Here is a 144,179-nt window from a genome sequence, read left to right on the forward strand (position 1 = left end):
ATTATTCCAAATGTCCTGTCCAAAAACTAATTTGAGCAGATGGAGAACTACTTCATGATGGTGATGTCTTAAACCTCCTACAAAAAACAGACCTGAATTAATTGATTCAGTTAATGTACAGGAGGCTGTGGTAACACCAGTGACTATAAGTGTTGTAAGAAATGTTGCAACGGATGTAAAATATTTTTGTTTGGAAAGAGAGACAGCATACAAGTTCAAGGGTATCTGAGTAGTCGACATCAAGTGTTCAGTTCTGAAAATAAAGATGTGGAGCACAAATGCATGAAATTCAAAAGCATCGTTCAACATGCCTCATACAAGTATGTTCTGAGTAAGATTTTAAGAGATGGAAAAGACCCATCATGGTTTTAATAGCCATGCTGGAAAGTTGCTATGGAAGCACAGAGAGTTTCATCACTGATTTAAGTTAAATCAAAACCTAGCTGACAGACAAATGCTGAACGACGCTTAAATAAACGTAAGGAGGGCAATGAGAGGCATGTTAAATGAATTAAAAAGTAAAATTTTGCCCCTTGATCTGACTAAGGACCTAAGAAGATTTGGTTTTATTTAGAAACAACAAACAGATTGAAATCATCTATTCAGTTGCTCAATGACCAAACTTGCACCAAAATGGAAGATGACAGCAAGAAGGTCAAAATACTGAAGTTGGTCTTCCGAAATTGTTTCGCTGTGGACGACTGTAATATGGTCCCTCCTCTCAATCATCACATGAATGTTGAAATGTCAGATATTTAGATAAGTGATTATGCAAGTACAATGGCTTAGTAATGGAAAGGCATCTGGACCAGATGAGACATGTGCAGAATTCTAAAAAGATTTTGTGAAAGAACTTGCTCCCCATCTAGCAGAAGTATCAGCTCGAGTATCATGTCGTTTTTGGAAACTCAGAATCTACTATGTAGGAATCAACATGGATTCCGGAAACAGCGATCGTGTGAAACCCAACTCGCTTTATTTGTTCATGAGACCCAGAAAATATTAGATACAGGCTCCCAGGTAGATGCTATTTTTCTTGACTTCCGGAAGGCGTTCGATACAGTTCCGCACTGTCGCCTGATAAACAAATAAGAACCTACGGAATATCAGACCAGCTGTGTGGCTGGATTGAAGAGTTTTTAGCAAACAGAACACAGCATGTTGTTATCAACGGAGAGACGTCTACAGACGTTAAAGTAACCTCTGGCGTGCCACAGGGGAGTGTTATGGGACCATTGCTTTTCACAATATATATAAATGACCTAGTAGATAGTGTCGGAAGTTCCATGCGGCTTTTCGCGGATGATGCTGTAGTATACAGAGAAGTTGCAGCATTAGAAAATTGTAGCGAAATGCAGGAAGATCTGCAGCGGATAGGCACTTGGTGCAGGGAGTGGCAACTGACCCTTAACATAGACAAATGTAATGTATTGCGAATACATAGAAAGAAGGATCCTTTATTGTATGATTATATGATATCGGAACAAACACTGGTAGCAGTTACTTCTGTAAAATATCTGGGAGTATGCGTGCGGAACGATTTGAAGTGGAATGATCATATAAAATTAATTGTTGGTAAGGCGGGTACCAGGTTGAGATTCATTGGGAGAGTCCTTAGAAAATGTAGTCCATCAACAAAGGAGGTGGCTTACAAAACACTCGTTCGACCTATACTTGAGTATTGCTCATCAGTGTGGGATCCGTACCAGATCGGGTTGACGGAGGAGATAGAGAAGATCCAAAGAAGAGCGGCGCGTTTCGTCACAGGGTTATTTGGTAACTGTGATAGCGTTACGGAGATGTTTAACAAACTCAAGTGGCAAACTCTGCAAGAGAGGCGCTCTGCATCGCGGTGTAGCTTGCTCGCCAGGTTTCGAGAGGGTGCGTTTCTGGATGAGGTATCGAATATATTGCTTCCCCCTACTTATACCTCCCGAGGAGATCACGAATGTAAAATTAGAGAGATTAGAGCACGCACAGAGGCTTTCAGACAGTCGTTCTTCCCGCGAACCATACGCGACTGGAACAGGAAAGGGAGGTAATGACAGTGGCACGTAAAGTGCCCTCTGCCAAACACCGTTGGGTGGCTTGCGGAGTATAAATGTAGATGTAGAAGTTTATTGCAGGTAACTGGATCAATGGAGGGTACCTAGCGACAGGAAAAGAGTGCATGTCATTCCCGTTCTCAGTAAGGTTCATAGGACAGATGCACATAATTATACAACTAAAGCAAATGATGCCTATCCCTTGAATTATGGAACATGTTTTATGCTCACATATTATGGCATTAAGGATAAAGACAATTTCAAGTATAATAAACAGAGATCTTATAAAATAAAGCTCACTCTGTTCCTCCATGAGATCCAGAATGCTGTAATATCCATGACTATATTTCATTGGGAACAATATTCACGACAGCATTGTGTGTGGAATTTGAGCAAACATTCTCATCATATTAATAAAAAAGGACTTCATCGATACTAAAATAATAATAAATAATTATTGTCAGTGACATAATTTAAATTTTTGTGAAAATCATATCTCAGACAATACTAATGGAAAAAGATAATGGAAGTCTTAATCTTTTGCTATCTGTGATTCTTCTAGAATAATCCTTCTTCTTGTTCGAACTGTTTTAATGATCGGACGTGATTGATGTCTCGTAATATAGAGGTCTATGAGAAACTTTATTATATTGTTAATTAATATTTGATAAATAGAGTTTCTGTGTGATTGAAATGAATCTTCTTTATTTAAACTTTTATTTCATTGTAATTCTCATTCTATACAAATTTTAAGTTTTCTGCTCAGCTACAAAGGAGCGCAGCTATTAGAGTTGTTGATCTACAGCACAGTTTATTGGTAAATGCTGAATAATAAATGATTAACATTGAGAGATATTTTCAAATGTTAATGTATATAATGAAAGTACAAAAAGATTTAATGTATGTTATTTGTTAGTAGTAAAACAGGGCCTGAAGCAGAATCGATAAGTGATTGTCTTATGTTAGCTGCCATCTTAGTGAAATATTGTAGCAGCAGTTTTAAATTGATTTTCTATAAGGAAATAAATGTTGTTAGTCAAAATTGAGATAATACTTGCGTATTGGTGGCCCAGAACCCACTTTGAGGAAGTAAATTCGATGTAGATTGTGAATAATCTTTAAATATAGTGCAAACAGAATCTTATGTGATATAAATTCTTATCTGATGATGTATGAAGCCTGGTTATTTCGTAAAAACTTTTATGACATATTTTGACAGGAAAAATACATTAGTGTTGTGTGAGTGTAGTATTGTGTAACAAAACTGTTCATTTTGGTTAAAGAAAAGTGCTGCCACCTCAAATATAGTAGCATTAAATTCGTTAAACAATCTGTACCTTAGTGCCATTTACGCTGCTTGGCAGTCAACATTGCTACACATTCCCAGGTGGAGGTTTCTTTAACAAAGTAATGATCACTAGCCAGGAAAAACAGTGTTTAAATAAAACCTCATGTTACACTGATAATAAGTAACCAGTTTTATTGTAATCTTGCTGAAATTGTACAACACGCAATGAAACCACAATACTCGCACGCCAAAATGCCACAGACATCCAGTGCTCAGGTTGATGCCGTGTTTCTTGACTTCAGGAAGGGATCTGATACAGTTTTTTACTGTTGTCAAATGAACAACAACAACAAAAAAAGATTTCTTGCACACAGAACTCAAAACATTGCTCTTAACAGAATACAATCAACAGATATAAAGGTTATTTCAGGGGTAACTCAAGAAGTGTTGTTGAATAGTTACTACTTACAATAGATACCAATAATCTAGCAGAAAATGTCAGAAGCTCCATAAGGCCATTTGTAGATGATGTAATTATCTGTAGGAAGATAGGACTGTCAGAAGACTGTAGCAAATGACAAGAAGGCCTGCAGAGGATTGATGAAAGTTGCAGGAACTGATAGTTGACCTTGAATGTAAATAAATGTAACAGATCGTCCATATTTAGAAGAAAATAATCCACTGCAGTACAGTTACACAATGGGTGAAAACAGTAACAACCCAGAGTGATTTAAACACATAAAACAATTAGGAGAAAAAGCAGATATCAGGCTTTGATGCACGGGAAGAATCTTAAGGTAATGTAATTTATCCACAAACGAAGTGGCTTACAAAACATTGGTTTGAACTATTCTTGAATCTTTCTCAGCACTTTGGGACTCTTACCATGTTCTATTAATTGAAGAAATTGACAAGATCCAATGAAAAGCTAAGTGTTTTGTCACAAATATGCTTAACTGCTGCAAGTTCTACATGGAGACTCTTAACAAACTCCAGTGGCATCTAGAATAACAGTTATAGATATTTACTGGCAGAATCATAACTGTGAGGACTGGTCACAAGTCATACCTAGCTAGCTCAGCTGATAAGAGCACTGTCTGTGAATGGCAAGTTTCCAGATTCAAGCCCAAGCTTGGCACACAGTTTAATTTTCTGGTTTACAGTAAAGTTAACAATTAGACGGCCCTTGTCCTACCTTATATAATAAAACACACAACTTCATTTTAATTCCATATGGCCTTCATTTCTTCCCCGTATTTCTGTACACTACTTGACATTATTTGACACCTCTTCCAAGTCCACAAAATAACTTCAAATAATATGGGTTTGGAATTTATTGTCCCTAAATAAAATATGATCGATGTGGCATTGCACAGTTGTAACTTCATAAATTTAAACTGAATTTATATCATTTTTCCACTTTAGACTGCATTTAACTGATCTGCTCATACAATGGTTACTCTTTAATACACACATCAAAAAAGTTTTGATCACCTCAGTTTGGAGACTTCCGGAACCCATACAGAAAATTGGAAGAGAGATCAACATAAACATCACTTCCACCCTTTTTATTGCTCGTGAAAACCACACATTGCATGTTGTACCACCATACAGTGAGACCTTCAGAGGGGATGGTCCAGATTGCTGTACACACCGGTACCTCTAATACCCAGTAGCATGTCCTCTTGCATTGATGTGTGCTTGTATTCATTGTGGCATACTACCGACAAGTTCATAAAGGCACTGTTGGTCCAGATTGTCCCATTCCTCAACGGAGATTCGGCGTAGATTCCTCAGAGTGATTGGTGGGTCACGTCGTCCATAAACAGACCTTTTCAATCTATCCCAGGCATGTACGATAGGGTTCATGTCTGGAGAACATGCTGGCCACTCTAGTCAAGCGATGTTGTTGTCCTGAAGGAAGTCATTCACAAGAGGTGCATGATGGGGGTGCAAATTGTCGTCCATGAAGACGAATGTCTCGCCAATATGGTTGCAGTATCGGTCAGATGATGGCATTCACGTATCATATAGCCGTTACGCCGCCTTCCATGAGCACCAGCGGCATACGTCGGCCTCACATAATGCCACCCCAAAACAGCAGGGAACCTCCACCTTGCTGCACTCACTGGACAGTGTGTCTAAACACGTTCAGCCTGACTGGGTTGCTCCCAAACATGTCTCCTACAATTGTCTGGTTGAAGGCATATGAGGCACTCATCGGTGAAGAGAACGTAATGCCAATCCTGAGTGGTCCATTCGGCATGTTGTTGGGCCCATCTGTACCGCGCTGCATGGTGTTGTGCTTGCAAAGATGGACCTTGCCATTGATGACAGGAGTGAAGTTGTGCACCATGCAGCCTATTGCGCACAGTTTGAGTCGTAACATGACGTCCTGTGGCTGCACAAAAAGCATTATTCAACATCATGGCGTTGCTGTCAGGGTTCCTCCGAGCCATAATCCATAGGTAACAGTCATCCACTGCACTAGTAGCCCCTGGGCAGCCTGAGTGAGGAATGTTATCGACAGTTCCTGTCTCTCTGTATCTCCTTCGTGTCTGAACAACATCGCTTTGGTTCACTCCGAGATGCCTGGACACTTCCCTTGTTGAGAGCCCTTTCTGGCACAAAGTAACAATGCAGATGCAATCGAACCTTGGTATTGACTGTCTAGGCATGGTTGAACTACAGATGACACGAGCAGTGTACCTCATTCCTGGTGGAATGACTGGAACTGATCGGCTATCAGACCCCCCTCCATCTAATAGGTGCTGCTCATGCATGGTTGTTTACATCTTTGGGTGGTTTTAGTGACATCTCTGAACAGTCAAAGAGGCTGTGTCTGTGATACAATATTCACAGTCAACATCTCTCTTCAGTTGTTCTGGGAACTGGGGTAATGCAAAACTTTTTTTGATGTGTGTATTATTTGTTTATCACAGTCAGACATAACTGATTGCACAGCATAAATAGTCAAAATGACAAAACTGTTTGACTGACTTATTACCAATAATTACGATGTGTCTATGACAGTGTTCTCCTGTGAATACCATTACTTGTTTCTTTATTTATTTTTTAATCAGTAGATTGTAGCCAGAGCACATCTGCTTCAGTTTATGAATCTATGACAGTACAGTGTCAGCTTTTAGTCACAGTTTCTGTTTAGTTTCACTTATGATAAGCATACCATGTCCGATATTCCACTTGCCCTTTAATACTCCTGTATTGATATTACATTTCTAGCACTAACATTAAACATTTGAAAATTAATGTTTTGGTGGAGAATACAAAATGAGGGTTCTAGGTGATTCAAAATGTAATGTACCAGCTACAGTGTTTTGCTTTGATGACACTTCCAATTGTAATCATATTTATTTATGTATCTATTTTATCTGGCAGTGATAAGGTCTTGAGTGCTTCCTTAACCAGGAACATTCTCACATAGTGTGTTTACAGACATGATTACATCTCATATAGAAAGTGTTACATATAATAAAAAATACGTTATGAGATACAACAATTACAACAACATGCTGTTGACATGTTTCTCCTAATATAGTGTTTCATCAAAAGGGAATAATGATATACGAAGAGGAAGACACTGATTGCGGCAGTATGACAAGAATAAAACTTGCAACAGAAGTTAGTTGATATGAAGAAGAATGAGAAACAACAGGGATAGAAAATGAAAGAAAAAGCAACAGAGGCAAAAGGAAGGGAGAGAGGTTGGTTTATTGATAGGAAGCAGACAAATGGTGTAATCCCAAACATAAGTGGCAAACATTTAATCTCCTCTTGAGTGCAGTATGATTTTGGATTTCATATAGATTATTGATAGTTTGTTCTTTGACATTTGCCTGTAATGGAGCAGGAGACAGATATTAGAGTTACACATAGGTATGTTAAATAATGTGGATCTATTACACCTTGAATTAGAATTGTGGGCTGATGATAAAATACTACATATGTGAGGAGAGTTATAAATGTGTCCAGTGATCAAACAAAGAACAACATAGTTTCTAAAAAGGATTACAATTAACTGGCTGAATGCACCCTGACTGGGAATAAGGGGACTCATAGGAACAAACAACCAATTGTTGTCCTATTTTGTACAACAATTTTTGGCTGTCTCAAGTTATCGTAGTTTTCATTTTTTGGGACATGTTGAAATATATTAGATTTGTAAAGACTTGGCAGGACTAATAACTGCAGTAGTTTGTTTTAGTTTAGTTAGAAGCAGGCATGGCTTGTAACTAAAGGATGTGAGGCAGAGCTGCTTTGAAATAAGTATTAAAATACGTTTCTCAAAAATTTATTACAGTGTTCAAGTTATCAGCAGGCATTTCAAATGAATTTACATACAGACAGTCTTTGTTTTTGGAACTTTTGATATTGACTGTTTTTCTTACAAATAGTAATTAAGTCTCATCTTGAATTGTCGGTCGAGCTCTTATGAAGCAAAGATTTGGTGGTTTGCCTTCAACAGAGTGCAGCTCTTATGAGTCTTTCTAAGACTCAGTCATTTTAGGTTAGCCGTCATGCATCACTTGTACATCATGTGCGTCACAAGCAGAACTAAGATAACACCAACAACTTACATCCTATGAATAGATGTAGTTTCAAAGCACTAGCACATCAAGCATCTCTTGAAAACACGCCATTATTAGTAAAATTTGTTGTAAGAAAGTGACAGGAAAGCTCCTGTTGATGGTTATAGAATTTTTGTTGTTTTGATATTGTAACTTGCCTTTATCGCAGTATCCTGTTTCAAGGGAATGCTGCATTTATGACATATCATAAAGGTGTTGTTACTGGTATGATTTGTTATAATTAAAATTCAGTTAATGACTTATTAGTGATTTGGGCATCATACAATATAAGACACCTAAGCTTGCTGGATCACACTAGTGTAGTGCATATAGCCGTGGCCCACAGAGTTTAAGTTCATGGGTCCCTTAGCAAAAGACATATTTTGTAGTAAAGAGAAAATATTATGCATCGTATTCAGTTATTGTATGGAATTATGTATTTTTTTTTATTATTATTTATTTTAGATAATATCTGTGTCGGCGAGTACTGAAACCGCACAGACGATAAATATCATACAGAGATGAAAAATATCCCTAGTATAAATAATACAGAACGAACAGTAATTTCTTTGTCTTCTTCTTGGATTTACGTGAGAAGGATAGCCTGTGACGTGATATTGTATGCTAGCGTAGCATTCTTTTGTCAAGTTTGTAAGAGGGACGCCATTAGGCAAGATTGTTAAAAAGGTGTGTACTACTCAAATTGTTTAAATGTTTGAATAGAGTTATTTAGTGAAACCTTGCATTATGATTCATGTCAAGCTTGCCTGGTATTTTATCCCATCCCTTTAAGACATTTTCAGTTGTTTAAATATTATTCGTGGTGCAGAGCGGCGCTACGAACGAGCCAGCCGCTGCCGCGGTTCATTTAAATTGCAGTACATGAAACCTATCATACCGCAAAGAAGCGGTCAGGTAACAGTGCAGTGAAAAATTATTTCTTTCAGCTTTCGAAGTTGCAGAGCAGAGCAGCAGATTTTATGATGCGTTTTACAGGCTGACGCGGGCTGCTGATAATATAGTACTAATAGTGAAAAGAGATAATTTATTTTCATCACATGAAAGAAATCTTGCTGTGCGTAGTTCTGGTCTGGCAACCTTATAGTAAAAAACATCATTTTTCTCCGATAATAGTCTCATGTTCTTGTGCTAGTCGTGGTAATTATTGGTGTTTTACGCTTAACAAAAATCCACTGCAAAATTATGATGTTGAACAGTCATTGCGTACTATAACTGCTTTAATAGAAAGCCAGATACAGAACAATAAGAACCCAATATATTCTGTTTTGTTGAAAATTATAAAGAAATTCTTGGCACAGCATTACTAAAAGGTATTTCGCGGCTCTTTTCGTAGTAACATATCTCATTTGATATATGAGTTGTTACGCGAATAATAATAATCACAATAATAATAATAAAACAAAAACAAAATAAATATATACATATAATTTACGAGATACGCGAAATTGTCGCCCAAAAACGCGGGGCCCGAATTTGCAGTGGCCACGAAAATAAGAATATTTTATGTACTTTCTTTCAGTGTTTATTGTTATATATATGTATGTATTTAGTGATAAATGTATGTATGTGTATCATGATTAATGCTATGTATTAATGAATGTACAAAAATTTTTCATGAAAAACCGCACCACTGCAAGCAAGTTAGAGGAAACGATCCTGATAGTACTGAGAAACTGTAACGACTACATAATCCGGGGGCAGCCGATCCCCGAGATCAGATAAATTAAAGGTAAGACTACAGTGTAGTTGTACTGTTTGTAGAAGCTTAACTCCAGTGAAGTGATCTCATATCGCTAGTGGTGTGTAGTTTGATGTTAGTGTTTATGACAGGACAAAGTTGATTGTAGATAGTAATTTTTAGTGTGCAGTGTACTGTAGATAAACTAACATATTTTGTGTGCAAGTGAAAAAACTGTTAGGTCTTGTGTTCGAGTAGGTAATTTATGAATATGGTTAAATTGCGTAGTCAACGTCCGAGCAATATGGATACTGAGGAACAGCCATTAGTTAGTGCAGGAAATGTAGAAACGGGTGCATTAAGCAGTACAAGTACTCTCTTTGAGGATATACCATGCGAAAATGTGGGGGCAGGGGCACAGGAAGTGGTACTACAGCCCACTAGTGCTCAAGGAGATGTAGATAAAGAAATTACACCACCTCCAGAAAAGCAGGAACCAGAGAGTGGTAATCTGCCTGGTGGATATTCACTTCAGGCGATATTAAGAGCGCGTGCTGGATTACCAGGCAAAATTTGCGCAACAGCAAGCCGAGAGAGATCGCCAGCAAGCTGAGAGAGATCGCCAGCAAGCTGAGCGGGACCAGCAACTTGTGCAATCGTTAGAAAATATGAAAAAAGAGATTGCCAGTATGAAACAGAATTATGAGTCGATACCTAAGGCTGTGCAGGAGTTGACGGTACAGGTCAACAACCTGCAAGTAGCAAACACTAACAGGGTAGACGAAATAGGTGTCTTAGCCAACCGAGTAGAAAAGCTAGAAATAGATTCCACACAGCTTGTAGAGCAGAAGTGGAACGAACAAGCGACTAAAATTGAAACCGAATTCAACTCATGGCTAGAAGCGAAGGAGAGTGAGATTGACAAAAATATTAATTCTAAGGTACAAGCAGCCATAGCGGATAGAGATTCCGAATCGTTCAGTACCGCAGTAAATAGTCAGGTACAGAATGAGTCCAAACCATCAAACAAATACTCAGTGAGGATATTCCGCAGTGGCAAGTGAATATTAACAAACGGATATCCGACTTAGAAAAGGGTTTAACACAAACCAGCAAACATCTTGAACATGAAACTATGTCGCCAACAGCCAATGTTTTTGGCAACGCACAAACTTATACGCGACGCAACAATGGTGAATCTTTAGGTGATACTGCGAAGAGCTGTAGCTTCTGGTCGGAGCACACAGCCTATGTCCCAGGAGCAAACCAGTATAGCCCATAAATATTAGTTGAAGAAAGTTTGATAAAAAATAGGCAGTTTCAAACGTTTACTACTGAACGGAAGTCAGTACACCCAGTGGTATTCATAAAAAGCTTTAAAAATATCTTGCCTAGTGTGTGGAACGAAGCACAGAAAATTCAATACGTAATGTCATACATTCAGGGTGATGCAGCATTGTGGGCTACGGAAGTAGCAGACAGCTGCATGACATATGAACAGTTCGAAAGGGCGTTTTTGTCGAAATACTGGTCGCCTTGTACACAAGAGCGGCTAAGAAAAGAAGTATACAATCCCGAACCGTACTCACCCCGTCTTGGGAATCTGAGACGGTATTTCGAGAAGTACATAAACAAAACGCGTTACTGGGACGAGCCAATCTCACCAAGAGACATAATAAGACTCCTAAAATCACATTTACTCATTCATATCAAAGAGAAATTAATACACGTACCAGAAAGCGACATGGAACATTTCCTGTCTGTTCTAGATTCAATAGACTTAATCCAGGAAGACGCAAAAGCAGCATGTGATCACTTGCGGAACAATGGATCAGGGTGTAACCATGACAGAAATAGTAATGCACAAAACCACAACCATGGAAATGGTGGGGGTGGTAACAAGCGGCAAGAGCATTCGCAAAATTGTAATAATGGTAGAAATCAAAACGGGTATGGTCAACCGTCCCACAATAAAAAGCATTGATTTGACGACCGGTACGATTCCAGATTGCCAGGGACCAACCGCTGGAAAAATGCGCGAGGTCAGTGGTATAGCAATTACAATGACGGTAATCGTAATTGGAATCAGAATCAGTGACCAAGCCCAGAGCGGCAGGGTAATGACCGGTACGATAACAACAGACCACCACTGCAGAACGCACCTATTGCACAGTCGTGGCGGCCCTCAAACCAAAGCGTAAACATAGTAGAGGTCGCGGATAATAGCCGTCCAAGTACCTTGCAAGCAAGCCATCCGACAAACTAGAATCGGCCTCGATATGCTCTCCATCGCTGGCCGAGGGGTGGAGTGAGAGCAACACGAATAACAATAGTACCCCTGGAATACGTATGCTGCGATACAACGACGGGATCAGTATGGATAAAGATCTACTGACCGAACCGCATGAATGTAAGAAAGATAGCAACGAGAATGTGCAAGCCATAATAGAAGCGAAAATCAATGATGTTGCAGTGAATATAATCATTGACACAGGTGCCTCAGTGAGTGTAATGAGTACAGAGTTGTTTAAAGCACTAGGGAAGGGACGTAGTATACCGACTTTCCCAGTTAATAATTGCAAGGTGTCTGGAGCTATAAGTGCACAGAGCCAGTTAGTTAAGTACCAGGTGCAGGTGGAGATTTGTAAGGAGGGCGAAGCCATAGTGAGCTCGTTCCTAATTGTTAAAGGGTTAAAGGTGGCCTGCATTCTGGGAGTAGATTTTCTCCGTGAGAGGGACGCAGTGATCGACCTCTCCTCGGGAAAACTAAGCATAGTTAATAAAGGTAGGAGGATTGAGTTGTCTATGATGAAATCGAAGGAGGTACTTGTGCCATGTTGTAATCGAATTAATATCAAAGGTAGGAACCCCTGGGTACTACACCTTAATGATTATTCACCTGTGACGGATCTCTATTATCCGAATATAGGAGATAGAAATTTTGAACCAAATGTTGATGAATTTCGAACCAAAGTACAGGAATCTGAAAGTTTAAGCAACATACAAAAGCAACAGTTGACGCAGCTGTTATCGGAATATACCATGGTATTTACCGACCGACCAGGAATAGTCAAAGGGTACCACTATCACATAGAGGTGATGCCTCACAAAACATACTGTCGTGCATCTTACTCCATCCCTTGGTCGAGGAGGGAAGTAGTGGCTAAGGAGATTAGGAAGATGTTAGAATGGGATATCATTGAGCCCTCTCTCTCTCCATATAGTAGTCCTCTTGTAGCAGTGGCGAAAGCCAACGGAAAAATCCGGCTAGTGTTAGATGCACGGGATATCAATAAAATCATTATACCCGTCAGAACTCGCCCAGAAAATTTAGATGAGCAGATACAAAAATTCCACGGAGTGCAGTACTTGACCTCGGTTGATCTTAAAAGTTCGTACTGGCAAATCCCACTTACACCAGAATCAAGGAAGTACACAGCCTTTATATTCGGAGGGCAAAGTTACCAATTCAAGGTACTTCCCTTCGGATTGAATGTAAGTGCTGGAGTATTTATTACTGCTCTAGACACGGTACTGGGTCCAGACTTGTTAAAAAATATCACAGTATATGTTGATGACCTGGTAATCGCTACTGCTACTTGGGACGAACATATGGAATTGCTGCATAGAGTATTAGAGAAATTTAAGCAAGCAGGTGTGACAGCAAATTTAGAAAAGTCAAAATTCGGACGCAAGAAAATTAAATTCCTAGGACACCTTATCACGCCGCTTGGTATCAGCCCAGACAACAAAAAACTAGAGGCGATCCGAGAATTGAGAATTTCCGAGCCCCCGAACTAAGCGGCAATTGAAAGCATTCATTGGACTTACGTCTTTTTTCAGAAGGTTCGTACCTAATCAGTTGTTAAATGACGCGTCATTGTTAAATCTACTGCGAAAAAATGTGCAGTGGGTTTGGACTGACAAATGTCAGCAAGCTTTTGAAGCAATTAAAACCGCCCTGCTGAATGCAAATATTTTGCAGCACCCGGACCTATCAAAAAATTTTTGTCTTGCGACGGACTCGTGTTCCTATGGCTTGGGAGCGTGCCTGTTCCAGTGGGAGGAAGGCAATGACCCGGCAACAATAAAGATTATCGGCTTTGCCAGTAGGACTTTAACTAGCTGCGAGAGAGCCTACTTGGCAACGGAACTGGAAGCGCTCGCCGTAGTCTGGGCTGTAAAAAAGTTTAATTACTACCTATATGGGAAGGAGATTAAAGTGTATAGTGACCACCAGGCGTTAAGTTTTTTGATGTCATGCAAGCTATTCCATACCCGACTAAGGAGATGGATGCTTACATTACAAGAATACCGAATAAAGATTATGTATATAAGAGGACAAGACAACATAGTAGCGGATGCTTTGTCGCGACTGCCGGTAGGATTACCGGAGTTAGCCGAGATGCTAGAACAATCCGCCGAATATAAAGTGCTTTTAGTACGAGACAATGCTTACAGGAAGGATTTTCTATATATATGTCAAAATATGTCTGAACTACAGAGGTCAGATCCGATGTGGGCAAAAATCATTAACAATATTGAAAATGGTGTCAACAATAGAGACGAGCAAGGTTTTAAAATTGTGGACAATATTTTGTATTATAAACTTAGCACGAAAGAAGACGGCTGGGCAGTATGCATACCTAACCAGTCTGTCAATGTCATAATATGGTACACGCACTTGGCATGGGGCCATGCAGGAATCGGGAAGTGTGCAGAAATCATGGCGAGATACTGCCACTTTCCCCGAATGAAACACCAAATTCAGGTAACAGTTAGGAGTTGCACTATATGCCAGAAAGCAAAACACTATAATAGGTCTACCAAATTTGAACTTCATCCCATAGTTCCACTCCGGCCGCTTCAACTAGTAACTGTGGATGTAGCAGGTCCCTACCCCATGGCCAGAGGAGGTATGAAATATATACTGGCCATGTACGATATTTTTTCCAAATACTTGGCAATTTATTGTATAAAATCAGCTACTGCCAAAACCATAGTCAGACGGATCAATCAAGAATACTTGCCTCAAGTGGGGAAACCTGAAGCCATAACGACTGACAATGCCACTTATTTCACGGGTCACACTTGGAAAAATTACCTAATGGAACAAGGTATACAGCATATTCTAGTATCCCGGTTCCATCCGGAAGCAAGTTTAGTCGAAAGAACGTTCAGAGAATTGAATAAGTTCCTTAGAATTTACATAGGGAACCGACACACAAGATGGCCTGAGTTGGTACCTAAATTTGTAGAAATCCACAATTTAACACCCCACTCAAGTACAGGATACCCACCAGTAGAGATATTGAAAGGGGTTAATGAGACACAGAATGAATGGCTGACGCCTTTACCGAGACTACCAGCCAGGGTAGAAACAAGAGAGGAAAAGAGAAAAAAGATATGGGACAACCTAACCAGCTGTGCTGCAAAGAGAAAAAAGAAGTACGACCGAGGTGTAACTAACAAACAGAAATACAATGTAGGGGACATGGTGCTTATTCGTAACCACCCCAAATCCTCAGCCACCCTAAAGCGAAATAGTAAGTGGCAAATGGTATATTCAGGGCCCTTTGAAGTAATAAAGGTGCCACACGAATGTAGCTATTTGTTAGCACATCCACAGACGGGGAAAATAAAAGGACTGTATCCACGTAAAGATGTAAAGTTATTTATTCAGTGACATGTCTGATGTAAATAGTAGTGGTAAGAAGATTTCAATTGTGTTTTAGAGTATAAGTATGTTAGCTTTAAGAAAGAATCTATGTATAGTTACACTTTTGAGGAAGTAGAATCAGTAAACTGAGCAATAATATGCAAATGGAAGACTTTGTTTACAGACAGTTAGTGTCATTAAAATACTACATGCTCTTCAAGCAATGAATAATCTTTTGTTGATAAAATAATGATTAATTTCTTGAATCATTTTGTAGTAAGTAAGTACAATTAATGATGAAATCTCATATAAATATGTAGCAGATGTAATTGTGTTAGAATTAAGGAACCCTGAGAGAGAGTCTATACTAGCCAAAAATTGACTTTGTAGTACGAAATAATTATGTGATGTAATGTTTACTGCCAATAGTGATCTGAGAACGACACTGGAGCAGAATCCAATAAAAAACAAAACCGTTCCGTGTAACCTATGCTTTGTATGTATTAATGCTTCAATTGAAGCCTGTGTACTTGGTACACGTTCTTGAATATTAATTACGTGGTACGCGAATCAAGTTACGCGGAAACTACACGGTAGTCCTGTAGGACGGACCGTTAGAAATAATACTAGTACTAAACTAAGTATTTATTGAACAATATGCCCAAGTCAAGCTGTCATGCACATGGTAAAATCTGTTTGCTGGATGGGTGATAACCTGGCAAGCTACACTAAAAGAGGAAAAGAAAGCTATGCCAAAAAAAAAAAAAAAAAAATCACACACCTTTAAATAATTACAAAAAAGCAATATATGCCTAGTAATGGTACTAAAAGTGTGTAATGAGAAGGTAACACGATGGACTCAATGTAGATGAGAGTGATTATGCTAAGAACAGTTGTTATGCATTAAAAATAAACTGTGTGCACAAACAATCTAGGAAAGGACGGAATATTGTGTGTAGTAGGGACAGAAAATGACTGTTGTATCTGCATCAATATATACGTCGGTATAAGTTAAGTGTTGAGTGACTAACTGTCATAGCGCAGTGCTCAACGAACAGTACACTGTGAGTAAAAACGGTAGTTAGTGATACGTTCGGAGTCAATTCAAACAAACATCGCTCGACGGAGACATTTAGTATGTGTGTACCGAAATATTTTCGCGTGTTGAAGGACGCTCTGGCAGTGTATCAACCATGAGAACAAGTGAAAGTGTGTAGTACAATGTGCGTGTGACGAACCCTGAATACCAGTGTCACAATGCCACAAGAAACCTGTTATCACGCCAAAACGTCCTGTGCATACCAGCGAAGCGACGGCGTAATGAACAATAAACGCTTTTAACCAAAGTGCATTTTCTTCCACAGCTAATAAATTGTATCCTTAAAGACAGTACACCGTTGTGGAATATTTGTTTCATGCGTTACGACGGGGAGCCATGCGGAGAAGCAGAGATGGGTGCCGTGCCGCCAGCCAGCCGGTCGCAGGAAACCACTGCAACACGCCGACATTGGTGAATGGTTCGGCGCGGTTCGCGACTGCTCGGGCGCCACCGCAGCACGCCGTCGATGTTGCTGCTAGCAGGTCGTCGACCTCAGCGGTCGTTGGCACGCCGCGCTCCAGACGACGCTACGCAACAATTGCTTCGCGCCACCCGCTCCGTACGACATTGTTGACGTTCAACCGAACATTACCAACTATGTTGTTCATGTACTAATATGAAAATGATTTATTGAACACGAAATTACGTGACAAACATTTTTTTTGCTGAGTATAAATCAAAACATTCACTTGTTCGATGATATATGTCATATGTTTTCGTCATATTAGTGACACAAACTGACACGAATGCCATACAACGGTAGAACATTTGTCGTGAGTAAGTGTAAAGACAATCCATTACATTGCTATCGAACTGTTTAATGATTGACCTTAATTGTGACACAGAAAACAAATGTGGAAAAGTGTAGAAGGTACATTTTTAGTAGAGAGGCTAAAAGGTTTAACATTTTGACATAAATAATCATTGTTATCTGTGAACATTGGACAAAGTCCACCCTTGTTTGATGAACAAAACCGTGTGTTAAGACAAACCAGGCGAGATGACCATGGCTCCGGCGCAGTTTTCCCAGGTTTTCTGATCGCACGTAGCCCAAATGGGGGAGCCAGAAAACTGTAATGACCCTGGGACTAGGTTTACGGTCACCTCGCAAAGTGTGAAAAAACTATAAAAAGTGTAATTAAAACTATAATGTAAAAGAGCAAAGAAGTGAACCGTGAATATTTCAAACAAGGTGATAGACAATGACAAAACGGACGTTAGTGGCAGCATATTGCCGAACATTCTTAACGTTAGTCAATTGCTGCCAGGGGGCATTGTAACGTCCCTTAGCAAAAGACATATTTTGTAGTAAAGAGAAAATATTATGCATCGTATTCAGTTATTGTATGGAATTATGTATTTTTTTTATTATTATTTATTTTAGATAATATCTGTGTCGGCGAGTACTGAAACCGCACAGACGATAAATATCATACAGAGATGAAAAATATCCCTAGTATAAATAATACAGAACGAACAGTAATTTCTTTGTCTTCTTCTTGGATTTACGTGAGAAGGATAGCCTGTGACGTGATATTGTATGCTAGCGTAGCATTCTTTTGTCAAGTTTGTAAGAGGGACGCCATTAGGCAAGATTGTTAAAAAGGTGTGTACTACTCAAATTGTTTAAATGTTTGAATAGAGTTATTTAGTGAAACCTTGCATTATGATTCATGTCAAGCTTGCCTGGTATTTTATCCCATCCCTTTAAGACATTTTCAGTTGTTTAAATATTATTCGTGGTGCAGAGCGGCGCTACGAACGAGCCAGCCGCTGCCGCGGTTCATTTAAATTGCAGTACATGAAACCTATCATACCGCAAAGAAGCGGTCAGGTAACAGTGAAGTGAAAAATTATTTCTTTCAGCTTTCGAAGTTGCAGAGCAGAGCAGCAGATTTTATGATGTGTTTTACAGGCTGACGCGGGCTGCTGATAATATAGTACTAATAGTGAAAAGAGATAATTTATTTTCATCACATGAAAGAAATCTTGCTGTGCGTAGTTCTGGTCTGGCAACCTTATAGTAAAAAACATCATTTTTCTCCGATAATAGTCTCATGTTCTTGTGCTAGTCGTGGTAATTATTGGTGTTTTACGCTTAACAAAAATCCACTGCAAAATTATGATGTTGAACAGTCATTGCGTACTATAACTGCTTTAATAGAAAGCCAGATACAGAACAATAAGAACCCAATATATTCTGTTTTGTTGAAAATTATAAAGAAATTCTTGGCACAGCATTACTAAAAGGTATTTCGCGACTCTTTTCGTATATGCGTTATTACGCGAGCAATAACAAAAACAAAACCAAAATAAATAGAAAAGAGTATGTATACATATAATTTAAGAGCATACGCGAAAAGCCGTGGCCCACAGAGTTTAAGTTCATGGGTTCACCTCCTGCCCTCTACAGTTTTTTTTTATTCACTTTCACATTTTTTTTTATAAGATCCTGAGACTTTCTTATTGATTTATTAGCGGCATGTTCTGTAATATTAGAGGTTATGTACATGTACTTGCATAATCAGCTCAATTTCCTCTGACATGTAGACATGAAGTTCACAATAGCTCCAGTTCAGGATCTCTTTCAAACATCCTTAATTCAGAGGGATACAATACAAAGGAAATTCAAATATTAAACTCGAGCAGGTATAAAACACAAATTTAAATATATTAAAACAATACAAATAATGATCACAATTTCACCTTAAACAATACTTTTTAGTTACCGTTCAAGTGTAAGCTGCATTATTACAAAAATAGTATACATTTAGTTACAGACAGTTGTCTATAAAACGTAGCAATACAGTAAAATTGTGCACTTAAATACACTCTTGCATGCACAGTAAATAAATTATAAAAATGCAGATCACATACATGAAGAGGTAGTTGATAATGACTTTTCAGATCACCGGTTATAATTATTTATGTACATTTTTGTTGGGCTTAAAAATTAACACACTTCATAAATTTTTGTTTCCTGATTCAAAAAGTAGACATTGACATGAAATGTATAATTTTATGAAAGATAAATTATTTCTCGTTTTATATTAAGTCACTGCTCAAAAGAGAACATGCTTGCAAAGCCACCAAATTTGTATTTGGTTGTATCATTTTCTCATATATGAGAAAGAATCAGTTAGTTCCAAAATTGATAATACTTCCAATCATGTTCAGCAAATTCTACATATAGCTCATGAGCATATACACATTTTGTCAATGCCATTTATAAATTATGTGCATAAACAAATCTTATGTATGACAGTTTCATTATAAATTCAATAAATACTAGCAAATGATGTATGGTTAAACATTTTTTATTGCTTACCTTCCATACCTGGAAAGATGCTTGTGTCTTTTATGACAAATAACATACAGTTACATGCAATACAGTAAGAATAAACTTAAATATATTTTCTTCGATGAGGTTTAATTTTTGGTTAATTGTCAGAAATACGGCATTAAATTCCTCCCTTCCTTAGCAGAAAGAAATCTACTAAAATCATGGAATTCTATGCAAAATACACAGCCTTACTCAGGCACATAGTAGCAACAGATCACAGCCTGTGGAATGCACAATGTAACTTCAGATACAAAACTTTCAATTTTGGCTTCTGAATTAACAGGAAAAGATAGTATTTACATTTTTTATAACACAACATTTTCATACCAAACCTAATCAGTGTTACAACACTCATCAGTAACACAACAAATTACAAAACATTTTCATTAACATTCTTTGAAGCCATGAGAGATACCAAAATTCATGAACAAACTTCCATAACTATAAGCTCAATCACAGAAAACACTGTTGCATATGACAAAAAGCTGCACTAAACTCACTCTTTGGGGAAAAATTATAGAAGTTTCCTTTAACAAATAAATATATTTTTAACTGAGTAATAGTAAATTCTTAATAAGCTTTGTTGTATTCTTTTCACAACAGACATCCAGATATTCAGCACTCAAACATTAATGTTTCCAAGAAACATAGCATGGTTTTGTCATAGAACCTGCCCCAAATATGTCCAGGATGGCACTGTATGTGGCAGCAGCTCCACCTAGCACTCCTATGAGAATTAGCTCCCACATATAAATACGATGATGTATCGGGATATACCTGTAAAAAGACATTACAGTAAGCAATAGAAGAAGCAGCAATAGCACAACAAACAACAGAAACTACATGATCTATGGTCTCAAGGAAAATTCAATTCACATTTTAATGGAAGTAATCTGGAGCCCATTCTTTGAACTATATTTTCCTAAATTGGTCTCATACCTAAGATGACAATATAGCCAGGGCTGATTTGAGAACATTCTTCCACAAAAGTGACTGATCATTTGGTGCCCCCTTTTCCCCTCATACAATTTCATATGTGCCAGTTTCTGCTACTAATTGTGATAGGCACTGTATACAAATCTTGCAGTAGTACACCTACCTCAGTTTGTCACCATTGGTGCCTCTCTCAGCTGGTTGCCCCAAGACACGGCTTACCACTTTTGCCTTAAAGCAGCCCTCATTCTATCAATAAGAGTAAACTGAAATACTCAAATTTCATGTTTTCTTCCTGTGCGATACTAAATAGTACTTTGCTTCCTTACAAATATTCCTCCATTTCATGTCTAGAAATACTTTTCAACAGTTTACCCTGTAATTGTAGGCCTTTATCATGAATACAATTGTTCCCTGGGACATACTACTATAATCAGGTGAAGTTGGTTTTATCACCAAGAGAGCTATAACTACAGTGCTTGATTTGTGACAGTATGTACTGGTATGCTGTACTGGTACCTCAGACGAACTGGAAGTTATGAAACAATGAAACTCCAGGTAGCAATATCAACAATGTAGGGAACTGTAAACACAACATGTTAAGTTGCAGACACTTACACATAAACTTTTGGCCACAGCCTTCATCAGAAAAAGGGAAATACAACCATTCATTCACACAAGCAAGCACACCTCACACACACATCACCACCAACTCCAGCAGCTCGGGCCTGGATGCATAAAATTAGTCAAACATACAATGCAGTTTACACTGGCATTGTTGTTGTCTTTGCTGTAATTTCTGTTTCATTTAGTGTGAAGGCATCTTAAATTCAATGTTATCTGGGAACAACGTCAGGTTAGAGTGTCAATGAGGGTAAGCTGTCAGTGCCAACGGAGGATCTTCACTTTGTATTGATTCATTTTTACTATTCACATTCTCCTTGAAGACACATTAGGGGTGGGGGTGGGGTGGGGGAGATCAGCCAGTGCACCAACTGTCTTCAAGGAGTGAATGAATAGTAACAATGGATAAAAAACAACAGGCAAAAAGTGCAGTGTACTTACACTCGTGAAGAGCCATGGCAGAAGATTAGCACATATTCACAAGACACAAAGGAACGCATGCAAGTGAGCAGTATGATAATGCCTGGTGTCATAACTATTAGTATATTAGAAGAGATTGGGCTAAATAACAAAATTTAGGATGGACATGATAACACTGCTTGTATTACTAGTAAAAATGATATTGCAAGGAATGAAGCAGAAGTTGGCGTAAAAGTAAGTTAGTCAATTATGTGCTCCAGAGATCTTATTTTTGACAAACATTATGATGTAGAAAGAGTCAAATTAATGAACAAATTACCATACTTACATACAGTTAAGGACAGGAAAATTTTTTGTAATGATAATGTAAAACTCTAAGATTTTATGAAATGTCACAAAATTCTTGGTCCCTTCCCCCAAATCAACAAACCAACCAACAAAATTCGTCATTTTCCCTATTCCTGTATAAAACTGCCAAAAATCTGAGCTATTTACTAATATTGGTAACAGATAGTTACTGAATGTCAAAATTGTATTTTGACATGTTTTCCAAGGCAGGGGGTTTGCATATAATCTCAAAATGACAGTTCACTTACCTTGTAAAGTGCTATAGGTCTGGTTGTCACTGCAAACAAAAATGCTCTATCTCCAACGAACCTTGCACCAGTAAAATTTTAACTGTCGCTGTCACATTTCCCAACATTTCTGCACCACAAATCGTATCAAAAGATCTTGGATGCAGCACATAAAGTAAACTACATATTTTCATAGTATGTAAGCATAAATCTGAAAACCACCATGTACAACATTTTGGACCTGCAAATATTTAAATCAATATGGTGTGTCTGGTTATCTACTTATAAGTCAATTACAGCTCAGGATACGTGACATCATGCAAACAGCACAGTCATCCATATTGTAGAAATACAAAGGGTGTTCCATATTGATTTCCACTTTATTTTTTCCATTGTTCATAGTGTGTCATTTGACTCACCGTTACAGTTGCAAGTATGTAATACTTTTGTCTGACCACAGGTGACAGGAAGATCACTAGAAGTGCAATCTCTGCAATGTACAGCCCATTTTCCCCAACTGCTGCCATTATTTGAGGACAACATGGAGTGTGAACATCAAGGAGAGCACTGGATGATGTGGTTTCTGTGGAAAGAATGTGCAAACACCGTGGATATTCACAGGTGATTGGAGACAGTGTGTGCAGTGTGGACCATCATGAAAAGTGCTCTTGCAACATGACAATGCAACCCCCATACAGTCAGAAAATCACAGCTCCCATTGCTGAAATGGGATTACAGGTATTGCTATACCCACTGTATTCACCTGACTTGTTCCTTTTAACTTTTGTAGGCCCTCCTCATAAAACTTTTCTGGAATCTTTCACACCCACCACAGGACAGCTGCTCACAGTTCCTAGAGTCTGCAAAATGATATCAGTGCAGATGTTTCTTCATAGCCACAAAGACGCCAAGTCAGAAGAAACCGGTTGTTGTGACAGCACCAGGAACCCCTTTACAGCAATGGCAGCCATAGTTTTCTGACTCATATTGGGATGAGTGTTATCATGTTGCAAAGGCACTTTTCGCAATGGTTCACATTCTTCACACATTGCCACCGACTGTCTGTGAATATCCACAGAAACCCCACCATCCAGCACCGTCCTTGATGATCACACTCAGCGTTGTTCTTCCAAGCTGTGACTGCAGTTGGCAAAATGGGCTGTTCTGTGCAGGGATTACAATTCTAGTGATTTTCCTGCTTTCTACCATTAGACCAAAGTACTACATACATGCAGCTGTAATGATGAGTCAAATGGTATCCCTTGTATGTTACCTTACTGACTTCTGTATCCCCAAAGTTAGTAATTATTCTAATGGTATAAGTAGCTGAAAATAAACATTTTTGCACACCTACTATATGGTTTAAATTTTCATCAATAACCATACCTAAGAATACCCTTCTACTGGTATACTAGATCAAGAGGACTCTGTGAAATGATCTTCGTAATTTTCTCACTGTGTACACTATGTGATGTCCCTCTTCGTGCTATTCAAACAGCGTAGGGCAAATTCCTGCACTTTTTTTTCCTTCTTCTTCTTCTTCTTAACCAGGCTGGCAACAACAGAAACAGTTTTGCACAACCTATTTCAGGACTGAAAGAGAATTTGTCTGTAGGGGTGTAATGAGGTCAGGGTGATCTCTCATTAAAGTGTAGTAATTTGACAAGTTCATGGAACCTGTTCATTGTCATTCAGTCCCTAATATAATCAGGGATCCATGAACATGACCACAGATCATTCAAGAAAACACCCTTTTTCACAAAAATCACCTCTGGCATACATGATACCAATTATTGTCTCCAGTTCCTCTAACAATATGGTCCAAGTGGTATTTTGTATGTATTCCATACATCTGAGTCTCTGTGGTATTTTTATGATACCCAGCATTGTTTCATCAAAACTATGGCAGATGGCACTTATGTGAGAGATGTTCTCTGTGTGGCAGGCATATGCAATGTGACCTCCTCTTTCCTTCAGGATGTTTGAAACAGCCCTTCTTCCAGACAACAGCATTCTTGTTGTTGTTGTGGTCTTCAGTCCTGAGACTGGTTTGATACAGCTCTCCATGCTACTCTGTCCTGTGCAAGCTTCTTCATCTCCCAGTACCTACTGCAACCTACATCCTTCTGAATCTGCTTAGTGTATTCATCTCTTGGTCTCCCTCTACGATTTTTACCCTCCATGCTGCCCTCCAATACTAAATGGGTGATCCCTTGATGCCTCAGAACATGTCCTACCAACCGATCCCTTCTTCTAGTCAAGTTGTGCCACAAACTTCTCTTCTCACCAATCCTATTCAGTACCTCCTCATTAGTTATGTGATGTACCCATCTAACCTTCAGCATTCTTCTGTAGCACCACATTTCGAAAGCTTCTATTCTCTTCTTGCCCAAACCATTTATCGTCCATGTTTCACATCCATACAAGGCTACACTCCATACAAATACTTTCAGAAACGATTTCCTTACACTTAAATCAATACTTGATGTTAACAAATTTCTCTTCTTCATAAACGCTTTCCTTCCCATTGCCAGTCTACATTTTATATCCTCTCTACTTCGACCGTCATCAGTAATTTTGCTCCCCAAATAGCAAAATTCCTTTACTACTTGAAGTGTTTCATTTCCCAATCTAATTCCCTCAGCATCATCTGACTTAAATTCGACTACATTCCATTATCCTCGTTTTGCTTTTGTTGATGTTCATCTTATATTCTCCCTTCAAGATACTATCCATTCCGTTCAACTGCTCTTCCAAGTCCTTTGCTGTCTCTGACAGAATTACAATGTCATCGGCGAACCTCAAAGTTTTTATTTCTTCTCCATGGATTTTAATACCTACTCCAAATTTTTCTTTTGTTTCCTTTACTGCTTGCTCAATATGGAGATTGAATAACATCGAGGAGAGGCTACAAGCCTGTCTTACTCCCTTCCCAACCACTGCTTCCCTTTCATGTCCCTCAACTCTTATAACTGCCATCTGGTTTCTGTACAAATTGTAAATAGCCTTTCGCTCCCTGTATTTTACCCCTGCCACCTTCAGAATTTGAAAGAGAGTATTCCAGTCAACATTCTCAAAAGCTTTCTCTAAGTCTACAAATGCTAGAAACGTAGGTTTGCCTTTCCTTAATCTAGCTTCTAAGATAAGCCGTAGGGACAGGATTGCCTCACGTATTCCAATATTTCTACGGAATCCAAACTGATCTTCCCCAAGGTCGGCTTCTACTAGTTTTTCCATTCATCTGTAAAAAATTTGTGTTAGTATTTTGCAGCTGTGACTTATTAAACTGACTGTTCGGTAATTTTCACATCTGTCAACACCTGCTTTCTTTGGGATAGGAATTATTATATTCTTCTTGAAGTCTGATGTTATTTCACCTGTCTCACTCACCTTGCTCATCAGATGGTAGAGTTGTCAGGACTGGCTCTCCCAAGGCTGTCAGTAGTTCTAATGGAATGTTGTCTACTCCCGGGGCCTTGTTTCGACTCAGGTCTTTCAGTGCTCTGTCAAACTCTTCACGCAGTATCATATCTCCCATTTCATCTTCATCTACATCCTCTCCTATTTCCATGATATTGTCCTCAAGTACATCGCCCTTGTATAGACCCTCGATATACTCCTTCCACCTTTCTGCTTTCCCTTCTTTGCTTAGAACTGGGTTTCCATCTGAGCTCTTGATATTCATACAAGTGGTTCTCTTTTCTCCAAAGGTCTCTTTAATTTTCCTGTAGGCTGTATCTATCTTACCCCTAGTGAGATAAGCCTCTACATCCTTACATTTGTCCTCTAGCCATCCCTGCTTAGCCATTTTGCACTTCCTGTTGATCTCATTTTTGAGACATTTGTATTCCTTTTTGCCTGCTTCATTTACTGAATTTTTATATTTTCTCCTGGCATCAATTAAATTCAATATTTCTTCTGTTACCCAAGGATTTCTACTAGCCCTCATCTCTTTACCTACTTGATCCTCTGCTGCCTTCACTACTTCATCCCTCAAAGCTACCCATTCTTCTTCTACTGTATTTCTTTCCCCCATTCTTGTCAATTGTTCGCTTATGCTCTCCCTGAAACTCTGTACAACCTCTGGTTTAGTCAGTTTATCCAGGTCCCATCTCCTCAAATTCCCACCTTTTTACAGTTTTAATAGATTGTGGTCAGAGTCCACATCTGCCCCTGGAAATGTCCTAAAATTTAAAACCTGGTTCCTAAATCTCTATCTTACCATTACATAATCTATCTGAAACCTGTCAGCATCTCCACACTTCTTCCATGCACACAGCCTTCTTTTATGATTCTTGAACCAAGTATTAGCTAGCTATGATTAAGTTGTGCTCTGTGCAAAATTCTACCAGGCGGCTTCCTCTTTCATTTCTTAGCCGGCGGCTTCCTCTTTCATTTCTTAGCTGGCGGCTTCCTCTTTCATTTCTTAGCCCCAGTCCATATTCACCTACTATGTTTCCTTCTCTCCCTTTTCCTACTACCGAATTCCAGTCACCCATGACTATTAAAGTTCCGTCTCCCTTCACCATCTGAATAATTTCTTTGATTTCCTCATACATTTCTTCAATTTCTTTGTCATCTGCAGAGCTAGTTGGCATATAAACTAGTACGACTGTAGTAGGCGTGGGCTTCGTGTATCTTGTCCACAATAATGCGTTCACTATGCTGTTCGTAGTAGCTTACCCGCACTCCTATTTTTTTATTCGTTATTAAACCTACTCCTGCATTAACCTTATTTGATTTTGTATTTATAATCCTGTATTCGCCTGACCAAAAGTCTTGTTCCTCCTGCCACCGAACTTCACTGATTCCCACTATATCTAACAGCATATTAGCGAGTATTTCCAGTCAACAGCATATTAGCGACTTTCCATTTCTAGCTGCCATTTTTACTATTGTGGCAGCCAACTCCACAGGCTGTTGTGGAAAGAATTGTGATGGGGAGAGCGTCTGACAGTAATTCCTCCTCAGTCTTGTTTTCATCATTGTCAATTGTCTCTGGCAGAAAGACACCAATTGAATCTGACTACTCACTTTCCGATTCACCATCTAATTACTCTAGATTATGTAAAATATCTTTATTAGTATGACCATTCTGACTTGAAATAATTGTAAATGCCTGTTTCACCCAAAAGATTATTGTTTAAATGATAAAGCAAGTAACAACAGCAATACACACAATGCGAAAGAAAATTTACATTAGAAAGTACAGCATGGAAACCTTTTCAATAACGTGTATATCAGACTTCTAGGCAGTGATTGTTGATCAACACAAAATTTAATGCAATTACCATTGTCATTATGAGAACAGCAATATGCTAAAAAGATTTACGCCAAGAGACAGTTGACCCTATCTGCTATATACTTCATAAAATTTTCACAAATTGTGCAAATTCAGTGAATTGCAGTAATTTGACTTTATCTCATGGATTACTGAAAACTGTGAAACACTATGTGTGCATTTTACAGTGGCAGAAACTATCACCGCCACTGCGACCACCACAGCCACAACTGAATAGACAGGACATTTTTCTCCAAGTTTATATTATGAAGAATTCCAAAATGTGCATAAATTACTTTCTTCACAAGAAATGTTTAACACTTGGTCATTTACTAACATGTTATTTTGGCACAGAAAGACTGTGTAGGGCAAAGACTTTTGGTCATTTACTAACATGTTATTTTGGCACAGAAAGACTGTGTAGGGCAAAGAGTTTTTGAACTTCCGAGTCCTTGTAAAAAAAAAAAAATTGCCATGCTCTACCCTGCTTTGAGAATCATAAGTGACTGTGGATTAATGAGAATTTATGACTGTTATTCAGGTAAGCACTACCTATCTACATTGCTCAAACACAAAGTGCACATATTTCTGCTCTCTCTGAAAGCCTGACAATTTCATGCAAGAGCTTTTGTGTCTCCGATTTATTGATGTTTCTATAGCGGATGGTCTCAGGGCTCTACTGAAAGCATGTCTGCAATACTCACCAGAGATAAAGCTGCAGAAAGTCTATGATAATAAGTGCACTAAGGATTAGTCTTAACATTATCCATCAAATGGCAAATACAAATCTTAAAAATTCGAAATCCGAATCTACATTACAGTCTCTTCAATAATTAGGGGTAACATCATGTGGAAACTGAAGTAACTGGAGAGCATGCAAAGTTTATGTTATACACAGACAAAACAGAGCTCAACCCTCCTGTATCTGAGTTTGGTACTTTAGGGAGCGCACAAAAAGATAGAGGGTTACTTGCATAGCAGGGACCAACATAAAGTGGCTTGAACAAGTGTGAAAAATATTCCCTTGTTATATAATGAGACAGCACACAATGGCTGCAGGTTGGTGACGCCAACTGATGCAGACCCACACCCAATGGTGAGCCACAATTTGCAAGACATTCTTTGCCTGTTTTTGGCGTGACAAATAGCTGTGTGCTGCACTGACAGAACTGAGGTGCACATCCCGCTGTCTTTCTCAAAACAACTGTACAGAAATTCTTTGGTAAAAAAGATCAGTTTTTACATTTCTTGTAGCTTTATATGTCAGTTTCATGGTGAAGTGCCCATCATTTTGTTAATAGTCATAATTATTGTGATATTTCAAGTGTCAACACCACACAGCATGAAATTTAAAAATGACGTAATGAAAAATCGGGGTTGCTATTAAAATGCATTTGGTGCATATTAGACCATATATTGTGCATATAAAACATAGCTAACATTTTGAATTCTTTTTTAAACTTGGGAGGGGATCAATATCTTCCTCCAATCTGGAGAAGACAGATTTTATGTAGTCGTTCACTTTTGATCACATATAAAAGAGAGTGAAATACTCACAGCCTTCAAATCTCCTAAGCCTTTATAGATATTAAAACAAGATTTTGGCAAATGACAGTACACAATGAGAAGAATATTTTACCATATGGTTAACAACCAGAACTTTCTTATCTATGATTACAGCAGAAGCTATAGTTTTTTCTCCAATCCATACTATAATTTCAGCTAGTAAAAAGAGAACATGATAATAAACATGAAATTTCTTTTGTAGATCTTCAGGCTTTTCCGACGAAGAGTTATCATCTTGGAAAATTATGTTTTCTGCTGATAATCCCCATCATACTTGCACGATATTTCGACAGTGTGACTTGCAGTCTTCATCAGGTGCTCCTTAAGGCCCAAATCAGTGTGGGAAGGGTCCATTATTTATGCTTGTGTGGGGCTAGGCACTCAGTCACTGGCCCACGCCAGACAGTAGCAGCACAATCCTTATATTTTCTAACTGTAGCTGTTCCAACTTATGCGCAGATATTTCTTGGCTGTTGTCAGTTAATAATTCTGTCATCTGGCATTCTGTTCCACTTCCTAGTTGTACTGGGCATAATGTATTCTGACTGCTGTCATTTAAATTTTCCTGGGGACTATGCTTTTCTGCTACTGTAGCTAGACACATCAGGTGCTGAAACCCGAGGTACGTACCCGCTATGGCAGCCATCTGATTATTTTCTGGCCACTGGAGTTTAAATTTCTGTTTGCTCTCAAAATGATCATCCTCAGGTACTTGATTTGCTGTCTGAAGTACCACTGTCTGTGCACCATGTATTGGTTGTGCTGGGTTATTTGTTCTATCATCATTTCCAAATCTATTTTCCCCAGAGTTTGGATGATGCTGCCATTGCGTCTTTAGGAGGTCGAGTGCTGAATTCCTGGCAGAACGAAGCTGATCTCCCATGTCACTGTTGACAAGATTCTGTGGGATCTTTATTTTGACGGATTCTTTAATAACACTATCCCACTATTCCCTGTAATTGGATGTTGGTGCCAGAATATTGATATCATCCTAACTCGTCGAATGATTTAGTTTGAAACAATGTTCCGCTATAGCTGACTTAAGCCTGTGAGTCTGGTGTGCCATTGGTGCTCCTTGCACATGATGTCAACAGTCATGGTAGTCTGGCCAACATATGGCAAACTACAGTGATATGGCATGTGGTAAATGCTCATTTTCTGCAGGCTCATATCATTACACTAAAATTGAATATAAACAGTCACAACTTCAATAATTCTTCTTTTTTGTATGAGGTTACTGGTTTCAGTCTATTTTAGATGATTTCAGACCCACACAAAGATGTAGATGGTGCCTGCTCTGTTCACAGCCACCATCTGCATCATAGTGTGGGTCTGAAGATAGCCAAACAGATTGAAACCGGTAACCTTAAATATATAAAAGTTTATTGCGATTCTGTGTACATTCAGTTTTAAATAATAAATAAACCATTGTACTAAAGAGAGATATGTTCTCGAAAATTACTGTTTCTTTACTCTCTCTATTGGAGCACTATATTTGAGAAGAATCCTGCCGATTTTGGCAGATATTGGTTCAGCATATGGTAAAAAAGCAACTTTCTTTGCTTATTCTTCCACTTTTACTGGTCTCTCTGGTGGAGAAGCAAGTCACAGTGCCTTCTGAATATCTGTGGAAGAACTTCCATTTCTGTAGAACATAGACTGCAGTTTTGATCTGAAAGAGGTCAAGTGCGATGAACCAGCATTTTGAGTACACCATTCTTTTGTGCTGGATGGTGGCAGCTACTGGCTTGGAGGTAGAGGTTGGTGTGAGTTGGTTTCCGATAAATACTATAACCAAAAGTGCCATCTGCCTTCCTCTTGACAAGAACATTTAAGAATGGGAGTTGTTCATTCTTCTCCATTTCCATCGTGAGTTTTTGTTAGGGTGGCACAAGTTCAGGTGTTCCATAAAAGGAGGAGCTTCTCCCTGTCGTGCATCCAAATAACATATATGTCATCCCCATACCTGAAGAAATACTGTGGTTGATTCGGAGCCAATGCAAGTGCCCCATCTTTGAATCTCTCCATAAAGAGGTTCACTACCACTGATGACAGTGGGCTGCCCATTGCAAACCCTTATGTTTGTCATATAATTGACCCCCATACAAGAAGTATGTTGAAGTTAAAATGTGCCTGAACAAGTCCAGGAGAGCACCGTCAAACTTTTCTCCAATCAACTTTATTGATTCATTATGTGGCACCCAGGTGAGCAAGGAAACCATATCAAAGCTAACCACTATGTCAGAATCAGTGGTGTGTAGCTGCTTCAGACGACGTAGAAAATCTTCTGAGTTGCAAATATGGTGTGTACATTTGCCCACCTGTGGTGAGAGCATCTTCTGCAGATGCTGAGTGATGGGGTAGGTGGCCTCACCACTGTTACTAAATATTGGGCGCAGAGGAACCCCTTCTTTGTGCACCTTGGGCAGGCCATAAAGCCTGGGTGATACTGGAGCTTTCAGCCACAGCTGCTTCACACCATTTTCCAGAATCCCATTTTCCTTTAGAAGAGCCCTCTTCTTCCTTTGTCAGAGTGGTCCCTTTCTATTGGCCTGTATGCTGGGTCATTCAGAAGTTGTCAAACTTTGCTGCTGTGTCAGCCTTCTGTAGGATGATGGTAGCATTTCCCTTATCTGCTGGTAACACAACAATGCTGTCATCTTCTCGGAGGCGTCTGAGAGCCTGCCTCTCATCACCTGTGGTGTCGGATTTAGTTCTTCGTGAGTGTCCTGCATGTCTCTTGTTGGATTTATTTGGTTTCACTTGGAGGTTGTTTAAGAGCCACATGCTCAAAAGCACTGATGAAGGCTGTGACAGGGATATTTCTGGGCAACAACACAAAACTGAGATCCTTGCTAAGTACCTTCAATGTTGTCTTGTCGTGTACTTCTTACTAAAGTTGACAACCATACAAATATTCTCATTCTGCTTCACCTTGTTGTTGAGACATTCAAACCTGACTAGTTGAGAAGCCGCTGATCTCTTCTTCATGCCTTCTGAAAAGAAACCATAAAGTGTCATCCAGCCTGTCCCAGTTTTGGCTGGTTAAGGCAGTAGCAATATTCAGGTGTTGAGATAGTAATTCCTGGTAGTGACATCTAAATGGTGGTGCATAATATATTTTCTCTCCCTTACTAAAGCTCGACTTGCCTGGTGCTTAATCCTTTTGGCTCCTCTGGGATTTACATGATATTTAATCTGAGCAAATACCGAAATAACATACCCTTCTCGGCATCTCTAGTTTGACACAGCTGATCCACCTTTCTTACATACAGATACATTTCCTCCCTGTAGAATCTTCTGGTGTAGGTCTTCAAGCTTTCCCAGTGAGACGTCATCTTCTTGGAAAATTGCGCTTGCACAATATTTCAGTTGTGTGGCTCGCAATCTTTATCAGGTGCTCCCTGAGGCTAAGGCCAGTGTGGAACAGGTCCTGTATTTATGCCTATGCAGGGCTAGGTGCCCAGTCATTGGTCCTCGTCACGCCAGGTGCTCATTCCAGGTACATGCCAGGATAGCAGCAACTACTGTATTTTACAGCCATAGCTGTTCCAACTGCTGTACACACTTCAGCTGTTGCAAGTTACTAATTTTGGCACATGGTGTTCTGTTTTAACTCCATGTTGTAATCAGATTGTCATCATTTAAGCAATTTTAACATTAGTGGCCAGAAAATAATCCGATAGCCGCTTTATTGGATGTGTACCTTGGATAGAGCACCCGACATGGCCAGCTATAGTAAAAGAACAGTCGATTCCACCGGAAGCTTAAATGACGGCAATCAGAAGATTGGACACTTAGTGCGACTTCGAGGTGGAACAGAATGTCAGATGACAAAATAATTAACTGGCACCAACCAAGAAGCAAAGGCACAGCAGCTGGAACACATATTATTGTTATTGTGGTTTTCAGGCTAAAGACTGGTTTGATGCAGCTCCCCATGCTACTTTATCCTGTGCAAGTATCTACATCTCTAAGAAACTACTGCAACCTACATCCTTCTGAATATGCGTATTGTATATCTCTTGGTTTCTCTCTATGAATTCTACCCCTCCTCCGTTACCCTCCTGTACTAAATTGGTGTTCCCTTTATGTTATGAATATTTCATTCTAGTATGTGCGATCAGAAGTGAATGTGCTACATATTTTCCCGACATTGGACGCAGATATTGATCCCCTCCTACATTTAAGAAAAAATTCAAAATGTTAGCTCCATTTCCTTCACAGCAGTTTGTACAACATGCACCAAATACAAACTTATGGCGATCCCTACTTTTCACTGCAATGTTTTCAAATTTTGTGCACTATGCTACTTACATGTGAAACATCAGAACAACTATGACCATTCTGAAATGATGGGTAATTCGCCATGACGCTGACGTAACACTACAAGTAACATAAAAATTTATTTTTTTTACCTAACCATTATTGTAAAATTGTATGAAAAAAACTACATGGCTAACAGAGCACACATGATGTTTTACTAATAATGACACTGCTGCACTTGGACTAGCACGCGAAACAGCACTCTCTCTCTGTGCGTGTATAGCAGCACTTGACAGCATGACTGTGTCAGCACACGGACTGCCAGCTTTCTTTCTTAAGCGTCCTTGCCACCTCCCCTCAGGACAATGACTGGACCAGCACACTAGTTACAGGTGTTTTTGTGTGGATTTCATGAAATATTTGTGTCAGCACTTAGAAAAATTCATTCACCATGAAAAATGTATTGATGTGATCAACATATTTTTACAGTCTGATTCATATGCTACAGTAGAAATGAATACTGCGTGCAACACAAATTCAGAAAAATTATCGAATTCTGTACATCAACATTCAGCCTGATGACAGCCAGTTGTTTCTCCAACACTATCCATATAGGTAACGTTTATCTGTTAAAATTTCTTAAGCAGATAAATTAGAGATCAATGAAAATTGCACTAAATAAAATTATTTATCACTGAAATTGATGCAAGAAGCATTTACATTTACAGGTACCACCCAAAAGTGCGGGGACACTTAATATTCACTTGTCATTCTAGCTAGAAACAACAATTTGAGGTATGCTTTCTTTCACCAAGGTACTTTATATACATTACGACTGAATATGTTTTTTATTAAAACTTCCTGGCAAACTACAACTGTGTGTTGGACCAAGACTCAAACTCTAGACCTTTGCCTTTTTCAGTCTAATGCTCTACCAACTGAACTATCCAAGCACAACTCAGACCCTGTCCTTAGAGCTTTATTTCCACCAGTACCACATCTCCTATGTCCCAAACTTCACAGAAACTCTTCTAATAATTTGCCTGGGGGATGTTTCCAGAATGAAATTTTCACTGTGCTGATCCGAAACTTCCTGGCAGATTAAAACCATATGTCCGACCGAGACTTGAACTCAGAACTGGTGGAGGTAAAGCTGTGAGCAAGGAGCATTAGTTATGTTTGGGTAGCCCAATCAGAAGAGCACTTCCCTGTGCAAGGCAAAGGTCCCAAGTTCGAATTTGGTCCAGCACACAGTTTAATCTGTTTGGAACTTTCATACCAGTGCACACTCCACTGCAGAGCGAAAATTTCATTCTATGTTTTTTATTGTTTAAGAATGAATCATTAAACAAAAATTTCCTTGCAAGGTCTCAAAATGACTAGCTCAAAAATGGGAGTAATTTGGCTTGTTACTCTCTGTATAAATATATAAATACTTGAATGACTGATAATTTATGTTTTTTGACAGTGCAGCAGGTGTAACTAAGCATCAGTATTTAGGAATTTTTGGAATTAACAGTTTTACACATTTTCTGAACAATGTGACTTGTTGGTGTCTTGTTTTAATTTCAAGTGTTGGACTATTCATTCGTGAAATATTTCTGATTCAGAACTGCTGTCAGTCAGAATGCACAGCCAGTAATTGAAATTTTCACTGGATTTTTAATATTTCCATGATTAAGATGAGCTTGGAGTTTGATTCTGGCATTATTAAGGTGCAACAGAATTTTTCAGCATTTTGGCAGACAGGTGGCAGTGGTAATACACTCTAGTTGTATCATTGGAACTGTAACAAATTTCAATTAAATTTTGTATGCTTACAACTTCTTGTCTTTTTGAGCTCGATATGTCAAAACAATGGAAACTTCAGGTTGGAATATCAACAATGTGAAGAAAAGATAAGATTGCTACTTACCATAAAGATGACACCTGACATTGTCTGAAATCTTTGTGCAAGTGCCTTTAATTGTGCCCGTCTGCAACTTCACGTATAATTTTTATAGTAAGCAGCAATCTGTGTTTTACTTACATTGTTGAGCACGATATGTGTTATGGGACCTCACTGTGACCCAAATCAGTTGACTCTTCTTCAGCATTTGTTTTAAGGCACCATTCACATTTATAAACTATTAACAACGAATTAGTAACTATTATTCGTTCACCTAATTTCAGTACAACATTTACAATTATTAACAAAGTTATGTACAGGTTCACAATTAATCAATTTTGAGGCATACATGGCTCTGAGGTCTACTTTCTCATGTTGCACATGTAATATAACGGTCTAAGAGTCACATCTGTGGCAAATATGACAAGCCGTAGGAGGAGAGCAGTCATACATTACTCTTGCACCCCTTTTAAAATTATAGTGTTGAACTTGCAACATTTGAGCATCTACAATTCTTATTTGCAATAAGTAGGGTTAAGAATATATAGCTCAGCTTCATTACACATAGTTCAGTTAATGCACTTCTTTACAACAAAAAGCTCCACAGCTTTATAAAAATTTAATGTAATTTAATTTAAAAACTTAGTATAACAGGCCACCAAGACATTCATAAACCTCAACTCTAGGATATGGTGATCAATTTGATGTGTAACAAATGTCAAAGCAGCAGCAGAAAGTTCACGGTGCTAAAGCATCAACAGGTATTTACATTTGCAAAAATAAATAAGTAATAATTATATATTATGGAACATTCCTGATGTGATAAACTGTAGAGTATATTGACAGAAACAATCAAATGGAATGTCTCACCACTTACCTCCAACTTTTGAGGAAGTTACAGCACTTCAAATTACAAATAGCAGAAACACTTCTATTTTACATATTTATTTTGCAGTTTTCAACTACTATACCTTTCAGTCCATTCCACTGATTTTTGGTCACAAAGCTTCATATAAAAGAATGATGGGAAAACAAATGTCATAAGTGTTATAGTTGAACCTCCCACAAGAGATAAGATCTTTCCAAATTTTGGTATGCTTTCTCCAATAAAAAGCATTGTCAGCATCATGATGCTCCGCAATAAACACCGTTTCCAATTGTATTCTGAAAATAGAAGACAATATATTTATCATTTATATCAGTCACACTTTGGTGTACAGTGTCCAAATAAGTAAAACGTGGAGAAAAATTGTGTCATGAAATTTTAATCCTGGATAGCTGATGCCAGTAAGAATCAAAATTTCTAATGTTGTGTAGGTCGACAACGCACCATTTTTAAACTACAGAAACTTGGCGCCAAGCACTCCAATTGGCCATGGGATTGCCCTGTTGCCGTTCGTCAGTTGACAAACAGCACTATGGCTGGTGATTCACATGTACGACCGTCCCTCGCCCTTTCATTGCCCCAACATGATACGGACACGTGTCCAATAGATCTTGCTGTTTGTCTCCACCTTATATCTGGGGTATTCGCATGTAAGCTTCACTTTGGAACACATACACGTCACCTATGATTTAGTAATATAGTAAGCATTGCGGCACAGTATTTGTTTGAAGAACAACGAGATATGGTTTTTGTTTATGGACTAGCTGACGGTCATGCACATGAAGCTCAATAGTTGTATGAGGAACGGTACCCAGAAAGACACCATCCACACCCACAAACGTTTACAGCAATTTACCAGGGACTTGGCAAAACAGGCTCGTTAGCAGGATATCATGGCAGTGCTGAAAGACCTCTAACATGATAGGATGCTGCATTTGAAGAGGCTGCTCTCGAGCGCTTCGAGGAAGCACCTACGACAAGTACTTGAGCGGTTGCACACGTCATGGTGGTCACTCGTTGGTTAGTCTGGGAGGTTTTGAGAGATAACGACAAGCATCCATTTAGTTTCCACCCTGTCCAAGACCTAAATCATGTGGCAGGCTATGAACAGAAGCCAGGGTTTTGTCGGTGGTTTTTGTGATGTGTTGCACGAGATCCTGACTTCCCCACCATTGTGTTGTTTACCAATGAGAGCACCTTCCATCGGGATGGCCTTTCGAACACTCGAAACATTCATTACTGGGCAAGGAGAAATCCTCACGTCACATACGTCCATGAACACCAGGAACAATTTTCGCTCAACATCTGGGCAAGCATTGTGGGTGATCATCTGATTGGGCCATTCCATCTACCTCCTCGACTTACTGGGGCAAATTACCTTCACTTTTTGCAGGAAACTCTACCCAGCCTGCTGGAAGTTGTTTCCCTGGACATACGGCAATGCATGTGGTTGCAGCATGATGGGGCGCCCGCACGTAACAGTCGTGCTGTGTGCGGATATTTAGATGAACTCTTTGACGGCTAGGTAATTGGCAGAGGTGCTCATAGGACATGGCCACTACGATCACCAGACCTCATGCCACCGGACATTTTCCTGCGGGGATTTTTCAAGGTTCTAGTTCACCCACACGGACGCAAACCATGTAGAAATGAAGAGGAATTAATGGACCGCATTCAACATGCCGCCAATCACATCAGGGCAATGCCAGGAATCATTAAAAGAGGTCGCCAAAACACTATTTGACATTACCAAGCTTGAGTTGTGTTATATGGCCACCAGTTCGAGCACGTGCTTTAAGTAAACAATGTCCTTGGTACAAAAAAAGGCCTTCTTCAGGGCCGGCACAATTTGTAAAAGACTTTCTGTATGCGAACTAACAGCTGTTGATGGGTTTGGTCCCAGTATGTCTTATCACAAAACTACAATGGATGTGTCAGGACCCTGGTGGATTCGTCCCCAGAGTGGAAGGCTGGTGTGTTACAACTGAGCTTGCGGGCCACCTTTGATACATCACAATCTCCGGCTGGCAAAGCATTTGCGGTCATGCATTGGCCAGAGCATCTGGCAACAGGGCAATTGGAGTGTGTGGCAGCATATTTCCGTAGTTTAAAAATTTTGCATTGTTGACCTACAAAACATTAGTAATTTTAGTTCCTACTGACATCAGCTATCCAGGGTTAAAATTTTGTGACAATTTTTCTCCACCCTGTATAAATATAATGTGCATACAGGTACAGTGGACACCTATTTATTTTTTACACAGCATTTTCAGCTATGAAATGCTGCCCCCTAAAAGATAATTTTTTACACGGTGGTGGTGTGGTCTTCAGTCCAGAGACTGGTTTGATGCAGCTCTCCATGCTACTCTATCCTGTGCAAGCTTCTTCATCTCCCAGTACCTACTGCAAACCTACATCCTTCTGAATCTGTTTAGCGTATTCATCTCTTGGTCTCCCTCTATGATTTTTACCCTACACGCTGCCCTCCAATACTACATTGGTGATCCCCTGATGCCTCAGAATATGCCCTACCTACCTTCTCTCCAATTCTATTCAATACCTCCTCGTTAGTTATGTGATCTATCCATCTACTCTTCAGCATTCTTCTGTAGCACCACATTTCAAAAGCTTCTATTCTATTCTTGTCCAAACTATTTATTGTCCATGTTTCACTTCCATACATGGCTACACTCCATTCAAATACTTTCAGAAACGACTTCCTGACACTTAAATCTATACTCGATGTTAACAAATTTCTCTTCTTCAGAAACGATTCCTTGCAATTGCCAGTCTACTTTTTATATCTTCTCTACTTCGACCATTATTAGTTATTTTGCTCCCCAAATAGCAAAACTCATTTACTACTTTAAGCGTCTCATTTCCTAATCTAATTCCCGCAGCATCACCTGAGTTAATTCGACTACATTCCATTATCATCATTTTGCTTTTGTTGATGTTATCTTATATCCTCCTTTCAAGACATAGCCCATTCCATTCAGCTGCTCTTCCAGGTCCTTTGCTGTCTGACGGAATTACAATGTCATCGGCGAACCTCAAAGTTTTTATTTCTTCTCCATGGATTTTAATACCTACTCCAAATTTTTCTTTTGTTTCCTTCACTGCTTGCTCAATATACAGATTGAATAACATCGGGGATAGGCTACAACCCTGTCTCACTCCCTTCCCAATCACTGCTTCACTTTCATGTCCCTCGACTCTTGTAACAGCCATCTGCTTTCTGTACAAACTGTAAATAGCCTTTTGCTCCCTGTATTTTACCCCTGCCACCTTCAGAATTTGAAAGAGTATTCCAGTCAACAATGTCAAAAGCTTTCTCTAAGTCTACAAATGCTAGAAATGTAGGTTTGCCTTTGCTTAATCTATTTTCTAAGATAAGTCGTAGGGTCAGTATTGCCTCACGTGTTCCAATATTTCTATGGAATCCATACTGATCTTCCCCGAGGTTGGCTTCTACCAGTTTTTCCATTTGTCTGTAAAGAATTCATGTTAGTATTTTGCAGCCATGGCTTATTAAACTGATTGTTTGGCAATTTTCACATCTGTCAACACCTGCTCTCTTTGGGATTGGAATTATTATATTCTTCTTGAAGTCTGATGTTATTTCTCCTGTCTCATACATCTTGCTCATCAGATGGTAGAGTTTTGTCAGGACTGGCTCTCCCAAGGCTGTCAGTAGTTCTGATGGAATGTTGTCTACTCCCGGGGCCTTGTTTCAACTTAGGTCTTTCAGTGCTCTGTCAAACTTTTCACGCAGTATCATATCTCCTATTTCATCTTCATCTACATTCTCTTCCATTTCTATAATATTGTCCTCAAGAACATTGCCCTTATATAGACCCTCTATATACTCCTTCCACCTTTCTGCTTTCCCTTCTTTGCTTAGAACTGGTTTTCCATCAGAGCTCTTGATATTCAAGCAAGTGGTTCTCTTTTCTCCAAAGGTCTCTTTAATTTTCATGTATGAACTATCTATCTTACCCCTAGTGATATGTGCCTCTACATCCTTACATTTGTCCTCTAGCCATCCCTGCTTAGCCATTTTGCACTTCCTGTCGATCTCATTTTTGAGACATTTGTATTCCTTTTTGCCTGAAGCATTTACTGCATTTTTATGTTTTCTCCTTTCATCAATTAAATTCAATATCTCTTCTGTTACCCAAGGATTTCTATTAGCCTTCGTCTTTTTACCTACTTTATCCTCTGCTACCTTCACTATTTCATCTCTCAAAGCTACCCGTTCTTCTTCTCCTGTATTTCTTTCCCCCATTCTTGTCAATTGTTCCTTAATGCACTCCCTGAAGCTCTCTACAACCTCTGGTTCTTTCATTTTATCCAGGTCCCATCTCCTTAAATTCCTACCTTTTTGCAGTTTCTTCAGTTTTAATCTACAGTTCATAACCAATAGATTGTGGTCAGAGTCCACATCTGCCCCTGGAAATATCTTACAATTTAAAACCTGGTTCCTGAATCTCTGTCTTACCATTATATAATCTGATACTTTCTAGTATCTTCAGGCTTCTTCCATGTATACAACCTTCTTTCATGATTCTTGAACCACGTGTTACCTATGATTAAGTTATGCTCTGTGCAAAATTCTACCAGGCGGCTTCCTCTTTCATTTCTTCCCGCCAGTCCATATTCACCTACTACGTTTCCTTCTCTCCCTTTTCCTACAATCGAATTCCAGTCACCCATGACTATTAAATTTTCATCTCCCTTCACTATTTGAATAATTTCTTTTATCTCATCATACATTTCATCAATCTCTTCATCATCTGCAGAGCTAGTTGGCATATAAACTTGTACTACTGTGGTAGGTGTGGACTTCGTATCTATCTTGGCCAAATAATGCGTTCACTATGCTGTTTGTAGTAGCTTACCCGCATTCGTATTTCCCTATTCATTATTAAACCTACTCCTGCATTACCCCTATTTGATTTTGTATTTATAACCCTGTATTATTCACCTGACTGGAAGTCTTGTTCCTTGAATTTTTTACATAGCTTTTGATTAAATTACTGCATAGCTTTTTTTTTAATACAGAGAAATTTCACATTTGTGTATGCGTTCATTGAGGCTGTTGAATGTAGAGAAATAGCAACACTAGAAATGTGTGGTAAAATTGCTCTATTACATAACCACTGACAACAGTCAAAAAATTAAAACATCTGGCTTGGAAGGAGAGGAGTTGTACATTAGTCTCAAACGCTTTTACAATTACAGCCTTGGACAATGTTAATGTTGTAACCACAACCATGTACAAATCCAAAAGCAGGGTTATCAGTGAAGTACAGTACTTAGCACTGAAAGCACATTATTACAAACACCAATGTACAGACAGAACGGAATTCAACTCCTGGACAGAGAATGCTGCTATCTGTACAAATACTGCATATTTCAGAATGTACAAACGTAAGACATTTCAAGAACCTTCCAGAAATTATGAATTCAAAATAACAAATAATTGATAGTTGTTGGGTTTGAACTGGTGACCCACAGCGAGTCCACCAGTGGTGTCAACTGCTATGCCACATTGCGTAAAACATAGCTTGCGGTACTTTCTCATCTCCTTGAGAAACATTGAACCACTGTTTCAGAACTTCTCATTGGAGCCAATTGCAACCTCCTGGCTCTAGATCTTATCAATGGTCCTCTGTATAGCAACACTGGCAGATACTAGCAGTCTGCTCATGTTGTTACATCCTCTTCACTATTATGAGCATCGAAGGTAGCCCCTTCCATTGAAACTTCACAGCCATCAAGCAAGTCTTGACTTCCCTTGAAAAAGAAGCCACCATCAATGATCTGTGCCTCAGGACTGTAGTGGCTTTCATATGGTGGACATTAACGATGTCTCTGTGCTTTTGTCTTCTTTTGAAGGGTTGTAATCCTTGACTTTGTAAGTATACATCTGACAAGCAATGAAGGGTAGGATACAGCCTACAGTCGCTACTTAGTAACTTTCTAACTTTCCTAATAGTACCATTTACTGCATTGCATATAAACCCATACCATGTCCCTGGGTGGTGCTTGGTATTATAACATTCTCAGTCCACTCCTGGTTGTCCAAGGTCTATATGTAAGCCAGCTGCCTTGCTTTGCTTCATCGGTCCTGGTGACGAGAAATTTCATGCAGTCATCCCGAGTATTGTCCGGATGAAACAGGAACAGAGTATCCATTGTTGTTTCAGCCTGTGACCATGGAGCACAAAGAACAGTGTGAAGCCTGTGGTGTCTTGTTTAGTTGTGTTACATGCGAATATCATGACAGGCAGTATTGTACTCCAGGCTCTCTGACCTCAACGTATGAGGGCATATCTACCAATGTCTTACTAAAGCATCCTCTGAGGTCATTCATCTGTGAATGATAGCCAATCGTTGTCCTGGAGGTGATGTCACAATATGAAATTATATCTGATACTAGTCTTGGCTAGAAAACATTTCCATAATCAGAAATCTTCACATGGGGTGCTGTGTGCTTTAAAATGATGCCTTCTACAATGGACCTAGCAATTTCTGAAGCTTTAGCAACGGCACAGCTTTGGTGACAGCACAGTAGGTGGGGTAGTCTGTGCATGCTATTATCTACTGACTCCTGTTTGTCAAGTTTGGGAGCCTACCCAAGAGATCAATTTCAATTCAGCAGAACAGTGCTGCTGCAGACGGGATAGGTACTGGATGCCCTGGAGGTAACTGGGCATGTGCTTCTGTCACTGGCGTCATTGCAGTGGCTCACTTAGTGTCCAATAGATTGGTAGAGGCCTGCCCTGTATTATCTGCATCTGATTCCTTTACAGTCTTCATGAATCCCAGGTGACCATACATTGACATTTCATGGAAAAATTTCAGGATAGCTGGCCACAGATGAGCAACCATTTCTGCCCCATCAGATTATAGTTTCTCTTATACAATGTTCCATTTATTAGTTTGAATGCTTCTTCAAATGGTTCTTCCTTCTTCAATGCTTTTATGGTCTATGGTTTTCAGCAGTTCCTTCTGTTCAGCAGCAATGACATTCAGTGCAGTGATGACAGATTTTGTCCACACTTGCATGTTATGCCAAAGGATTCCCTGAAAGGTATTCAGCAGGAGAAGTCTCAGCACCCACCTGATTAGTTAACCCGGCCCAATTTATTATTAATAGGATCAGTCAGCACACACTTTGTGAACTCAAATGGGAATCCCTGGAGGGAAGATGACATTCTTTTTGCAATGTGCATCTGAGAAACTTCAGAGAACTGGCATCTGAGGCTGACTACAGGATGATTCTACTGATGTCAACATACATTTCACATGCATACAAAAAATATAACAGAAATTAGAGCTCAACTCATACAGAGGCATGTATGCAGTAGTTTTTTCCTTGCTTCATTTGTGACGAACATTAAAGGAAATGACTAGTATTGGTACAAGGTATGCTCAGCCATGCACTGCAAGGTGGCTTGTGGATTATGTATGTAGCTGTAGTTGTACATCTTTCAGGTTACTCAGTCACCAAGAGAATAGCTAGTCCATCACGATGGTAAGTAGCTTGCCAAATAAATATGGCCCAAACTTGTTGAAAGGCCAAACAACTATGAGGCACTCTTTATAGATTGTACAATAGTTCACCTTGAAGTTTGAGAGTACTCTGGAACCATGAACTATCACCTTTTCACCATCTTCCTGAATTGTACTAACTGCACCACTCCCTTTACCACTACTGTCAATGTGGAGTTCCATCTCTGCATTTTCATCATACAGTGTTACAACTAGAGAAGTTAGTGCCTCTGTACAGACAAGAAAAGATCCTTCTTGCACCAAGTTCCAGCAAAAATTTGGCATTTCCCTGCAGTAGTTCTTGCAAGAGGCATGTGTTGGTACAGATGTCTTTTATGAATCACTGGTAGAATGAACACACTCCAAGAAAATTCCTCCCATCACAAATGTGTCAGGAGTCAGAAAATCTGTGACTGCTCTTATTTTCTCTAAATCAGGACAGCCTCCATCGCTATCAACTGGGTACCCTGAGGTTTTTATTTCAAGGGCACTTTTATGGATTCAGATGGAGATCTGTAGTCTGAATACATTTCTACACAATTGTCAGATGGCTTAGATGTCCTTGAAATGTCTTTGAGAAAACAACAATGTGATCAAGATAGCAAAAATATGTCATCAATTTTGTGTCAGAGAAAGTTGTCCATCATATGTTCAAAGGTGGCTGGAGAATTACATAGTCCAAAGAGCCTAACTCTGTATCTTAGACGCCACCAGAAGTTGTGAAGGTAATCTTTTTCCGGTCACACTCATCAACCTTGATCTGCCAGTGGCTCTGCATTTCCGTAATTTAGAAATACTTTGTTCCTTTCAAGCAATGTGTCTCTATGCGCGGCAATGGATAGACATCTTCTATGTGGTATTGTTCAGTCATTGGTACTTGGTTGTTGAAGCAGAAACACCATGTGCCGAGGACTACAGGACTACCAGAGAGGCTGAAAGACACTCTAAAGATTCAATGATGTCAACTGGTAGTATCTTCCAGAATGAGATTTTCACTCTGCAGCAGAGTGTGCGCTGATATGAAACTTCCTGGAAGATTAAAACAGTGTGCCGGACCAAGACTCAAACTAGGCAAGGTTCACAGGAGAGCTTCTGTGAAGTTTGGAGAGTAGGAGACGAGGTACTGGCGGAAATAAAGCTGTGAGGACGGGGTGTGAGTCGTGCTTGGGTAGCTCAGATGGTAGAGCCAGCGAAAGGCAAAGGTCCCGAGTTCGAGTCTCGGACTGGCACATAGTTTTAATCTACCTGGTAGTATCTTCTCAACTTCCGCCTAAATTATGCTTCGTTCAGCCAGTGACACCCTTATGAGTACTGGCTAGTTAGTGGATGATCCCCAGTTTAGTGTTTTACACTGAGTCACTTGGCCAGTCTTTTCTCCATTCCAGATTTGGAAGCACCTGAAAACTAGTGGGGGATGGCTAACATTCACTGCTGTCACTCCTTGGTCAGACCAGATCCTATTGACAGGTTGTTCCTATGCACATACCTTTAAGGATCAGTCATGGCTGCTCATGATGATTAGTAATCCAGAGTTCTCCTTGACCACTTTTAGCACTTATGATCATTGGTATGTAGATTTATTTTGAGAGGCTGGGTCGCTTTTTACAATCAACAGAAGCCTCACAATTTCCCTGCATTTAGTTAGACAACTGGAACATGTCGTGATAATGGTGGTATAACATTTACAACTGCTCAGAGCAATCTCTGTAATCTGATCATGTTGGACTCACATTGTCAATCTTGAGTTATGACTGTTGGTGAAGCCTGCAAGAAGTCCCATTTGAGAAGAATATTATGACAACATTCAGCTTTTTTAAAAAGTTCAAAGGGCTGTGCTTTCTCATTGATAGTTATTCTTTTATTCTTGCAGTACATGCTTATGTCAGACGGATATATTTTCCATCTGTGACCTTCAGTACAATTACTTTCATATCATTGATCGTAGTATTCTTTAACTAGTAATTGATTCAATGTCAGTGGAAGCGGTGGCCACAGCAAGGCAGGAGGAGACGAGTGGTGGTGTGCAAACGTGTAGTCCAAACATTGGACATATCCATGAGTATGGTGCTTAAAATTCTATGAAACATCCTTCTTTGCTATCCATTCAAAATTACCCATGTGCATGGGTTGCTTCCTGTTGATCTGCCAGCAAGAGAGATCTTTGCTTTAGAATTTCTTGCTCGCTTGGAAGTGGACAATGATCGGCCGTGGAAGATGAAGCCTACTTCCATCTGACAGGATATGTCAATAGCCTGGGATCCTGTGGTTGCCATGCACAAACTCATGAAAGAAATTTGACCTCCCTGAGGAGTAGTATTGAAGGGATGTTGGATGTTTCACAAAGTGGGAAGAGATATAAGAATGCCAGAGGTAATTCATAGCTCTGTAAAACAAGATGAAGCCTACTTCCATCTGACAGGATATGTCAATAGCCTGGGATCCTGTGGTTGCCATGCACAAACTCATGAAAGAAATTTGACCTCCCTGAGGAGTAGTATTGAAAGGATGTTGGATGTTTCACAAAGTGGGAAGAGATATAAGAATGCCAGAGGTAATTCATAGCTCTGTAAAACAAACAAACACACACACACACACACACACACACACAAAACACACACACACACACACACACACACACACACACACACACACACACAAAGTTGTGCTCCAGTGGGTGTCTTGTAGTTTAGATATTAGATTTTAGAAATACATTCCCAAACTGTGATCTCATAGATGCCATTGAATCTTAATGGAGAAAATTTATTACAGTTAACATATTGTGCTTGCACATTGGTGTACCTTGAAACTATCTTTATCTCACTTGTATTTTCCTCATTTAAATTAGTAGTTGTAAATCCACTGGTGTACAGAAAAAGATTGTCTTCCAGAGGTGCAGCTTATAATCTGAATATTGTAATACACACTATGAGGGTAATTTGAAAAGTTCTCGGAATCACCACAAGAGGTCAGAGCTAGCGCAACTAGTTGTTCACATGATATTCACCGGACTGTTGCCTGTAAAGAAGTGCCATGTCAGTGCTCTTGGAAGAGAACTGTGGCAGTGACGTGGCTCTGTTGTTGCTCCTGCATAGTGATTTGCGAAGATGGAAAAAAAATAAATAAATAAATAAATAAATAAAAAATCAAGATTCGTGCAGTGATTAAGTACTACGTAAAGAAAGGTATCAAAGCAGTCTCACTACTCTAGAAATCAAAATGGTCATGGAGGATCGCTGATGTAAAGTACGTGAAATTTCTCACACTTGCCTGATGTCATCTGACAGGGTATATCACATTTTAACTGAAGAATTAGAAATGAAAAAATTATCTGCAAGATCAATGCCGCGACTCTTGATGCGCACCCGCACACATGCCGTTGCCATGGAAAAATTACACGAACTAAGTTATGAATTGTTGCCACACCTGCCTTATTCACTTGATATGGCTCCGTCAGACTTCTATCTCTTACCAAAACTGAAAATTTTTCTTGGTGGACAAAGATTCACTTCAAATGAAGAATTGATGGTCAGAGTTGACAACTATTTTGCAGGCCTGGAGGTAACTCATTTTCAAGATGGGATCATGACACTGGAACATCGTTGGACCAAGTGCATTACTCTACAAGGAGACTACATTGAAAACTAAAAAAAGTTTCAGTGATGTAGGTATTTTTTTCTATTCCGTTCCAGAACTTTTCAAACCACCCTCGTACCAACACAGGTTAAACTCTATACAGTACAAGTAGCATGAATATTAAGATTTACTTACTATGAGGTACCTGGAATGCTTCCTCCAGCTCTTGACACACAGGATTGATAACAATGAGAAACGCCAATATCAAATGGATACCCATAAGGATATTTGCACATATGATCAGATATGACTTGTTGACAGACAGAGTGATATTAGCGCTGACAAGATCACCATAAACAATATATCCAGCAAGTGCCACAGGAAAGTACAGCATCAAAATCACTGTGAAAAAAAAGAAGAAGATGAGACAAACTTTTTAAAAATTTCAGCTATAACTGGAATTAATTTCACACATTCATAAAATCTGTGCAGTAATTTGCAGATTTCTGTCACTGAAGGATTGTAATCTACAGGTTTCTTTCTTTCTATAGCAGAGAAAGCCTACAACAATTGTTTCAACATCTGCTCCATTAGGGTCCTCCACTCCAGCACTATATCTTCTCATTGTTGCAATTACTCCACTGTTGCAGCAATTACTCTAACATAGATATTCACTAGTCCCCTAATTTCGGCTACCATCTAGTCGCATTCTTGCCTTTCACTGTGTCCTCTCGTGTTGGTTTTAAGTTCTTTCCCCAAACCTTTCCCATTCTGATGTTCTATCTACATTTTTTCCTTCTTCTTTGCACACTGACCCCTCACTCTTCTTACCACCAGTAATCTACTGTTTCACTACTATTGTGTGTGCTATCTAATTGATATTCTCAAACTTTCCAATACTTCCTTGTGACCTCATTTTATCATTTATCTTCCCCTTCTTTCTACTGTCACTATTCTTTCCTCTCCTAGATACTTTAAGTTTGCGATTTATTGCTAATGTGTACTCTAAAGTCTGCAAGTGTTTCCATCTTTCTGCATGCATTTCATTACTTTTATATATGTTAAAGGTCAGTTTTCAGTCTTCTCATCCTGTGCTAATGACCACCAAGTCTCCCAGCATATGACTATGCTGTCTGCAAATGAGATCTAAGAGCTAGAAATGTGGTATCAACGGTGGGTGAATCAACACCATGGACATTAGACATTAGCGAGGGCTCACTGCCACCCGCAACAAAGTATGGGAGGTGCCCTTGCAGGCCCCACCTCCTCTTTCAGCATAACAGCACACTCATGCTGAGGTCAATACAGAATTGAGCTAGAAAGAGCTCTCCTCATTTTGAGACATCAGCTACAGCACTCAGTTTCAGATGAATATATACTTTTGACAATGTTGAACATTGTACTCCAAGAGAACAGTTTTTTAACTAGTGCATCAAGTGATGCTTTGCGGGTAAGTTATCCAATACTCCTGTCGCAAAGAAGTGTGTCAAAGTTAGGTACATGTTTTATTCATTTACTTAATAAAGGGAACTAATATTTCTTGTGTTCTAGTTTGATATGCCATCTCACCAAGCAATCGAAGAACCCTCGGTTAAGACTGGACAAAAGTAGTTTCGCCTAGTCATAACAAGAAACATTGTCTATCAGATCATTTATATATGAAATATTTAGAATGTTTTAGTAACCAAAAGTGATTTGGATTGCTGCCTAGCCTGAGTATCAATACGGAAGGAAAGTCAGACACATGTACTTCGTACCAAGGCCACATCCTGCTCCCTTGGACACCACCTTGAGTCTGTCCACCAATGCAACATTGTCTGTAAGGATTCAGGCCCCACACTTGTCTGACAGTTCTCACTGTTCTCTGAGCTTTCAGTACCTGCCACTGATGGCAGAGTGGTCAGCCTTTTTTGTCTCACAACTAGAGTTGTAGAACTACTTTAGGCTACATCAGACTATCATAAGTGAAAGTAGACTACTGCAGTTTTCCTAGTAGCTTTTGTCAGTTAAGATCGTACCATTTTACCTGTATGTTAGATGTGCTGTATACCTATCGGGTATTACCTTATAACTATCACTCTCTTTACGTATGCAATCAGTGTCTTACTAGATTCCCCTATAAACCAGGAGTGGTGAATTGTCTACGAACTGAGGATATGGGCCACGTAACTTACATAAAATTTTTGTTCTAGATAGTTATCCTCTTGTTTTCATGAAACACATTTCCAGTTGCAAACATGGGCAACCTACAGCATAATGGAATGACGAAATTGAAAATTTGTGTAGAGCTGACAAGGGGAAGGCCTGAGACACGGCCAACCGATTCGACTCAAATTTGGCAGGTTGCTTGTGTACAACCTAAAACGAAGAATTCTAAGATATTTTGGGTCAACACCCCAGCAATTTTGAGAAAATCACCCCTAAAAGTTATGACGAGCAATGGACTCAAAATTGGAGGGATCGATAGATAATTGTGAATAGAGCATTTTTCATCATCAGGTATGGGGTCCGCAAACGCTTCTGTACCCACACGGTAAACGCTTTTCGCCAATAGCGCAATGGCTAAGGTAACTGGCTGGGAATCGGAGAACCCGTGTACGAACCTCGAAGAAACCTAGTGGATGTTATTCTTTTCGTTTGTATTTTTCCATATCTCAATTGATAGGGATAGGAGGGTTAATAAGGTTGGTAAATCAATAAGGAATGATAATAATAAGGTAGGCAAACTAATTTCCCAAATGCCGTGAGTTAGTAAAGTATTAAACTTTTAAGCCTTGTCACATGAAAACAACTACGAATAAGAGTGCTTCGAATTCCTCATGAGGGATCACAGATAGCCAACTGTGTGACGCTCGTTTACAGCGAGGCACGGGACAGAATGCACGCGGGGAGAGTTATGTTGTCCTGGTTGCCTCTTCGTCTTATCATAGTTGTGAATCTGGAAGAGAGAAGGTGTTCAGCACGACTCTTATAGAAGTCAATCGGAAAGAGTTGTTTTCCATCATTAGGCTGCTGCAAACCTCGCGGATACATGTAGTGATTTTTCCATCATTAATGTGCCGAATGAAATAAGTTTTGTGAATGAATACAGTGTTATTCTGTAATTAACATATGATGAGTACTGTATGTAGTTTGTAGTAATTAGCTCGTCTGTTTATGCCGTGGTAACTAGTTATTATTTGTTGTCATATCTTTCAGGTGCATAATCTGAGTAATGGAGGATGTACACCCTTCAACTAGCGCTGTAATATATAGTTGGGAGCCTGTCACAGACGATGGCAAGTGGGAAGTTACCGTCACTGTGTTTTGGTTTGTAAAAGTGATGCAATACAGATGCATTATCAGTGCACTACCGAAAGCAGCCAGGTCTGTTTCTCGGTGTTCCAGATTGATAGGAGCAGCTATCATCGAGAGATTTTTGGAGCTGACGAATGAAATGACTTTTCTCGATACTGAAGTACTATACCATGAAGACGAAGCAGGTGATTCAGTGGAAGATATCCCAACTAGTGGATCGCAAAATGGTCATAACACTTCGGAAATCTCTACGTCACTGGGAATATGTGCTACATCTGTTCCCGATGAGTATTATGAACCGGTTATTAAACGATTTAACTACAGGGCTATACCCCTTGAAGTAAAAGTTAAGGCAGTAGCACTAGCAGGAATCATCCAAATAGAAACTTACAAACAATGCAAAAGAATGGAGCAACAACAGCCCTGAGAAGGAAGGAGGACTTGAAATTTTGGGAAAGTGATATCGTTAAAGGAGGGACAAGATACGACAAGTACCAGGCGATAAATAAGTGGACATACGACCAATTTGTCATATCTCGTTGACATAACGAGAATGTAACAACCAGAATACTTCAGGAGTGGGCTGCAGGTGCAGCTCTCCAGTATACGCCCAACAGAGATTTTACATTTGTTGCATCATTATCTTGGGCAAGAAATTTCAAATCAGAGTATAAAATTCGTCAACGGCACGTCACTAAATAAGTCTCTCATAAAGAGGTACAAAATATAGAAGATATACAGAAAATGGCGGCTCTTTTCAACATGCAAATGGTGGTGATCAACACCGATCAAACATGATGCGAGTATCACGGGAACATTCGACGCACGTTATTGCATAACAGAGAAAAACGAACCCTTGTCCCAGTTGGTAGTAAAAACATACTAACATATTCTTACATGGCGCAATATGCCATTACTGCCTCTGAAAAAGTGTTGCCTAAGGTTTTCCTGTGTTTACAAGAAACAAATGTTACATTTGGTCCTCGGCTTATAGAAGAGGTCAATCGTTTAACCGACTAGTTGAAAAATGTTTACATTACCTGCTCCAAATCCGGGAAACTGATGAATGCGATTTACAGAACAATTCTTGAGAATGTTTTAAAACCATACATTTCTGATAACAAGTTTTGTCAAGTATTGGATTCCTGGAGTGGACAAAGTAATACTACAATATATGGCACAATGTTTATAGATGGCGAGGGTCAGACGACGTGCACAGTAAAAGTAATACCGCCAAACTGCACACCTGTGTGTCAGCCGTGTGATGTTTATTTCTATCATCAGGTTAAAAACTTTATTTCCAGGCTTCAGAATTGCAGTGTGCTTCTGGAAACCCAGCAGGAATTGCACAACCACACGGATGCAATAACTACTTACAGCATAATTCATAACCAACTTTCAGCACCGATTTTTCAGGCAATGATATTGTATGCATGGTACGCATCAAAATAAATTCCCGAAAAAGACATATTTTTAAATGTAAATCAAGTTTGTTTTCTGCCGACTCTTCGGAAGGAACAGTGTAGCCTTCGAAAGATTGCATTCACTAGATGTTCTTGGTGCCGTGAGTATATTTGTTTCAAATTTTTATATGACAAGTACCATCCATCTAGTTGTTTGACGAACAGTGAGGACACATAACAGTGACTGGAAGAGCCATTGTAAAGTGATCTGGAGTAACATTTTAGTTGTTTACTACCCCAAGAGGTTTGAGAAATTTATTTGCCTACCTTATTATCATCATTCCTTATTGATTTACTTACCTTATTAACCCTCCTATCCCTATCAATTGAGATATGGAAAAATACAAACTAAAAGAATAACATCCACTAGGTTTCTTCGAGATTCGAACCCAGGTTCTCCGATTCCCAGCCAGTTACCTTAGCCGTTGCGCTATCAGTGCTGTCGGCAAAAAGTGTTTACCACATGGGTACAGAAGCGACAGTTGTAAAAGTTTCTTTCCTCGATTTCTGGAATAGTATGCGTTTGCGGACCCCATACCTGATGATGAAAAATGCTCTATTTACAATTATCTATCGATCCCACCAACTTTTAGGGGTCATTTTCTCAAAAACGCGGGGGTGTTGACCCAAAATATTTTAGATTCCTTCGTTTTAGGTTGTACACAAGCGACCTGCCAAATCTGAACCGAATCGGTTGGCCGTGTCTGAGGCCTTCCCCTTGTGATACTCGAACCCCTATTTCCTGCTTGTTGTGAGCAGTCACCATAACAACTTAGGCTATCTGAGCACGATCGACAGCCAGGCTCAAGCTTTCATATGTCATTGTCCATCTACCTACAACCTCATACATTCATACAGTCCAATACATATTTCCAATGTTGTCATTTCATTATATGGCTGAAGGTTGTCCATATTTGCAACTGCAAATACATTTCATGTATTTCATAGCAGCTTTGGACACGCATGCATTGCTATATCATGTACACCTGTCTGTTATGAAAAAATAAACAATATTTATAGCAAAATTGACATTTTCAATGTTTAATTCAGGTTTTATCTGAAAATCTATAACATTCAACAGAGGTACATTGCAGTAAAAATAAAGAAAACAATACAGATGCATCAGTGGTTGCTTGATTGCTTCAATACTTTGTCGAACTTATATAAAACAGGTTTTTATTATTTGTAACAACTTTCGTATTTATCAATAACAAGAGGGAACTTTAGTTTTTGATCATGATGAAAAAGTTCTATTGAGTACAAGATAACAACAATAATTACATATATATTTTTTTATATTTGAGCCTGTGAACCGTGCTCGTAGCAAAAGTAACTGCTCTGGTGACATAAAAGTGCATATGCTACACGATCAACTAATTTTTATTACTTATAAAATCTATATGGATAATAAACACGCAATGCACTAACACTGAATGATGTCCAGTTCTAATTAGGTGCAAAACAAGACAGATGCCATCGGCTCACAGTTACTCTGTTAACATTTCTTTCCCTACCAATGCTACCAATACTAACAGAAATCTTACCATTTACCACATCATTTATGTACTGTACCTAAACTGTCCAACTGTAGTTTTGGTAGAGCACAACCCTACTCACAGCTGTGTCTTGCCCCCGAATCTAATTGCACTGTGGACTAAGAGGGCCAGTTTTTGAATTGAAGGATCACTGGAGACCTCATCACCACTGACACCAAAAATACTGCATCTAGTAAAGCACAGTGGGGTTCCAACCAGTATTTGAATTGATAACTTTGTCATAGAAGGCATGAGAGCTGCAAAGAAGCTCTGACTTCTCAGCAACAAGTCAAAAGAATCTCTACTGAATGGAGGTAATCTCCTCCCACTCTACCAAATATTCAGAGAAAATAGCTTACATTAAGGTGCACAGTAAAACTTAATGACATTGAAATGCATTCATAAAAAATTTCTGGTGTGATAAATAATTATTGTTCTTACCAGAAAAACCAACTACAATGCTCGTGGAAAATTTGCTTTTATTTATCATGTCATTTTGAATAGTAGGAAATGTTGATGCTCCACCAAATGAAAACAAAATTGTGCCAAATGCAAGGAAAAACCTGTGGAAACTATGAGGTTTATGGAGCACTGGATATTTATTATCCATTCCGTCTATTACTATCTGAGAGAAGATGAAGACACATGCAAATGCTGTGGTAAGCAGAGCACCAACACCTACAATGCTGAAAAAGAAAGAGCATTTATTACAATGCAGCTGCTGCAAGGAAAATGTTATATATTACCACAAGTTAGAATGTACAGAGTGAATTATGTAATGATGAGTTACTGTACATGTAAGACATTATTGCCATGCTACCCTCTCAAAAAAATTATCTCACAACTAATTTCAAATGACACGGCTGTAGTGCAACTAAAAATTAAACAATATAATTATACTGTATCAGATAGTAAAGAAACTGAACACATTGTGATAGTTACAAACAATTTCGCATTTCTATTGATTACAGTCATCATTTATGGACTAAAGCTGGTACAGTCTTATCCATGAACTATTGTTGAATTCATAATTACTGAACTCTTTGGAGGTCTCAAGTTATTGCCCCTCTCTGGCCCTTTAACCCTTATTCACATACCTGTAAAATACACAACTGAAATGATTCATCTCCCACCCATCCACTGGTGTATCCATTCATACAACTATTCCAGTCATGTCATGAGGACATCAGCACATTTCATAACAAAAAAAAGGCAGTGGAACATGTGATAAGACACCATATTCTTTACCAAATTTGCTGTAACCACTGCATAGCTTTCTGTGTGGTGGTGACCGTGAACCTAAGCAAATAATCGCTATCATGACAATGTGGCCAGGAGTAAGATATCAACTAGTTGTAGAATATGCTGCTCAGCACAAAGTGAGCAATTTTAGCAGCTGCTTTACAAATCATGGCAACTGGAGCCTTGTTTATCTTCATTCTACATCCCCCCCCCCCTTTTCCTCCTCTCAATAATGATTTCACATGACTCCCAACTGCATATTCTAAAATTCTCTCAGCCTAAGAGCACACATCTTACTGTCTTCTTTGGACTACTGCTGCTTCAACATACTATTTATTGTCTCCTTTTTACTATAATTTGCCCCCTCTGACTCCTATGTGCAGCACTGCAAGTACTGGAGCTGCTCCTTCTCATATATTGTTACCATCCTCTGTACTCTCCCTCTCCTTCCCTTCCCACCCACACACTCTCCTTAGCCACCCCTTCCACCTTTCAGCATTCCCCATATCTCACAATTTTTGCATCTGGATCTACATCTATACTCTGCAAACCACCATGAAGTGCATGACAGAGGGTATGTCCCATTGTATCAGTTATTACAGTTTCTTCCTGTTCCATTCACATATGGAGTGCCAGAAGAATGACTGACTGAATGCCTCTGTGAGCAGTAATTATTCTAACCTTATTCTCATGATCCCTGTGCAGATGATAGCTTGGGGACTGTAGTATATTCCTAGAGTCACCATTTAAAGCTGATTCACAACGTGTTCTTATGTTCCGATTAGAATAGAGTTTAGTGATACCTCTGTCTTTTTCATTTTTCCATTGATATTCCTCTATTAACAGTCATTTTATGCAAGAATTATATGTCATTTTGTCCTTCCTCTTGTGTAAAATGTTTTGGAGATAAAATAGCCCTCCAATCAATTCTCCGAGTGGAGACTACTCAAGGAGATGATGTAATCAGATAGAAAAAAAATCTGGCTTTCTATCAGTTGGAGTGTAGAATCTAGGACTCATTAACCTTGTTGGTTGGTCGGAGGACTTGAAAACATGGTGGCAGATGTAAAGAAGATACAAAATACAGAGTGTCAACTGTGACAAAAGCTTTTCTCAAAAATGGAAATATATTAACATTGGAAATAAATTTATGAGTTAGAAGAAAGTCTTTGCTGAAAGTATTTCTTGGAGTGCAGCCTTATATGGAAGTGAAAGTCAGACAATGCTAGTGCAGATAAGAAAAGAACAGAAGCTTTTTAAATGTGGTGCTACAGAAGAATTCTGGAGACTAAATGAGTTAGATCAAATAATTTATGAAGAGGTACTGAATGGAATCGTAGAGAAAATGAATTTACAACAAAACTTGGCTAAAAGTTGTTTCATACGACACAAATTTTTAATTTGATTATGGAGGAAAGCTTGAGAATAATTACTGTAGAGGATGGCCAAGGCTTAACTACAGCTGACAGGTTCAAGTGGATGTAGGTTACAATATCTACACAGCGATGACAAGGCTTACGCAGGATAGACCTGATGCATGAAACCAGTCTTTGCACTTAAGACCACAACAGCAAGATGTAATGATCTTACCTAAAATCTTTTGGTGATTCCAACCACATTGCTGGAGTTAGTATGATGCAAATAACCAGGAACCAGACACAGAAGTTGACTCTTGTTACAAAATCTTCCAGCAGTTCCTGCACCATTTGTGATGCAAGTAACAAGTATACTGTACCAGCACCAAAAAGGGTGAACTGTATGCATCCTGATACCAGCAAGCTGAAATTAATTTTTACTTTACTGTTAAAAATAATAGTAAGTTTTCTATTTTATTTTCAGTTTGGAATATAATTATATTTATGGCCAAAACACAAATGTAGTAAGTAAAATTCTATCCCTGATATGGTGTATCTTATTATTAATGCAAGTACTTTCATAGGATTAATCCACTGTCTTAGGGTATTTTAATATGCACATTTACAGTCACACACTTCAAATCAGTCAGAAAATATTACATCAAAATGATTTCATGTTATACAGTCTTCAAATTTACTTAAAAGCAAATGTTGTGACATGGTTAAGGTGTTTCCATTTTGTGCATAATATTTCGAAGACCAATATAGCTGTCTTCTTCAGGTGCTACGAGTTTTGCTGTTATGTGTATTTGCTGCCTGGCTCCAACTGGTAGGACTTCAGGTACCAAGTACACATAACAGCAGAACTCGTAGCACCTGAAGAAGACAGCTGTACTGGTCTTCAAAGTAGTGTGCATAAAATGAAAAAACAACAACTTAGCAGAACACCCACAAGTACACCATTAATCAGTCATGTCAAAATAACGTGAGAGATCACATAAGTGTTTTTGTTGGATTATAGGCTTCCAAGTGAGTTCACTGATGTGAAATACATATTCAGCTGAATAGCCTTCAGGCAGTGAAACACATGGTTCAGTGGCTGCTCTAGAATGCAGTTAATGATATTTTATTTCACTATCATAAGTAGGATTTACAAATCAAATGTGTGATGTAATGTCATTGCCAAAGAAAACAATATTTATCCACTTTCTATGTAAATTAGGATTCATGTAATTATACTGTTGTAATATGAAACCTTCTTCCCAGTGTCAAATTAAGTGTTGATTTTTCTATAAACAGATCCCAGATAGACATATTTATAGTAAGAGCAAAAGAATTGCAGTACATGGTTTATATACAGTGAATTTTCCCAGTATGTTTGGATTTTTTTTCTTTTTTTTCCAGACTGAAGAATGATCCATGACATGGCATCTTAGTATTTAAACAGAGCTTTCTGAAGGGTCACATGCAGCAGTCAAGATGTGACAGGGTAAATCATGTTCCATGGTGGAAATGTGGCACTCAGTTACAAGTAATAATAGTGGTTCTCCTTTAACGAATACCTGATGCTTTCCTATGTGAAGGAAATATACAAACCTTGTCTTCCGGCCAACAGCTCTGTAAGCAATAGTAGCATAGGGATTCCTGACAGGTGTTCTGTACTCTGGATACCTTTCTTCTAAAATTGCCCAACAATCTCCAAGGCGAGCACCACCATATGCAGAATTAATGCAGAATATTATGACAAGTATAGGCCCAATCCATCCTAAAACAAAGACATGCAGTTTTAAATAACAGTAATTTAATATGAAAATTACTTGCAAAATGTGGATATTGCATAAACAAATTACTATCCACAAACAAGATTCCTTACAATATCTTGGTCGCTACTGACAGAGAATGAGAAAGAAAGAATGAGTGGAAAAGATTGCAAACCAAAGAACACAGATTCATGAAAATAAGCACGTTATTGATTGAATACTGATGGCTGAATATTTTCAGTTACTTGCTTTTTAGGTCATATATAGTTATTTTCATTACTGTTGGTGCCAGTCAGACAGTAGACCTACCAGAGCTGTAAGTTCTGCATCATTTCACATGGAGACTCTGACTTGTTCCCATCTGACAAGAAGCATGGAATGTTTAAGTAAGTGGATCGAGCTGACTGCCTTCTGTTTTCATCGGTAGTTTTTGATACATTTTGATACAAAAATATTCAGTAAGTATCATATTTGTGTTTGTTTCAGTGGGAAAATTGTTTAAAATCCACTGTTATATTTTGATCGCAAGAGAATAAAATGTACAAATTCACAGCAACAAATTATGTATAAAACTAGCTTTGTGGTTAAAAAGATATAAGCAGATGATGTTTTCTAAGAGGCTGGTGCTGTTGGAAAGTATAAAAAGGTTTGATGATTTCAACTTAATTTAAAGTAGCAGTAATATTGTTAGTTTCGATGTAACAAGCACAAAAAATAAATCAAGTACAATGAAATACCCGTTTTTCAAAGTAGCAAGAAAAAATTATTTGTTCTGGCCAACTGCATTAAAGAAAATGTTTTACTGTGATTAAACTTGCAATGATTCACATGCAATCTACATTTCCACAAATAAAAAAAAAGATCATTAAAAAATTAGACTTTTTGAAACAAGTGCTATACATCTGATCTTTACTTTGATGAACAATGACTGACAAAAAAAGTCAAGCAAACAGAAGACATTATACACATACACACATAGGTGGGTATATAAATGAATACAGTTGCACTACCTTGACAAGTAATATGACCACCAGAGTGCATTAGTGTTTTTCATGATTAGTGTTCCTGGTAGGGTATATAAGGGTCACGAACAGTACCAGATGTCAAGTGATCATTGTGAAGATCACGAGGAATTGGTGAACACGTGTGATACAGCATTACCAGCACCTGACAGAGTTTGAGAGGAGTCTTGTTGTGGGCCTCCATTTGGCCACCTGGTTGAACCTTGCAATATACAGATTTGTGGGCATTTGGATGAGAGAGTGGTCCAGTACATGCAAACATGTGGATTACTTGTTATCAGGGTTCCTGCTGACCACTTCTGACCAGCACAATGGAGGATGGCCATGTTGTGCACCATGCACATTGAAACCCCTTCACAGTAGCACCTGCCATTTCATTACAAGTAATGGACCTTCTGTGATATTCTGTGGCATCCCACACCATTGGACTGGGATTAGCAGCAGCTGGACTTGGGAATAACAATCACATGCGAAGATGTTGTGATGTCATTTTTCAACAAGATAATGCTAGTTGTCACACATCCCATGGCTCTGTGAACTTCATTCATGATGTTGATGTACTCCTGTGACTACCAAGATCCCCAGATCTGTCCTCGACAGAACTTTTGGGACCAGCATGGGTGTCAACTCTGTCCTGGTGTCAGTATACATGATATCAAGGATCAATTACAACCATTGTGTGGCAGCTTCCTTAGGGGAGGATACAATGTAGCTGCCAGCCAAATCAGTGACATGCATCCAGGCCAGAGGAGGTGCAACTTCATACTGATAAATGAAATCATATTGCCAAGTTCTTTGTAAATTTGACTCAGTTTTGTGATCACTGGAATAACTTCACAAACCTTCCCAAGCCATTATGCTTCATTTCAAAGAGCCAAATGGTGATTTTCAGAAAGGGAGGCAAAACACCCAAGAATGCGGAAATCAACATCAGAGCGCAAAAAATAATAACCTCATCAGACTTTAAATACCTAGGGGTGACATTGCAACCAACAGCCAAATGCTTCACAAAACATACAACGGAACGTGCAGCCCAAGCAATAATATCAATACAGGACATCAAAAACATCCGCCTACTCAGTCTAGAAACGGCCATGAAATTATTCAATGCACAAAAATATTGCCAATCCTGGCCTACGGGATGGAGGTTATATGGGACTACCTGGCAGAAAAAAATCTAGACACACTAGAAAAGGTAAAATTGACTTATCTAAAAAGAGCACTAGGCCTCTCAAAGACAACAAGATCTAGACTAGTGCACCTGCTAGCGAGAGACATTTCTAATCGAAGATATCAAACTTTGATATATGATGCCACACACCAGGGCTTCCAGAAATCATCTGAAGGTCATCAAGGATAAACAAGATAAAGTATGGCCTGTGTTCTATGGCACCAAAGCAATGACGAACTGCTCACGGACAGCACCAAACCTCGAAATGTGACATGTCGTAACTAGATTATCTGTTCACGGCTTTCATAATCTAATTTGCAAAAACAAAAATTATCATGACCCAACCATATGTGTGTGTGAACTGTGTAGTAAAAGAGTGAAATTTATAAATTAACATGCAAAGATGTAAAATGTTAAGCAAAGTAACTGTATATGGCTATTCGGCTGCAATTTTATTACATAAAGTTTCTCCTCTTTTACTGGAGACTTTCATGTTTTTCGTCAGGCAGTGTAATAAAGTAAAGCTGTCCTCATCCTGATGGTCTGAGCACTGCACTGCTTTACTAGGAATGGCCCCATTGCATCTGGTATGTCTTTGCCATCTTAGAACTGGGTTACCTAGTTGCACAGTGCAAATTAGCATTTTTCACATTAACAAATTACTGCCAGAGGTAAATGAAGTGATAACTGATGGAAAAATAAATTCCAGGAGTGACTGGGAACCTTACTTCTGACCTTTCGATTGAAGTCTAGCACTTACCCATTGATTCCAACCACTTACCTCTAACTAGTGGTGTGGGCTGGGTACATTCCCTGTCAGAGGGAACTTATAAAATGGAAATATTGTTGAGAATATTTTTTTGGCCGGGGAAGGTTCCCAAAAATTGGGAATTTATGAAAATTTTTAGGTTTTGAATGTTTCGACACTTATTAACAGTTAAAGAACCTTAAAACTAGGTTAACAAAGTAAATTCATACATTTTAATCCAAGATTTAGCATTCCATGCATTAATTTCCTTGCAAATTCCATGCAAAACATCATTTATTATAACTCTGCCGGAAAAAATAATTTAAAATATTCACTAGGCCTCCTATTTTTAGGCAAGTTGAAACCCCACATTTCTCTGAATGAATCCTAAACTTATAAAATATTTCTCTGGAGGCATAATTCTCAACCGGCTGTCATCTGCAGTATTTTTAATTTTTCCAAACAAATTATTAGAGGTGTTTCACTTTCAGAACTCAAAGACTCCTCATTTCCTGCTATGAATTATGATTTATAAATTTATTTTCTGAAATATCACTATCACTTTCACTTTTAGAATCATTAATTAATATTTTACCATGTACTCGTTTGATAAAATCAATTGTATTTTCAAGTAAATCACAAATATTGGCTGGTTTATTCGCATAATTTTTCCCCAAAATGCCATTTTCAATGACTAATTCACACGAGTTTAAAATAAACTTCATGGCCTAAAATATCTCTAACACTGACAGAAAACTTAACAAATTAAATAAACAAACTTCTCTGTGTATTTTAGTAACTTTAGTTACTCACTAGATGGCATATCAATATTATAAACTCAGTTTTTCTAAAGGTTGATCACTTTGACATTGGAAGTTCTAGGAAAACGCAAGAGTCGCAAATTTCGACACTTGGGAGTTCCAGGGCTAATTCTTTGATATTTAAAGAGTTTATTTCTAACAACAACCATAATGTTTTACATTCTGGTTATTTTTCTGATATTTTTATTCAATTATAATATATTCTGAACATATAAGAGCGTTCGTGGTTTTTTTTTTTTAAATCACATTATTACCACATTGACCTATTAATTTAAGTGATTTCATTTTTGAAATTATAAATTCCCAGGAATTTTAGTAAATTATAACGTTATCTTAAAATATATTTCAGTTTCTGAGTTTTATTTAACCATACGATTACTGCTTTTAAATATTAATTAACAGTTTTTTGAGCTATGTTGCTACTTAATCATAAATTACTAGGAATTAATGAATTATGGGAATACTGCCGGCAATACTGCCGTTCAATTTTACACAGAGTACGCGAAGGAAATTGCCCCCCCTTCTTGCAGCGGTGTACCGTAGGTCTCTAGAAGAGCGTAGTGTTCCAAAGGATTGGAAAAGGGCACAGGTCATCCCCGTTTTCAAGAAGGGACGTCGAACAGATGTGCAGAACTATAGACCTATATCTCTAACGTCGATCAGTTGTAGAATTTTGGAACACATATTGTGTTCGAGTATAATGACTTTTCTGGAGACTAGAAATCTACTCTGTAGCAATCAGCATGGGTTTCGAAAAAGACGGTCATGTGAAACCCAGCTCGCGCTCCACGAGACTCAGAGGGCCATAGACACGGGTTCACAGGTAGATGCCGTGTTTCTTGACTTCCGCAAGGCGTTCGATACAGTTTCCCACAGTCGTTTAATGAACAAAGTAAGAGCATATGGACTATCAGACCAATTGTGTGATTGGATTGAGGAGTTCCTAGATAACAGGACGCAGCATGTCATTCTCAATGGAGAGAAGTCTTCCAAAGTAAGAGTGATTTCAGGTGTGCCGCAGGGGAGTGTCATAGGACCGTTGCCATTCACAATATACATAAATGACCTGGTGGATGACATCGGAAGTTCACTGAGGCTTTTTGCAGATGATGCTGTGGTGTATCGAGAGGTTGTAACAATGGAAAATTGTACAGAAATGCAGGAGGATCTGCAGCGAATTGACGCATGGTGCAGGGAATGGCAATTGAATCTCAATGTAGACAAGTGTAATGTGCTGAGAATACACAGAAAGATAGATCCTTTATCATTTAGCTACAAAATAGCAGGTCAGCAACTGGAAGCAGTTAATACCATAAATTATCTGGGAGTACGCATTAGGAGTGATTTAAAATGGAATGATCATATAATGTTGATCATCGGTAAAGCAGATGCCAGACTGAGATTCATTGGAAGAATCCTAAGGAAATGCAATCTGAAAACAAAGGAAGTAGGTTACAGTACGCTTGTTCGCCCACTGCTTGAATACTGCTCAGCAGTGTAGGATCCGTACCAGATAGGGTTGATAGAAGATATAGACAAGATCCAATGGAGAGCAGCGCGCTTCGTTACAGGATCATTTAGTAATCACGAAAGCGTTACAGAGATGATAGATAAACTCCAGTGGAAGACTCTGCAGGAGAGATGCTCAGTAGCTCGGTACGGGCTTTTGTCAAAGTTTCGAGAACATACCTTCACCGAAGAGTCAAGCAGTATATTGCTCCCTCCTACGTATATCTCGCGAAGAGACCATGAGGATAAAATCAGAGAGATTAGAGCCCACACAGAGGCATACTGACAATCCTCCTTTCCACGAACAATACGAGACTGGAATAGAAGGGAGAACCGATAGAGGTACTCAAGGTACTCACCGCCACACACCGTCAGGTGGCTTGCGGAGTATGGATGTAGATGTAGAATATTTCTTCAATTTTAAATTCCTGGGAATTTTACAGCACTACCTCTAAGCACTCATACTGCACGATTACAAATGAAGGCATTAGTACAATAACCACATAAATCATATTTACATATTTTTTGGTAAACCCAAAAAAATGTCAAGAAATTGGAAAACTTTATTAATGAGTTTTGACTTTTCCCAGCGTTTAATTAAGCCACAAACACATCCTTATAACTTATTATATACCCAAATGAAGATTTACTATGGCATTTATTGATTTCTTTTTTAAAAATGGACTTTTCTTGCTCTTGCACCAAACAACTTTCCTTTATGATTATGGTGTCCAAAAATAAACAAGTAACTAAAAGAAAAACAACAATTACTTGCAATTTACAGGTTACTGAATATGATGAGCCTGACAATTATTTTTAAAAATGGATGCCCTAGTAAAAGTTGTAGGTGTGGAGGGTTAATAAGAAGTTCCCTATGCTTCTCCTTCTGATGAACTGTATATACCATCTGTAACAATCCTGTCACAGGCCATCTTATTAGAAAATCCCATGTCTGATGCTGACACATACTTCTAGGCAAGCTCAGGAAAAGCCATTGCAGTTGAGGCTTTCTGAATGATCAAATCATGTTAGATGAGTTGTGATAATAGTGTACTACAGCAAACTACGTGCTTGTGTGCAATGGAGTACTCAAAGAACCTGCACTTTGAAACAATAAACTTTTTACTATCTGCACTCTTAATGTTAGGCTGCAGTAGCTTTCTTAGGTGGAACAAGAAATCTAAAAATAAATCCTGTGTAACATCAGCCACAGTGAACTACTTGGATGTATTTAAAATGTCAGAATTTGACTAGTGTTTGGCGCAATGACAGAACAAGCTCTGAAAATGTCCAGTTCATGCTCCAAACACCTGATGTTAACAAGTCCATTCCCTATGTTATTCTAAATTGGTCCCATGGGCAGTTTCATTCTTGTGCCACATGACAGAGCAATTTTCAAACTACATAATGATAGTAAAATCTCATTTTTGGCCAAAAGTGGACGTATCTGGCTATTGCACCAGTGCCTTCACATGCAGAAGTATTCTCACACAAAATCCTGCTCTATGTGGCCAGCAAACAGTACAACACTCAATGAGGAAGGTAATTTGTTCATTTTTCTCAAATGAGTGTGATCATTTTTACTTTTATTTAAAAATACTGTTTGGGAGTGCACTAGTTGTTAATCCCGAATCTGATTGCAGCGTTTGTTCTGGTCAAAAGAATGCCTTCTACATTTACATGAACTGGCATTGGACTTGCCTGTCACCTCCCATGATAATACTGGAGATAACCAAAGGTCGCATAGTACTTAGGAACTCCCACATACTTGTCGTTCAACTGATCCACATACTAGCTCTAAATACAACTGACTGTGGCTGTAAGCCATTTCATCTCACTTTACTACCTTCCTATAATATGTCAGTTCATCCCTTTTTGGTAGTAGATTCTGAAGATTTAGTTTCAGAACTAACAACATTAACCTTTTTGACTGCTGTTGATGAGCTAACTCATCACACTCTTCCAGTCCCTAGCTGATGTAGAAAAGTTTAAGCAAATGATTTGGGCTTCCCCTGAGCACTACTGATGAGTTAACTCAAGATTTCTTGGCAACCCTGATTGCCAATTATAAGCATATATGCACCACTTCTCACACACGAGTGTTACGGATGTGTTTAGTGTACAGTGGTATTTCAGTAACTTTTCACAATTCTTGCCAATATGTGTATCCTTTGTTGTCATCTCATTTTGCTGCAGTCTGACATGCTGCTTTACATTTGTGACTTCTGTTCAGTGTTGGACGATGATGCAGATGTGTGTTTATAGTCTCCTGGTACCATCTCTGTTTTGTTACTGTGTCTTCGATATCTGCATGACTTATGTTCAGGAAGGAAGTTTTCATGTAAATTATGATGCTTCACAACAACCAATTGAAATTCTATCTGTATTATTATTTTATGCAACAATATTATGATAAGGGAAGTTGCACGCAAATGCAACTCACTCACACAACTGCAGTCTCAGGCAACAGAGGACAACACACTGGTGTGGTTTCAGGGGTTTCAGTTGCCTGAGACTGCAGTTGTGTGTGTGTGTGTGTGTGTTGTTGACAAAGGCCTAAATGGCCGAAAGCTTTAATTGTGAAAGTCTTTTTGTTGTGCCTATCTGCGGCGCAACATCTGTGCTGTATGGTGAGTAACAACTTTCCTTCTCATAATATTGTTACATTCTGGATTTTCCATTGTTTGTTATCATTTTATGAATTACACTGGAGTGACAAAAGTCATGTGATATGTCCTAATATAATGTCGGACTTCCTTTGGCTCTGAACCTTGATGTGGCATAGAATCAACAAGTTCTTGCAAGTTCCCTGCTGAAATATTGAGCCATGCTGTTTCTGAAGCTGTCCATAATTGCAAAAGTGTTGCTGTTGCAGGATGTTGTGTATGTACTGACCTCTCAGTTATGTTCCATAAATGTTCAATGGAATTCATGAAGGACAATCTAGGTAGTCAAATCATTCGTACAAATTGTCCTTAATGTTCTTCAAATGATTGTGAACAATGGTGACCTGGTGGCATAGCACCCATAAAAATTCAGTCGTCATTTGGGAAAATGAAGTCCATGAATGGCTGTAAATGGTCTCCAAGTAGCCAAACACCACCATTTCCAGTCAATGATTGGCTCAGTTGGACCAGAGAAGCAAGTCCATTCCAAGCAAACACAGATCACACCATTATGGAGCCACCACCAGCTTGCACAGTGTGTTGTTGACAACTTGGGTCCATGGTTTCTTGGGGTCTGCACCACTCTCGAATCCTACCATCAGCTCTTACCAACTGAAATCAGAACTCATCTGACCAGGCCATGGTTTTCCAGTCATCTAGAATCAAACTGATATGGTCATGAGCCCAGTAGAGGCACGGCAGGCGATGCCATGCTGCTAGCAAAGGCACTCGCATTGGTCGTCTGCTATCGAAGCCCATTAATGCCAAATTTTGCCATACTGTCCTAACAGATAGGTACATTTTATGTCCCACATTTATTTCTGTGGTAATTTTATGCAGTGTTGCTTGAATGTTAGCATTGACAACTATATACAAGTGCGGTTGCTCTATTGGCCACTGTATTTTCCCTAATGATTCCCAAAATGGAATGCCCCTTTGTCTAGCTCCAACTACCATTCCGCAGTCTAAGTCTGTTAATTCTCATCATGCCACCATAATTACATAGCAAATCTTTTCACATGAATCACGTGTGTGCAAATGATTGCTCAGTTAATGCACAGTCCTTTTATAACTTGTGTGTGTGATACTATCACTGTCTTCAAATGTGCATATCACTATTCCATGACTTTCATTACCTCTGTTTAAATATCCATTTTTGTCTATATTTTCTGTACTTGAACTCTGAGCTTGTTACTGCAGTCATATGCTTTGACAGAAAGTTTAAAATTTTAGCTACATGGAAGTAATAAAAAATTTTACCTAATTTTTTGTATTTTACAAAACGTCTTTCAACTCAAATAATGTCATTTACATAAATGTCATCACAGATAAATATTTCCATCAAGTATTAATTTCTTTGTAGCTAGTAATGTATCATCTTTGTTTTGACAGCCAGTGAAGTTGTGAAGTAGTCTATGGAAGTCAATACGTCTGTGTTTGGTACTGGGGGAAGTCTGATGTGATTTGGAATGGCTAACAATGGCATCCATTAATGTAAAACTGGAACTTTATCTTGTGAAAGGAAGTTTGTATTGTACGCATGTTCCCCATCAATTTTGGAAAGAATACTTGATATAAGATGGAAAGCAAGAGCTTAATTTTTGGTCATCATCATTTTCATCCTGACTGTACGTTACCAATAATGGCACTTACACTGATAATGATTATTTTCTATAACTAAGTGTCTTCATAGAAATGTGATAAAAAATGTAGGCCTCTCTGCATACACTCCCTCCCACCCCTCTCCCCCCACCCCCCACAGAAAAACTGGACGAAGAGCTGAACCATTGTTTCAACATGAAATTAAGATGCGTATACACATTTTTGCCCCATCACATAACAACCAGTTTACAGAAAATCTAGAACTTCATTCCCTACTAAATATCATTAGGCACATTTTTACATGATGTGTTCATCAAAAATATCCAAGAATTTCATTGAAAAAAATCAGAAAACTATAGTTACTTCCTAATGTCCTCCATTATCTTCAAAGTAGTCACTTTGGGCACATATGCAATGATCCCAGCTTTGTTTCCATTTTTGAAAGCACTCCTGGAAGTCCGCAGGTTGAATGGTGTTCAGGACCCATTGCGATTCCACTTGGATGTCTTCAATAGAATCAAAACATTACCCTATCAATGTGATTTTCATCTCCAGGAACAGGTGTAAGTCACAACGGGCTAGGTCTGGCAAGTAGGGAGGATGAAAGACCGTTACCACATTGCTTTTGGCCAGGAATTCTTTCACAATGAGTGAGATGTGCACAGATGTGTTTGCATGGTGCAGCAACCAGTCTATCTTTTCCCTCAACTCTGGCCGTTTGCATCCAACATTTTCCCTCAGTTACCTAAAAACCTGGCAGTAAAACTGCCTGTTGGCAGTCTGACCAGTTGGAACAAACTCCTTATGTACTATTATCTGAATGCAGAAAAAAATGATGATCACTGAATTCATGTGGCTGCAAACTTGATGAACTTTTTCTGGCCTTGGAAAGATGGTGTTTTCCAATGTGATTATTGCTGCTTTGTTTCTGGGTCGTAACCGTAAACCAAAGATTCATCACTGGTTATTACTCTGTATAAGAATTGTGGGCATCCTCGAACTGTTTCTTTCAGAACAGTGCAAGTCTAAACCCTGATGTTTCATCGACTGATGGTAAGGAAGCGAGAGACAAACTTTACTGCAATTCATCTCATGTTCAGTGCATCGGCTAGAATTTGTTGACACAGATGGTTCTACAACTCAAGTCCATTTCAAACATCATGAATTATCTGCCTATGGTCTTTGGGAACCATGTCACATACTTTCATGAACATTTCTGGTTCTGTGCATGACAGTTGACCAGAATGTCTGTCATCTTCCACAGATTCTCGGTCTTCTTCGACGCACTTGAACATCTACATCTACATGGTTACTCTGCAATTCACACTTAAGTGCCTGGCAAAGGAATCATCGAACCATTTTCATATACTTCTCTACCATTTCACTCTAAAATGGTATGTGGAAAAAAGGAACACGTAAATCTTTCTGTTCGAGCTCTGATTTCTCTTATTTTATTATGATAATCATTTCTCCCTACGTAAGTGGGTGTCAACAAAATATTCACACACTCGGAAGAGAAAGTTGGTGATTGAAATTTCGTAAATAGATTTCACCACAAAGAAAGCTGCCTTCATTTCAGTGACTGCCACCCCAACTCTCATATCATACCAGTGACACTCTCACCCCTATTGCGCAATAACACACAACGAGCTGCCCTTCTTTGCACTTTTTAGATGTCCTCCATAAATCCTACCTGGTAAGGATCCCATACCATGCAGCAATATTCCAGCAGAGGACAGACAAGTGTAATGTAGGCTGTCTCTTTAGTGGGTTTGTCGCATCTTCTAACAAGGGAACATCCTCATCGCACCCCCCTCAGATTTAGTTATAAGTTGGCACAGTGGACAGGCCTTGAAGAACTGAACACAGATCAATTGAGAAAACAGGAAGAAGTTGTGTGGAACTATGAAAAAATAAGCAAAATATACAAACTGAGTAGTCCATGCGCAAGATAGGCAATATCAAGGACAATTTGAGCTCAGGAGTGCCGTGGTCCCGTGGTTAGCGTGACCAGCTGCAGAACGAGAGGTCTTTGGTTCAAATCTTCCCTCGAGTGAAAAGTTTACTTTCTTTATTTTCGCAAAGTTATGATCTGTCCGTTCGTTCATTGACGTCTCTGTTCACTGTAATAAGTTTAGTGTCTGTGTTTTGCGACCGCACCGTAAAACCGTGCGATTAGTTGACGAAATGACGTGCCTCTCCAATGGGAACCGAAAACATTTGATCGCAAGGTCATAGGTCAAGCGATTCCTCCACAGGAAAACACGTCTGATATATTCTATACAACACTGGTGACAGAATGTGCGCCACATGACAGGAATATGTTGTCGACCCACCTAACTAGTACACTTGGCGAATGGGTAAAAAGATTGTTCTACCTTGCCCGATTTAGGTTTTCTTGCGGATGTGATAATCATTCCCAAAAACATGATGAAAACATAAGAGTGTAGCACAAACTGAAAAAAAAGTTAAAGTTTTCCCTCGAGGGAAGACTTGAACCAAGGACCTCTCGTTCCACAGCTGGTCACGCTAACCACGGGACCACGGCGCTCCTGAGCTTGTACTCTCCTTGATATTGCATATGTTGCGCATGGACTACTCAGTTTGTATATTTTGCTTATTTTTTCATAGTTCTGCACAACTTCTTCCTGTTTTCTTGATCGATCTGTGTTCAGTTTTTCAAGGCCTATCCACTTTGCCAACTTATAACTAAATCTGAGGGGGGTGCGATGGGGAGGTTCCCTTGTAAGTGTTCTGCCAACAAAGTGCAGTCTTTGTTTCACCTTCCCCACAATATTATCTATGTGGTCTTCCCAATTTAAGTTGCTTGTAATTGTAATTCCTAGGTATTTAGTCGAATTGACAGCCCTTAGATTTGTGGGATTTATCGTATACCCAAAATTTATCAGATTTCTTTTAGTACCCATGTGGATGACCTCGCACTTTTCTTTGTTTAGTGCCAGTTGCCACTTTTCACACCATACAGAAATTCTCTTTAGATCATTTTGTAATTGGAATTGATCGTCTGATGATTTTACTAAATGGTAAATTATAGCGTCATCTGCAAACAATCTAAGAGGGCTGCTCAGATTATCACCTAGATCATTTACGTAAATCAAGAACAGCAGAGGGCCTATGACACTACCTTGCGGAATGCCCGATATCACTTCTGTTCTACTCAAAGATTTACCGTCTATCACTACGAACTGTGACCTCTCTGAGAGGAAATCACAAATAGTCACACAACTGAGACGATACTCCATATGCACGCAATTTGATTAATAGTTGCTTTTGAGGAATGGTATCAAAAGCCCTCTGTAAATCTAGGAATATGGAATCGATCTGAGATCCCTTGTCGACAGCACTCATTACTTCATGGGAATAAAGAGCTAGCTTTGTTGCACAAGAACGGTGTTTTCTGAATCTGTGTTGGTTATGTATCAATAAGTCATTTTCTTTAAGGTGATTCATAATGTTCGAGTACAGTATATGCTCCAAAATCCTACTGCAAACTGAGGTCAGTGATATGGGTCTGTAATTCAATGACTTACTCCTATTTCCTTTCTTGAATACTGGGGTGACCTGTGTAACTTTCCAGTCTTTAGCAACAGACCTTTCGTCAAGTGAGCGGTTGTATATGATAGCTAAGAAAGGTGCTATTGAGTCTGCATACTCTGAGAGGTTCCTGACTGGTATACCATCTGGACCGGAACCACTCAAATGTTGTTGTTTGACTTAGTTCACTCTCAAAAAATGCCTCTCTCAGCATGCGGTGGGTTTCAGCTGCAGCTTTCTTCAATTTGAAACAGAACTGACGCAAATCTGTTCCTCATTCATGTTATCCATTTACAATTTGCAGAAGCACTGAAACACGTCCTGAAACAAACACCAATGCAACTCACAACTGCATGCACTGAAGATAACACAACTTTCTGCTGCAGTAGCAAGAAGTGTGTCTCGAGGCAGCTAGTGCAGAATGTTGTTCCGCTGCTGGTTTGGCCGGTACAATGAAATCCTCAGCTATTTTGGCTAGCACCTCCGATGTCAGGTTATTCTGACACAAAAGTGTTTAAGAATTTGAACTTGACACTTTTTCTTATTGTAAAACTTTCACAACCAGGAGAGGACAGGTTGATTAGAAGCTGATTTTGCTTTATATCTTACTGGTCCTCAGGATTGGCTTCACAGTATTTTTCTCACCATCTAACCTAAGAAGAAAACAACAAGGTGCCATGGCTGCACTGAGGAAGAGATTGCAGAGATACTCAAAGATCGACACTGAGTACCAATTACTTGATGTCAATGGTAGTGCTCCTCCACAGATTCTGAAAGCAACAGCCCTAACCTGTCTACATCAGCAGATGCAGCACTTTTATGTTTATGTTATTTTCAATAAAAGCAATAATTTTCATCTCAACAATGACAAATTTTAAAGTTACAGATGGGGATAAGGCATAAAGCACTCCAGAAATTTTCAGCACAGGATGAAGCAGGCCACCCAAGTAATCCCAACCTAGGTAAAAATCCAAATATAGGCTATTTAATACAGGTATATACATTTGGCAATAATGACACAGCACTCAGCTCAATATTTATCAAGCATATCTGCAGCAAGCAGACATAGGATTAAGATTACATGCAGGCAATAGCTTCTTGCATCATGAGTCATGCAAACAGTGCTACTAATGCATCCATCAACCTAACACCACATAATTTTTTTCATAGTATAAAGTGGGCCCAGGTGTTGCCACAGTTGTCTTGATTATGTGGCAGAAGTTAGAATGGGATGCCCTTACAGGTCTCCCATACAGCTCCAATCTCTCCCCATGTGATTTACATATTTTTAGAGGTCTGAATAAAAACATTTGTGGCCACTGATTTGCTTCAGCCGAAGAGGTGTACACCTTAGTATAATCATGGATCCATAGTCAACTGCAAATGTTTTTAGATGAAGGCATTGACCATTTTGTCTCACAGTGGGATAAATGTATCAACAGTTATAGTGATTACAGTAGAGCGTCGATTATCCGAACGTCGGTCAACTGAACGACCGCTTAACCAAACTGTGTACTCGCTCACACCTGTTACTCTCCCACCCTACCGTCCACCATCCCCCTCACTCCCAAACCAAGTTTTCCATAGTAGTCACTGCACTGGGCCACCGCTCGTGCAACATTGCTTCTAATGGGGCCTTCACAAGGTGCTGCTGACCAGCCAAGCCGCCAGTCGCTGAGTTTCAACAATCAGCACACTTCTGTTGGCTTGGCACTGGCAACGCGCAGTTTGAAGGATTGCGCGCCCCCAAGAAGAGCTTCTCAAGGTGCAAACAGTCACCTTCTGTTCTCTGTTACAACCACTTGTGTGCTGCTGCGTGAAGAAGTGAACTTTTCACGATACAAAATGCTTAAACGTAAACGTATTGTCCTTTCTGTGAGGAACAAGTATGAGATTATTAAAAGGTTAGAAGAAGTTGAATCTGCAACCACTTTATCCAATTTTAATTTTGTATACTGTGTTTATTGTTCATGCAAAATGCGTATGTAATATGTATATATTTTTGTTTAATAAACTGTGCCACATACTACATATTACTACTGAAGTTGCCTTTGTATGTTACTTTGTAATACTAAAAGAGATGCCTGTTTTTACGAATAAATTTACTGTACAGTACTTCTTTTTGGCAAGTAAGCATGTACAGTTCGATTATCCAAACAAACCAGTTTTCCGAACACCCATGTCCCCCAATTACTTCAGATAATCGACGCTCTACTGTACTTTCAAAATAATCAACAGTTTATTTACTTTTTTCCATCTGTCTCATTTTCATTTTACTGACCCTTGTAGTAGGTATATCAGGATGGATCACGTTTCATCAAACAGAATCACTGCTTCTATTTGGTGGGTCTACCCTCATGCACATTAAGCACATCATTGTTGAGAATGCAATAAGTTTATTGTGATACATGCATGGATCAAAACATACCTGAATCCACAACAGCTCTTGGCAATGCTAAGACTCCACTGCCAGCCATTTCCCCAGCAATAAAAATCGCAGTTGAAAGCACCGTAAGGCCTTTCTTTGCACCATCTGATACACCTGTTGAGCCATACCTATCCTCTGAGGGCGTATTCTGCAAGAGAAAGTATAAAATTGAAAACTACTCTGAATCTGCAGTACTTACATTAGGGTACATCCAAACATACAGTATTATGTGACTGTATCAGATTGCATTTGTAAAAGCACCATTTCATGTGACTACTGAGAGGCAAAATAGATAGGGATAAGCTGAATAAACTATCACATCTCCTCCTGAAATTCAGTGTTTGTCCTGTATTCAAGCATACAATTTGAATTTTTTTAATTAAATTTTCAGTTATAACAATTATTTGTACGTGAATACCACAGCTGGTGAATTCTTCACAGAACAAGCTGCCAGAACACACAAGAATATGCTAAGGAAAAAAATAAATGATTATCAATGAAACTATTTCAGAGGACTGCAGAAATGATTTATGCTAGTTGAGAATGTCCTAGAAACACAGCTGCTTCCAGTGAAATATTAATTAAATGAATACCAAAGCAGAAAAAGATATAGTGTAGTGTTTAGTGCATTAGTTACATATTCTTAAACCATTTACATGTCACACTGACATGGTACATGTTATTTAACATAGTTAGTACAATGTATATTTGTAAGTTATCCATTTAAAGACATAAAATATGAGTCAAAAATACTTAAGTTTAAAGAAATATGTCATTATCTTGCACAATGTATCACAGAAGTTTCAATAATTCTGTGTGTGTTGACACAAAACTTAAATATGGGACAGAGATGGTTGGTGGTATATATGATGATTAGTTGGTCTACTTCAGCTTGGTTTCTCATTATATGATGATTGTATCTCTACTTTATGGCATCATTAGACCAGGGTACTGTTATAACTTCAAGTTGAACAAAATTATTTCAAGGAAGAAACAATACAGGAAGTCACAGACCTAGTTTAAGACATGTGTACACTTTAACAGTCAAATCATAACTGAGTCCAAGTCTAGCGGCCGCTGGCTGGCTGGCTGCTTAGGTGGTGCTGCTGCTGCGTGGCTGGCAGACAGTGCCGCATATAGAGGACGTGCGTAACTGTGCAGCGGCACTTTGAAAGATCGGCGAGTCACAACACTTTTCCCCCCTTTGAATTTTTTGCACAGGTCTTGATGGAGGTGGCCTGTAGATTGCTAACGTCCATATGTGTTGTTTGACTGGCCGTAAAGTCTCGAGGAGGAGGCTTCCCGTACAGACGGAAGTGTCCCCGATGATAACGGATCGAGATGACAGCAGATGTGGGGGTCGAATCTGCTGGGGCCCCGTGAACTAATCTGCCCGTTGCGGCAAGTCCGGTTGTTATAACAGGAGACATGGGTGATGTGTCGGCGCCCATAGGAGGAGGAGGCGAGTAGAGTTGCTCCGACAGATGATGGTCATCTGGTTCCTGCATGGGCACATCTCCTGGTGGCGTCAGTTCTTGTGCTGGCACCGATATGATGGTGAGAGGACTGCGTTGTGAGTAATGAGAGATTCCAGTATCCCGAGTGACAGGTAGAACTGAAGGTGCTGTAGCGGCATCTGGAACAGGTGTTGCCAGCACACGAGGCCAAAGCTGGTCCAAATGATGCACTGCAACACCTGTGCCCGTCTGGATTTCATACAGGCGTCGGCCACGGTGTCGTAAGATGTGGCCAGGACTCCATTTTGGCCACCTGCCGTATCCCCGTACCCATACAAGGTCATCGGCGGTGAACCGGCAAGCGAAGACACCCGCGGCCGTGAGGTGGAAGGCCGCAGAAGGTGAAGTAGCGTGTGGGGCTGTCGGCCATGTAAGAGCTCAGCCGGGCTGTGGTCGCCCATGGGGGTGAAATGCTAAGAAGCCAGAAATTGGAGAAGCGCATCATCAGCAGCAGAAGAAGTCAGGAGTTTCCTCATCTGAGCCTTAAATGTGCGGACCAGTCGTTCAGTGTCACCATTTGACTGTGGATGGAACAGAGGGGCCATGACATGCATGATGCCGTGATGAGCACAAAAATCCGCAAAATCGGAAGAGGCAAATTGCGGACCATTATCAGTAACAAGAGTAGAGCGAAGGCCTTCCAAAGAGAAAATGCGAGCTAGAGCACTGGTGGTTGCCGCAGTGGTAGGCGACATGCAACGGACAATGAAAGGAAAGTTAGAGTAGGCGTCAATAACGAGAAGCCAATAAATACCTAAAAAAGGTTCCGCAAAGTCAGCATGAATACGCTCCTAGGGCTTCTCAGCTGAAGGCCACAGTGACAAAGATGACTTTGGGGCAGCGGCCTGTGATGCACAAGGGCCGCAGGCAGCGACCATGCTGCACCTGTCCACAACCCGCTGCTCGGCAACATCCAGGTGGAAACACAAAAGTTTGTCCCTATCGAATGCCAGATCAGGACCCATGGGAAGGCGAGACAGTGCATCAGCATTTGCATGTTGAGCCGTCGACCGGAAATGAATCTCATAATTGAAACGAGACAAGTAAAAAGCCCAACGCTGGAGGTGGTGTGTCGGGAAGTGACGTTGATGGATGAAACAAGGAAACAAGTGGCCTGTGATCCGTAACAAGATGAAATTTGGATCCATAGAGAAAAACACAAAACTTATGAAGAGCATAAATAATGGCCAAAGCTTCTTATTCTATTTGAGAACACTTTTGTCTGCACCCCAGGAACTACCATCAAGGACATGTAGGACACTGAGAGACCGCATACAGTAGGGGGCCAGGTAAGACGTGTGGGATGACCAAGAGAATTTTCTATCGAGCATGAGCCCCAGGAATTTCGCAGTTTCAACGAACGGAAGAGCAACATGCCCAAGATGTAAAGATGGTGGGAGAAACCAACTGCACCACCAGAAATTCATACAAATGGTTTTCCAGTGGAAAAACTAAAGCAACTGTCGATGCTCCATGAGTAAAGATGATCGAGACATTACTGAAGATGCTGCTCAATGAGACAGATCCATGGAGAACTGCAATACGTGACAAAATTGTCAACGAAAAGGGAGCCGAAGACACCAGGTGGAAGACAAGCCACTGTAGGGTTCATGGCGATAGCAAAGAGGACAACATTCAGGACAGAACCCTGAGGCACACTGTTTTCCTGGGTAAAAGTGTTTGACAGGGCAGAACCCATATGCATCTTGAGAACTCTGTCTTTTAAAAATTCCTCATGGAAATGGGGCGAGCGGCCATGGAAGCCCCACATGTAGAGAGTACGGAGGATACTGGTTCTCCAGCAGGTGCCATAGACCATCTTCAAATCAAAGATCACAGCCACAGTTTGGGATTTCCAAAACCATTCATGACATGGGTGGGCAAGGTGATGAGGTGGTCAACTGCAGAATGGCATGCTCGAAGTCCACACTGTGCAGTGGATAGTAAACTGGAAGACTTGAGCCGCCACACCAACTGGGCACGAGTCATACATTCCAACACCTTGCAAACACAGCTAGAGAGAGAGAGAGAGAGAGAGAGAGAGAGAGAGAGAGAGAGAGAGGGAGGGAGGGAGAGAGATGGGGGGGCAGCTGGAAGGACGGTGTCTGTCCTTACCGGGCTTACGTATGGTAGCGACAGAGGCTCCACGCCAGTGTCCAGGAAACGTGCCCTCTGCCCAGATACAGTTGTACATAATAAGCAGAAAGAGCTTGCCCACAAGAGAAAGCTGCTGCAACATCTGTGTGTGGACAGCATCTGGCCCTTAGGCAGAGGATCAGGATGAACTGAGAGGATGACCTAGCTTCCTCTTAGTGAAGGTGGCATTGTAGCACTCATGATTTTGAGAAGAGATGGTTATCGCCCGAGCTGCCTCCACTCATTTCCACTGGAGGAAGGCAGGATGATAGGGGGAAGAGCTCAAAATTTCTGGAAAATGGCAGTCCAAGGTATTGGAGATAGCAGTAGGGTCCACAATGACATCGTATGCTACTGTCAGACCAGAAATTGGGGAATGGATATTGGTCCCAGAGAGCAGTCGGAGGTTGGCCCACACGACAGACAAAGGGGTGGAACTGTTAAAAGAACTAGTGGATGAAATCCAGTTAGCTTTTTTCACTATCCCAAAGAACGTGACAACATGTGCACACATCTGTTTATAATGAATGCAGTTTTCCATTGTAGGATGACTGTGAAAAATGCAGAGAGCACGTCTCAGCACATGTATTGCATCACGGCGTGCCTCAGTCTACCAAGGGACTGGAACACAGCATGGTAACGGGGAAGTGCAAGGAATGGAATGTTCTGCAGTGGTAAGGATAACATTTGTAACATATTCCACCTGGTCATCTCAATTGGGGAAATCTTGTTCTTCAAAGGTCACCAGGGAGGAGCAAAGCCACCAGTTAGCCTTAGTAAGCTGACATTTGGGTGAGCATGCAGGTGGGGGTAGGAGTCAGCAAACTGACACCACATGGCAGATGGTCACTCGAGATGATGGGCAAGCTGGGCAATGCAGAAGGAAAGATCCGAAAGGGAATAGGCGTGCGAGGAGTCGAAAAGTAATGTGGGTACTCCTGTGTTAAGGCAGAAGAGCTTAAGTTGATTAAGAAGGTCAGTCAAGAGGGCACCTCTCTGACAGGTTCTGGTAGAATCCCAAAGGGGATGATGTACATTAAAGTCACAGAGTAATACAAATGGTTGAGGTATCTGTCCAGTAAGGTGGAGGAAGTCAGCCCTGCTGACATCTAGTGACGTGGGGAACAAATGGCACAAAGGGTAGAAATCAGGTGAGGGAGGAAAAGGTGAACTGCAACAGCTTGAAGGTGGGTAGTCAGGGAGATGAGCTGACTATGAACGTCATCCTGTATGAGCATCACGACTTCACCATGACATGGAATGCTGACGTCATGGTGACCGTCACAATGGACCAGGAAGAAATGCAAATGTTCAAAGCGGTCTTGAGGATGCAATTTTGTTTCCTGAAGGCCGCGAACTGTCCACTGGAGGAGAGTCATGATGAGGAAAAAATGAAGAGATGTCACCTCGGCAGCTGCCAAGTGCCAGCCTGCGAAGACTCGCTGCTACAGGGCATAGAGGTACGAAGATCCTGCTCCACGAGCTCCACAGAAGCATTGGATTTCTTGTGCTGTTGCTCTGTGGAGTCCAACACAGAAAAACAGTTGGTGGTGTGCTCCGGCAACACAGAGGCTGGGCAGGGGAAGGTATCACATGGTGACACCATCAAAGAGGATCTTCGAGTCGGCAAAGGAGAAGACCGTTTGCCTTTGTTTGACATCTTCAAGCCTTTCTTGTTAACAGAGTAAGACTCAGGTGTTGGTTGGCTGGAGGGATGTAGGAAGTCTTCACAGGAGTTCTCCTTCTGTCCTTTCCAGCCTGCCAGTTGTGTAGCTGATGGCTTTGCCCATTGAGACGAGTTTTTGATGCCTTGTTGCACAGCTGGACGAGGGGTGGCGATGCTACCTTAACGCTGGGGGACTTCACAACCTCAGAGCTGAATTTGAGGTCGCATGTGTGCGTGGCCATGTCCTTCATGGAGCGAGATGTAGCAAGAACAGAACTATAAGTGCCAGACAGTAGAATGCAGGGTTGTGACTAGCCAATAACTTGTGAACATCTGGGTAAGGCACTTTTTCCTTTACCTGGATCTCCTAGCCAGCCTACTCATCAAGATACATGGGACAAATTCGAGGCGAGGCGCCATGGCCTCCATAGCAGTTGATTGAGAGGAGAGAAGGAGGTGAACAATTGTCGTCGCGCACATCCCTACCACAGGTTACACATTTAACTGGGTGTTGACAAGATAGTCTAGTGTGGTTGAAACAAAGACACTGGTAGCAGTGCATTGGGTTTGGACTGTATGGTCGGACAGTGATAATTTCATAGTCTGATTTCATCTTGGGCAAAAGCATCACTCTATCAAAGGTGAGAAAAAGAGTGCCTGTGGGCACTAAGAAGGAATCTACCTTTTTCATCACCCGATGGATGGGAATGACATCCAGATGAGAGAAAAATTATTGAATTTCGGCCTCAGTCAGACCGTTGAGCAACCGAGTGTAAATAACACCCTGGGAAGAATTCAGATTTCTATGGGCCTCGACGCAAACTGGATAGCTGTGGAGAAGCATAGTGGCAAGCAGAAGTTGTGCTTGAGAATCAGAAGTAGTCTCAAAAAAAAAAAAAAAAAAAAAAAGTGCCATTCCACAAACACAAACGAGAGCAGGATTTCAAACAGCTGGTAATTGCATCAACACCTTTCTGAATAATAAACACATTTACCATTGCGAAGGACTGAACATCTTCAGTACATGAAACCACGAGGAACTGTGGTGCAGCTGGAAGGGTCTTTGAATCAGTAGCCTCATTTGTTTACGTTTCATAGACATTGATTGTGAAGATGATTGGCTTAAAGCGAGAAAATTGTCCCTGATTGTCAGTGGCTCTGATGGCATGCTCCTTCCAACTGGGGGTCCCCTTCACAAGGGGGCGCACCTACCTTAGGTGATTGTACACACCTCAGGTCACACCTCCCAAACATCTGACAGAGGGACTAATTGGCAATTTGGGAAGGTCACTCGTCCCTGGGCCTGGCCTGTACCAGGTGGCACATTCGACCCCCTAACTGTCGACCCGAGGCTGGGAATTATGGGTTACCCAGTTTTTTTTTGTTCGTAATTTTGTGTGATTTGAGATTGCAGTTTTTCTTTTCTTTAAAATGTTATATTTGGGTTTTCCCCACCCTCAAACCCCCAATTTCCCATGGTTTTCCCATCAGTTTGACTGTATTTTTGGAGGGAGATGTTACTGTGTTATTTGCATGTATTTTCGTGTTTGTTGCCGTGTGTATGTAATGACATAACAGGCACCACATTGGAGACACTTAGAATAGCCATTTCTGCCATACTGATGATGTCATGAAACTTCCTGGCAGATTAAAACTGCGTACCGGACTGAGACTCGAACTCAACCCTTTGCCTTCCATGGGAAAGTGCTCTACCAACTGAGCTACCAAAGCACGACTCACGCCCTGTCCTCACAGTTTTGCTTCTGCCAGTACCTCATCTCCTACCTTCCAAGAGCACTTGCCCACGAAAGGCAAAGGTCCCAAGTCTGAGTCTCGGTCTGGCACACAGTTTTAATCTGCCAGGAAGTTTCATATCAGCGCACACTCTGCTGCAGAGTGAAAATCTCATTCTGGAAACATCCCCAAGGCTGTGGCTAAGCCATGTCTCTGCAATATCCTTTCTTTCAGGAGTGCTAGTTCTACAAGGTTCGCAGGAGAGCTTCTGCAGAGTTTGGAAGGTAGGAGACGAGGTACTGGAAGAAATAAAGCTATGAGGACGGGGCGTGAGTCGTGCTTGGGTAGCTCAGTTGGTAGAGCACTTGCCTGCGAAAGGCAAAGGTTCCTAGTTCGAGTCTCGGTCCGGCACACAGTTTTAATCTGCCAGAAAGTTTCATATCAGCGCACACTCCGCTGCAGAGTGAAAATCTCATTCTGGAAACATCCCCAAGGCTGTGGCTAAGCCATGTCTCCGCAATATCCTTTCTTTGAGGAGTGCTAGTTCTGCAAGATTCGCAGAAGAGCTTCTGCAAAGTTTGGAAGGTAGGAGACGAGGTACTGGCAGAAGTAAAGATGTGAGGACGGGGCGTGAGTCGTGCTTGGGTAGCTCAGTTGATAGAGCACTTGCCCGTGAAAGGCAAAGGTCCCCAGTTCGACTGTCAGTCCGGCACACAGTTTTAATCTGCCAGCAAGTTTCGTATCAGCGCACACTCTGGCAGAGTGAAAATCTCATTCTCATGATGTCATGTTTTCAAAGCAGATGGGTGGAATTGGACACTTCTATAATCCTGACCGATCTGCAGCCTGAGGCGTGGGTTACATCAAAAGGTGACAGTTTGGTTCCGAGTTGGTCAGACCCAACAAATTCAGTGTAATGAGAATAACTGATTCTATTATGGGGCTATGTTACACATAGGCTTACTGGATTTCAATAAGTTGCTTATGTAGACCATTTTGATGGTACCAAGGGTCACAGTAGATAGTGGGTTCAATATTTCCCATAAGAAATATAAATATGTAGGCTGAATGAATGGCTAGATCAGACTTCTAAAACAGAAAGAAGGGTAAGTCAATAGTGAAAATGACATGGGATCTTTAGCAGGCAATATTTACTTTGAAAACCATGATTCCAGGACACTATGTGAAAGAGGAAGACCAATCAAATTATTCATTAATACACAGAGGGGTGGAGGAGAGGGTGGCAGTTTGGGAAGAACAACGCTACAGATCACAAAGCAACCAGTAAATTAGGTTACAACAAAGTAATACACAACTTCATGTAAAAGTTGATACTGTGCAATAAAAGAAATGATACCATATGTAGTTGACAGAGCACATGTCAGATAGGCCTATTGGAAGAGTAATGATGGCAATGGTAGCAAGAATAGTGTGTTGTAGGCCTGTCAAATGAACATATGAAGAAGGAAAGTCAAATATTTTAAATTCCGATAAAAACAAAACTGAAGAAATTAATAACAAAAGAAATACAATGAGACAATCAAACTGAAGCTAGTTGGGGCAACAGTATATTACTTGCAATGGACTTAAAAGTATGAAATTTATTTAAAGGTGACCAAATGATCGGAGTATGAACTGATTATCACATTGATCACTTAGTACTCTTTATGGGTGCACACCCTACTGTTTGTTTAGAAGGAAGGAAAGGTCAACTGTATCTGCCACAAAAATCATCTTTAGAGACTTTTCGTCAGCATGTGAAAACCAACAGCACACAAAGATCACCTTTTGGGATCTTAGCAAGGGCTTTCCCTCTGTACCATTCTGGTTTGTTCTTTAAAATGTAGCACTGAGGAATATGGGGACAGTTTGAAACTAGTCAGAATACATCTAAAATAAAACATATATATATATATATATACAGATGAAACATCCTTCCTGTAAATCTTATATTGGGGGATATCAAAATCATGAATTTGATAGAAAGTGCAGTTACTTGGTTTAACACAATAATTTACTATAAAATGAAAAGTGACACAGAAGTTCAGTCTTTCAACAACTGGCAATATACACAGAGAAAATGTCATTTTTCTACGAAATGTTTCATATTATTATTACATGCCTAGTGAATGACGTAGCGTAAGTGTAGCAAATCAATGACATGTAAAATACCGGAAACTGTATACCTCTAAGCCTTACCACACAACTAATTAGCATAAACTAGCATTAACCAAGTTTCTATAGCAAATAAAGTGTAAAACAAATTTTTTAAATACACCCAACACAGGTTACAGTCTGCCAGTCAGGTTGTAAAAAATCTGCACAACCTCATGTCAGCAAACCTATTTTCTTCATTTAGAAGAATTCTTTGTATACCCATATGGAAAATTTCATATTAACAAGTATTAATAAGTGAATTATACATTATCCCACTAAATGGCTGGCTGAAGTTTTTTTCCTAGTATTTATTTCAATCTCTTTTTTTGAGTGCCATTATATTTTTTTACACAATTAGATTAAAAATGTACATGACTGGTGACTACAAAGTAAACTCTTTCTTTTTGTTTTTTTAAGGACTGCCTTAAACAAAGTTACTTCATTGTCAAAAATTTAGTGACAAACTCCTGGTAATGTACCTTTTAAATTTACTTACAAACTTCATACTGTTTGTTACTATGAAGTAGTTTAACTTTTACAGTCTAATATAAAATGACAATCTTACTGTTCAATTAGTAGATGGTATTCGATGCATAAACCACACAGTAACGAGATAAATTATTTTGTTATTCACTGTAACATAATTATATTACAGGCACACCACTGGGGTCATTACTGCGGAACACTGTTTATATCTGCAGCACTGTGTGCTGTCGATAGCTTCGAAATGAAAATTAGCAAGCAATACTAACCCCAAAACCAAGTTTATTATTAATGTTTATTTCCTCATCCGTGTGGTCCACTCGCGAGACGCTCATGGCATATACTGAACTTCCCTTTCGTACTCTTCTCTGAGTCTAGCCCGCACCCTGACCTGTCATGCAGCCGTATCTACTGATGGTCTCGCTCCAGTTTCCAAGGTTATCTGGTAACGTCTGCCCTCTGTTGTTACGCATGACGCACTTTTCTTGAGGCATACTCGAATAATATTCCTCAATATGTCAAGTACGGCGGTTCTGTGGCACTAACTGGTCATAGTCATGGAAAACTTAACAGCTTACTGTTCGCAATTAAACAGTGTTATCGGACTTAGTGGGTGTCATTTACGGAATTCAGCTTCCCCTGTTACCACGTACCTCGCGGTTTCGGTTACCATCTGACAACTGTTCGCGTTGAGGGTCGTCTGATACTCTCGTCCAAATGGGATCCCTTGATGCAGTAGCTTGATACCTCACGTACTCCCTCATTTTACTGCAGAAATGGTTGTTTGCACTTATTAATGTCCATATTGCATATTAAATCAAGATGTGTTTCTGTAAAATTGTGTCACACTCCCTTGTACTGCCTACGGCCTCCATGCACACAGATCACATTGCATAAACACTGCAAAGTGCGAAGTAAACATGTTTACAAAGCTATGCAGCAATTCAGCGATCTTTCGACGTGGGCTGATTCGATATCAGCGACTGAAAACTCAAAATCGCTAGTTCTGCGTTTAAGTTGGTCGAAATTTGGACCTGAGTGATCAGCGTAATGACAAACTAGTACCAAAAGAAAAAAAATTGTAAAATCAGCGCTCGATGGAAGATAGGACTATGCAACTAGTTTCATGCATTTGCTAGAAAACAGTTAAGACCAATTCACCCTGACCGCCAAGTCATGTCAAAATATTCCACAGTGCATTTCAAAGGGCGGCACTCTCCCATATCATCAGTTCAAAGTTTTTCGGGAAGTAAGTTTTTACCGTGGCATCGTTTACTGACAAAGGGCGTTAACCTATTTTTGGCTCGCTCATTTGAGTTATAATAGTGAATTTTGCACTTTTCTATCTTTTTAATCTTTATTTTATTAATTTGCTTTGTTATCGTTACAAATTGCGAATAGCCCTTGATAACCTGGAAATTTTTCCCATTGCGTGTTCTTCTATAAGTGATGACTGATATCTGAAAGCGAAAAATGATTTAGATTTTACAGTAACAAAACTGAGCTCACACCTGTACTGTGTATAAATAAGAACATAAACTGACGAAGATGTTTTCATTAAGTTACCTCTTATAATGTGGAAAATGCATCTCTACTGAAGGGGAAAAATACAGTTGCCTGTAATGTCATTTGCTACGTAAAATAAAAAACACAATAGATGTCTACATATGCATCTACATCCATACTCTTCAAACCACTATGAGATGCATGGCAGAGGGTACGTCCTATTGTACCAGTTATTAGGTTTTCCTCTTGTTTATTTACGTATGGAGTGTGGGAAGAATGATTGTTTGAATGCCTCTGTGCATGCAGTAATTATTATAATCTTATCATCATGATCCCTATGTGAGTGATAAGTAGGGGATTGTATTATGTTACCAGACTAATCATTTAAAGTCCATTCTTGAAACTTTGTTAGTAGACTTTCTTATGGTAGTTTACGTCTGTCTTCAAGAGTCTGCCAGCTCAGTTCCTTTAGTATCTTTGGGACACTCTCCAATTTCATAGCCCCACAAAGTGTTATATCCATGTATTTATACGAGTTAGCCTATTCCAACTATGACTCTTTGATACTATAGTCATAGGATACTGCGTTTTTTCGTTAAGTGCAAAATTTTACATTTTTGAACATCTAGAGCAAGGTGTCAATCTTTACACCACATTGAAAACTTATCAAGATCTGACTGACTATTTATGCAACTTCTTTCAGACAGTACTTCATTAAATATAACTGCATCATCTGCAAAGCCTTATTTTACTACTAATACTGTCTGCAAGATCATTAACATATAACAAGAACAGCAAGGGTTCCAACACACTTACCTGGGGCTCATTTCTTCATCTGGCGATGACTCTCCATTCAAGGCAATATGCTGTGTCATCCCCACCAAAAAGTTCTCAATCTAGTCAGAAATTTCACTTGATACCTCATATGATCATACTTTCAACAACAAATGTAGAGGTGGTAGTGAATCAAACGCTTTTCAGAAATCAAGAAATACTGCATCCACCTGGTTGTCTGGTTGCTTGAGCTGAGAATATGTTCTAAGATTTTGCAACAAATATATGTCAAGGATACTGGACAGGAGTTTTGTCTTTCCATATACATGTTGTTTTGCTAGCAAATAAATGTTGGTGTTTTGAAATGTTGTTTCACTACACAGCAATTCCCCATACAAAACTGATAATGTAGATCAGTTCAGTATGGTGTAGGGATGTAGACTGCATGACGTATGGTGTATATGGGACCAATATCAATAGGACTAATGGGCGATAATGAATGTGTACGGAGAAGGGCAATATGAATGGTCACAGGTTTGTTTGATCTGTGGATGAGTGTCATAGAGATGGTATAGAAACAGAACTGGCAGAATCTTGATGATAGACATAAACTAACCCAAGAAGTCTGCTAGCAATGTTTAAAGAGCCATCTTTAAATGATGACTCTAGGAAGACACTACAGCTACTTATTGCTCACACAGGGATTATGAGGACAAGGCAGCATGCACAGGGGCATCCAGACAATCATTCTTCTAGAGCTCAATACATGAATGGAAAGGGGAGAAACCTCAATAACCGGGACAACGTGATGTACTGTCTGCCATACACCTCATGGTGGATTGCAGAGTGTAGATATGAATGTAGACGTAGATATGGAGGTTTGTGAGGCCTGCATGGGTAGTTGAAGTAGTTAAGGTGACTGCTCGCAATAACAGGGAAATACTGGCTTGAGTCACAGCCCAGCACAAATTTTCATGGGTCACTAATAGCTAGTACATCTACGTCTAACGCAGCTGATGCCAAGACATTCGTTTCAAATTAATCCTTTCGCTGCTGTAAACTTGCTTCTGTCTTGCGTACTACTTTGTTACAGAAGTAACTTGTCCTTAGAAGAGAGAGAGAAGTTGGCAGCTCAGGATGCATACAGACATCAATAGCACCGTAGGTAATGCCACTTGGCGTCCGTGTGCACGTCCTCAGCGACTGGAGAACAGTGGAATGGGACGTGCATTCATGTCCAAAGCAGTGAAAGTGTTAATTATCATCATATACATCAATATTCTAGGCTTTCTTTTTCTTGTGAGTCATGAGTCTTCTGACTGGTTTGTTGCAGTCCCGCCATGAATTACTCTCCTGTGCTAACATCTGCATCTCAGGCAACCTATGTCCTCAATTATCTGCTGAATGTGTTCCAATCTCTGTCTTCCTTTACAATTTTTGCCTCTACATTTCCCTCTAGTACCATGGAAACCAGTGGCATAGCGTGGTTGTAAAGGTTGGGGAGACTCTACAGTTATTATAGGGAGACAAAATAGTACAATAAACAATAATTTAAACAAATGAAACAAAATGCATTAAATAAAATAACAACAACAACTACTACTACTACCAATACCACTACCACCACCACTAATAATAATAATATTAATAATAATAATAACTAACTCGTTCAATTAAGGGTGACAAATTCGTAGAACTCCAGCAGCAAGAGAAGAAGCACTTATATTTTCTTGTACACAAGTGCAATGCACCTGTCTTTTCTTTACACGAATAAGTCTATAGCTCGGTCTACAAAGATCTGATCACTGGATAGCTCTCCAAGTAGTGTCTTTTCTATTGCTAACGTGCTCAAACACGACAGCCAGGTGTTGGGCATTGAATTCCTTAAATAATTCCTCACTCGTTTAAGAGTACTCATGCTCCGTTTTATGCTTGCTATAATTGCACGTAGGGTCAAAACCAAAAGCAGGAACTTCGTTGTTTCTTCATAAACAGAGTTTAAATCATTGTTGACAATGTACTTTAACAGGATTCTTTGAGATAAGTGTTTTTTCACATCAGCGTATATGTTACACAGTTCATGCTCAAGTTGTGCTTGTTCGTAAAAAGGATACTGTTCTAATAACTGAAGCAGTTTCAATTTTGGGAATTCTTTTTGATAGTTTGGGAAACACTTTTCGATCAGAAGTTCAACAAACTGAATTTGGGATAAACTCTTTAAATCTTCTTTCCATCTGAACAATTTGCAAATCCAATCCGTAGTTGCTAGAGGATTACTCTTCTCGATGGCCGCAAAAGGATAGTTCTCGTTTACAAATAAATACAATTGCTTGAATAAGACGAGCCAATACTCTCCTGTTGGATGCAACTTGTTCATTTTATTTTGTAGCCGTCAGACGAGCGGCTTCAGAAAGGGCGTGCTCAACTCTACTTTTTCCCAATAACTGAAATGATTCTTTGTTCTGCAGGTGACGTTTTGATATCTGATGCTTTTGTGCTTTCCTGTCAAAGTTCTTTATTGTACAAATGCTCTCACTGCACCATTGTTTTTCACAGCCGAACAGAACACATATATAACTATATATTCTGTCATTAACTGCATTCGCAGTCAGCCAAGTATACTTGTCGTACCAGGCTGTCTGAAAAGTGCGTTTTTGTTTGGCTTCACTTAAAACTACACTGAGTATAGGAATAGGTCGTTTGTCCTTCAATTCGCACATTTTTCGTTCGTTAATGTGTAAAAAGGCGTTTTTAATAAAAATTCTATAAGGTGTTCAGTTGCTAGCTCACTCATGTTGGTGACACGACGAAAATATGCACTAAAATCACACAAGAATGACTATGAACACAAACCGCGCGACTGTTCACTTCCGTGTTAAAAGCCAGCATAGAAGCGGCAGAGACTAGCCTCGATACCTGCTAGCAAGTGCAGGGCACCAGCCTTCGTGGAAGAGGGAAAGTGGAGGGGAGCCGAGAAAGCCACTAAAGCGCGCAGGTGCACACAGCCAGGTAAGGGAAGGGAGGCAGAGACTGGGAGCAGTCGAGTCTCAAGCAGGCAAATACACCAATACTCAGGGTGCGGTGCGGGCTACAAAACTGATGTCTTCGCACATTTAGAGCTCTTAGCAGAAAGTTATTTATATTTTTGTTATGAATTACTACTTCATTTTTTTAAAGCAGGAATACAGGGGAGACTATGTCTCAAAGTCTCCCCCTCACGCTACGCCACTGATGGAAACCATTCCCTGACGTCTTAACAAATGTCCTATCATCCTGTCCCTTCTCCTTGTCAGTGTTTTTCACTTACTCCTTTCCTCTCTGATTTTGCTCTGAACCTTCTCATTCCTTACCTTATCAGTCCACCTAATTTTCAACATTCGTCTGTTACACCACATCTCAACTGCTTCGATTCTCTTCTGATCCACATTTCACTACCATACAATGCTGTACTCCAGACGTACACTCACAAAAATTTCTTCCTCAAATTAAGGCCTATGTTTGATACAAGTAGACTTTTCTTGGCCATGAGTGCCCTTTTTGTCAGTGCTAGTCTGCTATTGGTGTCCTCCTTGCTCTGTCCATTGTTGGTTTTTTACTGCCTAGTAGGGGTGATTCTAGAAGTCGGTCAAGGGGGGCGGGGGGCAGGGGATTTGGTGGAATGGAATATCACTTAAGGAAAGAGAAATGGAGTCCTCCACCGACAAATTATTTTTTGGTAACTGTTCTGGAGTTTAGAGTAAAAACGTGTCTACAGAATGTGTATGCCTGGGAAAGTAATACGATTTGACCCAGATGTCCGGCAAATACCAAGTTTTTGTCTGTGGTCAGCAATTTGAGTGTTGGTAGGCATACACGGCATATTTAGCTTTCTTGATTAATGTAAGTGGTACTCATACATTAATACACATCCAGGGTATATTAATAAATAATAAGATGCCCATTTTAAGTTAAATGATATTTATTGGTTTGGATAGTAAACTATTTGCCACTCTTATTCTTTTGTTAAAATATGTTTGAAATACATTGCAACCTATATTGCTACATAATTATAAAAAAATGATTGAATCTGTTGAAGTAATACATTCACTGATTTCTGAAGTCATTTTATCCAGTGTAATATGATACTCCGTTGGGAGGGGGGGGGGGTTATAGCCCCTATGCTCCCCCCCTTGCAACTGCCCCTGTTCCTAGGTAGCAGAATTCCTTAACTTCATCTACTTTGTGACTGTCAATCCTGATGTTAAGTTTCTCACTGTTCTCATTTCTGCTACTTCTCATTACTTTCGTCTTTCTTCGATTTACTCTCAATCCACATTCTTTACTCATTAGACTGCCCATACCATTCAGCAGATAATGAAATTCTTCTTCACTTTCACTCAGGATAGCAATGTCAACATCAAATCATATCATTGGTACCCATTCACCTTGAATTTCATTTCCATTGCTGAAGCTTTCTTTTATTTCCATCATTGCTTCTTCGATGTACAGATAAAACAGAAAGGCAAAAGACTGCATGCCTGTCTTACACCCTTTTTAATCAGAGCATTTCGTTCTTGGTCGTCCACTCTTATTATTCCCTCTTGGTTCTTGTACTTATTGTTTATTACCCGTCTGTCCCTATAGCTTACCTCTATTTTCCTCAGAATTTCGAACATTGTCGAAAGCTTTTTCTAGTCGACAAATGCCTTGAGTTTTCTTTGATCTTACTTCCATTATCAACTGCGATGTCAGAATAGCCTCTCTGGTGGCTTTACTTTTCGTAAAGTCGAACTGAACATCATCTAACAAACACATTCTCAGTCTTCTTTACCATTCTTCTGCATATTATTTTTGTCAGCAACTTGTATGCATGAGCTGTTAAGCTGTTTGTACGATAATTCTCGCATTTGTCCGCTCTTGCAGTTGTCGGAATTGTGTGGATGATATTTTTCCGAAAATCAGATGGTATGTTGCCAGATTCATACATTCGAGACACCAAAGTCAATAGTCGTTTTGTTGCCACTTCCCCTAATGATTTTAGAAATTCTGATGGAATGTTATCGATCCCGTCTGCCTTATTTCATCTTAAGTCCTCCAAAGCTCTCTCAAATTCTGATTCAACCTATCCGCTCTCTCCACTGCATTTAACAGTGGAAGTGCAGTTGCACTCCTAATGTTACCTTCCTTGCCTTTAATTTCACCTAAGAGTGCTTTGACTTTCCTATGTGCTGAGTCAGTACTTCCAACTATCATTTCTTTTTCGAGTTCTTCACATTTTTCATGAAGCCGCTTCATCTTAGCTTCCCCTCACTTCCTATTTATTTCATTCCTCATCAATTAGCTGAAGTATATCTTCTGTTGGTTATGGTTACCTTTTTTGTATCTATGTTCTACTTTCCAACTTCTGTGATTGCCGTTTTTAGAGATGTTCATTCCTCTTAAATTGTACTGACTACTGGACTGTTCTTTACTGCTGTATCTGCAGCCTTAGAGAATTTCAAGTCATTCCTTAGTACTTCCATACCCAACTTGTTTGCTTATTGATTCTTGCTGATTAATCTCTTAAACTTCAGCCTACTCTTCAATACTACTACACTGTGATCTGAGTCTACATATTCTTCTGGGTGCATCTTACAATCCAGAATCTGATTTAGGAATCTCTAACAATGATGTAATTTAACTGAAATCTTGCTGCATCACTCGGCCTTTTGCAGGTATACCTCTGCCTCTTGTGATTCTTGAACAGAGTATTTGCTGTTACTAGCTGAAATTTATTACGGGACTCAATTAGTCTTTCTCCTTTCTCAATCTTTGTCCCAAGCCCATATTTTCCTATAACCTTTTCTTCTACTAATTCCCCTGCAACTGCATTCCAGTTCCCCATGACTATTAGATTTTCATCTTGCTTTTCGTATTGTACTACAATACCCTTTCAATATCCTCGTATACTTTCTCTGTCTCTTCATCTTTAGCTTGCGACGTAGGCATGTATACCCAAACTATCTCTGTCGGTGTTGATTTGATGTCAGTTCTGATAAGAATAACCCTATCACTGAACTTGTCACAGTAACACACTCTTTGCTTTATCTTCCTATTCATAACGAATCCTACACTCGTTATACCATTTGATGAAACAGCATGAGTATTTTAAATGCTAGAAATGCTGGTCTACATGGTTTTATCCATTCAGCATTAGCTATAATACTTATTACTATTTTCTGCAATTATTTTGTACTGTTTTTTGGAGGTACCTCCCTCAAAATTAACCTCTAACACAATGTTTAAGGGGTGTTTAACAAGTAATGCAACACTTTTTTTCTTAACGAATTTTACTTCAATAAATGCGCAATTTGCTCTATTGGAAATCGTGGAATATTCCTGCTGCACGCCCTGTACTTCCATGAATTTCTGATAGATGGCGGCGCTAAATGTAGACTTCAATATGGTGTGTGAAACAGAGCTCCATTCCAAGCAGAGAGCTTTCATTGAGTTTCTTTCGGTTAGGCGCTTACAGAATGTCGATGGAGAACTGGAAGTGAATAAAAGCATGGTGAGGTATTGGATGAGGCGTCTGTCATCAACACAACAAAGCAGCTCAAACATGTCTGATCTCTTGCATGTCGACCAGCCGCGCACAGCGGTGACTTCTGCTTTATTGGAACTGTTTGTCACCACAAAAATGCAAATGAATGTCTCCTTCTCCATGACAGTGGCAGGCCTCAGATAAGTCTGTGTACCTGAGAGGAGGCCATAAAACTTCACTGGACTGTTCTTCGTCATCCACCCTACGACTTGGAGCTCTCCCGTTGCGACTTTCAACTGATTAGCCAATGAAGGATTCACTTTGCCAGAATCAGTATGTGGATGATGAATAGAGACCGGTTTATATGCGTATAAAAATCTTAAAATATGCATGCAAATATGCATGAAAAATGCTTAAAATCTATGAAAAGTGTTGAAATATGCAAGATCAAATAATAAAAAAAAATGGTAGCTATATCCTTTCTTTCAGGAGTGCTAGTTCTGCAAGGTTCGCAGGAGAGCTTCTGTAAAGTTGGGAAGGTAGGAGACGAGATACTGGCAGAAGTAAAGCTGTGAGTACCGGGCGTGAGTCGTGCTTTGGTAGCTCAGATGGCAGAGCACTTGCCCGCGAAAGGCAAAGGTCCCGAGTTCGAGTCTCGGTCGGGCACACAGTTTTAATCTGCCAGGAAGTTTCATGGTAGTTACTGCGTGCATTGTACCTCAAAGTCGAACCTTTGCATGTCAGTTAAGAGGAAGAGCGCTGGCCACGTGAAAAATCGGTACATTTAGAACGCTGATATCACTTTCTGAATACTTTCTGGTAGCGGTCAGGAAGGAGGCCTTTCTGGGAGTATTTTAGAAAAATTTGCAAAATGGGGACGCATACAGTGTTTCAATAATTATTTCCTCTTTGCTATTGTTGTCGATAAGCGGATACGATGCAAGTCTCAGCGGAACAATCGATATGTACAGGACCAACTTCGAGATATATCGCACGCAGAGGGGCACACTCAAAAACTCTGTAATATTTTATTTAAAAAAAAAACAACATTCAATCCAGAATTTTTTGAACAACATAAACTTTTAATTTGTACTATTGGACCAAAGCATCATTTACACTTTATTGAATATTTATCTTCTATTGTAAACATAAACAACCAAGTATTGTCCCAAATATAAAACGTAGGTTTCCGCTGCCGGTGTAATAGTGATTAAAATTCTTCTGGGTATTATGGCGCGTCATTGCTAAAAAACTAACAACAATAATAAACTAAAACCGACGTTTCGGCCGAATTGCAACAGCCTTCCTCAGGGCACGATTGGTTTTGCATGGGGTTAGGTGCTTCTACACTCCTGGAGATTGAAATAAGAACACCGTGAATTCATTGTCCCAGGAAGGGGAAACTTTATTGACACATTCCTGGGGTCAGATACATCACATTGACAGAACCACAGGCACATAGACACAGGCAACAGAGCATGCACAATGTCGGCACTAGTACAGTGTATATCCACCTTTCGCAGCAATGCAGGCTGCTATTCTCCCATGGAGACGATCGTAGAGATGCTGGATGTAGTCCTGTGGAACGGCTTGCCATGCCATTTCCACCTGGCGCCTCAGTTGGACCAGCGTTCGTGCTGGACGTGCAGACCGCGTGAGACGACGCTTCATCCAGTCCCAAACATGCTCAATGGGGGACAGATCCGGAGATCTTGCTGGCCAGGGTAGTTGACTTACACCTTCTAGAGCACGTTGGGTGGCACGGGATACATGCGGACGTGCATTGTCCTGTTGGAACAGCAAGTTCCCTTGCCGGTCTAGGAATGGTAGAACGATGGGTTCGATGACGGTTTTGATGTACCGTGCACTATTCAGTGTCCCCTCGACGATCACCAGTGGTGTACGGCCAGTGTAGGAGATCGCTCCCCACACCATGATGCCGGGTGTTGGCCCTGTGTGCCTTGGTCATATGCAGTCCTGATTGTGGCGCTCACCTGCACGGCGCCAAACACGCATACGACCATCATTGGCACCAAGGCAGAAGCGACTCTCATCGCTGAAGACGACACGTCTCCATTCGTCCCTCCATTCACGCCTGTCGCGACACCACTGGAGGTGGGCTGCACGATGTTGGGGCGTGAGCAGAAGACGGCCTAACGGTGTGCGGGACCGTAGCCCAGCTTCATGGAGACGGTTGCGAATGGTCCTCGCCGATACCCCAGGAGCAACAGTGTCCCTAATTTGCTGGGAGGTGGCGGTGCAGTCCCCTATGGCACTGCGTAGGATCCTACGGTCTTGGCGTGCATCCGTGCGTCGCTGCGATCCGGTCCCAGGTCGACGGGCACGTGCACCTTCCGCCGACCACTGGCGACAACATCGATGTACTGTGGAGACCTCACGCCCCACGTGTTGAGCAATTCGGCGGTACGTCCACCCGGCCTCCCGCATGCCCACTATACGCCCTCGCTCAAAGTCCGTCAACTGCACATACGGTTCACGTCCACGCTGTCGCGGCATGCTACCAGTGTTAAAGACTGCGATGGAGCTCCTTATGCCACGGCAAACTGGCTGACACTGACGGCGGCGGTGCACAAATGCTGCGCAGCTAGCGCCATTCGACGGCCAACACCGCGGTTCCTGGTGTGTCCGCTGTGCCCTGTGTGTGATCATTGCTTGTACAGCCCTCTCGCAGTGTCCGGAGCAAGTATGGTGGGTCTGACACACCGGTGTCAATGTGTTCTTTTTTCCATTTCCAGGAGTGTATTTAGTACAGACTATCGATGTCTGATGTCACTGTTGTAAAACCTTTAATTGGCCCTCTAATATGATTGGCTAGTCACGACGTAAGGGAAGATGGAAAGAAAGAGGCTATTCGTGGATGTCCATGTCGTCAACCATAGGTAGCTGTCCGCTAATCAGCGTTCGGCTTCTGGTCGGCAAGTTTTCCTCCTGGTGTTGTGCAGAAGTGGACTGTCCGTTGCTCTACAGCTGTTTGTGCAGATACGTCTGTGTCCCGTGTAGCTTCTGCCCCTCCACCGCTCGCGGCCCATTGAATTGGGATGGCCGGCAGCCAGGACGCCGGGAGTTTGTAGCCATCTTCTGTGTTGATGTTGTCAGGCTGTTTAATAATTTCGATCGCCTCCCGTATTTTGCGTTCTCGCATCCACGATTCTTTCGCCAGGACTCGGGCCTCCTGGAACCTGATAGGTTGTCCACAGTCACGGTGGTGTTCCGCTAACGCCGATTTGTTATGTTGTTGTAATCGTACATAGCGTTCGTGTTCTGCTACTCGTAAGCTGACAGGTCTCCCTGTTTCTCCTATGTAGGCAGCTCCGCACTCACACCGCAGTTCGTAAACACCTGCAGTGTTAAGAATGTTGACCATATCCTTGGTGGAACCTATCATTTCGTGGATCCTGTGATTGCTTCGAAAAATCGGTTTGAAACCTATTCGGCGGTGGAATTCCTCATATTATACGATACAGTATGTGGAGTTAGAGGCAATGAAGTGGCATCATTGGGGACAACATTGCTCAGGCCTTTTAATGAAGTGAAGTACTTTTGGGAGCATATGGATTCAAATGGTTCAAACGGCTCTGAGCATTATGGGACTTAACTTCTGAGGTTATCAGTCCCCTCGAACTTAGAACTACTTAAACCTAACTAACCTAAGGACATCACACACATCCATGCCCTAGGCAGGATTCGAACCTTCGACCGGAGCGGTCGCGCGGTTCCAGACGGTAGCACCTAGAACCGCTCGTTGAGGGATACTTCGCAATCCTGAAATTGTGTTCTTGAATTAGTATCATGCAAAAACTGATCTGTTACAGAACACTGTCGAAATTGGTGGAACGTTGTTCCAACTGAGAGACACCACTGCAAAAGATATTTTGGTGTAAGGTTCTTCTAGCAAGAAGGTGAAACCGATTAAAATACATAGACCATCATTGAGGCTCAATTCTCATGATAAAGTGCTGAAAATTGTAGGAAAACTACTCTCGGTAAGCGCAGGTACTGACCTACCGAGTATGTTATAGAGCAGTTGGAACATGATGACTAATTTGACATGTCACAGTGTTGTATAGGAAGGAGCGTGGCATGTGTGTAGGAAGTGAATGGAGAACACATGGTTCTGCTTAGCGTGGACAGTTTTGGCACTGACAAAGTAGTTTTGCCAAAGTGGTTGTTAATAGTCAATCTGGATGTCCAGGATGAGGACAATTTAGACAGGTCCAGTGTGGAGTTTTGCCATTGCAGCTGCATTACACGAAAAATCACAGTCTTTGAAAGAGAAAAATAAGGTGAGCACAGAAATGTTATTCATACAGTTCATGATTTTGTTCAATTGTACTGGACCATTACCAGCAATGTCCATGATGCTTTCAAGATCCCAAGGGGGGATAATCTTCCTGTCTATAAGAAACCACACAGAATACTGATAATGAATGAGTTCAACTGATAATGAATGAATTCATCAGTCAACATTTGAAGGGTGGCATTGTTGAAGACAGTGATAGCCCGTGGGGAGCACAAGTTGTCATGGCATCAAAAAAATCTTTGGGTGGGATGAGGAAATACATATTCTATTGTATAACTCTGATGGATGCAAAGCAAGTACCAAATATCACAGGCACATGGACGTTAGTGCAAGTATTTTTCAACAACTACCACAATTTAGAAATAGTGCAAAGACGAAATTAATATCCCATTAGAGCATTACCGATATCACTAGATGCCTTTTGGACTTAAGAATGCACTGCCCACATTCAAGGCATTACTGGATGGAATGTTGAGGGGATTAAAACCACAGCAGCGTATGGTCTGCTTACGTTGTAATGTGTCAGGCAAATCCAACACCTTCCATGAAAACCCTGACATGATAAGCAAATCCAGCAGTATGTCACATAGCTCCGAATAAATCCTGACATTAAATTAACCAGAGTACTACGATCAACGAGTCAGCAAATGGAATACCACAGACTAACAGAAGAACGCCTAAATGCATGTCATACCTCCCCACCGTGAAACAGACGCAGTTCCGAGGGAAGAAACGAGAACAGAAGCCGAGAGCAGAATCGTGTTAAGCTAGAAGGCCCTACGATAAGGGACAGACACCCACATCGGCGGCTGACCACCAGGACCACCCCCCAGCTCATGTTAAAAGATAGAACCCTCCAGAAGAACAGTATAGATCTTACGATAACACTAAAATGGCCACATCAGATGCAAGTTTTAGCGTGAGACTTTTTCGCGCCTCTGTTACGTTGCAAACGTTAAAACATTGCCCCACCACGAAAAGTATAACGTTTCTTATTGGATAGACAGAATTTTTGTAGGCAGAGCTTAAGGTTAACATTGAGACCCTGATTGGTCAGTTGAAAACACAGCCAGATAGCTTTTTTTAAACCAGCTTCGGTAAATTTTAGAAAGGAGAAGTTAGAAGGAGTTGCTTCCGAGATGGCAAGCTGGGTGGAGCTGCGCCGCCCACCACCCCCTGACGCTGCCTAAACACCGTCAAGGTAATGAATGCATGCGATGCCGCATAACAGCGCATAACGCTTTACTCATAACTGCAGAAGTCTCATCTGTTACATCCCCTTTTTACGTAATAGTAGTGTCGATCGTCAATTAAATCTCATGGTGTTCACATTTGCTACTTGAAGTAAAAATCTGAAACGTGATGATTTTTCTGTTACATAATTATTGAGATGCCACATCATCCACTGTAATTTAAGACAAGTTAGATAAGTAATTAAAGATAATTGAGGGTCACTGTAGACCATTTTGATAGTTTTTTCTTTTATGAAACTTAACTTAAATCTAGATTATAGATGTGATATGGCATAAGTCATCCTTCGATCCATTCTAGAACTTGGAAACCCATTCAGGGAGTATTCGTTCACATTTTTGTTGAACGCGGTTGGTATTTATCATCCTGTATTACAATATTTCCTTTTATCAATAGTGAACAATGTTTTGTGAGTAGAATAAAATTTCCAGTAGTAAACTTAACTGCTTTTTCGACGTTATTTTACCAACTAACTGAAAATAGGAAAGCCTTGAACCCCTTCCACTAAATTTAGTTAGTATTAAGATTCTTTTACAGGGAGTGCAGTAGAGCTGACGCTGAAATCATTAAGTATTTGATTATATCATCGCTAGTCTCACTGAACTCTTCTGACCTCTACATGTCATGTGTGGTCTGGCGTCTCCTTACCAGCAACAGGTCCCAGGTTCAAACTAGTCAATTCCCTAAAAAACACGCTCAGAGCATCGTTGCGCAAAAGTGGCAGGGAGACACGACTTAGAACAAACAGATACTATGCAGAATGTTAGAGAAAGGCGACCCTGGCAGGATGGTAAAATACAATGATTGAAGGTCGACCACATGCCTAACAAGGTCAGAAAAATTTCCTGTTGAAAAATTTTCGTAACAAAAATTTTTTCTTCAAGTTATACATAGTCGAAAACAGTAGCTGCAGCGATAGATAGTAAGAAAGTATTCAATAGAAAGTGAGACATTCTAGCAGAGACAATAGCATAATTAAGTTATGAATTTTAATATTGTTAGAATTAAGTTTTCTCTCCAATGCAAGCGCACAGGTGGCGGATACATCGTTGACAAGTTGGTTCTGACCCAACAAGTAAGGGAATGGATTGTCAGTCTTGGGTATAATAAGTGTCAAGTCGTGTGAGCAAAAAGTTTATGAAACGCGTGAGATCGTATGAGCGCATGTTAACGCGAAGTAGGGCGCGTGAATTGCTTTTAAAACAGAAAATAAGGGAATCGGAAAGATTAGCAATGGCAGATCGAGACATTGACCGAATTGAAGTAGAGACGGACAGAGAATAGAGAACAGTACAACAGACGATGCAGTATCGCGAGAAATAGGACAGATAACGCACAATAACGAGGATAATGTACGCCAAGGCACAGAAAACGTAGGTCAGCATACGACAGAGGAGCAGGAAAGTAGAGAGACAGTCGATGAGGATTCTAACTTGCGTCTTTTTTTTTTTTTTTTTTTTTTTACTTTCATTCCAATTGATCCGTAGTGAGGAGGTCCTCCTGGATGTGGAACATGTCAGAAAAACAACAATACATGACAAATATTTACAACTAAAACAAATAAGCTAATGTACCATTCCACAGGTCCCAAGTGGAATGATCGTCATTTTTTAATGAACACTAACAGTCATTTTACAAATACTAATGCACTGAATTTAAAATAAAAAAGTTTTTTATTTATTTATAAGGTAATAAACATGTAATACTACTACTGTAATACTTATTTACAATGAACACATTACTGCACTGAAATGGTGCAGAAGTTAGATTATACTCACACACACACACACACACACACACACACACACACACAAATTTTCAGTGAACACATTACTGCACTGAAATTGTGCAGAAGTTATGTTGTACTTATATACAAATCAGTTGGTTTTACTAAGAAATTCATCAATGGAGTAGAAGGAGTTGGCCACCAATAAATCCTTTAGGCTTCTCTTAAACTGAATTTCATTGGTTGTTAAGCTTTTTATGGCTGCTGGCAAGTTGTTGAAAATGTGTGTTCCTGAATAATGCACACCTTTTTGTACAAGACTAAGTGACTTTAAATCCTTGTGAAGATTATTCTTATTTCTAGTATTGATTCCATGAATTGAGCTGTTGGTTTGAAAAAATGATATATTTTTAATGACAAATTTCATTAAGGAATAAATATATTGGGAAGCTGTAGTTAGTATCCCTAGTTCCCTAAACAGGCTTCTGCAGGATGTTCTTGAGTTCACACCACATATAATTCTTACTGCACGTTTTTGTGCCCGGAAAACTTTAGCTTGGCTTGATGAATTACCCCAAAAAATAATCCCATATGACATTATGGAATGAAAGTAAGCATAGTATGCCAGCTTTTTCATTTTTATATCCCCTACGTCTGACAAAATTCGCATTGCAAACAGAGATTTGTTAAGACGCTTCAGCAGTTCTGTGGTGTGCTCCTCCCAATTGAATTTATTATCAAGCTGTAATCCCAAGAATTTAACACTGTCCACTTCTTCTCTCTTCTTGTCATCGTATGTTAGACATATACTCTTGGGACACCCCTTACAAGTTCTGAACTGCATGTAGTGTGTTTTTTCAAAGTTTAGTGACAAAGAATTGGCTAGGAACCAGTGATTAATGTCCACAAATATTTTATTGGCTGATCTTTCTAAGACTACACTTGATTTGCTATTTATTGCAATGTTTGTATCATCGGCAAACAAAACAAACTTGGCATCTCGTAATGTTACTGATGAAAGGTCATTGATATACACAAGAAAAAGTAAGGGCCCCAAAATGGAACCTTGTGGGACCCCACATGTAATTAGTTCCCAGTTGGATGATGCCTGATAGCTTGATACATGTCTCTTTCCTAATAACACCCTTTGTTTCCTGCCAGAGATATAAGATTTGAACCATTTTGCAGCATTTCCTGTTACACTATAATATTCTAGTTTACTTAAAAGGATATTGTGATTTACACAGTCAAATGCCTTTGACAGATCACAAAATATACCAGTTGCCTGCAATTTCTTGTCTAATGAATTAAGCACATTTTCACTGTAAGTGAAGTGAATACGTAGAACCCATAGTACAAGTAATCAGAGCTCCCTGACCACAGAGTACAAGGTATTCGAGCAGAAACGTGTCACAGCACAGTTCAATGCAATTGAATACGTAGAACCCATAGTACAAGTAATCAGAGCTCCCCCACCACAGAGTACAAGGAATTAGAGCAGAAACGTGTCACAGCACAGTTCAATGCAATCGGTTGCAAACCAACACTTGGGCGAAAGTACAGAGCGTAGGACGTCGGAAGAAAACGCAATAGGACCCACCAATCTGGCAGAATTATTACAACAAATGACGGAAACCACGACAAGACAAAATAAAGAAATTGCGAACCAAATTAAAATTCAGAATGCAGAAACGACGAAACACATTGCAGAAACCACGAGACAAATGCGTGAGATTAAAGAACAAAACAAAAAAATTCAGTTACACCTAAGTTATATTGAAGACGAGGCAAAAGAATCTCGAGAAGTGATAGGAAATTTAATAACAGGTCACAATCAATTGAGAACAGACACTGACAAGGTACAAGCGGACGTACAAACATTGCGTAATGACATTCAGGACAAGATCAAAACATTGCGTAACAAAACCCAGGGAGAAGTCAAGAAACTAGAGAAACAGATAAACGTAATTACTAGACAAGCAGCAGGTACAGCGCGTGAAATTGTTGAAAACAGTGTGTTACACAAACGTATCACAAAAGCAGCGCTGAAAAGATATGATAATCGCATAGTCAAAATAGAAGCGCAAACGAAGCAACAATTTCAGTAATTGCGAACAGAGTTGTTGCAAACTATTGAAGAGCGTAGTGAACTGGACCGAACAAGCACTGAGTCTGCAACCACATCCGTATCCGTAATAGCACCGGAAAAACAAGCAATTAACGAAGATATTACGCATTTGCGATTCCAATCACAGGTGGAAAGTAACATACGTAAAATCAGACAGCCTGCACAGCAACAAACACGTTTCGAAATTCTTGATGAACAAATGGCACCACAAACACATGCAGAACCACAAATGTTGGTTTCAAGACAGTGTGGATCGTGCAATGAAGCGGCAAGCTTAGCCAGACAAGGTACCAAACCAATACGTGACAATGGAAAGCCAGGTCGCGAAGAGTACAGTGCAATGCATTCAGCTACACGTTCACAGCCGATGGAAGAAAATTATTGCGTACCACTCCAACGATACTACGCAAGGGTAGGCGAAAGTTACAGTGGACAATATCCAATGGATCTACCACAACCGGAAAGAACGACGGGAGAAATGATCAGAAAAAAAGTGGCGAAGAATCGCGAATTTCATATGGAACTATGACGAAGTACGACAACGATCATTTCCTCACAATCAGAAAATTTCAGCACTTTCGAGAAGGAAACTCATTACATCCACGAACTTTTATTGATCAATTCCGAGTAGGATTACCAGAACACTGGACGCTAGCACACAAATTAGACTTTATTTTGCACACATGTCAGGAACAGTTCCAGAAACCATGCAGAATGTTGCAGCGACATGCCGATCGTACGAAGATTTCAGAGAGAAGTTTCTCTCACGATATTGGTCCAGCGAAGCACAGAACAGAGTGAAGTACGAGTTATTACAGAACCCATATTTTGAAAATTCGATACGATCAACGAGTCAGCAAATGGAATACCACAGACTAACACAAGAACGCCTAAATGCATGTCATACCTCCCCACCGTGAAACAGACGCAGTTCCGGGGGAAGAAACGAGAACAGAAGCCGAGAGCAGAACCGTGTTAAGCTAGAAGGCGCTACGATAATGGACGGACACCGACATTGCCGGCTGACCGTTATTTTACCAGGTAACTAAAAACAGGAAATCCTTGAACCCCTTCCACTAAATTTACTTAATAATAAGATTCTTTTACAGGGGGTGCAGTGGAGCTGACGCTGAAATCATTAAGTATTTGATTATATCATCGCTAGTCTCACTGAACTCTTCTGAACTCTACATGTGTGTGGTCTGGCGTCTCCTTACCAGCAACAGGTCCCAGGTTCAAACTAGTCAATTCCCTAAAAAACACACTAAGAGCGTCGTTGCGCGAAAGTGGTAGGGAGACACGACTTACAACAAACAGACACCGCGCAGAATGTTAGAACGTGATACTATTGTTTACTATAAGGATCTGAAAGAGCACACATAGAGGGTGGAATAAATGTTTAAGAAATTGTATTTGACCTGCTTAACGTTAAGTATTGAAATGTGTCACTTTGCATTGGTGGAGATGGAAGAGAGCTATTTAGGTGATGTAATTAGCCACAATGGCGTGAAAACTAGCCAGAGATTAGTATGTGTAATCCATGATTCCTCACTGCCATATACTGTGAAACAATTACTATAATTTTTAGGGTTATGTAATGGTTGTATAAAATTTGTTAAAGGACTTGCTGACACTGTGAGACTATTAATGCTTGTGTTAAAGGCAGGTGCGAAATTTCAGTGAACCAATGACTGTCAATCAAAACTGTGAGATTGAAAAAGGCTTAACAACTAGCTGTGTTAGTATTTCAGAATTACGAAAAACAGTTTACCTGCTTCCACGATGTTAGCGACTGGATGGTAAGATGCTTTTTAGATAAGAAAGTAGATGATAGTATATGCATCAATGCAATGTAATAAAACAGAACACAATTATTCAGCTATGAAGAAGGAGATGTTGAGCTTAATCTATGGTATTACTTACTTAACTGTTACCTTTATCATAGGAAATTCTAAGTTTTAATGAATGTTGCAGCATTAAAGTGGCTGTTAGAACTAAAATGTTTAAAAGCAGATTGACTTGGACATTAAAATAAATCGAATTTGATTTGGAAGTAGTGTATAAGTCCATCAGGAAGCACAGCAATGCAAATGAGTTGAGCAAAAAAATCAGAATCATGAGAGCAGTTATCTAAAGCCTTGTAGAATGGACAGAGACACAGACTGATGATGCAGCAGACTGTGAGCTATTCAAAACACAACCACAATTGAAGTTTGGGCCACACATCATTGTATCTGCAACATTATGGAAAGAAGTAGTATTAAAAGATGTCCATGATCATATGTAAGCAAGACATGAAGAGTGAAGGACAATAGGTGATAGAATAGCTGAACAATTTTTGTGGATGTGTGGAATGTGAAGGCGCAATGTTGAGCAGCTAGTGTGCCATGTGCACAACATACCAATTTGAGTCCTCATCAAATATCACATCAAATATTATGGGACATGTCTAAGCTATTCGAAATGGTTGGAATGGTCATTTTGTGCCTATTTAACCAGACACCAGTACGTCACTGCTATATGTTAACCACTACACTCCATTTTCCATGTACTGTTGCAGTGTCTGCATTCCTGAATTAAAAGTGAGCACACTAGCAATGGTTATTAAATTTTATTAAATTTTTGCACACCTGACAATTAATCATGGATCAGGACATCAAATTCAAATCCAAACTAATTAAGCAATTATGTCATGTACTGCATATCTGAAACCTAAGAACCAGTTCCTCCCACCCCCAGGAAATGGGAGGACTGAGTGTGTTCAAAGTACTATGAGAAAAATGTTAAGTTATTATATGGCTAGTCACCAAAACGACTGGGACGTTATATCTGCACTATGCCACAGCCACATGCAACTCAAAAGTGTGCGATGGTGTAAGGCTCTGGCCACATTAGGTGGTATGTAGTGAAAAGATGCTGTCACCTTTCAAAGCCAATAAAACTAACATTCGGAAAAATCAATACGAAATTGTGAGAAATGATAAAGGACGTCTTGAAAGAATGAATTTACAACACATGGGAGGTGAGGAATGATGTATGGATGCTGGAGGAGACGTTTACCAGATTGTATCTTGAAGCCAGGGAGAGAAAGAGTATTGGAGGAGATCCAAAGGGCCCTGTGCACATTGCTGCAATAAAAGAGGTGATGGTTGGATGCAGATGGAAAATTATTCAAGATAGTATTGAGAATAAAGGGTAGTGATGATAGAGAATTAAATAGCACATTGGACCAAATGCGAGAAATAGTGAACAGCAACAAGGCAGCTATGGAGTGGCATACCACAGAATTGGCAGACATAGAGCAGAGTGTATTGAACACTGCTCGGATGGTACAGCAATTAACTACTGAACTAAAAGGTACATGAAGACAATGATGGACACAGTCAATGAAACTTTAGACACCATGTAAGGTAGTGTGAACAACAGGAATAGCTGTGAATTTAGGGGTAATAACATCCAAGTGATTTACTGAAAAGAAATATGGGCGAGGCATTGCGAAAAACTTCAGCCTCTCCAAAACTGATCTGATGCATGCGAAGACCAGTAATTGAGGGAGAGAGAGCTGTCTACCAGGTCCGCTATAAGCAAAACTTTCCTGATCTGATTGGTAGAAGCTGACTGGTCGCATGGGAAGTACCATAACATCAGCGCTGACTCCACAGCGTCAGCCCTGGCTGCATGGCACATGAACACCTGCTTCCCTGCACAAGCCTCAGAAGAAGAATAAAAGATATCTAGACTGTTAGAATACGTAATAATAATTATACGTTTTAGTTTCCTCTCCCTTCACAAACGTCCACATATGGTGATTTTTCTCTGACTGGGATCTAATAACTATTGGAGAGATTATGAAAGAAGATGTAAAGTTTAAAGGTGCTAGATTACAATAAGAAATTTTTGATGGCCACAAACAGAACAATAAGAATAACATTTAAGTGACTGGCCTTCCAATGAGTACTGGCTGCAGTGTGGTGGTGCAAAAGATATGCTAGACAAGACAGAGTAGCCGTTAGGCTGGTATTGGCTGATAGCAACATGGAGGTGAGCCGAAACTTCTACAACTCGTATGAACACAGTGACTGGGGATGTACTGCATTATCATCATACAGCGAGGGCTATGGAACATGATAATCTAAGTTTTTTGTTGATACAGTAACTGCATTAAGAAGAGCAATGAAAACATGGAAGTTATGAAATTGATGTCTCTTTCTGGGAATTGTGGAAGATTAGCATAAAGTAAATATAATTAATTTGTCATAATGTTGCACACTAAGTCACCTGAATATCCACATATCCCCAGTGTTTCATTCAGTTTTAAAATTACTACTTTAGACTAGATTAAAGGAACAAGTGGGCATTAGACTGAGCTCTTTCATATATTTTGCATGGGTAAACACAGCAAAATGATCAATCTTACTTTCAGAACCTAACTGATAAAAAGGGGAGAGATTTCCTACTAGAGATATCATAGTAGCCAGAATATCCTCTTGTAATTACCCTTACCCATAAGAAACAATCATGAAAGAACATAGGAATTACATAGAGAATCGATCTCTTCAGCGATGGGGTCTTGTAGAAAAGTACATGGCTGTAGAAATAAAAGTCTTCAGCTAGGTCATTGTTAACACGGATAAGGAATTAACAGAATGTATATTGGTGTCTGCATATAAGTGTTACATGTAGTCAGTGTCCCAAAGGTAAATATAATATACAAAAAAATACAATCACTATCATTAGTGCCGGAGGATGGGGAGAAGTAGATAAGATAAAGCAGGCTTACTTTTTTCCATACCATGTATTTTGTTTCAAGTATACTGATCGTTCAAATGGGTACACCAGCGAAATGGCGCAGATACGCCAAGGTAATGCAACACCATCTGTCCCTTAACAGTGAAAAATACACGATACAGAATAAAGTCCTAAAATAATGTAATCAGTACAAATATATCTTTCAAATACTACAACTAACATATCGTCGCTAGGCAATGAAAACCTCGTAACTCCATCTGACAATGAAATCCACGTAACTGCATTACCAAATGTAGAAAATTATGCCACATAGGCTGTTGAAACCTTCCTTCTTCGAGTTGAATGGTGTTGCCATCTAGCGGCAATAATGAAAAACTCACATCTCCAGCGATATGTAGTTTGTGCTGTAAACCTCGCATCTCCGATAATCGCCATTGTTAGTGTGCAGGGCGAACATATACTCCGAGATTAAAACGTTTTTTGATGTGATAGTAACTTTTTTGACTGACAGACCCAACACTGCTTTATTGCTACAGGTACGTGTTAGTATTTCTAGGTATTTATGTATTGTATTTTAATATACAGAATTAATAATGACCTCGTTAAATACAATGTTGACTTACGAGTTTTTCATCGCGCCTAAAGCAGACTGCACTCGGTACATACGAGGTTCTAATGTTAGAACTGAACAGAATCCTATACATTCTACAGTAACTACTTTGTTTTCAGCTATTGGTAAAAAGAGTAAATTCACTCTTCACCTTGTGAAACAAGCCGACAACGGATCATATCGTATAAAATCACCGGAAGAAGATTCTAGTCAGGTTCCTCCTTGTCCTGTACCAAAAGAAAGGGTAGACCTACAAAATGAAGGTAAACCGTAGTTTATATTGTTGTAACTGGAAGTAAGATCCTTGTTTGGAAGTTGAGGTGATTAAATTATTTAAATGTTATTGATGACGTTATGGTTTACACTATAGATAATGCGGAAAAAGAAGCCAATACAGAGGCGAATTTCACTTCTGAGTTTGAAAGTCTTTTCGAACACAGCAGCGAGGATGATATCTCCAGTGGCAGTAGTGATGCGTACGATCCAGTTAAAAACAAAAATGACCATAGCAGTAACAACAGCACGGAAGACGACGATGACGAAGTTGTTGTGGGACTAAAAAGTACTAAGCAGCGCCGTAAAAGGAAAAGCAATCAATCACTTCAAAGTTTGCAGAAAGAAAAACGCATGAGGGGACAGGATTATTTAGGAATGCAAAAAGATGAATTTGGCAAGAAGAGACCAACAATGAGCAGAAGTAGGAGGGAAATGAAACCACGATGCACTAGTAGACATTCTTCCTTAAATCGGAACAGGAATTGCAAGGATATTACAGAAGAGCAGAGACAGCTAATATTTAATCATTTCTGGCAGGATATGTCTTGGGGTGAAAGAAAATTTTTTGTTAGAAGCCATGTCTACTACGTTCCAGTTAAAAGACGCAGAAATAATCCAGAATCTAATAAATCTCACCGTTCTAACACACTATACTACAATTTTGTAATAGAAGGACAGAGAAAAACTGTCTGCAAGACTATGTTTCTGAATACTTTGTGCTTAGGCGAATGGAATGTCAGAACATGGGCATCTAGTGCATCGGGAAGAACGCTTGCAGAAGGGCCTCAAATGCAGGAGAGACCAACGAAAGTTTCAGGTGGACGACAATCAGCATGAGATTTTTTTGCAGAGTTGCCGAAACTGGAATCGCATTACTGCCGTCGTTCTTCCACAAAACTCTACTTGGAACCTAACTGGCAGAGTAAATCAGAACTACATAGGGAATATATACAATTTTGCAAGAAAAGAGGACAAATCCCAGCTGCTTACAAACAGTTCTGCGAGGTATTCGATGAAAATAATCTTAACTTATTTTCGCCTAAAAAGGACCAGTGCGATCTTTGTTGTTCTCACCAGACAGGCAATCTCTCAGACAATGAATACTCTTTGCATATGGCCCGAAGCAAGGGAAGCGAAAAATAGTGATAAATTAGGATCAGCTAGAGTGTTTACAATGGACCTTCAAGCACTTCTCCTTTCTCCCAGACTAAAAGCATCTGCACTGTACTATAAAAGCAAACTGAAGGTCCACAACTTTACCATCTATGATTTAAAAAGTAACGATGGTTATTGTTGCGTTTGGCACGAAAGTGAAGATGGACTAACAGCTTCGGAGTTTGCCAGTATACTCGTGCATTTTATAGAAACGTACGTCCCAAATGATTCAGAAGCTATTTTCTATAGCGACGGATGCACGTACCAGAATCGAAACTCAGTCATGAGTAATGCACTGGCTTATCTCGCCAATCAGAAAGGCATTACAATAGTGCAAAAATTTCTGGAGAAAGGTCACACTCAAATGGAGTGTAATTCTATGCACTCCACCTTAGAAAGGAAGTTAAAAAACAGACACATTTATACTCCTGCTGGCTATGTAGAAGTTTGTGCTACCGCAAGACAAAGTCCTAGACCTTATGTTGTCAATTATTTGGACCACACGTTTTTCAAGTCCTATGATAAACTCTCGTTGTATTCGTCTATTCGGCCAGGATCCAAAATTGGGGATCCAACAGTGACTGATATCCGGTGTCTCAAGTATGATCCCTCCGGAAAAATGGAATATAAATTGAAATTCAGCGATACATGGGAACCACTTCCAAGAAGGATGTCAAACATACCCAGCTCATTTACAGTGCCCCCTCTCTACAGTTCACCACTAAAGATCAGCGCAGAAAAGTTTACGCATTTGCAACAACTAAAGCTAGTCCTTCCTAAGGATGTGCATTCATTTTATGACACACTGCCTCACATTTGTAATGAGAGAACATGTCCGTGTCTAAAAAAATGCAGCCGAAAATAAACTTGTTTACAGCCACCTATGACTGTCAGTGTAGCAGCAATAGTAACAATAATAAATGTTAATAAACTGCACAAATGTTTACAGTAAGAAAAGGTTAATTAAAGCTAACAACATTGTTTCTATGTTTTTTAAACACTGTAATTTATTAACATCCAGATTCCAATATTTTGATCAAAGTGAAATTATTCATTTCACTTTATATCTGTAACAATGTATCGTTACTGACGTTTCATAATACACAAATAATGCAAAATTTAAGTAAGTTTTTTTTTAAAAAATTCATTTCAATTCTTAACCGTGCACTCGTTACATGCCTCTTATCTCCATCACTACCAAAAAAAAAAAAAAAAAAAAAAAAAAACAACTGTGAAAACATCGTAACTCCAAAAGCCAGCAGACAATTTGAAGTGCATAATAAAGTCTTATGTACCAATGACCGGATCCATATTGTGTAGCAGAAACCGCTACATTTGATTAATCAGGTCCTCATGTGATTTCTATAATTAGTTTTTTGTTTCTCCTGTAAAATTTGACCAATTTGAGTTACGAGGTTTTCATTGCCTAGCGACGATATGTGGAATACATTGAAACGTGGCATCACACTATATGAACATCTTACTTCTTCTCTACATACATACATATTGGCAATCACGAGCCCTGAAGATCGTGCATCGATCTTGTAGTGTTCCTTCATAGATGTCAATCTTGTGCACTTTGGATCTATTTGCCATGGACACAGACCTGCTGTAGGTCTCTCTCCAGTTAATCTTCTCATAGTTTCCTAGATCTTCTAACTGGACAAGTTCCATCAGGCTTCCCAATAAGCATAGCTTTAGCACAGCACGCTTCTGGCCCCCTGGCAATTTTTCCTGTTAGGCTTATTCTCAGTGCTTTCATTTTCTGCTTGATGTTCGGTTGTTTCATTAGATTGTACAGTTCATGGTTTTGTCTATGTCTCCACGTGTTCTCTTCACAGATTGGGCCATTTTTCTGTTCAAAGATAAGAGGGTTCTCTTCATCTTTTTTTTGTGGTGGTCCCATTTAACAACACTGATACTATCACTGAGTTACAGTCATTAAGTTTGATCTAAATTGGAAAATTATTTTGCGACATTATCTGCTTCAGTCTGAAATAAGTTTTGGATCTATTGACAATACTTTGATTATTTCCCATATTTAAGGTTATTATGCCTGTCGAACCATGAGCAAAGTATTAAAATTTTCGACTCTGGTTGCATTCCATATTATAACCTCTAATGGGACATTGTTAGGGACTTCGCTGGATACTTCTCATTTCAGTCTTATCCATATTAATCCTCAGTCCTGTGTTACTGGCATGCTTTTCTAAGTTTTCTACAGTTTCTGCCATCTCTTCATTTGACTCCACGATGGTTACATTGTCGTCTGCATAACCCAATAGCGACGTTCTTCCATTTAGCTTCATCCTTTTACCTTCTCTTTTAGTTTCCCGAATTACTTTCTCCAATACTAAATTAAAAAGTAATGGTGAAATGGCGTCACCTTGTATCACATCTGTTCTGATGTTGAATTCCTTGGATAGCTCCCCAAGGTATTTGACATTGGCTTTTGTCCCTGCTGTGCACACCTTTATCAAGTTAATTAATTTTCCTGGCATGCCAGTCTCCCTCAAGATCTTGTACATACTTACTCTGTGTATACTATCATACACCTCTGAGAAATTTACAAATGTTACCAGCAACCGATCGTTGAATTCCCAGACCTTCTCCCAGATTTGTCTCATAATGGACATTTGACCCATGGTTGATCTTCTTACCTGGTACTCCCTGACATATCTTCTGCTAAAGGCTTATGCTTCTCAAAAATTATTAATGATAACACATTGTATAGTACACGCTTTTGGGATCTCCTCCTTTCTCTATACTTCACTTATGAGAGTGTATATCCCTTTCTGAAGTTTTCTATCTAGTCCCTTCAATGTCTCTGCTATTATCCAGCTTCTCCTGGTACCTTACCATTCTTCAATTTGTTATCACTCTATCTATATCCTGTTGAGTTACTGCAATTTCTTCTTCCTCTACACCTTCTGCAATTCTTTCTTCTGGGAAGACATTTTCGGGGTTTTCAGTATTCAGCAGCTGCTCAAAATATTCTCAAAAACCTATTCAGAATTTTTTACTTGTCTGGTCATTAATAACTAACACCTCATTTCTTTGAGCTTTCGTCACATGTTTCAACCTCTGAAACATTTTTCTGCTGTCAAATATTATATTCATTCTCTCTATTTAATTAATCATATTAGTCATGAATATTCTTTACTTTGTCCTCAAAATCCTGCTTGTTCCTATTTTTATGTTATAGACTGCTTCCTGCTTTTCTGTACAATTTCTATTCAGCATGACTGTTTCCATAACTCTCTTCCTCGACTCACAACTTGTTCACATTTATTATTAATCCATTTCTTCTTTGTTGTTTTTTTCTCTTGCTTAGAATTTATTTTGATGTTTTATTTCCAGTGGTCTTTATACCATCTCACTGATCATTAACACTCCTTTCATCACTGTTATTTAATCCCAGGACTTCAAATTTGTTACAGGCTCTGATATTGTACTGGTGACACAACTCTGGATCCTTAAGCTTGAACATAAAACTGTTTCTTGGCCATGTTGTTTCTCTTCATTTAAAATACAGCTGTAGTTATAGTTTATGATTACTACGTAATGGGCTGTGTCCACATCAGCCTCTCTATAGGATCTGATATCTGTCATGTACTTCTTGTACCTTTCATCTGTAAGTATATGATCAATCTGATTGATTGTATTACTGTCTAGGGAAGTGCAGGTCCCTTTGTGCATCTGTTTGTGGGAGAAGGAGTTGGAGTTCACCCCAAGTCTTTAGCTTAGCGCAAAACTGAATGAGACACAGCCCATTGTCATTTGATTTCGCATATACAGGGTGGCAGAACCGACTAAGCAGTTTCTATCGATTACTGCTGGGGCTGGGGTGGGGGTAGGCAGTTGCACGTGGTCTGCCTTTGTTCAGTCGTTGACCTCATTTCAGTAGCCAACGAGGTCTGGACCGGTGCACATCGTGGTTTTGCCGTTCGCGCTTTTATGAAAACATCAGATCTGTTATCGCTACACAACGAGCTTTTTGGTGACAGGTCAACATTCCATGCAACAATGCCATTCCTACTGCAAACACAATTCGGCCCTGGGTTCAGTAGTTGGAGGAAACTAGTAGCACACTAAATTCTTAGTGTGCTACTAGTTTCGGATACACATGGCCGTCGCATATCCATCAGAACGCCAGAAAATGTACAGGGGGTGAGAACAGCAGTTCAACAATCGCCACAATGTTCTGCTCAGTGACATGCTATTGCATTGGGGATTTCAGAGCACAGTTTGAGAAGGATTCTGCAATGCTATTTGAAGTTCCATCCTTTCAAAATAATGATTGCCCAAGAATCACGTCCAGCAGACTACGCCAACCGTCAAAATCTGTGTGAGCAAATGCTTGCTCAGATCCCTCCAAATGCAGTATTCTTGAGTAGTGACGAGGCACATTTTCATCTTAGTGGGTGCATGAATAAGCAAAACTTTCGCTACTGGGCTGAAAATAACCTCTGAATTATTCATAAAAGACTGCAACATTCTCTTAAAGTGACAGTGTGTTATGCCACATCACAATTTGGCGTGGTAGGCCGTTACGTTTTTGAGGAGGAAGGAGTGACCGTGACAGTGAATCCCACACGTTATGTTTCAATGTTGCAAAATTTTCTGCAACCCAGAATGGACGAGATTCTTGAAGAACATGGACTAGGGGACTTGTGGTTTTAATAGGATGGAGCTAGTGCTCACACAGCTCGAATTTTACTTGATGATTTGAGAGAAATGTTTCGGAGACGCCTCGTGTCTTCGGTTGTGGGGGGGGGGGGGGGGGGTGATGTCGGGTGGCCTGCGCTGTCACTAGATTTCAGCATTTGTGATTCCTTTCTTTGTGGATATCTGAAGGAAAAGGTTTTCAAAAGCCGCCCTCAAGCTCTACCAGAGTTAAAAGAGCGGATTATTGACGAAGCAAATGCCATACCCCACGATATGTGTGCAAGAGCTGCTCTAAACTTCAGGGATCGTCTACAACAATGTATTGATGCTAACGGCCGCCATCTTGAGACCATTATTTTCAAAACTAAATGAATGTAAAATGGTATATTGTACTAATTTAGAAAATAAAAACATGTTTTCTCTATACATCCACATTTACTTTTTATTGCTCCTTAAAACTGCTTACTCGGTTCTGCCACACCCCGTATACTTTCTGTCCCAACTGTTGGCCTATACATGTCTTCTTGTCCAGCTTTAGCATTGAAGTGCCCCAAAACGATGTTTATATTTCTGGTACCAATGTTTCTCGCTGTTCTGTCTAATTCTTCATAAAACTCACTTTCTCCTCCTTGTCACTTACATTTGTTGGTGCATTTCTCCATTCGTATGCCTTGTAGTGAGACATGTTATCCTGTTGCTGTTTGGCACTGAAGCTCTTGACTTGCCTTATCAGACAGGCACTCACCACAAATCTTGCTCCATGCTCATACCTTCCATTCTCTTTGTAGCCTCCATGAAAGATTACTGATTTGTTCTCACATAAAATCCCTTGCCTACACCATCTATTTTCTTGCAATGCAGTGACATCAACTTTACGTTCCTCCAACTCTGACACTACAATTTTGGCGGCTCCTGGTCTAGACTTATAATATTCCATGACCTAACTCATAAACCAATCCGTCTAACCTTTTTGTCTTATAGGGCTCCATCCATTTCTGAGGCACACTTGCGAGGTTTTTGGTAATGATAATGTCCCACCACTTTTCTGCTCCTGAGCTACCAGAATTTATCTTCAGGGTTTTCTCTCCTAGGAGAATAGGTTTCATTGCACCTCAAGAGCTTCCCTGTCCTAAGGAATAGCTACACACAGGATATGTAAGGAATGGAAAAATAGGCAAGGTGGGTCGTTGTGAGGCACATTTTGTCTGGCTGCTCCGCCGAGACCTTTCTGGCTATGTTGGATCTGCCAGAAGATATGCTACTGCTGATATAGCTCTCAGTTTCGTTGGAACACACAAACTCTTTGCACAGATGGTGCTACGCAAAGGTGGTGCACCCTGGGAGAATATTTATACTCTAATAATAGCTGTAATATATATATATATATATATATATATATATATATATATATATATATATATAAGCAGTTTGCACATATGATAGCATAAACAATGTTAAGTCATCAATCATATACAGTCATACACCAGTATCTGTCGATTTTTGGTGCTTATATTTTCCTTCAGTGTGTGGATAAGCAAGGGCATCAGCAGGAAATGAGGTATCGCTCCTTCTGCAAGTATTCAAATATTTATATGATTAATGAAGTTGTGATGGTACATGAGGTAAATTAAGTATTTTGTTGTGACAATGCAACTCAGCGATATATGGAAACGCTTTTTCCTTTTGCCCAGCGTAGTGCTGCAGCTCGACATGGCTTGAAGTCAGCAAGTTGTTGAAGTTCACTGCAGAAATACTGAGTCATGCTGCTACTACTGCTGTCCAGAACGGCGACAGTGTTGCCGCTACAAGATGTTGTACACGAACTAACCTCTCGATTATGTCCCATAAATGTGCAAAGGGATTCATATCAGACGACCTGGGTGGCCAAATCATTCGCTCGAATTATCCAGAATCTTCTTCAAACCAATCGCGAACAGTTGCAGATCAGTGACATGACATCGTTGCTTGGGAACTCTATAAGTCCATGAATGGCTGCAAATGGGCTCCAAGTAGCCGAACATAACGATTTCCAGTCGGACCAGAGAACCCAGTCGATTCCGTGTCAACACTGCCCACAACATTGTGCAGCCAACACCAGCTTGCACAGTGCCTTGTTGACAACTTGGGTCTATGGTTTCTTGGGGTCTGTGCGTCACTCGAGCCCTACCATCACCTCTTATCACTTGAAATTGGGACTCAGTCACAGTTTTTCGGTCGTCTATAATCCAGCTGATACAGTCTCGAGAACAGAAGAGGCGCTGCATGCGATTTTGTGCTGTTAACAAAGGCACTCGCGTCAGTTGTCTGTTGCCATAGTCCATTTCGTAGCACTGTCCTAACGGGTGTGTTCGTCTTACGTCTCCCATTGATTTCTGTGGTTATTTCAAGCAGTGTTGCTAGTGAATGAGCACTGACAACTGTACGCAAACGCCACTGCTCTCGATCGCTAAGTGAGGGTCATCAGCCACTGTGCTGCCCGTGGTGAAAGATAATGGCTGAAATTTTGTGTTCTCAGCAGTCTCTGGACACTGTGGATCTCAGAGTATTGAATTATTTTCTTATTTTCTTGTTTGAGAACTTATTGTTCAGCTGGAAGCTGACGGTTACTGTTTTGGCAGCCCCTGACAGTAACCTCCAGTTATGGAAATATTTGCCAGTAACTTGTAGGTCTTCAGTCAAGACAGACTCAGTAACGCCCAGTTCTTTGTGGATCGCAGGAAGAGCCCAATCATCGACAGCACATCCAAATTTCCCTTATGTTGTCTTAGACATGTCTGCTATATACAGGGAAAACAGAGGGACTGGCACAGATCCTTGTGGAAGGCCATTGTTAAGCTTCATTAGAGGGCTCATCTTGCTCCCCATTAGAATTTGGAAGCTTCTGTTGCTTGACACAGCATTGATGGGTTTTCCAGTTTTAAGACATGGTATTACTCTTCTCTGACCTGCAAAGAAGCAACTTTGGCAGATCATCCTGGAGGCGATTATCAACGCTGCACTACATACACCCACACATTCGTACCTGCACAGATAATTCTTGGGTACTTTGTGTTTGATGAGAGGATGCTTGTTATCAAACAAAATAAATATTGAAGCACCATGCGCATTCTGTTTCCAAGGGACTACAACACAGAGAAAAATCATCTGTGCAACATATAAAAGAGATTACCAAGCAATGAGTGTGGTGTTAGAACACCCTTTTTCAAACTCTGCTGATGGTCAGAGCTGTAATTTGGTTGTTATTGAGATAGTTTAACAGCCTTTAAGTACGCTACTAATAACTGAATAAAACACCATTATATGAGATTATGTGAGATCCTCAAATCACTATACCATTGTTCAAGAGTATAGTTTCTTTTTCCATAGCTGCTGAATCTTCTACTGATACCTTCCCTCCCGAGAACTGAAACTCATTTACTCATAAAGGGTCTTCCACGTGTTTAGTCAACCTTCACTTGTGGATAGTTTTTTCTCGCCATTAAATTTTCCAAATATCACAAAGAACGGGTGTGGCCTATTCCCCAGAATTATTAGTTTTCTTTTCTTCTGAAGCTACCAACAGTTTCATCTAATACATAAGAACAGCTTATCACCGTTAGTAATACGTTTTACTGCTTGTAATTTATTTTGAAAGGATACCTGAATGTCGTGATTTTCCTGGACATAATATTTGGTGGGGCACCGTCAAATCACCACGAGAGCGAAATGTCTGTGAAACCATTTATCATTAAGTGCTTGTATATACATCTACATACATACTCCGTAAGCATGGCGGAGGGTGCCGCTACTAATCATTTCCATTTTCCTCTTCCGTTCTACTCGCAGATAGAGAGAGCGAAAAGCGACTATCTATATGTCTCCATACGAGCCCCAATTTCTCGTATCTTATCTTCGTGGTCCTTATGCGCAATGTATGTTGGCGGCAATGGAATCGTTCGCCAGTCAGCTTCAAATGCCGGTTCTCTAACTTTTCTCGATAGTGTTCCTCGAAAAGAAGGTCGCCTTCCCTCCAGGGATTACTATTTGCGTTCCCGAAGCACTTGCTACAGTTCTCATATTCTCATTCATTTCATATCGTGTTGCAACATTGCATCTAGATACAATGGTTGGAACTTAAATAGTGGGACCACTGCTGTGGAGACACTTTGCACACGCTGTTGACATATCTATCTTACCTCCGAGCGAATGGACTCACCCGTCCCACGTCACCGGCGTGCGCACAATCGAGGGAAACACAGTCACTTGTGAGCGAGAGGTCTAACGTAACGCTGTCACTATGTTTTCGAATCAGGAACAACGGAGTTGGATCAAGATTGAATGTGCCGGAGGTCGTACAGCACGACAGTATCAACAAGGTCCTCAAGAGGCGTGCGGGGAATCGGCATTGCCGTACAGAACAGTGGTATGTTGGGGTAAAAGGCTTCAACGAAGGTCAGCAAACTGTGGCAGACATGCATCGGGCAGGTCGTCCTAGCGTCTCTGAAGAAGAAGTGAATGTTTTACTGCGTTAGTGGACAGTTATCGACGCCATACGATTCGTGAGCTCGTCCACGAAACCGAATTAGCGCATACGACTGTGCCTCGCATCCTGAAGGAATACCTGTGCATGCGAAAAATTGCATCACGATGGTTTCCGCATGACTTAACGGAGACGCAGAAATGGATGCGTTACGACGCTGCTCAGACGCACTTGGAGCGCTATGAGCGCGAAGGAAAGGCTTTGTTACGCCGTATCGTTACACTGGATGAGACATGGGCCACATCGCATGAGCCAAAACTGAAACGCCAATCCAACGAATGGCGTCGTTGTGGGTCACCGTGAAAGTTTAAAGTGCGTCAGAACCCCAGTACGTTGAAAGTAATGGTGATTCTCGTGTACGACTGTGATGGTGTTATCCTAACGCATTACGTTCCTCCACGGCAGACCGACAATGAACAGTATTACTGTTCGTTTTTGGAGCATCACCTGCGACGAGCTTCGCGAAAGAAGCGGCGACACTTTCTGCGCAACCCACCCATCATTTTGCACGACAATGCGCGACCGCATACAGCGTAAGCTGTGGGTGCTCTGTTCGGTCGATGGGACTGGGAAGGTACTGTACCATTCACCATACTGCCCGGTCTTGAGTACTTGTGACTTTTATTTTATTCCGAAGATGAAGGAACCACTTCGTGGCATTCGCTTCAGAACTGTTCCAGAGATTCGACAGGCAGTAGACCGCTCCATTCGCACCATCAACAGAACAGGCTCTGCTAACGGTATACCACGCTTTCCATATCGCTGACAAAGGGTTCTACACAACGCTGGTGACTACTATGAAGGACAGGTGCAAACATGTAACTCTTTTGTATCGGTTGTGAATAAATAGTTGCCACTATTTAAGTTCCAGCCCTCGTATTTAATCCGTGATACTGTGCCAAGCAGCACACTACTAATTCTGTATTCTAACATTATTGGATTGTTTTTCCTACTCATCTTCATTAACATTTACTTTTCTACATTTAGAGCTAGCTGCCATTCACCACACCAAATAGAAATTTTTCCTAAGTCAACTTGCATCCTCCAACAGTCACTCAACGACGGCGCCTCCCCGTACACCACAGCATCATCAACATATCAATGAAAGACAATGATATCGACTTTTCCTCTTCAGTGGCACCTGTTACATTTCGCAGTCTGCTTTACTTTTTAAACAAGGTCCGAGGTATGTGAGCAGACTAATTTATTTATTGTCGTGTCAGAAGTACAAAGCATATAATCAACAAAAGGAAATCGACCGTTGATACCAGTTTCTACATTGGTTGAGCCGAAATTGCCGTCGAGAGCCATCGGCGTCGCCCTCATCAGATCTCTCATGGTGCGTGTGGCTGGAGATAAAGAACGCTGTAGTAGTGAATTGTTAGTCTCCACAGCACCAAATTTTGGAAAAAAACTGACATCGCAGGGAAGCCCAACTTCTGCAGGCTGATCTGCAGTTTGATCTCGTTGTATTATAGCTTAGTCTACCGAGAGTCTTTCATGTTTTCCACATCTCTGAATGACCAGGAGAGAGCTCTTCCTTCAGAACCATTCATTTCTCCAAATGCTGACATTTTCCCTGCCACTTTCAAAACATTGCTTGCTGTGGTGTTGCTGTAAGATCTTTATTTGTTGCCAGGAAGCTGTTTCTTGATTTCAGCCGAGAATGGGCTGGCTGACGGCCGTAAAAAAGGGTCGACTTCCGTAGCCATAGCCTTCTTTTCTCGCATCTGTAAGCTATCTCGCGTCTAGTTTTAGAAGGGGCTATACCAGCAAGACGGTGAAGTATCGACGGGTGTATGTCTTAAACAAACCGTGATAATGAGGCAGCTCTCATTAAGCGCCACATCTACGTTTCTGGTGTAGCTGGACTTGTACCACACCGAAAATGCGCATTCAGCACTGGAGTAATACAGTGTTAGCGCGCTAATGCATGAGTGAGCACCCCCTATTGTACCTCCCAGTTTCTTGTGTTTCTAGTAGACATTTTCAGCTTCATGTTTAGACAGAGTTTCTGAATGTACGCGTACAGTCCACAGTCACTCTCAGATATTTCGGAGTCGGAGAGCGTTCAAGGGAAATTCCTTCTCCGATGACGTGAAGAGTTTTAGCTGCTTGTTTTTTTCCTGAGGTGGAATACATAGGTCTGAGTTTTGGCAAGATTCGGCTACACGCGTGTTTCATTATAGCAGATGGTAAATTCTTCCAGAGCTTTAGACATGATTTGTTCCACCTTCTCAAAACTGTTGGCCTGAGCGGTGATTGCATAATTATCAACACAGACAAATAAATAAAGTAAACCGTAAACTGAAATACCAAGGAAACTCTATGAAATATCTACATAGATCTACATCTACATAGATACTCCGCGAGCCACCGTACGGCGCGAGACGCGGGTACCCTGTATCACTACTAGCAATTTCCTTTCCTGTTCCACTCGCAAATAGAGCGAGAGGAAAACGACTGTCTATACGTCCGTACGAACCCTAATTTCCCGTATCTTATCTTCGTGGTCCTTACGCGCAGTGTATGTTGGCGGCAGTGGAATCGTTCGCCAGCCAGCTGCAAATGCCGGTTCTCTAAATTTTCTAAGTAGTGTTCCACGGAAAGAACCACGCCTTCCCTCCAGGGATTCCCTTGGGAGTTCCCGAAGAATCTCCGTAACATTTACACCTTGTTCGAACTTACCGGTAACAAATCTAGCAGTCCGCCTCTGAATACTTAGATGTCTTCCTTTAATTCGACCTGGTTCGGATCCCAAACACTCGAGCATTCTCAAGAACAGGTCGCACCGGCATCCTATATGCAGTTTTCTTTACAAGTGAATCTCACTTTCCTAAAATTTTCCCGATGAACCTAAGTCGACCGGTCGCCTTCCCTACCACAGTCCTCATATGCTCGTTCCATTTCATATCACTTTGGACAGTTACGCCCATTTATTTTAACGTAGTGACTGTGTCAGGGACACTACTAATGCTTTATCCAAACATTACGAGTTTGTTTTTTCCACACATACGCATTAGCTTACATTACTCTATATATATTTAAAGCTAGCTGTTATTCATCATACCAACTAGAAATTTTGTCTAAGTCATCTTGTATCTTCTCTGCCTCGTGATGACTGGGTGTTGTGAGATGTCCTTAGGTTAGTTAGGTTTAAGCAGTTCTAAGTTCTAGGGGACTGATGACCATAGATGTTAAGTCCCATAGTGCTCACAGCCATTTGGACCAGCCATCTTGTATCCTCCTACAGTCACTCAACTTTGACACCTCACCGTACACCACAGCATCATTAGCAAACAACCGCAGATGGCTGCCCACACTGTCCGCCATATCATTTATGTGTATACTGAACAACAGCTGTCGTATGACACTTCCCTGGGGCACTCTTGAAGATACCCTTGTCTCTGATGAACACTCGCCGTCGATGACAATATACTGGGTTCTATTAGTTAAGATGTCTTCGAGCCACTCACACATCTGTGAACTTGTTCCATATGCTCGTGCCTTCTTTAAAAGCCTGCAATGGGGCACCGTGTCAGATGATTCTGTGCCGGTCAGGAAACAATACGTCTCGAATTCAGAACCGAGCAATACATTGAGACAAACACTCATTTAGATAAAATTAAGTGAAGGAATGATGTACAAGAAAATAATGTTACTATTGAAACTGGTGTTGCTTGTACAACACTGACATTTAATGTGTGGTGTGAGGACCTATGAATGAATAGTTCTCGAAACTAGACATGCGACTACCGTTTACTTAGAATCAGACAGAGACAGTTACCAAAACTCGACTTCCTTCTGGAAATTTTTTTTTATATTAATCGCAATTCCATCATTAGCATCACGCCAGTATTTCTGAACTGTTCCTGCAAAGAAAAATGTAGGTACTTGGTCACATCTGATACCTAGAACACGAGAGACTGTGCAAACACTGTTATTCTCCACTGTAGAAGCCACCCACGGTCGGCATCGCGTTTTTAGCAATCTACCAATGTCCACTGATTAATCGTGATACAGATTGTATTACACTACTGGCCATTAAAATTGCTACACCACGAAGATGACGTGCTACAGACACGAAATTTAACCGACAGGAAGAAGATGCTGTGATATGCAAATGATTAGCTTTTCAGAGCATTCACACAAGGTTGGCGCTGGTGGCGACACCTACAACATGCTGACATGAGGGAAGTTTCCAACCGATTTCTAAAACACAATCAGCAGTTGACCAGCGTTGCCTGGTGAAACGTTGTTGTGATGCCTCGTGTAAGGAGGAGAAATGCGTACCACCACGTTTCCGACTTTGCTAAAGGTCGGATTGTAGCCTATCACGATTGCGGTTTATCGTATCGCGATATTGCTGCTCGCGTTGGTCGAGTTCCAATGACTGTTGGCAGAATATGGAATCGGTGCGTTCAGGAGGGTAATACGGAACGCCGTGCTGGATCCTAACGGCGTCGAATCACTAGCAGTCGAGATTACAGGCATCTTATCCGCATGGCTGTAACGGATCGTGCAGCCACGTCTCGATCCCTGAATCAACAGATGGGGACGTTAGCAAGACAACAACCATCTGCACGACATCACATACATCCATTTCCGAGGCAGGATTCGAACCTGCGACGACGTTTGCAACAGCAAGGATTATCAGCTAAGAGACCATGGCTGTGGTTACCCTTCACGCTGCATCACAGACAGGAGCGCTTGCGATGGTGTACTCAACGACGAACCTGGGTGCACGAATGGCAAAACGTCATTTTTTCGGATGAATCCAGGTTCTGTTTACAGCATCATGATGGTCGCATCCGTGTTTGCCAACATCGCGGTGAACGTACATTGGAGGCGTCTATTCGTCATTGCCATACTGGCGTATCACCTGGCGTGATGGTATGGGATGCCATTGGTTACACGTCTCGGTCACCTCACGTTCGCATTGACGGCACTTTGAACAGTGGACGTTATATTTCAGATGTGTTACGACCCGTGGCTCTACCCTCCATTCGATCCCTGCGAAACCCTACATTTCAGGAGGATAATGCACGACCGCATGTTGCAGTTTCTGTACGGGCCTTCCTGGTTACAGAAAATGTTCGACTGCTGCCCTGGCCAGCAGATTCTCCAGATCTCTCACCAATTGAATGGTGGTCAATGGTCAATGGTGGCCGAGCAACTGGCTCGTCACAATACGCCAGTCACTACTCTTGATGAACTGTGGTATCGTGTTGAAGCTGCATGGGCAGCTGTAGCTGTACACGCCATCCAAGCTCTGTTTGACTCAATGCCCAGGCTTATCAAGGCCGTTATTATGGCCAGAGGTGGTTGCTCTGGGTAATGATTTCTCAGGATCTATGCATCGAAATTGCGTGAAAATGTAATCACATGTCAGTTCTAGTATAATGTATTTGTCCAATGAATACCCGTTTATCATCTGCATTTCTTCTTGGTGTAGCAATTTTAATGACCAGTAGTGTATATTAATAATAACCACAGACTTTTCGCAGATGACCAACGGATAACACTGTGCAAGATTTCATCAGAACAGCTGTTCGACATTATAAGTAGTGGTACCTGCCTCCATTGCCGAGGTCGCTGTCCGGTGACAGGAGACTCGAAGGTACGTCGATTCGAATCCTAGCAGTTTATGAAATTTTCGCTGCCAGTATATGGGGGACAAATGGCGGAGGTGTGGACGAATAAAGTTCCTGATTATATTTGCGAAAATGTCCTCAATTAAATTCCGAGCCTCTCCGCAGTGTCTCGTGATGTGTGGGCACGTTACATTGTTGATACTGACCCGTCCGTTGGATGGAGACTTTAAACTCGGTGGGCCCCTCGGTGTTATTCGAGAGGACAAGGCTACGTACCAGCACCAGGTGCCATACTCTCCCTTTCTTATCGCCATCGTACTGTACAACACAAACGTATCACTACACTATACATCTATCCGTTACACGCATCTACATTCCAAAAATACGCATACGTCACAACTCACAGATCCGCAAGGAAAGGGGCAAGTGTACACGGAGAACAAACATTCTTTCCGACAGGCGGCTGAGCCCACTCCGTGGGATAAAGCTGACAATGACATTAAATTTCATTTAATTAAGTGCTGTTAACTGCTCTCGTCGCTGCTGCAAGACCCGATGATGGCGAACAACTGTTCCGGCGAAATATTGTGAGACCTTCACAATGATACCTGGTGGCAAAACCGGGAACTTTATTTACGACAAATCCGCCGGGAAAGCCAGGGATGTCACATTGACAGCTTGCGTTACATGTTCGAAAACATTTACGTTTGCACTGCACAAAATGGAAAAAAAGCGTAACGTTCTACAGCTATAATATTAACGAGTCACGGTTGATTGGGTCATACATCACCTGTCACTGTTTGTAGAGATATGAAATGGAACGATCACATAAGCTCAGCCATAGGTAAAGTAGGTGGCGGACTTCGGTTCATTGGCAGAAGACCAGGAAAATAAACTATAAGAAAAAAATAAACGACACACCACGAAGGGATTATCCGAATGGGACAGAAATCGGTACAAGTGATGTACATGTACAGACAAACATTATTACAATTTTAGAAAAACTGGATGATTTATTCAAGAGAAAGAGCTTCACAAATTGAGCAAGTCAGTAACGTGTTGGTCCACCTCTGGCCCTTATGCGAGCTTTTATTCGGCTTGGCATTCACGGATAGAGTTGTTGTATGTCCATTCGAGGGATATCGTGCCAAATTCTGTCCAAGTGGCACTTTGGATCGTCAAAATACCGAGATGGTTGGAGGACCCTGCCCATAATGCCACAAACGTTCTCAATTGGGGAGATATCCGACGACCTTGCTGGCCAAGGTAGGGGTTGGCAAACACGGAGGCATGCAGTAGAAACTCTCGCAGTCTGCAGGCGGGCATTTTCTTGCTGAAACGTAAGCCCAAGATGGCTTGCATTAAGGGTAACAAAACGATGCATAGAATATCGGTGAGGTACCACTGTACTGTCAGGGTGCCGTGGATGTCAGCGAAAGAGGTCCTGATATGAAATGAAACGGCTCCACGGACCATCCTGGCTCTCGAGCCGTATGGCGGGTGACAGTCAGATGCGTCCACAGACGCGTCACCGGCCTGGAATCTCATTGACGGGAGTAGAATTGTCTTGAGTCATGAGTCCCGCTTCGAACTGAGTCCCGATGACTTACAAAGACGTATCTGGAGACGCTCCAAACAGCTGTAGGATACCAAAATGGACCAAAGCGTTGTTGACTTGCTCAACCTGTGCAGCTCTTTCTGTTGAATAAATAATCCAGTTTTCTGAAATGGTAATCATGTTTGTCTGTACGTATACATCACATCTACCGATTTCCGTCCCTTTCAAATAATTCCTTCGTGGTGCGCTTTTGTTTCTGTCTTAGAGTCTTCAATCGGAGGAGACTGCTTACACAACACTCGTGCGATCCATCTTAAAACGCTACTCGAGTTTGTGGTACCTGTACCACACAGGACTGACAGGAGATACTGACCCGGTGCAAAGACGGGAAGCATGCACGTTGGCAGGTTTGTTTGACGCATGGGAGAGCGTCACGAAGGTGCTGAAAATGCGAAACTGACAAACAAGTGGTAGACGCTAGCTATACAGTGAAAGCCTACTTACTAAGTTTCAAGTACAAACTTTAAGTGATGAATCTTAAAAAAAAGAAAAAAATACTACAACATCCTAGGTATCACTCCCATAGGCGTCACGGAGACGAGATTAGATTACTCACAGCGCGCACAGAAGTTGTTTCTGTGATCAATCTCCTCGCTTTCCGTAAGTGAATGGGAGAAAGTTTAATAACTGGTAGAAGAGGAAGTATCCCGTGCAAAGTACTTCACAGCGGTTTGCAGATTATGGATGCATATCTAGGTGTGGAAAATCGATTTCGTAGGGCTTTGTAGCTCTGGAAAAAGTAAGGCAATATTGCAGACTTACGTCTCAGAGAAACCATTGTCATAACGGGCGGAGCTCAAACTCAAATTAGACGAGTATGGGGAAAGAAATCGTTCTTGTCATTGTTTCATTAAGTTACATAGAGAAATCCTGACACTGGATAGACAGAAGGGGGTTTGAAATTCGCTCCTACCAAATGCGAGTCCAGTATGATCCCTTCTGTATTACTCTCTGCCCGGGGGCTGGGTGTTTGTGTTGTCCTCATTATTTCATTATCATCATCATCATCATCATCATCATTCGTGACAGTGGCTAGATGGGATTGTGTAAAAATTGGGACTTTGTACGGGCGCTGATGACCGAGCAGTTGAGCGCCCCACAAACCAAACATCATCGTCTTCAACTTTTGTATTACCTCGCTCCCTTTTGACAACTTGAGCTTCTTTTCTGTTGTGGGGATAAAAACGTAGTAACAAGAAAGTATCACTCTTAAAAAAGAAAATTCAGGTATGTCCTAAAATAAAATAGAGGATGGCGTATTTACTCATTAAGTTTGTGGTGTAGAAGTTGCGACAGGGAAGACAAAGTAATTAGATGATCTCTCAGTATATTCTGTTACTCCGAAAGCAGATGGTTGTGCCTCGGAAACCTAGAAAAATTACGATTGAACGTTACTACAGGAAGCAGGAAAAGTCGTGAAGTTCACACAGACTCTTCAACTGGACACATAACCGATAACGTTACACAAATGTTCGAGCTCCAAGAACCTTTAGTGCCCGGTGCGAGCGTTGACTTCGATAGGAGGAAAGCTGATGCAATGTGTCAATAAAGTGATTTTCCGGGTCTCGGACATGACGAGCCGTTGAAAGTTAGACGTCTGGGTGGGTAGACAAGCCCCTTATTTTCATCTGCAAATCTTTTATCCTCATAAGCGAATATTAAAATTTTTTAAACTACTTTAATCTGTTCGGTACGACGGAGTTCTAAACAGCTTGCGCTTTTTCGTCTGTTGAAGTCGGACATCGTAAGTCACATTACATGGCCTAGGGACATAGAAGGCGATCGCGGCCATATTTTAGTACAACATAGCTTGGCACATTCTTGAAACGATCCACAAGTTACTGTTTCTATCACAACCAATGAAACCAATTTTGTAAATGTTTGTGCGGAACATTTCCGCAACTTTAGGAAGTTCAATCAGATATCCGTTAAATCATCAAAATTAAAAAAAAAAATGGTTCAAATGGCTCTGAGCACTATGGGACTTAACATCTGAGGTCATCAGTCCCCTAGAACTTAGAACTACTCAAACCTAACCAACCTAAGGACATGACACACATCCATGCCCGAGGCAAGATTCGAACCTGCGACCGTAGCGTCGCGCGGATGCAGACTGAAGTGTCTAGAACCTCTCGGCCACACCAGCCGGCCCATCACAATATTCCGTCACGTTAACGTTCTACACTTCCCAATGTAATAAGTGTTTCATTGGGTACCTGTAAACGAAACTGAAAAGAAACAGTGAGACATGCACTGATTTTATACCTTGCATTACTTACGACTTTATGTGAGACATAAACAGGAGTCAAAAAATTGCTCGAAGGTTCCAGTGGATGGAATGTCCAAGAAAAGCATTCATGTCACCTTGCCGCAGTTTTTGATAATTGAATAAACGGCAGCTGTTAATCCAAACGCAACGGGACCGACTCAGACATGGAAGCAGCTGTTGGTACTACGATAATAGGGCATACCTGGAATTCTGCCGAGAAGCAAAAGGAAGCACATAACGCCGTCTTTAGCCCTTACAGATATCAACAACACGTCTGCCCTCTCCAGAACACTTGACCTGACATTCCAAACGTGTTAAGAACCAAAAGTAATGTTTTGGGATATAACAAAAAGCAATATTGTATGACTTACGAAATTAGCACACACGTTTGTATAGTACTAAATATTTACATCAATCTAGGAAATTTAAACTTTACTGTAACGCGAGAGAAAGTTGCATTGAATAGTACAGAAAAAGAAAATTACAGACTTGAGAACATAGGACGTCTTACACTTTACCTTTTTTTTAAGCACACAATCGTGAAATTTTTACACTACTGGAAGGTGTGTATGAATGAAATCGCCAACAGTTTTGCCTTCCCTTAGGTGTCTACACTTTCACACTGTTCAGTGTCGCTGAATATCCTTTTGATGTGCATTATTCCAGGTGAGGTGATTTTGATTGGTGTAGCAATCTGATGTGTAGCTATGTTGTGTTGACTTTTTTATCAGCATCAGTGTGGTGCTCCATAAAGTCCATTGCCTTCATTGTGACTGTGTTGAATGGAGTAGTGCTATATTTATAGCTACACGAGCCCTTTCACTCTAATGCCACGAACAAAATGGTTCAAATGGCTCTGAGCACTATGGGACTCAACTGCTGTGGTCATAAGTCCCCTAGAACTTAGAACTACTTAAACCTAACTAACCTAAGGACATCACACACATCCATGCCCGAGGCAGGATTCGAACCTGCGACCGTAGCGGTCGTGCGGTTCCAGACTGTAGCGCCTTTAACCGCTCGGCCACTGCGGCCTGCCACGAACACATTACTGCCTCACTGTTGTCAGAGTAAGTGTAAATTACTATGTAATATGAAAGCTAGCGTAAATATGTAAAATTTGGAATAAACAATATTTGTTTCAGATCGATCGCTAATCTACAAGTGTTACTTCTACAACACGACAAACACTATGGCAGTTATTCCGTTCGCGCGCTAAAATGATGTAATTCAACGCTGACTGCCAAGCACGTTTAGAATAAAGAAGGCCGGCCCCAGCATCATCTACTCGTCACGGTTACTAGTCGTTATCTTCGTCTTATGACTAAGCGTTTTAGTATAATATACTCGCATGGATGTAACGCCTGAAGAGCGAGTAAAATGAGTTTTGAAAAGTGGTACTTAGAATGTTTAGAATGTTAGGTATTCACACAATGGCAGCTGTATCATTAATGGCAGTTTTATATTCTTACTCATCTCTTGGATACATTTCTGCGGACGCCCTTCCACGGGCTGTCTGTCAGGTAATCGTGCCGTATCAACGTATTTTGCCTTATGGAAACCATTTTGTAACCATACTGTGTTTGTATTGTTCTTTACATTTTTTTTTCATCGGTGATCTAAATTTAACTTCAAACAATGTGAAATGAAGTTAGTCAGCGAGCTGCAATAATCTTGGAGGGTGGTTTTGCTCACAACGCTTTGGATTACGTGACAGATTAAAATTAATTTCAGTGAATCTTACGAACAGACAAGTCAGAGTAGCAAGCCAAACCGTGCGTAGGCGTCTTTGCAAAAGCTGGCGGACCGGGGCTCACACAGTGGAGCCACGGTTTAGTTTTTGATGTCTCGTGACCCAGTTAACCCCAGAACACTAAAGGGGGAATAAAGTTACATTGTTACTGAACCATCGTAAATTTTACTCCTCCATATTTCATTCAAAGGAAGTCATAATTTATAGTTTATACACCAGTTAATTACAATTATAAGATTCCAGTGGCATATCACATAGAAGGTAAATACAAAATGTCGTGTTTTACACTCTATACTCACAATACCAGATTCGCGGGAACCGCGCATTGGTACCAACTGCAATCGTAAATTTTACGAAGGTTTAGTAACCTAGGGTCAAGGTCCATACTGCTGACAAAATTGCACCTGGAGACTATGTGGAACATCAAATAACCACACATTTATAGGAAAGACACCTCAGTATCAAAGTGACTGCTCCGGCGTGAGCGAGAACCCGCAATGGAGGACTTCGAACTTCAAGGTCACCACAAACGATGAAGCTAAAGGCAACAAATTCCCTGATCGTTTGTGCTGCGGTAAATTTGCCCTGTTGGTAGTTCTACATGTTTTAATAGAAGACGATAGTCGTTCGATAGAGCTTAGCGGGTGCTTAATGCTATGCGACATGGCACATATACGATTCTAAGGCTACATTTAGCATGTTTTCCGAACTTAAACCCCACTGAACATCAATGTGATGCTTTTGTAAGAGATATATCAATTGGACAGTTCCAGCACAATCATTTGCCATAGGGCCAGAGCTGGAAGAAGTACAAAGTGTTTCTTAGGGATTCTTGAATCATCTCAATGAATCTATTCCACACACATGTGAAGCGGTTTTTTCCTTACCGGGAAATAGTCATTATATGAACAGCTTCACCTTTGCCTGTGTTACTCCACTGGATTAAAAATACTCTTTTTGTATCCCAGGGAAGAGAATTACAGACCAATCACCTGAGAATATACCAGTCAATTCTAATGTATCTGACGGTATAAACACGGGATGCTGTGTATAAGATCAAATACATCAAAATGTTACTTTTGTGTGGCGTGGTTATTGCCGGCTCTTCTTTCTTCTGACAAATTACTTTTGTCCTAAATCCAAGGGAAAGTCTATGGTATAATAATTCTGATTTTCTTTTTTGTTCAAGCCAATGAATTTTGTGCTTTTCCAATATTTTATACAAAGTTTATTCTCGATAGTCTCTACAAGTTCTCTCTAGCTAGGAGAATCGAAGGATATCCCTCCACGAGAAAATGCATGATAAAACAGACGCTGAGCAAAAGATAAAATTTTCATAACCCAACTTTTTTAAAGTAAGTTTATTTTTATACTTCTTTCACAGAATGCCAATAGATGGTTTCAATACACTTTAACTGGCAACTACTAACGTACACTAGAGGGTAATGCGTCACCCGTATCAACCGAGTACTATAAACCACATTTTTAATTATTTTATTTTATTTCGCATTTGGTGGAAAAGTACCACAGTCACCCATATTACAAATACAACACATTGGAAATAGTTACTACAAATATTATCTTAAACATTAATTTTTAGAACATTTTAGTATTGCAGATACAACCTATACTGTAACTTGAGAAGATTTCAAGGATGTAGATACTGTCTTATATAGTGAAATGGCAAAAGTCATGAGATACCTCCTAAAATCGCGTCGGACCTCCTATTGCGCGACGTAGTGCAGCGACGCAACACGGACTCAAGTCCTCTGCAGAAATACTGAGTTACGCTGCCTTAATAGCTGCCCATAATTGGGAAGGTGTTGCCGGTGTAGGATTTTGTGCACGAGCTGGCCTCTCGATTAAGTCCCATAAATGTCCGATGAGGTTCACGTCGGGCGATTTGGGTGACCAAACCATTCGCTAGAAATGCCCAGAACGTTCTTCAAACTAATCGCGAGCAGTTGTGGTCTGCTGTCATGGCATCCATAAAAATTCCATCGTTGTTTGGGAGCATGATATCCATGAATGGCTGGAAATGGTCTACAAGTAGACGAACACCCAGACGATCCAGTCCATTCCATGTAAAGACACCTCACAGCATTAGGCAGCCGCCACCAGCTTGCTTCGTGGTGTGTGCGCCACATTCGAACCCTACCATCTGTTCTTCCCAATTGAAATCGGGACTCATCTGACCAGGCCACGGTTTTCCAGTCGTGTAGGGTTCAACCGATGTGGTTTCGAGCACAGAAGAGGCGCTGCATGCGGTGCCGTGCTGTTAGCAAAGGCACTCGCGACAGTCGTCTGTTTCTCGTCTGCTGCCAAGCCCACTGATGCCAAATTTCGCCACGCTGTCCTAACGGATATATTTGTCGTACGGACGTGCGGTTATTTCACGCAGTGCTGCTTGTCTGTTAACACTGTCAACTCTCAGTAAACGCCACTGTTCTCGGTTGTTAAGTGAAGACCGTCAGCCACTGCATTATCCGGAAGAAAGGTAATGCCTGAATTTGATATTCTCGGCACACTCTTGACACAGTGGATCTTGGAATACTGAATTCTCTAACGAAATCCGAAATGTAATGTCTAGCTCCTACAACCATTCCACGTTCAAAGATTGTTAATTCCCGTAGTGCGACCATAATGACGTCGGAAACCTTTTCACATGAATCACCTGAGTTCAAATAACAGCTGCGCCAATGCCCTGTCCTTGTGTACCTTGTGTAGGCGAAACTAGGGCCATCTGTGTATGTGCATACCGTTATTCCATGACTTTTGTCGCTTCAGTGCATATGTTACACCACGTGATGAGGTGCTCTTGCGACGCCCAACAAAACGACGTCATACAGAGGGAAGCCAGTGCCAACCTCAAGCCCAGACACAGTTAGTTTCACAAGAAGACGTACTAAAACAAAAGAGCTCTTATTCAGGAAGCCGACGAAGCGGAGGAAGCTATCCAGAGTCTCCGAGGGGCAATTCTACAGCTCGTGCTAGACTCTTGTGGGAGATGGCTAAACAAGGCAACTTGAACGGTTATCGCCACCGAATGGGGACTCTCGACTGCTACTGCCTCTTGTCCCTTCCGTGCCAGGAGTACTGCTGTTGGAGAAGTAATTGACAGGAGACTCTCATAAATCACTATCGCCCCTCCCCCCCCCTCCCCCACCCCCCCCCCCCCCCACACACACAAAAAAAAATCAGACGCTCATCCTCAGATGTTCTCATATGCTCGTCTACGTTTGATCTACATGACTATGTAGAAGTGCGTACGTGAGGCCGACTATTGCCATCTCCAGCAGATGCTGAGTTCGAGGTAGCGGCCACTGCAGTGCCAGTTGAAGCACGCAGTCACCTACCAGGGACTTCGTCTCCAGTGTCAACAGCCTCCGCCTGGTCTGGTAACCCTATGCAATGCCTTGGCGCATTCGCACCACGGTGCCTCCTGCTGGGTGACTACTTTCTGCTGGCGTCCACCTCCCTAGTGGGATGTATGTTCGCGCCTGGGCTAGGGCAGCCCGGTCTCTCTGTTGCTGTACACCAGTTCCTGAGTGTCTCCGTCATCGCTGAACGCCACCCAGTGTGGGCCACGCCTTCATCTTTGCCTGTGCTCGTAGTTACAGTTGAAGCATTGTCAATCCCAGAATGGTACACAGGGCCCACAAATTAGTCAGGTTCCCAGAAGCTGCATCTGAGACACTTTGTGGCAACTTTGCCCATGTGCTGTGCTAGCTGCCGAGTTGGCGCACCCCTGCAACCCACACCCCGGGGAGGAAGTGGCACCTTCTCCTGGCATACAAACGGCCGATTCTTGCGCCGTCTCGTATGCGAACGTAGTTGCTGTAAAGCACTGCATGTCAAGCTTTTTTGCTCAAGAGCCAGTACTGACATCGTGGAGCGGCATCTCGGGCCGCAAACGTACTTATTTTATTGTTAATTGGTAACGGACTAATATTAGTATGTTACGAGCCCCCAACCGACTAGCTATAGTAAAGGCGTGGTAAGTTGAGCGCCGGCCCTTAGCTACTGACCGTTAAAAGTCGGTACCACTCGGAACACTTCGTGTCGTCTGTTCTCTGTTTCAGACTGGTGCCACCCTCAGCGATTCGAAAGTTGTGACACTGTAATTGCCTGACGATGTTGTTGTGTTGTTTGTGCAGACAAATGATCAACTGGTTGATAACAGTAATTGTACTTACTTCTAAACGTATTGTGCGATATGAGACACCATCAGAAATTTGTACTACATGTTTTGGATGTCATTTTGCTTCTACTGAATATGTTGTACTGCAGAAATCTTATTTAGTTTCATGTATCGAATTTGAAGGTGACCGTCTCCGTAATGCACATTCACGAATCTATGTCACTTCCGTGTCAAAATTTATGCCATTGCATCTGACCGGTACGTGTCGCACACGCCCGCGTTTTGTCAGTACTGGAAAACACACAATAAAACATTCCAATTTTCAGATCCTCTAACCACACAGTGGCAGCGCTGTTTACACCTCTGCTCCTAAGGTAAGTGGCCATCTTTACTTAGCTCACGGCCGAATTCACCAACAGGGGTGGTGGCAAGGGGGGTGGGGGGGGCTATGGGGGCTATAGCTCCCCGTCTCCCCAAATGGAGCATCATATTACACTGGGTAAAATGAGTTCAGAAATCAGCGAATATATTACTCCAGCAGATTCATTCATTTTTTTATAATTATGTAGCAATATAGATTGCAATGTATATCAAACACATTTTAACAAAAGAATAAGAGCAGTAAATAGCTTATTATCTAAACCAATAAATATCATTTAACTTAAAATGGGAGTCTTATTATTTATTAATACATATTTTTTACCCTGAGCTCCAAAACAGTTGCATGAAACTACTTTAAGCAAAACCAAATTTTACCAATTTGTCGGTGGAGGGCCCCAGCCCTCCTTTTGTTAAGCTATATTACGTTCCCTCAAAAGCCCTTCCCCCTCTCCCCCCATTAGCCCCCCTCCCCCCCCCCCCATCTTGACCGACTTCTAGAATCGCCCCTGTTCACCAACGTCAATTAGAATTAAGCATATCTTAAAATATCACTGTCTCTATACGTATTTTTGTTTGTTGCTGAGCAGGAAAATTATACCCCTTTGGAGCTCTTATCGTAAGTTGACGCATTTGGATTAGGCTCTTAGTCGCTATATGCATATTATTGTATTATAAAATACGGCTGACAATTGCAGGCCGCACAAATACTTCATTGGGATCGCAGGGCCGCAGTTTGACGATCACTCCTGTGAAGTATTCTGGGAAAACGATAAGGTAGAGGACGCCAGCTTTTCTCAAATCTACCATAAAAACGTGTATGTACCCGTTGTGTTTGGCACTAGTGAAGAAAACATGATTGAGAATAGCATAGGACGTATTATCAGAATCACAATAAGGAGAATTCAAGTTTCCTATTCGGTGAAGATATGCTGGGAAACATCTACGATTAAAACGCATCCGTATTACACATGTTATTAACTCCCTTGAGAATCTTTTATCATAGAAACGAGGTTTAGATGGCATAATTATTTCTATCGAGGCATACCATTTACTCTTGCTAGATACAGAAAAATTCGAATGTTCTTTGCAATACATATTAATTTTCTCCTCGATCCATGGATTAAGATCTGGTTTAGGGACTGGTGTGTGATAGAAAATTTACTATGTAACGGCTGACTTCACTAACTGGCCTAGCTGATCATTGTAAGTGATGTTCGAGTGAGCAAGGATCCAAATGAGAGAAAAGACGATTCCTTCATCATTGCTTCGTATCACAATGTGAACAATTTCGGCTATGAATATGTTTGTACTGTCATTCCAGTATGGACTTTCAGTACATTGAATAACCATTCTGGAATCTGATATAACTGCTATGTTGCGATGTCCTGCATTTCTGCCAAATATTAATGCTCCTAATATGGCTGTCGCTTCCGCTAAAAAGATGTCGTGTGACTAGGGCCTCCCGTCGGGTACACCGTACGCCACTTCGACGACTTGAGCGTCGATGGGGAAGAAATAATGATGATTAGGACAACACAACTCCCAGTCCCTGAGAGAAGAAAGTCTCCTTCCCAGCCGGGAAAGGAACGCGGGCTCTTAGGATTGACACTCTGTCGCGCTGACCACTCAGCTACCGGGGGTGGATGTCATTTCCGCTGTGAAGATGGAGTAGTTGAGGACATAAAAAGGCACATGCAACCAATAAATTTGGTCCAATTTTTTAACCATTTGTAAATATTAATAATGCCTTAGACGAAACTTCAAAGATCCAATTCGTAACTTCCTTGTTCCAAGAATAGAAAGAATGCCTAGTCAAGATGAAATAATGATTCATAATATTGCTCAATTGACAACTGAATGGGAATTAAAATGGTATTACCCACATCAGTAGTGTTGATATTACATTGCATCTGATAAGTGGGGATGCTGCTAATAACAGTAAAAACCTCGTAGGAAACTGATTTGAATTTCGACTGTTGACGTTATACATTGAGTGAAATTGACGGAGGAGTCATTGTAAAATATGACTTGAGCTTGCATCTTCCTTAGGAGGTACTCCTTTGCTAACCGCTGTCTTCCGGTTGAGAGAGGCTTTTCCACTGCTTCGACTAACAATGAATTTGTAGATGTAAATCGCATTCCTTCGAGGCATATCTGCAGACAACGATATTGTAACCTACCGAGATCAGACAGAGTTTTTTTATACATTGCCATAAAGAAAGCTTTCATAACCCAGTACTGATTTTATTAGAGCTCTATATAATACCAGCGGACAGAGGAATGAGCTTCCCATCAAATACATTACACGTATATCCACCTCTTCCTCTGTGTCATTAGTAAGAACTTTAAAGGGAATGCCTCGACTCATTTTGGTGAGATTTATTTCACAGGAAACCACAGGAGCGACATGTGGGTAAACTGGGCTGTCGTCGTAACCACGTAAATCTATTTAATTTTAAGCTAAAAGCCCCATTTCCCATATTCCATATATTTTTCTTGATTATTTGTGTATCTGTTTTTGGGATCATACATTATTTTAGTGTATATAAACATAAATAGTTTAGGCACATACACATTTTATTAGAAACTGTAATGTAAGTTGATCTAAACACTTGCTCAATGATGTTAGAAGAAAAAATAAAATCTGTTTCATTAGTATTTTTCTGGGTCAAATAAATATAAACGCGACACGTGTGCCGAAAATGACTATCAGAATAAGTCGTTACGGTTGTAGTGTAGCATCCAAACCGAGAGTTACGTTAGTGTCTGACGTAGATAGATGCTTATTCGGATCGTTAGCTTTAATGAAGGGCACTGAGATAAAATGAAGGCTGCAGTAGGTTCCGCAGCTTCGCTGAAAGGAACTGACCAAATTATTTGACTACGTAAAGATGTTAAGCACTGGCGTACTGTAACTGCGCAATGCTGTTTGCAGCTACCTAACCTGTTGGGTGCTCGTTCGGTTCCGTGGTGCTCTGCTATTTTAATACCATTCTTTCACTGATTAAGTTTCATAACTGCTATGTTCCTTGCCTTGTGGACTTGCTTTACCAAAGTTACGCTTGTGAGTTGTTAACAATGGCAGTTAAATTTCTGTGTTACTTTACTATCTGATTTATTTGTCTAGAACCTAGTGATCACATGCCACACCAACGATTCACCTTCACTGACTCTTTTCAGAGGCTTTTTCCTGCGTGCCTATTGATGTGCACAATCGTACATAAAGAGTAATCTCTGGTTATTTCATCCCCTTCTCGTGTTCATAGCCCACTTAGTCGTCGTGCAGTGGCAAATGTATCGTTAAACAAGGTGCTAGGAATCCCGTTTTACAGATTTTTTTTTTACTGTGCTGCTCGCTCTAGACTTTCGCTTTCTAATTTTTCAACTCTCTTACGGTGATTTCATAAATTCATAGCACAGATCTCTCTGTTCCTTCTAATTTTTAATACGCATATATCTAGTACTGGTACCGTGATACGTCCCGTTACTCTTCTTCCGAAAACACAAAGCTTGTCACGTATTACAGCTCTCAAAACTTTTGGACATTAGTGCAATATCGGCAGAAAGTTGTACATTATAGTCTAATTCTGATAGCAATAGACAAAGCTTGCGAGAGAAGAGAACTGTTATGATCGGAAATTCAACTTTATACTGCTAAAAGACAAAAAGATACAGTATCTTGTCTCATCGACATTACAAACGGTTTGCAAGCTCGGGTTAGGCAATGAAGCAGAAAAAAAGTATTTCTCAACAGTTTTAAAAAATACAACACACATCATTTTCATTAAGCGAAACAAAGATAACGCGAAAAACCTAAATCGAAACGCCCACGTGGGGTTTGGAATACCTCTCCCCTACGGTGCAAGTTCGATATCTCACCCTTCGAGCCTCCTCATTTGATTTGATCGTGTGTTAATTGTGTTCTCAGTTACACGCTTTATTCGACTTTTGTTGCTAAACTAGACTGAGATACTTGCGCTGCTCAACGCTGTTGGATTTTGTGCATTTATCAATTGGCTTTGTATCATCTTCTCGTCCACAAAAGTTTTAAGTACTTGGTTTTATTTCATTTGATAAATAATGCAGTCTTCCTGGCACATTGTCCAGCAATACCCAGTTGTGTATTTTGGCATAAATATTGGTGTATGCAAAAACTAGAATTTTGTGTGCTTATGAATATACAGATTATGTTACCTGTGCCTTTAACTTTCATGCATTACTTTTTCTAATTCTAGACCGAATAGGGTACAAGAAAGTAGTCTCCCTAATGCAAGAGAAGCCACTATTCTGAAAACTCTTCAATGCAGAGTTAGAAAAAGAGATACCGCGGAGCAAACTTTACATGTACAAGCATCTGTTTATAGAAGACCGTGAATGCTATGAACCATTTGTGTTCAAATGTTACTAGTTACATTATGTTTATGTTATGTTTTGTTTTATTGCATAGCGAAGTGTTTAGAGTGTGTACTGCTTAACTTCAGAGGGCAATGCATGCCCATTGCAAGCTACACCATAAGACCACTAATTATGCAGTTGTGAAACATATCATTGTGTCAACAGAATATTCGACATAGTTTATGTTCCATAATGTCATAATTATTAGTAGCTTCCAGTTCCACTCTGTAGCAAAATGTTCGCTGTTGAGAAACTTAATTAAAGACGTGTGCCATACTAGTTATCGAAACTCTGACCCTTAACCGTAGTTTATTGAAGTACCTGTAAAAATAATAGCGTCACGTTGCCAGCCTTTTGATTTAGCGTCATTTAGGTCGCTCGAGTGTCAAGTTTCAATGTTTATTTTATCAGGCAGCTTCTCACTTCCAGAACGAGATTGTCACTCTCCAGCGGAGTGTACGCCATATGAAACTTCTTGGCAGATTAAAACTGTGTGCCAGAACAAGATTCGAATTCGGGACCTTTGTCTTTCTCGGGCAAGTGCTCTAATGACCGAGCTATCCAAGAATGATTCATGATCCGTCCTCATAGGCGATGAGGTATTTGTGGAAAGCTGTGAGGCCGGGTCTTGAATCATGCTTGGGTAGCTCAGTCAGCAGAGCACTTACCCGAGAAAGGCAAAGGTCCCGAGTTTGAGTCTCGATCCGGCACACAATTTTAATCTGTTAAGAAGTTTCAGCTACTCATTTAGCTTCACGAGGTTAAGTACATCCCGTTTCAGAACTTCCCGTCACAAAAAACCACAGATGGTAACCAGGAAAGGATTAAGAATACGCAAAACATCACTAAGTTCAAATGGTTTAAATAGCTCTGAGCACTATGGGACTTAACATCTGAGGTCATCAGTCCCCTAGAACTTAGAACCACTTAAACCTAACTAACCTAAGGACATCACACACATCCATGCCCGAGGCAGGATTCGAACCTGCGACCGTAGTAGTCGCGCGGTTCCAAACTGAAGCGCCTAGAACCGCTCGGCCACAACGGCCGGCCCATCACTAAGTAATAAAATAAAAATATTAATGTAATGTGACAGCAGTAGCATAAAAGTATCATCTTAACTGTTGTTAGTTTCTCTGTATCAATTTCTAGCAATATTATATTTGTGGTTCCTAGATACCTGCGTTTGTATGAAACTGAATAAAGGAGAGTTTCGCCTTACTTTATTGAGGCTGCTTTAATAGCATGTAATATTATAAGAACAATATCACAATATGTAAAGTAAAAGTGCTGCGTTTAAGTGAAATCGTGTATGTATTTCAGGCCATCGAAGATGCCTCAGTAAAGAAAGATAAAACACGTATAGCAAAATGAAAAATCACGTTTGTTCTATTGCATATTCTAGGAGTCATTGCTGTTGTTTTTGTCGTCTTCAGTCCGAAGACTGGTTTGATGCAGCTCTCCAGGCTGGTGCAAGACTCTTCATCTCTTGTTAGCTACTGGAACCTCATTCTGCTTACTGCACACAAGTTTTTGCCTCCGGCTACAATTGTTTGTCTCCAACACATCCCTCCATTTCGAGATTGGCGGTTCTTTGTTACTTCAGGCTTTGTCGTATTAATCGATCCCTTATTTTCGTGAAGATGAGCCATAAATTTTTTTTCTCCCCAATTCCACTCAGTATTTCCTCATTAATTACCCAATCTACCCGTCTAATCCAGTATTCTTCTGTAATACCATTCCAAAAGCTTGTGTTCTCTTGTCCAAACTGTTAATCATTCATATTTTACTTCCATACGAAGCTAAACTCCAGAAAAATACTTATACTTCAGGACACTTAAATTTATATTGGATGTTAACGAATTTCTCTTTTCATCAAAATTTGTATCAACATTTTACCTGCTATTTCTTGTCTCATTTTATATCCACTTCGATTGTTGCTGCGGCTGGTCCCGGCGGAGGTTCGAGTCCTCCCTCGGTCATGGGTGTGTGTGTTTGTCCTTAGGATAATTTAGGTTAAGTAGTGTGTAAGCTTAGGGACTGATGACCTTAGCAATTAAGTCCCATAAGATTTCACACACATTTGAACTTTTTTTTATTGTTGCTGCTTATTTTGCTGCCAAAATAAAAAAAACTTATTTTCTACCTGTAGTGTCTCATTTCCTAATGCAATTCATTCAATATCGCCTGAATGCAATCAACTGCATTCCATTTCCTTTGACTTACTTTAGTTGATGTTCATCATATATCTTTTCTCAAGATACTATTCATCACGTGCACCTGATCATCGTAGCCATCTGCGTCTCTGGCGGGATTGCAGTGTCGTCAGTGAACCTCAGTTTTTTATTGCTTCTCGTTGAACTTTAATTCTCCTTCCAAATTATTAAATAAGACACAAGTAGATTTACTTTGTTTACCACACGCAGATATGCTTTCATGAGGCGGGCGTGAGACAGTGTGCTCAGTTTCCTTAACTCAGACCTGAATATCTTTGCCGGCCGGAGTGGCCGTGCGGTTCTAGGCGCTACAGTCTGAAACCGAACGACTGCTACGGTCGCAGGTTCGAATCCTGCCTCATGCATGGATGGTTGTGATGTCCTTAGGTTAGTTAGGTTTAATTAGTCCTAAGTTCTAGGCGACTGATGACCTCAGAAGTTAAGTCGCATAGTGCTCAGAGCCATTTGAACCATTTTTGAACCTGAATATCTTTGTCCCCTCTAACTATTCTGAGCGACCAGCTAAACGTCCAGAATTTTTCGCGTAGCAGTGTCCTTTTTTCTTCAACCGTAACTCTGCGTGTTCAGCGAGATCGTTGTCAAATAATCTAGCATCTTTCTGAATTTGTCGCCCACAGTGGAACTGTCTTTCGATCACTTTTCTCTGGACGAAACCACTTACTTTCTTTACATGTAGCAAAGGCCTTATCGACCATAAGAGACTCTTGCATTTCTTACTATCCAGCGCTTTGCTTGTCAATTTGGTGTTGTTCATTCTAGCTGTGTCCTACCAAATGTTATCTCGTAACTTCCTCTCGTTCCATCTACTGTCTTACAGAATGCTATTCTAGGTAGTATATTCTTCGTCATTCTTACTATATGGTCGGCCCAATTCAACTTTCTCTCCTTTGGCACTTGGACGATGTTACGGCGTCTGCGCAGCTCTCGTAATTATTCAGTTTTTCTTATTCTCAGTTTCATGTTATTTTCATCACACACATGTCAAAATTTTCTTTATTATTTAACTTTCGAATATTAACAGTTTCCCTTCTTCTTTCTTACTAAATATTAACGCTTCACACCCGTATAATGTTGACGGTGCAGAAGTCGATTGATACAGACGTATTTTGAAGTTAGCCTTTTCCTTAAGATACTGATAAACTAAAACGCCTTTCGTTAGCTGTTGCTAGACGGGCATCCGTTTCTGTATCTGTTCTGTTGTTGTCAGTATAAAGGCTCCTTAGTTTCAACTGTTTTGAGAGCGAATCCATCTACAGCCAAAGGAATCTCTTCGGATTTACTTGCTTATGACCAGATACTCTGGCTTTTCTTCATTAGCATGTAATCCTGTTTTCTCAGCGATTTTGTAATAATTTTGCATCATTGAGGTTAATTCTGTTTTAGTACTGCTTATTAATGCTACATCATTTCCATAGGCAAGTCTAGTAATGCTCACCCCTGCAGTTAGATCCCTCGTGGATCAGTTTTAATGAAGTCTCTATCCCTTTTCTCTAACACGAGGTTAAATAAAGTAGATAAAATCCCATCCTCTTTTCTCAGTCTAGTGTATACCTTAAAATTTTCAGTTTCTCCTCCATGTGTCTTTATACACGCCTATAGACGTTTTAACTAAGGTAACGTCCATTAATTATGTGACGATTATTTTTAGTTTGGACCCCTTGTCCCCTCTTAGTGAGATTTGGTGAGATGCATCTCCATTCGCTCGTGAGGTTTACCCTATATTTTTTAAATTATTAAATTTATATAATATGTTCATGCTTTTGCTTCACACCACTAGAAATATTTAAAGCATATCTTCTATGTAATGCATTATTTCTGTGAAATTAAAGATGGAAATGATAACTGTGTTTAAGGTGACCTATAACAACTTTAGTTAAAATAATTGTCTGCTCGCCACAATTCCGTCAGGCGCTCAGCGGGATATTCATGATTACTAATTTTGGATTTGACCTTTAACATTACATGCGACAACCAGACCATTTGTGTCCTTCAACACAACTCGGCAAAGTGAAGATTTCCAACGAAGGAAACCGGTAGTAACACAATAAATGTGTAATGACAGAGCTGAGGTAGTTTTCGGTAATCATTAACATTAAATTTCATTGAACGTTTACTTACTTTGCAGATGAAAGAAATCATTGTTTGTTCCTTTAAATCGTATGATTACGTAGCTTTTCAATCTCTTGATTTATATGATCACTAAGAGAATTATTGTCGGTGAAGTTCAGCTTACCTTTTTTTCACAAGCGATTAACTTGCTGGCATCTTCGTTTCGACCTGTCGGCATGCCGCTTAACATGCACTTTGTAAAAGTTTTGATACAAATTCTTGCAGAACACAGTAACATTGGCTTTAAAAGTGTTGCAGACGGATACATAAGTGATTTCGACTGCGCAGTAGAGAACTGCCCGAGTGAAATCTGACACTTATGCGAAACTTTTTTTTCAAAATGGGGGAATCCCGGGCATGCACACATGTAAAGCACTCAGCTCAGTTCAGAGAGGCCATAAGATTTATGCTCACTTTAATATTGTCGATGCTTGGACTTAATTTTATAAAACAAAATGTTATTCGTTAGAATAATGTACGTTCTCTTAATTAAAAACTCGACGTGAGATTTTTATTGTTCCCCACCGTTAAATGAGATTTTGTTAGATTTTGCCAGACCTCCCTAACCCCGCCATTTGAACCCAAGTAATTAATGGGCGTCCTCCAATCTATGAAATCAAACATTTTCCGTCTTGGAATGAAATTTTCATTTATTTTCCACTAGTGCCCAGTTTCGGCTGTTACGCCATTCTCAAGTGGCAACTGACGTGCATGACCACAAGCTACCAAGTCATCAAACCACCGGTATACGGCGAGCGAACGCAAAACTTACGACTTATAGTCATGCGTGAATTCGTTGTAAAAACACTTCAAAGATAATTCTGAAACGAGAACATCGCCTAGTGCAAGTCAACTGTCATAAAACAAGCTGTCGTTAGCACCATCAGACAAGCTCTCGTTTCAGCTACAATGGTCGTTAATCTTCCGGTGCGGATTCGCCCCTATTCTGGCTCGCCTCCTTGTCATAAAAGCTAGGGTGCTACGTTTTTAGCTAATATTGTTATTTTACAAAGTTCGCTCTTGATTTTGACATGTATTGACGCTGCTGGGTGTGAAACATTGCTCGTCGTTGGCTACCTGTCGAATTGTTCAGGACCAGTACTCGTGGCATACAGGCCGAGAGCGGACAACCACGTTGCGTATGCATACCGACTGCCCGTATTGCTGGCGCCGTTCCCCGTTGTCGGTTCAGCAAACACTGAGCTATGTGCTGACGTGCAATGCAGCCAACGCAACGCGCGCGCATTGGCTCCCACACGACGACGACACACGACATAACTTCAGTCACTCACAGGTATCTACGATGCCCCGTTAGAAATGATTAAGGCTGGAAGAAAAATAAACAAATTTAATTGCAAAACCTTATGCAGAAAGTGTGTGGGTAAAGACAATTACCGAAAACTGGAACAATGTTGTAACTGTTGTACAAGGGGCGAACAAAAGTTCCAGTTTCAAGGCGTTGCTGCAAACAATACTGCAATGTAGCGCGACTACGATGCGGGTATATAAGCACGGAAGTAGGCAACGGTTAGTGTGGCATTTGTGTCTTTCAGGTGAGCGTGTGGAAAATGCGGAAACGTGAACTATGGTGATGTTATTACCAAATGCCTCCAAACAGGACCAACGTGCTGTTATTCTTTTGTCGGCTGCCAAAGGACAAACGCTAGAAGGCATTCATAGGAGAATGAAGAATGTTTATGTGGGAGAAAGTCTGTCGAAAACCAGCATTGTGGAAGGGTGCGCGAAGTGGTACTGCTGCTTCATAATAACGCGCTTCCGATTTCGCAAATGTCGTTACGCAGAGGTTGCTCGAACTCAGGTGGTAGATACTCGAGCACCAGCTCTGTAGTCCCGATCTCAACCCATGCGATTATCTCGCCTTCGGTACCCTAAAGGCCTTGATGGATCTACGATTCCTATCGGAAGGGGATGTGCTGCAGGCAGTTACGAACTTCTTCACGCAGCAGGACACAGTGTCTTTCCAAACGGGTACCTCCTACCTGGTGCGTCTTTGGGATGGCTCTGAGCACTATGGGACTTAACATCTGAGGTCATCAGTCCCCCGTCTTTGGGATGATTGTCTCAAATGCACACGCGATTTGTCCGTATTGGCATACGGATTCTGGACTGTACGGTCTTCGAACGGAAACTTTTTGATCGCCACTTGTACTTCACAAGGAAGTAGACTGACAGGACACTAAAAATATAATAAGAAAGAAGATCCGAGTTTAATGTCCCGTCGACGACAAAGTCTTCAGAGATGCAGCTCAGGTTCGGATTGGGGGTGGGTGCGGAAGGAAATCAGCCGTGCCCTTTGAAACGAACCAGCCCGGCAC

The 144,179-nt window shown here is 40.4% G+C and overlaps 1 protein-coding gene across 2 annotated transcripts; it reads right to left on the reverse strand.

Annotated features, from left to right (window-relative positions):
- Positions 1-18,770: 18,770 nt before the first annotated feature.
- On the reverse strand, positions 18,771-84,082 carry LOC126170933 (uncharacterized). Of its 2 annotated transcripts, none has more exons than XM_049920761.1 (8): positions 83,431-83,754; positions 73,469-73,616; positions 57,783-57,951; positions 56,422-56,610; positions 54,031-54,275; positions 47,490-47,696; positions 36,247-36,439; positions 18,771-20,499 (listed from the first exon to the last, which is right to left on the reverse strand). In XM_049920761.1, the coding sequence occupies exons 1-8, from the start codon at positions 83,494-83,496 to the stop codon at positions 20,352-20,354; spliced, it is 1,365 nt and encodes a 454-aa protein (XP_049776718.1). In that variant the 5' UTR covers positions 83,497-83,754; the 3' UTR covers positions 18,771-20,351. The 2 variants fall into 2 exon arrangements, with proteins under 2 accessions (XP_049776718.1, XP_049776717.1); XM_049920760.1 differs by lacking the exon at positions 83,431-83,754 and adding an exon at positions 83,815-84,082 and having other exon boundaries at positions 18,772-20,499.
- Between the last annotated feature and the right edge of the window lie 60,097 nt (positions 84,083-144,179).

Source organism: Schistocerca cancellata, chromosome 1 (assembly GCF_023864275.1).
Source record: "Schistocerca cancellata isolate TAMUIC-IGC-003103 chromosome 1, iqSchCanc2.1, whole genome shotgun sequence".
Classification (NCBI taxonomy): Eukaryota; Metazoa; Arthropoda; class Insecta; order Orthoptera; family Acrididae; genus Schistocerca; species Schistocerca cancellata.

Coding starts and splice junctions, on each gene's coding strand:
- LOC126170933 (XM_049920760.1), bottom strand. CDS start 83,925: ATGAGGGAGTACGTGAGGTATCAAGCTACTGCATCAAGGGATCCCATT. Junction 54,276..56,421: donor GAATCACCAAAAGATTTTAG/GTAAGATCATTA, acceptor TTTCTTTTTCAG/CATTGTAGGTGTTGGTGCTC. Junction 36,440..47,489: donor AGCATTCCAGGTACCTCATA/GTAAGTAAATCT, acceptor TTCTATTTTCAG/AATACAATTGGAAACGGTGT.